The sequence below is a fragment of the Phyllostomus discolor genome, chromosome 10 (genome assembly GCF_004126475.2).
Source record: "Phyllostomus discolor isolate MPI-MPIP mPhyDis1 chromosome 10, mPhyDis1.pri.v3, whole genome shotgun sequence".
Classification (NCBI taxonomy): Eukaryota; Metazoa; Chordata; class Mammalia; order Chiroptera; family Phyllostomidae; genus Phyllostomus; species Phyllostomus discolor.
In genome coordinates, this window is record NC_040912.2 from 72,827 (window position 1) to 204,882 (window position 132,056).

General features: G+C 65.3%; 6 protein-coding genes across 16 annotated transcripts; 2 read left to right on the forward strand and 4 right to left on the reverse strand.

The window, feature by feature from the left end:
- The first annotated feature begins 9,617 nt into the window (after nucleotides 1-9,617).
- On the forward strand, nucleotides 9,618-18,510 carry AEBP1 (AE binding protein 1). 3 transcript variants are annotated; one of them, XM_036010343.1, is made up of 22 exons: nucleotides 9,618-10,108; nucleotides 11,657-11,847; nucleotides 11,881-11,998; nucleotides 12,496-12,558; nucleotides 12,680-12,751; nucleotides 12,881-13,021; nucleotides 13,096-13,173; nucleotides 13,538-13,615; nucleotides 13,747-13,830; nucleotides 13,950-13,997; nucleotides 14,151-14,260; nucleotides 14,336-14,475; nucleotides 14,781-14,865; nucleotides 14,963-15,107; nucleotides 15,198-15,283; nucleotides 15,518-15,641; nucleotides 15,910-16,106; nucleotides 16,243-16,422; nucleotides 16,592-16,943; nucleotides 17,033-17,172; nucleotides 17,326-17,425; nucleotides 17,627-18,510. In XM_036010343.1, exons 1-22 carry the CDS (start codon nucleotides 9,856-9,858, stop codon nucleotides 18,256-18,258), a joined length of 3,417 nt encoding a protein of 1,138 aa, XP_035866236.1. In that variant the 5' UTR covers nucleotides 9,618-9,855; the 3' UTR covers nucleotides 18,259-18,510. The 3 variants fall into 3 exon arrangements, with proteins under 3 accessions (XP_035866236.1, XP_028360007.1, XP_035866235.1); XM_028504206.2 differs by having other exon boundaries at nucleotides 11,657-11,998; XM_036010342.1 differs by having other exon boundaries at nucleotides 11,657-11,998; nucleotides 12,496-12,531.
- A 133-nt stretch (nucleotides 18,511-18,643) lies between these two features.
- Nucleotides 18,644-25,737, reverse strand: POLD2 (DNA polymerase delta 2, accessory subunit). 5 transcript variants are annotated; one of them, XM_028504167.2, is made up of 12 exons: nucleotides 25,664-25,737; nucleotides 25,116-25,179; nucleotides 24,290-24,559; nucleotides 21,554-21,675; nucleotides 21,239-21,362; nucleotides 20,885-20,999; nucleotides 20,542-20,740; nucleotides 20,206-20,286; nucleotides 19,896-20,053; nucleotides 19,566-19,693; nucleotides 19,261-19,362; nucleotides 18,644-18,899 (listed from the first exon to the last, which is right to left on the reverse strand). In XM_028504167.2, exons 3-12 carry the CDS (start codon nucleotides 24,507-24,509, stop codon nucleotides 18,739-18,741), a joined length of 1,410 nt encoding a protein of 469 aa, XP_028359968.1. In that variant the 5' UTR covers nucleotides 24,510-24,559; nucleotides 25,116-25,179; nucleotides 25,664-25,737; the 3' UTR covers nucleotides 18,644-18,738. The 5 variants fall into 5 exon arrangements, with proteins under 5 accessions (XP_028359968.1, XP_028359967.1, XP_035866238.1 ...); XM_028504166.2 differs by having other exon boundaries at nucleotides 25,262-25,673; XM_036010345.1 differs by lacking the exon at nucleotides 25,664-25,737 and adding an exon at nucleotides 25,624-25,642.
- A 7,721-nt stretch (nucleotides 25,738-33,458) lies between these two features.
- On the reverse strand, nucleotides 33,459-36,644 carry MYL7 (myosin light chain 7). The gene is made up of 7 exons (XM_036010347.1): nucleotides 35,690-36,644; nucleotides 35,361-35,474; nucleotides 35,142-35,217; nucleotides 34,744-34,848; nucleotides 34,268-34,346; nucleotides 34,087-34,135; nucleotides 33,459-33,615 (listed from the first exon to the last, which is right to left on the reverse strand). Exons 1-7 carry the CDS (start codon nucleotides 35,690-35,692, stop codon nucleotides 33,514-33,516), a joined length of 528 nt encoding a protein of 175 aa, XP_035866240.1. The 5' UTR covers nucleotides 35,693-36,644; the 3' UTR covers nucleotides 33,459-33,513.
- A 1,195-nt stretch (nucleotides 36,645-37,839) lies between these two features.
- GCK (glucokinase) lies at nucleotides 37,840-51,155 on the reverse strand. Of its 2 annotated transcripts, XM_036010348.1 has the most exons (10): nucleotides 50,135-51,155; nucleotides 42,684-42,846; nucleotides 42,113-42,267; nucleotides 41,563-41,682; nucleotides 40,672-40,767; nucleotides 40,387-40,486; nucleotides 39,860-40,043; nucleotides 38,891-39,046; nucleotides 38,307-38,540; nucleotides 37,840-38,061 (listed from the first exon to the last, which is right to left on the reverse strand). In XM_036010348.1, the coding sequence occupies exons 1-10, from the start codon at nucleotides 50,156-50,158 to the stop codon at nucleotides 37,917-37,919; spliced, it is 1,377 nt and encodes a 458-aa protein (XP_035866241.1). In that variant the 5' UTR covers nucleotides 50,159-51,155; the 3' UTR covers nucleotides 37,840-37,916. The 2 variants fall into 2 exon arrangements, with proteins under 2 accessions (XP_035866241.1, XP_035866242.1); XM_036010349.1 differs by lacking the exons at nucleotides 40,672-40,767; nucleotides 41,563-41,682; nucleotides 42,113-42,267; nucleotides 42,684-42,846; nucleotides 50,135-51,155 and having other exon boundaries at nucleotides 40,403-40,473.
- A 3,956-nt stretch (nucleotides 51,156-55,111) lies between these two features.
- YKT6 (YKT6 v-SNARE homolog) lies at nucleotides 55,112-64,827 on the forward strand. Its single transcript, XM_028504195.2, has 7 exons — nucleotides 55,112-55,368; nucleotides 58,482-58,564; nucleotides 59,921-60,021; nucleotides 60,796-60,900; nucleotides 61,167-61,232; nucleotides 62,756-62,857; nucleotides 63,285-64,827. Exons 1-7 carry the CDS (start codon nucleotides 55,265-55,267, stop codon nucleotides 63,318-63,320), a joined length of 597 nt encoding a protein of 198 aa, XP_028359996.1. The 5' UTR covers nucleotides 55,112-55,264; the 3' UTR covers nucleotides 63,321-64,827.
- Nucleotides 64,828-67,599: 2,772 nt separating this feature from the next.
- CAMK2B (calcium/calmodulin dependent protein kinase II beta) lies at nucleotides 67,600-116,077 on the reverse strand. Of its 4 annotated transcripts, XM_028504149.2 has the most exons (21): nucleotides 115,900-116,077; nucleotides 101,940-102,034; nucleotides 97,901-97,960; nucleotides 94,149-94,203; nucleotides 92,758-92,823; nucleotides 87,395-87,467; nucleotides 84,708-84,810; nucleotides 84,549-84,632; nucleotides 83,920-84,014; nucleotides 83,696-83,818; nucleotides 83,500-83,583; nucleotides 82,851-82,893; nucleotides 81,951-82,025; nucleotides 77,902-77,939; nucleotides 77,735-77,806; nucleotides 76,642-76,686; nucleotides 75,280-75,328; nucleotides 68,991-69,066; nucleotides 68,786-68,880; nucleotides 68,394-68,628; nucleotides 67,600-68,273 (listed from the first exon to the last, which is right to left on the reverse strand). In XM_028504149.2, the coding sequence occupies exons 1-20, from the start codon at nucleotides 115,962-115,964 to the stop codon at nucleotides 68,396-68,398; spliced, it is 1,629 nt and encodes a 542-aa protein (XP_028359950.1). In that variant the 5' UTR covers nucleotides 115,965-116,077; the 3' UTR covers nucleotides 67,600-68,273; nucleotides 68,394-68,395. The 4 variants fall into 4 exon arrangements, with proteins under 4 accessions (XP_028359950.1, XP_028359952.1, XP_028359951.1 ...); XM_028504151.2 differs by lacking the exon at nucleotides 81,951-82,025 and having other exon boundaries at nucleotides 115,900-116,055; XM_028504150.2 differs by lacking the exon at nucleotides 76,642-76,686 and having other exon boundaries at nucleotides 115,900-116,055.
- Between the last annotated feature and the right edge of the window lie 15,979 nt (nucleotides 116,078-132,056).

Here is a 132,056-nt window from a genome sequence, read left to right on the forward strand (position 1 = left end):
GGAAAAATAGAAGCCGGTTCCCTCGGCCCCCTCCCTCACTCCTTGACACCAAAATAAAATCCAGATGGGTCAAACCTTGAAATCTGAAAAAGAAACAGAACGTACTGGGAAGGCGATGAATGTTTGTATAGTCTAAGTATTACAATAAACCAGAAACACTGAAGGACAAGAATGATAGATAAACTTGACTACACACAAATTTAAAATGTATTCAAGGAGAGCTGGCTGGTGTGGCTCAGCGGATTGAGCGCTGGCTTGTGAACCAGGGGTCGCCGGTTTGATTTCCAGGCAGGGCCAATGCCTGGGTTGCCGGCCAGGTCCCCAGTAGGGGGTGCGAGAGAGGCAGCCACACATTGATGTTTCCCTCCCTTCCCCTCTCTAAAAATAAAATCCTTTAAAACAAAGTAAAATATTTAATATTCAAAAATTAAAATTAAGCATCAAACCAGAGGGAAAAGTGACACATTTTGAAGTTAAGTCTAATTCATGTAATTAAGAAATTGTCAGATAAATAAGGAAAAGGCAACAATCTATTGGAAAGATTGGCAGGAGAAACAATGGGCAATTCACAGAAGACACATAGCTCATAAACTTATGCCATGTATCCCGACTTGTCTAATCATTACAGAAGTGCAAATACAAGTGAGACTTCTCCGCCTGTTGCACTGTCAAACATTTAAAAAATTGATCACACTTGTTGAAGGTGCAAGGGAATTGGCAATTTGTAGGAAGGACTTTTTGGAAACCAGTTTGGCAACCATGCCCAATGAAACCAAAAATCGTACCCAGCAATTCCTTTTCCAAAGTTGGGAACGCTGATGTCTGAGAACTACTGAATGTCTCCCTCATTCTAGGCCCTGCATTTGGAATTTATCTCAGCAATGTAGCCGTGCTCGAACAGGTGGGACAGCCAGGTGTGGCTGCTGTCCCAGTCCTCTCTTCCATCACCCCATGTGTGGTGGGCCCAGGACTCAGCCCCCCACACCAGTCCCCAGCCTGCCCTCCGGGGACCCAGGATACACTCCAGGATACCAGAATTGTGACCTCTCCCTCACTGCCCCCACCCATGTCTCCTCTTGCCTTCAGGGAAGGGGGAGCTCCCAGGGCCTCTTCCCCATCTGTGGGTCCCACCTCTCCACAGGGAGCAGCCCCCATCCCCTGAGACCATTTTCTTCAAACACCCTCTGCCTCTGGCCAGGGAACCTGGCTTCTGTCCTGGAGTGGCAGAGGCAGCTTTTAATGGCCCATCGCACCTGAGTACTTAAAACACTGGGCAATTTGCAAAACTGAGGCCTTGCACAGGTACAGGGAGGTTCTGTGAAGGGGCGGGGTGACCACCAGTGCCCGGCACCAGCAGGCAAGGCCAGGGGCATATGCTCCTCCCCTCTCCTCTCCTGCACTACCAGGTCTCTGTCCAGCCAGCTGGGAAGCAGAGAGAGACCTCAGCCCTCTGTTTCTAAAAACTCTGGCTTGGGAATCCCAGATGCCTGAGCCCCCAGCCTCCTGCTCCCCACACCGAGACCACCCCAAAAAGTCAGAGAGGCAGCAGAGATGAGCTTCTGGCTGGGCCCTTCCAGTCTGCCTCCCCGTCCCAGGGGTAGGAGCTTACATTTTTCCAAGATGAATCTTATCTGTTTCCTGCTCCCACTTCCGGCTCCATGAGGTCCCCAGGGGTCATTCTTAAGTCCTCGTGACCTTTGCAGAGCACTTTCTTTGAAGTTCCCTTCAGTGCCGTTTCCACCTGTCCTTGCCTGTGGCGCCAGAGCTCTGCCTTGGCTCTTGGGCTGCTTCTCCGGTCAGGTTCAGTCTCCTGAGGGTTGCTTGTCAGCATTCTGGTGAGCATGTGGTCAAATCGCTGACCATGCTGGGCTAAGCTCCTGAGGGCCACTGGCCCCGAGGCCCCAGCCTATAGTGCTGGCCTGGGCCTTCCTGAGCTACCCCCAGCAGCACTGGGGGTTTGGACGGCTTGCTGTCATAACAACAGAAACTTATTTCTCACAGTTACCTCCTAAGGCCCCATCTCCAAATGCATTGGGGGATAGGGTTCAACATATGAATCTCGGGGGACACAATTCAGTCCTTAGTGTCTGGTGTTTTTCTGTGCCATGCCCACTGTAACAAACTACTGCAAACGAGGTGGCTTAAAACAACAGAAGTGGATTCTCTCCCAGTTCTGGAGACCAGAGTCTAAGACTGAAGCGTTGACAAGCGGATGGGGGAGGGTGGGGGAGGGGAAGATCCTGCCTGCCTCTTCTGGCTTCTAGGGTTCTGCCACTCTTCCTGGGCTCTGGCTGTCCCCCCCCCCCCAGCCTCTGTCCCACTTCCAGTGGCTGCCCTCCCTCGGGATCTTCTCCACTCCGTATAGAGGCACCAACTGCAGGATGTAGGCCCCTCCTACTTCAGGATGACCTCATCTTGGAACTCTTGATTACGTATGCAAAGATTCTTATTCCAAATAAGGCCACATTCGAGGATCCACATGAACCTGAATTTTGGGGGCAGCCATTCACCCCGCTACCTTGAGTCCAAAGCTCTGACTCGGGCTCGGCTCTGGACTCTGACAGACTGTGTGACCCTCACCAGGTGGGTCACCTTGCGACCTTCCCTGATCTGCAAAGACCCATCAGTAGATGACTAAGATGCCAGTGGCGGGCAGGACATTCAGGGTAACACCTCCACTTCTGCACATGCCTGGAATTTTAATAACATGTTTTTACTTAATTTTTTAAAGATTTTATTTATTTTTAGACAGAGGGGAAGGGTGGGAGAAAGAGAGATAAACATCAGTGTGTGGTGTGCCCTGACCGGGAATCGAACTGGAGACCTTTTGGTTCACAGGCTGACACGCAATCCACTGAGCCACACCAGCCAGGGCTTAATAATAAAATGTTTTTAAGCATGTGCACATATATGTAATGCAATCGGTGCTGTCCATCAGGCACTGTTCCAGGCACCTCACGGGTGTCCACCCATGGATGCTCAGGACACTTCTGTCAGTGGGTGACATCCTTGTTCCCATCTTGCTGGGGAGGCGATGGAGACGCAGAGAGGGCAAGCAACTTGCCCGAGTTTGCACAGCTAGTGAACAGCAGTGCTGGGGTCTTCTCTTGGAAAACACTGCTGTGTCCTCCTGTGCTCTCACCCAGCACCCTGACACCGGCGTGTGGGTTTCCACACCAGCTGGGTGCCCTGCAGTTCAACTCCATCCCCTCACACACACTCACTTCAGATGCCAGCCTTACCTTCTGGTCATCACCTCTGCCTCTGACTGACCAGCTATACACTGGGGTTCCTATGACCCCTCCTTGAACTTGACCTTTGTTAGAACGATGCACAGGACGCCCTACTAGAGAGGTTAAGGGCTTCCCTGCTAGATCACCAGCCCATTACAAAGGACGATGAAGAACTTTGACATAAGAAGAGTGTCCCGCCTGGCTGTTCAGTGAGCCCGCGGCCAGGCAGGTGCTGAGCCGGGGGCGGGGGGGGGCAGGTGGGAGTGGGGAAGGCAGGGGGCACTGGCTGCCCTGAGGCTTCCCAGGACCCACCCTCTCCGGCCCCTGCGGTTTCTGATGACCCACAGCTGGCAGAATTCCAGACCCTGCATCAAGCTGGCAGGACCGCCTGGCACCCAGCCCACGCAGACACGGGCCACGCACAGGTGTGCACACCTGTGGCCCTGCATGCCCAGGAGCATAAGCTCACGTAGGAAGCAGCATCTACAATGGCGCCGGGCGGCCAGCAGGGGGCGCGCTCAGCCTCCGCGGCCCTCCGAACCACCGGGAAGAGCTGTCCATCACAGCTTCCCTTATCCATCCCCTGGCCTTGAGCGCAGCGAATTACCGGTTTCCCTCGTGGACTCCCATTAGCTGCCTCGGTGGGTTTCTGCTCTTTGCAGCCCAGCGACCCTGAACCACAACGGTTTCCCAGCCTCGCCCACACCAGGGCGTTTTCTCATCTTTGAGGATTTGACATAGGAAAATTAGTACTCAGTATGTTTGAATTTGCATTTTCATGATTTTTACTAAGGTCCACACGTTCGCATACATTTATTGTGCCCTGATGTTTCTTCTTTTGTAACTTTCCTGAGCAGGTCTCATAGTTCATTTTTTAAAAATGGAAACAAATACAATCTTCAAAAAATATATTAATTTTAAAAGGGAGACAGTCAAATTGTCTTGGAAAATGTATGTAACGTAACAGCTTCCCTTCACCAAAGACTTACTGTGTTCCAGGCTTGACTTCCCAGACTCAGCCCAGGGAGCCCTCCTGTTTCACAAGGGAGCCACCGCCGTGCAGAGGAGACACGCTGAGGCCCCCGGCGCCATGGGCTCCTCAGTGTCCACTTCTGACCTCGGAGCCTTAGCAGCTCCTCTCCCGGTGCTTTCGTCTGCCCTTTAATTTCCCTTTCAGTCGACTTCAACGGAGAGCTAGAACTTTTAGAAAGCTCCGGGTCTCGCTCCTTTCCCCTACAGCCTCTGCTCAGAACACACACACAGCCTCCCGTTCTCTTCCAGCGCAGCGATGCTCTTTCAGCGCGAGCGCCGAAGTTTCGGCAGCGTGTCCAGGTGACGGTGTGACCTTTTTTCCAGGAGCCACCCCCCATTCTGAACTGAGCGGCCCTCCACTCCCCTCGGACTTTCGCACGGTCCACACTGCGCTCCCTCCCGCACCCCACAGTCTGCCAGCTGCAGAATTACTCGTGGCTGGAAGTCCGCCTCCCGCCCCCTCAGCTGCCCCTGTCCCATGGCTGCGGTGACCCCCAGTCTCCCCAGGGGCTGTGTCCTGTGGTGAGTGGAAGGAATTTGGGTGAACTCTGCTCGCTCAGCAGTCTGGGCCTGCGGAGCTGGGCGGGGGCAGGGGCACAAGACGGTGGAAAATCACATGTGGTTTTCCCGTTGTTGGAAACCAAGCAAACTGTCCTGCCAGTCCTGCACACGGCCACACCCTCTGGGAGACCCCAGGTCCCCGGGTCTGGAACCGCCTCCTCGGAAGGGCCAGACTGAAGACCAGGGGTTGCTTCGAGCCCCTCCCCACTGGAGGGAGGGGCAGAGGGATAGCACAGGCCTGTGTCCTTCTTCCTCAGCCCCTGGAGGCAGACCCAGGACTCCAGGGGACCAGGAGGGGCTGGGGCCTGACCCGGAAACCTGCAGCCCGGAGCCCGGGGTCCTGGGTGCTCCAGTTAGGCCACCCCCAGCAGCCTTGCTGGCTGGCAGGGCCGTAGAGGAAGGCACCTCCAAAGCCATCCTCCAATACTCAGCCATCTCAGTATTGGGGCTTCCCCCCAACTTGGCCTGGCCTCGGGTGACTGAGTTGCTGCCTCAGTGGCCGAGAGCGGCCAGTACGTTCCCCCCCCGGGCCTCCCAGACCCTGCCGCTCCAGAGGGTCCTGTCCCTGTGTCCTGTGGCTGCCCCAGCTAGAGCTTGGGCACACTGGTCCTGTTGGCTGCTGAATCCCCACCCTACCCAGGCTGAGGTGCCAGCAGGAAGGGCTGGTGCCTGAGGTCCGACGGCCAGAGTCTAGGGAGCTTCAGAGGCCTCGTCTGAACCCTCCCTGCCACTGATGTCCTGTGGCCTGGACACGTCAGTTCTCGCCGGGCCTCAGTTTCCTCACGTAGATGTGGGGAAGTCAGTGCGTGTGCTCAGCAAGCATCAATCACTACCCAGCTGCTGCCCACGTGCCAGGGCCCTGCACCAGAGACTGACTGCAGGAGTCTCGGCCTGGGAGCAGGAAGCTGAGCTGCGGTGCCCGTGGGTGCGGAGATCTCTGCTGGGCCCGCTAACAGGGATGAGCTCCCTGAGAGACCCACTCGGCTCTGCCCCTGTGAGGGCGGGGCCAAGAGAGGGGCTTTGTGGAGACGCCACCTGGGGCTCAGCATGGGGCCCTGCAGGGGCCCCTGCATTCCCTGGACGTGGGTCGGTGGTGGTTCCAGGATCAGGCCCCAGCCCTCCCCAGGCCCCTGGAGCTGAAGGCTGGGATGGGGCTGACCCTCAGGCCTCCCAAGGCCCAGGCCAGCACCAGCTCCAGGTCCCAGCTGTCTGTGCAGCAGAGAAGATGCCGAGACTCCTCCAGTGGAGGGGGGACTCAAGAGTTAACATTTGGTAGCTCTACAGTTCATAGGGTCACTGATTCACGAAGGCAGAGAGCCGCTGTTTCCGGAACTGGAGCGCATGACTGGACCCACCGTGACTCCAGGAGGCCACGAGCAGCCTGTGGGCCCGGGGGACCGCGAGCTGTCAGGGTGGCGCCGGAGCTGTCACGCTCCCAGGGGACACCCCCCACATGTCACCGGTCAGCAGGAGAAAGGATTCGGAAGTTGCTGGACTGTGGCTTTTATCTGGTCAACCTTTCCCTCTGAATTCCAAACCCCTTACCTACACTGTCCTTCCCCGTACAACAAGGGTCAGCCTGAGACGAGACGCCGGGGCGGCTCCTGGGGGCGCACACCCGCAGTCTTCTGGGGTCGCCGCATCAGAGCACAGTGCCCACGGGGGCTCCACCCTCATCTCTACTTACTGGCTCTGGCAGCGACAGGCAGCGCAACACCAACTTCTGGGCTCACTGTCGGGGCGGAGGGTCCACTTCTGGTCCCCTGGAGGAGCCCTCTGCCCCCTCACAGCTGAGGGGAGGGTTCTTCTCTCCACAGCTCCAGGACAGGCGTCTGGGAGGGGGAGGAAGCAGGAAGCCCTCTCCCAGGGGTGGGGTGGGGGTGGGGGCCCATCTGCCACCATTAACCAGTCAGGGTGTTCACATCACCTCCCTTGGGCTGCTGGGGGACTGACCCCACCTCAGCAGGAAGAGGGGGTTCCAACGCTTCTCACTCCTGATCCAGCTCCTCACCCCCTCCCAGTGTGGGGGCTTCTGGCTCCCTCTAGGGCAGGGGAGGGGCACGTGCCGGCCCTGTGTCAGCTTTGCCTACACGAAGGGCCTGCCCCCCGACATGCCTACAGGGACTCTGAGTGCACTGCCTCCGCACCTGCACCCCCTTCGGGGGCCAACCCTGGGTGGGGGCATTCCTCCTGGTCTCTGTCCAGGCAGCCCCGCCCTGGCAGGTGGCACTGGGCCCTCAGGGGTGACAGTGCAGGCCACACCCCTCTCTCTCCCTGTCAGTGGGTTCCACAGGCCTCAGCCCCCACAGCTGCAGGGGGCTCGACACAACCCCTGGCCCATGGCTGGCTCCCCCAAGAACTCTCTTTCCCCACTTTAGAAGCAGCTGGGGGGCACCAGCCTGGGTGGCCTGTCACCATCCTGCTTGTCAAGCCCAGTCCAGTCCTGCTGTAGCCCCTCAGCAGGTTCTCAGGGGAAGGGAAGAGGCCAGAGGGGTGTCCTGCAGACCCCAGACTAGCTCAGAGTCCTTGGACATGCACACAGATGTCCGGCCTGGTGGGAGCACCGGCCCCTGGGAGGGTAAGCAGCAGCCACAGGAGGCGTGGGCCTCCCACCAGCGACCTGCTTTGCTCCGGGAGCTTGCTGCCTCCTCAGCACACAGGGTCTCCTGACGGGCCCTGGCTGCCGCCCTGCACCCAGACACAGTCCCGGCCCAAGTCTGAGGGACTTCTGCAGCTTGGCCTTAAAGCTGAGCTGGGCCCCAGCTCCACCCACCCGGAGGGGTTTGACCTTGCATGGAGAGCAGTCAGCCACCCCTCCACTCCACCTGCCCAGACCCTCAGGGTGAAGGGCCCCCACTCTCGGGCCCCCACCCCGGGGCCCAGCTCTGCACGAGGCCGTTGCTCATGCTCCTGGTGGTGACTCACTGTGGTGAGCGAAAGGTTCTTCCTATCCCTTCTCAGTGTTTGCACGGCTTCTATTTTCCCTGGCAGAGGATGCGGGCCCAAATCTGATCCATGTGTGAGCCAGCGGAACTGGCCTCTGCGGGGAAGTGACGCTCCAGAGCCTCCAGCCTCCCTGCTGCCCACTCGGCCGGGGGCTAGAGAGCAAATTCCAGCACCGTCCCGGCGGCGTGGGGCAGGCCATTTATGGAGAAGAGCTGGCCTCGCCTCCTGCTGGCAGACCAGCCCGGGGACACATGGCGGGGACAGCCGAGAACGAGGAGGCCTGCAGGGGGCTGAGAGCCCCCAGCCCGTCTCCCGGGGAAACGGGTGCTGCCGCTGTGCTGGCACAGCCTGAGGGGGGCCTGCACCTCCAGGGCTGGGGACTCGAGTGAGGGGCGGAAGGTGACATCGCGACCAGATGGTCTAGGGGGCCCAGCTCTTGACACAGCCCCACTGCCTTGTTCAGGACAAGGCTGAGCCAGTGGGAAGTGAAGGCAGGGCCTGGGGAGGAGGGGGGAGAGGAGGCAAAGCCTTCCAGTCTGGGCTGAACTGGCAGCCGCCCCCCACCCCCGGGCCCCTGGGGGCTGCCCACTCAGGCTGGCCAGGGCCGTGCGGGGCCCTGGGTGTCCTGGCCTGCGTTCTGGCTCTGGAGAGAGGAGAGGAAAGAGGCAAGGGCTGTCTGGCACCTCGGCTGGTGGAGGAGCAGTGGGCTCCGACCACTGTGGGCAGTAGTGGAAGAAGTGGCGGGGGCTGGCGCAGCCCGTGTCCGTTTGGGTGGCAAGTGGCTGTTACGCCTGTGGCACGTCCCGGCACACAGCTTCCTTGGGCTGAAGGCACACACCCTCTCCCCAGCTGGGCAGCATCTGGCCTCCTCTTGGGGCCCCACATCTTCCACGTGGAGCTGAGCTCACAGGTACGGCCCCTGCAACGGCCCTTGATCTCACCTGGGTGCGCCATCTGCTCCAGAGGTGAGGGAAGGAGGCTGCTGCCTGTCACCTCCTCGTTAGGTTCTTGACCGGTGTCCAGGTACCCTCCCTTGGTGGCTGGGAGTGCAGGGGTGTGCAAGACACCCTTGAACTTCTATGGAAACCTCCACACCCCTGACAGCCCATTCCTGTGACTTACACGGACAGCTTAATGAAAAGAGTCTCCTCCCAGCCTGCTCCATCTCCGCCCTTCTCCAAACCTAGCCCAGTGTGCCCAGGCCTGGGAGGGAGGGGCACCTTTCCTGGGGCTCCTGCCCCCCGCAGAGCAGCCTGCTGTCCCAGGCAGCTTTGCTCCTGCCCCACCACAGCGTGGGTTCCCAAGGCCCCGCAGGAGGCACAGGGCGGGTGCACCATGGGCCTCGGAGGTTGGCTGCACGTCTGCATGACCGAGCTGCGGGCCCAAGCCCCCAGAGGAGGATTGGCCGAGGGTTGGCCCGGTGCCCTCAAGACCCTTGCGCGGCAGAAATGGGGAGGGTCCCGAAGGCCCCAGCCCTCGGCCTGGCGGCTCCGCTCCCGGCGTTCCCAGTCACCTCTAGCGGGTTCGGAGGCATCTCGCCTCCTGGTCTCGGCTGGCTGGAGGCAGGGAGGTGCTGCAGACGCACCCGCGGGACTTCCCATCCACTCCGACCCTCCCTCCCCACAGGCCTCCAGCCCCGGACACCGCCCCCCGTCCCGCTGCGGGAAGTGCCTAGCGCTGGGAGCCCGCTGTTCCGCACCACCCCCGCGCAGACCCTCTATCCACGCCCAGCTCCTCCTCTACCTCCTCCTCCTACCCTGGGGGTGGGGAAGCCGGTTCCGGAAGCCCCGACGCCCCCGCCCCGGCCGCCTCTGGAGCTTTGGAGAGGGCGGTCCGCACCCGAGCACGCCACGCGGGGCCGGAGCTCCCAGCCGCCGCAGCGCCTCGGAATCTCTAGCCACCTCTGCGTCCCCACCGACCCCTAAGCCACTGCTGGGACCGGAGCCCCTGCCGCCCCACCCCGGATTCCTCCCGCGCCTCACCCCGGAGCCCTCCGCGCCCCACCCCGGCTTCCTCCCGCGCCCCTCCCCATCCCCGCCCCCATCCCGGCCTCTGCCCCCTACCCCCCACGCGTGTCGCTGCCATGGCGGCTGTGCGGGGGGTGCCCCTGCTCGGCCTCCTCCTGGCGCTGCTGGCGCTGTGCCCTGGGGGGCGCCCGCAGACGGTGCTGACGGACGACGAGATCGAGGAGTTCCTCGAGGGCTTCCTGTCTGAGCTGGAGCTCGAGCCCCGGGAGGACGACTTGGAGCCCCCTCCGCCCCCTGAGCCCACCCCGCGCGACCGCAAAGCCCAGGCCGGGGGCAAGCCGGGGGCGCGCCTAGGGGTGGCCGGAGAGGGTAAGAGCCGGGCAGGGGTGGCCCTGGCTTGATGGGGGCCCGGGGCACCCCACATCTCAGGTGAGAATGGCGGGCCTCCTCAGGGCCTGGCCGCTGTCCAGTCCGCCTGGCTGAGCGGCGGCTCTGGAAGGCACGGGACTGCCCAGATGTCCGCGGGACACCCTGCCAGGCCTCGATCAGTGCTGGCCTGTGGCCCTTTGGACACCGAGACGGACACATGCAGCAGGTCTGCTGCCCAGCAGCTCCGACCGTTCCTCATTCCCCGCGCCCAGTGGCCCAGGGGCACTAGGCTTAAGCTGACAGGAGGGGACTTTGCTGTCCTCTCCCCAGGGTGGTGCTGAGAACCCCCCTGCCGTCCCAAAGGGCCGCTCAGCCTGTCTGTGGCTCACACTGGCTGTGCTGGAGCCACTGCCAGAGTCGGAGCCTCAGCCTCCCCTGGAAGGGTCCCCAGCCCTCCTGCCTGGCTCCTGCTCCCAGGGCACGGAGGAGGAGGAGACCCTACCCCACCCCACCAACAGGAGGGTTGTTGTGAGGACTCAGCGAGATGATACATCACAGAAGCATGCTATCCAGCCTCTTACGTAATCAGTCGTCCGTGTCTCCGTGGCTCCTTGCGCCTCGGGGAGGAGGGCGAGGGTCGGGCTGGTCTCTCTCCCAGGGGACTCCCACCCACCACCCCTCGTTCCTCAAGCCAGCAGTCCTTGCCCCTACTCTGGAGCTTTCCTGGCTCCCCCACCCCCTCCTGGGTGGGGGCCGGTCCTGGGACCCTCTGGGTCTCCCCCACCTCTAGCTCACACTCCAGGCTCGCTGTTCTGGCCTCTTGCCGTTGCTGGGGCTCCCAGGTCTTCGTTCTGTAAACTTCCCTGGGTTCCTGCCACTCGCCCCCCACCCCCACTGACTTCCTCTCTTCCTCTGCCTCACGCCCCGCCCCCCTGCCCCACTCTGAGCAGCTTCTGCCCTGCCGGCCCCTGCCCCTGTGCTCTGTCCCCTGTGTGGCCCCAGGACCCCTGTTGGTTATGGCTTCCAGCCACCCCAGACCCCTTCCTTCTCAGCAAGGCCTCACCCACAGGTGCCCCTGACTTGGGGAGCTTTGCTTGCCCCTGCAGGGGGCTTCTGGAGGTCCAGCCCTGTCCCTGCCCTGTACCCGTCACTTTGCCTGGCATTTGTCAGGAATGAGACCACCTTCCCCCTTGAGAGGGGGTATTCCCCTTGCCGAGCCCAGGGTGGCTTGGTCACCCGGGTGCCTTCCATGTCCAGCACAGAATAGCCGAGGGGACGTGTCGGGAAGGGGTGCACTGGGGGGGGGTGGGCTCTGCTCCTCGACAGAGACCATCGGGAGGACAAGGGCCCGCCATGGGAGCTGGGCCACCATGGTGAGGGCGGATCTGCGGGCCCCTGGGCCCAGATGTGTCGCTGAGGCAAGTGACTTAACCTCCCAACCTGGGAAATGTGGGGTATGCAGGAGTCCCTATGCCCAGCTTGTTGGGAGCCACGTGGGGCACAGAGTGGGCTGTCCATCAATGGGACCCTTATCTGCCTCTCGGACAGCACCTCCAGAAAAGGCCAAAGACAAGGGGAAGAAAGGGAAGAAGGACAAAGGCCCCAAGGCGACCAAGAAGCTGCCAGAGGGGTCCCCCAGGCCACCCAAGAAGCCCAAGGAAAAGCCGCCCAAGGCCACTAAGAAGCCCAAGGAAAAGCCACCCAAGGCCACTAAGAAGCCCAAGGAAAAGCCACCCAAGGCCACCAAGAAGCCCAAGGAGAAGCCCCCCAAGGCCACTAAGAGGCCCCCAGCTGGGAAGAGGCCTCCCACTGCAGCCCCCTCAGGAGCCCCGTGGTGGCCACTGCCCCCACCCCTGAGCCCCGGCCCCAAGGAACTGCCGCAGGAGGAAGGTGTGTGTCGGTGGTCCTAGGTGCTGGGCTCTGCCCTGCCTGACTGCGGGGAGCAAGGTGGGAGGGGGCCCTGCTTCCTGCAGACCCTCAGGTCCCCGGCAGTTGGGTTGGAGCACCTTCAGGTCGCTGGGTGGGTGGGTGGGGGACCGGTGGCCTCACTGGGGGCTTCCTCTCCACTGTCCTGGCATCTGTCTCTTGGACCCCATCCAGAGCCGTCCCTTGTGTGTGCTGGACACAGAGCCTGCCAGGGGCTCTCCTGCCAGGGCAGCTTAGTGGCCGGGCCTCCCCGACAGCAGGGCCTGGGCTCCCCAGGTCACCTGTCTGGCCACCTGGCCCTGGCAGTGCCAGCAGGGTGCTGAGGGCAGAGCGGCCCAGGCATCCTGGGAGAGAGCTGAGGCTCCGGGGGTGTCGGCAGGGCCCAGGAGGGCGGGGGCTCCCGGAGTGGCCCGTGGTCAGCACAGGCCTCCCGTTCATCGGTGCTGGGGTATCTGTTGCAGGTGGGGCCCTCCCGAGTCCCTGGCAGGGGCCAAGAGGTGAGGCCCATGCGGAGCGCCAGCCTGGTGAGTGGGCAGCACCCACCCCATTGGGAGACCAGCCACCTGGGCTCGCTGGGTTTCCCGGGTGCTGGGGCGGGGGTGTTGGGGAATGTCTTCACAAGGCCGCCACTGGCGTTCCCCCCAGAGCCAGAGGAGGAGACCGAGCCGCCCACGCTGGACTACAACGACCAGATCGAGAGGGAAGACTACGAGGACTGTGAGCAAGAGCCCGCTGGGCGGCCACCCCGGGCCCCGCCTCCCCATCTCCACCCAGGCGCCCGGCCCCGGGTCTACCTGCCCTCCCGGCCCTGCCGCCCGGCCCCACTCAGCCCACTCTCTCCCCCAGTTGAGTACATCCGGCGCCAGAAGCCGCCCAGACCGCCCCCCAGCAGGAGGAGGCCCGAGAGGCCCTGGCCTGAGCACCCCGAGGAGAAGACCAAGCCCCGGGGGCAGGGGGTGGCGGCCCCAGAGGAGAAGGAAAGGACCGGTAGGATGGGGCAGAGGGGGAGGGGGACACCCGGCGAGGGGCTGTGTGCCCACCCCTGACTCCCACCCCCACAGAGCCGCCTTTGAAGCCCCTGCCGCCCCTGCCGCCCCCCGACTACGGGGGTGGCTACGTGATCCCCGACTACGACAGCAGTGAGTGCCCCGCCCCTGCCCACATCACAGGGCCAGCGTGGTGGCAGTGACCCCGGTGTCCCCACATGCCACCAGCTGTGCTGCCCTACTCCGCTCCCCTCGCTGGGGCTGGGCCTTCCTTCCACACCTTCCTGGTTCCTGGCTCAGTGCTTCCTTCAACCCTTCCCTCCCCCCACCCTCTCTGTCATCCTTTTCCTTCTGAGACCCCCCTCCGCCCCCCTCCCCTGTCCCGGGAGGACAGCCCCCCCTCCCGACGATCCCCTGTGATTTCTGAGCTCCAGAGCCCTGGAGCTCTGGCTGCGCCGTGGGGCCCTGGGGCCCTGGGGCGGCCTCGGCCACCTCAGCAGGGCTCTCCCTCCCCCAGTGGACTATTACTTCCGGCCGCCCAAACCCCAGAAGCCGGACGCTGGGCTGGAGACCGATGAAGAGAAGGAGGAGCTGAGTGAGTAGGACCCTGCCGCTCCCACCCCCTCCGCCCCCACGCCACCCACCTCCACCCACCTGCCCCAGCTCAGCTTGCCCCCCAAGCCCCTTCAAGCCCAGGGGTGAGTGACAGGCCCTCCCACTGGTCAGAGAAACCCAAAAAGGAGGGCGGCAGCCCCAAGGAGGAGGAGACGGAGGACAGATGGACGCTGGAGAAGGGCAAAGACCACAAAGGTGTGTGGGGGGGGGGGGGGCCGGACTCGGGGCCCTGGCAGCCTGGGTCCTGGTGGCCGAGCAGCGGGAGTGCTGGGTGCTCCGGGGCCCTCGGCTCCACCTCCCTCCGTTGTCCCCAGGGCCCCGGAAGGGCGAGGAGACAGAGTGGGCTCCAGCCGAGAAAATCAGTGAGTGAGGGGCCTGGGGGTGGGAGTGGGGGCAAGTGACCCCCCCACCCAAGGCCCCATGTGGCGAGGGGAGAGGGCCCCGGGGCCCCGGTTCTGTGTGTGGCGGAGGGAGGGGTGGAGCCACAGGCGGCAGCCAGGGTGCTGTGCCCGCAGAGTGCCCCCCCATTGGGATGGAGTCGCACCGCATCGAGGACAACCAGATCCGGGCCTCCTCCATGCTGCGCCACGGCCTGGGCGCCCAGCGCGGCCGGCTCAACATGCAGGTGGGTGCGGGGGCGCGCCCTCTCCCAGCTGGGCGGGCTCCTGCGCCCGCTCAGCCCCCCGCCCCTTCCCCCCAGGCCGGCGCCGTCGAGGACGACTACTACGACGGGGCCTGGTGCGCTGAGGACGAGGCGCAGAGCCAGTGGATCGAGGTGGACACCAGGAGGACCACCAGGTTCACGGGCGTCATCACCCAGGGCCGCGACTCCAGCGTCCAGTACGCCGGCTCCCAGGCACTGCGGGGGGGGGGGGGGGGGCAGCCCTGGGCCCGGCTCTGAGTCCCATCGGAGACACACAGCAGTGAGCCCCCCGGGGCCCCAGCCCCCTTCTCAGCTGTGACACCGTCCAGATAAGCAAACGGCCCGTCCACGGCCACACGGTGGGCACAGGAGCCACCGCACCACACCTCCCTGCTAGCTCTTAAGTTCTTGGGCCCAGGAAAGGGGCCTCAGCCAGCTGAGGGCCTGAGACCTGGGCTGGAGACCGCCTCGCCCTGACCACCAACCACCGTCCACTCCCCAGTGACGACTTCGTGACCTCCTTCTTCGTGGGCTTCAGCAACGACAGCCAGACGTGGACGATGTACACCAATGGCTACGAGGAAATGGTGGGTGCCCATGCCCTCAGCAGGGCCCCCGGCCCCCGGGCCTCAGGTGGGCTCCGGCCCAGGATGGGGCGCTGCTCTGAGGCCTGCCTCTCCCCAGACCTTCCACGGGAACGTAGACAAGGACACGCCGGTGCTGAGCGAGCTGCCGGAGCCGGTGGTAGCCCGCTTCATCCGCTTGTACCCCCTCACCTGGAATGGCAGCCAGTGCATGCGCCTGGAGGTGCTGGGCTGCCCCGTGTCCCGTGAGTGTGGGGGTGGGGGCGGCAGGGCTGGGGGGTGGGGCTGGGCCGGCAGCTCGCCAGCTCAGGGCCCTGCCCGCCCACCCTCTGCAGCCGTCCACAGCTACTACACCCAGAACGAGGTGGTCACCACCGACAACCTGGACTTCCGGCACCACAGCTACAAGGACATGCGCCAGGTGGGGGGCTCGTCCCAGGGCGGGGCTCCCGTCCAGGGCTCAGGCTCCAGGCTCACCCGAGCTTGTGTGGGGGCTCCGTTCTGCTCCCATCCCAGACACGGCCTCCTGAGGGCGGGCCCTGCGGGGGCTGCACCTACCAGCGAGGCCTTCTCCTGGGCCCTGGGCCCCACTCCCCCACAGTGGGGTGGCCATGCTCCCTGCTAGGCCGTGTGACGTGTGTCCTCCCCCATGCAGCTGATGAAGGTGGTAAACGAGGAGTGCCCCACCATCACCCGCACGTACAGCCTGGGGAAGAGCTCCCGGGGGCTGAAGATCTACGCCATGGAGATCTCCGACAACCCTGGGGATCATGAGCTGGGTGAGGCCCCCTGGGCCCCCAAAGGCCCAGCCTTCTTCCCGACAGATCAGAGGCAAAGCCCACACTGTAGCTTCGCCTGTGCCTTAATGTTCCCAGGTCACCACCCCCGCCTGTCTTTGGGATTCCTCTGGGGGTCCCTGTCTGTCTTGCTGGGCCCTACAAGCCTCAGCCACGGCCCCCCTCTGAGTGAGGAGGCCAGTTTGGTCCTTCCTCAGATCTCCCAGCCTCGGTAGGCTGAGTGGCTGCTGAGGATCCTGCCCTCGCACAGGGGAGCCGGAGTTCCGCTATACAGCTGGGATCCATGGTAACGAGGTCCTGGGCCGAGAGCTGCTGCTGCTGCTCATGCAGTACCTGTGCCGCGAGTACCGCAACGGGAACCCCCGTGTGCGCAGCCTGGTGCATGACACACGCATCCACCTGGTGCCCTCACTGAACCCCGATGGCTACGAGGTGGCAGCACAGATGGTGGGTGCAGGGTAGAAGGCCTTGGGCGGTGGCTCGTGGTGGTGGAGGGCAGGTGATGTGGGCGGGGCTGGAGCTGGTGGGGGAGGTGCTGGACCTCCCTTTGCTGACACCCCCACCCCTGCCCTCCCGCACCCAGGGCTCGGAGTTTGGGAACTGGGCCCTGGGGCTGTGGACCGAGGAGGGCTTCGACATCTACGAGGACTTCCCAGATCTCAACTCGGTGCTCTGGGGAGCTGAGGAGAGGAAATGGGTCCCTTACCGGGTCCCCAACAACAACCTGCCCATCCCCGAACGCTACCTCTCCCCGGACGCCACGGTGAGGCTGCCGCCTGGCCAGCAGGGCCCGGGGAGCAGCTGCAGTCGGGGCCCAGGAGCTCTGGGCACTGACGGCAAGGTGTTGGAGGGATGGGGCGGGAGGGCCAGTTCCCGGCCTCCCTGGAGGGTGGTGGAAATGCGGCCCAGGCCTCACACAGGGCTGCCCCCAGGTATCCACAGAGGTCCGGGCCATCATCGCCTGGATGGAGAAGTACCCGTTCGTGCTGGGGGCGAACCTCAACGGCGGCGAGCGGCTTGTGTCCTACCCCTACGACATGGCACGCACGCCCAACCAGGAGCAGCTGCTGGCCGCCGCCCTGGCGGCCGCCCGCGGGGAGGATGAGGACGAAGTGTCTGAGGCCCAGGAGACCCCGGACCACGCCATCTTCCGCTGGCTGGCCATCTCCTTTGCCTCCACCCACCTTACCATGACTGAGCCCTACCGGGGAGGGTGCCAGGCTCAGGACCACACCGGGGGCATGGGCATCGTCAACGGGGCCAAATGGAACCCCAGATCCGGGAGTGAGTTGGCGGGGGAGGGGCCGAGGTGGGCACTCAGTGTGGGGTGGGGCGGGGCGGGGCTGACTGCGGTTCCACCTGCCTCCACACAGCCATCAACGACTTCAGCTACCTGCACACCAACTGCCTGGAGCTGTCCATCTACCTGGGCTGCGACAAGTTCCCGCACGAGAGCGAGCTTCCCCGAGAATGGGAGAACAACAAGGAGGCCCTGCTCACCTTCATGGAGCAGGTGGGCGCTGGGGAAGGGCAGGCGCAGCCTGGGCGTGGCTGGGAAGGGCTGGGACAGGGTTCTAGGGGACTCTGGCCCAGAGGGGCCTGCACAAGGCTGGGGGTGGGCGCAAGGGTCAGCATGCGGACACCCGCCCTCACTGCCTTCTCGCAGGTTCACCGGGGCATCAAGGGGGTTGTGACAGATGAACAAGGCATCCCTATTGCCAATGCCACCATCTCCGTGAGTGGCGTCAACCACGGTGTGAAGACAGGTACTTATACGTACACCTCTGCCCCACTAACCCAGGTGGGGGCCCAAAGCTGTGTTGGTCTTGGCAGGTGAGCCCGGGCCTATGCCAGCAGGTCCCGGTCCTTCGATGCCTCCAGAGAGGGTCTAGGGTCCGCCCCAGGCAGAGGGGGTCTGCAGCCTGGGACAGAGTGCCCTCAGACAACTGAGCCCGTCCCTCTTGCAGCCAGTGGCGGCGATTACTGGCGCATCCTGAACCCGGGGGAGTACCGGGTCACAGCCCAGGCGGAAGGCTACACGCCAAGCGCCAAGACCTGCAACGTGGATTATGACATCGGGGCCACCCAGTGCAACTTCATCCTGGCCCGCTCCAACTGGAAACGCATCCGCGAGATCTTGGCCATGAACGGGAACCGGCCCATCCCACGCATAGACCCTTCACGCCCCATGACGCCCCAGCAGCGGCGCCTGCAGCAGCGGCGCCTGCAGTATCGGCTGCGCATGCGCGAACAGATGCGGCTCCGCCGCCTCAACGCCACTGCGGAGCCAGCCACCACCTCCGCGGAAACAGCCACCACCTCCACGCTGTCCCCCATGTTGCTTCCCGCTCCCTCCCTTGCCCCCTCCCCTGCCCCCTCCCCTACCCCCAGCTCCACCCTGGAGCCCTGGCACTTTCTACCTGAGACCACAGCCAACTGGGAGGAGTCTGAGACGGAGACCTACACAGAAGTGGTGACAGAGTTTGGGACCGAGCTGGGGCCCGAGGAGGAGGAAGGGGAAGAGGAAGAGGTGGCCACAGGCCTGGAGTTTCCCTTTACCACAGTCGAGACCTACACAGTGAACTTTGGGGACTTCTGAGAACAGCCCTGAGAATGCCAGGCCCGTGCCAGGGGCCATGTCGCTGGGCCAGCCCGGCAGCCATCCGCAGCTAAGGCCCCTGGTGTGGGTGTGAGTGTCACCGACACCTGAGAGCCAGGGTTGGCCCAGCTGCCGACCTCAGAGAGGACATACGCTGCTGCCGGGGCGGGGGGGCCGGCGCAGCGAGCCCAAGGGAGACTTCTCCACCTGCCCAAGCCACAATAAACCAGCTCACGGCACACGTGTCACTGACCGCTGGCCCTCCTGCCTGGCTTGGGGTAAGGGCAGCAGGAGGGATCCCTAAGCCATGGGTCTCCCTCCACGGGAGGGCCCAGCCCCAGCCCCAGCCCCAGGTCCACCCCGCCCAGCAGATCAACACCAGCTCAGGGTCAGGCTTCGTTTATTCACCAGGACGAGCTGCCTCGGTGCTGACGCAGCAGGAACAGCGGCCGGGGCCTCCAGACAGGCTGCCCTCCTGGCTCAGGGGCCCGGGCCCAGGCCTCCCAGGTCATCGTCCTCGGCCCCAAAGCCCGAGAAGCTGATGGGCTGGCAGGCCAGGCTGCGCAGGTTCACGAGGCAGGCGGTCTGCGTGGCGCTAAAGTCCGGCACGGCCACCAGCAGCACCGTCTGGTCCTCAGGGCCTGCAAGGGAGTCACGTGGGGACCCACTTTAGGTTCCGGGCGAGCCCCGATGCAGAGGGGAGTCACCCAAGTACCCAGGAGGAAACACTGTGGGCCTGTCGCCCACACAGCTCCTTTGGACCAGAGATGGCAAGGGCTGAGGACACCACAGAGGTCAAAGTCCAAGGTGACACTGACCAGAGGTGCGCTGACCCCACTACACAGGTGTGGGTGCCGCCGGCCCCCGGCCAGCACACTCAGAACACCGGCGCCAGCTGGGCCCGGGCTCCAGCGCGGGCTGTCTTCTCTGGGAGCCTTGTTCCGGCTGGGAGCAAGTCCCTCGTACCGGTGCAGGCTGGGGCCCCCAGAAGACAACACTCACCTCGGATGATTTTGGAGCCAAAGCTGGGGGTGTTGCCACAGAAGTAGACGTGCGGGCACTCCGGGAAGATGAACGGGTCAGTTTTGTAGAAAGGGTAGCAGCCTGGGGAAGGGGCCCGAGGCTGAGCGCGGGGCTGCGACTCCGGGGCGGCTTCCGGAGCAGCATCAGGCCCCGAGGGTTTTCCCCGGAGAGGCCCTGCCAGGCCAGGCGCGCCAGCCCGAGCAGAGCACCCTCCCCGCACCACGGGGACCGGCGGCTTCCCTGTTCTTGGGTCCCCCCCCAGGTGGCAGGGTCCCGTCCATTACCCAGTGTGTCGGGGGCTGTGGGGCTGATGTGACGGACTCGCAGGGTCCACTCCAGGATTTCCAAGTGATCCTCCATGCTGCTGTACCGGAAAATGTCACTCACATTCTGTCCTGCTGTGCCCAGGAACCTGCAAGGCAAGGCAAGCTAACCCCTAGCCTGGGGGCTGACACCCCCATTCCTCCCACACCAGCCGGGAGCGCACCTGGCACTCTTGGCGGGGGAGTCCCCAGCCACCCCTGAGACAGGCCAGTTGAGGTGGGTAACTCTCCCCTCCCAGTGCACTGAGGCGGAAGGCCAGGGATCAGGGTGGAGTGTGGCCGTGCTGGTACCTGACTCCGTCGATGGTGGCCTGGTAGGGGTTGGTGACCAGCTGCAGCGTGGAGTAGGCGGTGGCCAGTGGGAACATGCAGGGGTGCAGGGGCTGCTGGGGGAGCGTGTAGTTGGTCGGGTCGAACTCGCCTGGCATCACGTCCACAGGCACCGAGGCCTGCAAGGCACAGGGCGGGGGCGGTCTCAGGGCCTGGTGCCCTCCACGCAGCCCCCCGGGGGCCCTCCCGTCTGCCTTCTCCCGCCTGCCTTCCAGTGCCCACCGGCAGCCTTGCCGTGCCCAGCCCTGCCCCGCCAGCCCCCAGCTCTCACACTCAGCTGCAGGAGGATCTCGTCTAACATTTTGACGGCCTCCACACTGGCTGCCTGGGTTTTCTTGGTCAGATACTTGGCCTAGGAGTAGAGCCCACGCAGGCTGTGAGACCCCAAGCAAGCGTTAGATCAAAGGGACACAGAGCCCCTGACCTGGATCCCCGGGTGGGGATCACAGCAGAGCCCTCCCCACGGGGGATGGAAAGCAGGGCCGGAGCCAGGGCAGGCCCCAAGCAGAGGTGGTCCCAGCATTGCTGCAGGGCGCCACCCATGGGCCTGGGAGAGCCTGTGCCCGACTCAGGGGAAGGAGGGCTGCTGAGGCAGCTAGGTGCGCACCTTGTTGATGGAGTCCCTGCTCTGGGTGCTGTGGCTGAGGAGGTTCCCAGCGAGGATGACCCGGGAGATGTGGGCGGCGCTGCACTGCTCCCCCTCGTCCCCCAGCTGCCCCGTCACCACGTCCACCAGCAGCTGGGTGCCCAGCAGGCTCTCGCCCCCGCCTCCACCCAGGCCCAGACCAGACACCAGCAGCACAAACCTGCAGGAGAAGTGGGATCCTCCTGGGGGCCGTGACAGCAGGTGGCACCCCCCAGGGTGGGCCACATGGAGACACCCATGAGCCCGGCGACTGGGAGTCCCCCGGGCCCCCGGGCCACTGCCCGGGACCCCAGCACCTGCTCACCTGTCCAGGTCGAGGGGTGGCGCAGGCATCTGAGAAGCCAGCCCTGCGAAGCAGTGGTCCTCCACCAGGAACTTGCCGTCGTCTCCCACGGCACCCAGCACGGCCAGCACCGTCCCTGGAAACAGCAGCATCAGGCCCCGAAGGGAGCCCAAGGGACCACCTCTGTGGTCAAGCAAACAGCAAAGCCCGCCAGTTCTCTGCCGTGCCGGAGAATTCCCACTCAGGACCCGCTCCCGGGATCACTGCCTTCGGGCAGAGGAGGAAGGACTGACGCCTTCCCGGGTCTCACCCGCTGCCTGTACCCTAACCCAGGGCTCCAGGAATGCAGGTGTGCGCCTGGGCCGCCCTCCGCACCTGTGACCAGCTTGGACACATCGATGGTGCCTTCCAGTTTGATGCGCTGCAGTTCATCTTCCAAGACCAGCTCGTCATCTGGGTGGATGTACTTGCTCCGGGGAGGCTGGGGGAGCAGGTTGTGCTGGAACACAGGGGTGAGAGGTGGTCTTGGAGCCAGAGCCCTCCAGGACTCGGTGCCACCTCAGTGAGAGGGCCCCATGGCGCAGCCCCCCATGGGCAGAGGCCCGGCCCCAAATCCTGGGTCTCAGGCAAGTGTCCCGTCGGCGTCCCCAGAGACATATCCTGAGGAGGCGCCCGCAGCTGCGGCCTCACCTCCTCGCTGACCTCCCGCAGGATGGAGGGCTGGAGCGGCATGGCCTTGAAGAGCGTCCCCACCACACAGCACTTCTCCCCGGGCTGCAGCTCGCACAGTTTCTTTACGTGGACGCCACCACCTGGGCATGGGGACTGGAGCTCAGAGACCACCCCTGCCCCCAGCCCCAGGGCACCGACACAGGGCTCACCATGCCGGCAGCCGGCAGCCCTGTTTCTGCTGGGGGGAGAGACCACTGAGGGCAAGGGCCCCCTGGACCTAAAGGATCCCTCGGCCCCAGGAGGACTGGGTCCTCGGGATGTGGATGGGCCCTGGATGGGTCCTTCTGAGAGAGGCAGGCACACAGAGAAGGCGACGGAAAGACAGTGCCAAGATCGCAGTGATGTGGCCCCAAGCCCGGGACACCGGTGGTCACCAGGAGCTGGAAGAGGCGGAGAGGACCCTCCCCTGGAGCCTTTGGGGGGTGCAGCCCTGCCGACACCGGCATTTCAGACTTCTGCCTCTGCAGCTGGGAGAGAATCGGCGTCTGCATTAAGACGCCCAGTTTGTGGCTGTTGTTACCACAGCCACGGGGAACTAACAGAGTATTCCCTCCCTCGCAGCGCAGTTACCCCCTGGTTCTTGGAGACAGAGATCTGCCGAGTCTCGACATAGCCTGTCCTGAAAACATGACAAGTTCCTTTAAGAGTTTGGATTCTTCCAAGTGTCCCACAAATCATACGTCCTCTGAAAACAGGGATCCCTCAAAATCAAACTGCACACCCCCACCCACCCCATCCTGCTCCCTGTGGAGCTGGAGTGCCTAGGGCCGGGGCCACCATGGGGGAAGCAGTAGGGATGCATGAGAGCAAGGCTGGTCCTCAGGGGTCGCCGAGGCAAGGAGGAGGGTGCGGGTTCCTGAGGGCCCATGGCTTCGCCAGACCCCTTCTTCCTGCCCGGAATAACCAAGAACGTGCCACAGGCCTGTACCAGGGGAGCGGAGAAGAGTGACTCAGAACAAGACGGGGACGGCACCTGCACCGAACACAGATGCCAGGTGCCAAGGGGAACCAGAGACCTTGAAGGCACCGCGCCCAAGCCTGCGCTCAGCCCCAGGCGGCCGTGCCCAGCACTGCCCAGAGCTCCCTCGGCCCCAACAACACGTCAGAGCAGAAGCTACCGCCCCGCCCCCCCCATGTGGTTGGGGAAAGTGATGAAGTGACGTGTCCTGAGCGCCAGGCAGAGCCACACAGCCCTGTGCTGAGGGCCGGACATCTGTCCTTCCAGGCACGTGTGGGCACCAGTGTCCACTGGAGGGGCAGACCACAATGATAAATGAGGGATCAGCCACTGTGACAAGTGCCACAAACAAGCAGCAGCTAAGACAGAAGACGCGGAGAAGGCCGTGACGGCTAAGGTGGCCCCTTGGAACGCATGGCATTTAAGTTGGAGCCCCGAGGGAGCACGCTGGGCAAAGGGGAAGCCACGGGCAAGGAAGGGCTGGTGCATCCAGGAAACACAGGAATACAGGGTGAGCTGCGACTCGGGCAAGCTCTGGCGGGGACCCCTGGTGGCACCAGGAGTGGCAGGGAGGTGTCCAGGGTGAGGCCAGCATCAGCAGCCAGGCGGACGAGTGAGACGCTGCCAGCCAAGGCCCCGTTCGTCGGGGCCACTGTCGGAGCTCCTGACCGCAGGCTGTGAGCAGAGCAAGAGGGCCGATTCCATGTCTGGGGAGTCCTGTCACCAGCAACATGGCTGGAAGAGGAATCTGATACCAGAGAGGTCGCTGCTGTAACGCATCTAAAAGGTGGCAGCGACGCTGGGCCCGAGGAGGGTGTCCCTGGGGCTTCCGGGAAAGTGAGGAAAAGGCCACTGAGAGCCAGAGGAAGGAGGTCCTTCGCAGGCAGTAAAGGAAACGGAAATTGTCCTTAGTGGATGTGATGAACCTGGAAGACCCAGGCCCGGCGTTCTCTGGCTGCCAGTTGTCCTGGGGGATGGGCTTGGGCACGCGGGCTTCCAAAGCCTTCCAGCTGGGCCAGGTGCAGCCAGGGCTGAGACCCTCGAGCCTGGTGCTGGCAGCAGCAAAAATGAGTGAGAGAGAGGGTCTCACCTACACAGTTTGAGTTTAGAAACATTAACAGATTGATTGAGAACAACATGGAAAGCCACTCTATGAACAGTGAGAACGGGGTAATGCAGCATCGCCCAAAAGTTGAAGGTGGGGCCATGCTTCACCACTAAGGGTAACTTTACTGCAGGAGAGATCACCAAGGAGGAAAGTGTTAAAAAAATAAAAAAGATTCGCATTGCCCAGGCCACGTACTTAGGAAAGACAGAAGAGCCCGAAGGACAGGAGGTCCACGCCCTGCAACACGGGAGGCTGGGCGGACAAGTGCAGACGTCGGTGCGCCCGGCCCCTCCAGGCTCGGCTCCAGGAGCGGTGCCTGGCCTGCCACATGGGGGGTCCGCTGCACGTAAGCTGAGGGAGGACGTTTCCCTGTGGAGTACTACTGCTGCCGCCAGAACTGAGCCCTGCCTTGTCCCAGCCACTGGACCACGCGTAACTTCAAACCCACCAATCCCTTCATTTACTCCTCCTCACTACTGCAGGGGAGACTGAACTTAAAGAAGTTAGTCTCCCCGGGTTACTGGAGAGCGGGGTAAATGGGTTCCGCCAGGCACTCAGACGTTTCTAAAACACCCAGGTACCTTCTGGGCTGGTGGGCAGGACGCACTTTCCCACCCGGGCCACTTACCCCACTGCTGCTGGGCCCGGGCCACTAGGAAGGGCCTCATTTGGATGAGGCGGGTGGCATAGATGTGGGCGTACTGCCGGCTGAAGCTGCGTTCCCCCAGCCGGAAGGGCTGCGAGGCGTTGGTGTACGTCGCCACGGGCACGCGGGCAAAGGTGGCATTGCTGGCTGACGGTGGGCACAGCAGCGTGTGGGCCCTCTGGGCAGCCTGCTCAGAGAACATGGTGCACTCGGAGTCCAGACCGCTGGCCCAGGCCGAGGAGGAGGTGGTCACTGTGAGGGCACAAACACACTACTGCAACCCATGGCCACCCCCACACAGCCGCGCTCCTGGTGCGTCTGCAGCAAGCTGACCATACGGCACCCACAGGCCACCCGGGAAGGAAGAGAAGAGCTGCAGCCCCACCAGTGGGGGCAGAGCTGCTCCCAGGAATCAGCTGTGTTAGATACCAAGGTCCCACCCTGCGGTGTCTTCCAAAGAGGGAGAAAAGGAAAGCTAGGAACACGTCTCTTACCTGGAGCTCAGGTGTCCACTGCCTGCTCCACACCTCCACCTGAGCAACTACCAAGGTCTCAGACCCACACGCCCCAAATGAATTAGTTCCTCAACTGCCCCATCCACCCGCTCCATCTCAGGCCACGGGGCCAGATGTACCTACCTCAAATTAGCTCATTACTAAATGGTAAGAATAAAACAAATGTCAGTCCTCTGCTCAGAACTCCCCAAAGACTTCCCACTTCACTGAGATCGCCCCACGGGTCCTGCCCTTAGGTCTCCCGCACGACGACCCATCGAGTGGCTCACTCTCCCTCTTTGCTCACATCTCACCTTCTGCAGCTGCAACTCGAACTCGCACTCTGCTTCTTCAAGGTTTGTTTTCCCTGGTGTTTACCTGCGAACAAACGGTACGTTTTAAGTTTACTGTCTGCATACTCGACGTGAACACAGGCTCCGGGGCAGCAGACGCGTCTGACCTCGTCCCAGCAGCAGCCCCGGCCCCTGAGGCGTGCTGCAGGCGTTGACTCCCAGCGGGCTCCCCAGGGCGCGCCAAGAGTGGCCCCGCCACGCACAGGCCCAGAGCGGGCCGCACACCGCTCCTCTTCCTCTCACTGCAGCTATGGGCGACTTGTGCCCGACGTCTACCGGGCCGATCTGGGGCGGAACCTGAATCTGAAACTCTCAGACCAAACCTGCAGACTCGGGGGCTGCACCCCGGCCGCAGTGCCGGATGGAGCCCCGCCGCCCCCCACCGCCCCACGGCCGGCGCCTCGGGAAAACAGCAGAAACTCCGCGAGACGACGCTCAGCCGGCGGGACACTCAGAGACCCGGGCCCACCAGCCCCCACGCCGCTCCAGCCACCCAAGACACCTCTCACCTCGCCGCGCGCCGCATCCACCAATCTGCGCGCCCCACCCGCCTATCGCTGCATTCCGCCAATCGCCGGGTGCCCCTCTGTGTCCGTCATGCCGGGACTCGCCCACTGCCGCGCGCCGCACCAGCTGATCGGCGCGCCCTGCCCGCCTATCACCGCCTCCCGCCAACCGCGCGCACCGCCCTTCACCGTCGCATTCCTCCAATCCGTGCGCTCCACCCTACTCAACGCCTTGCGCTAAGTCCCCGAGAGCTGCGCATGCGCGAAGCCAAGCGCCCGTTCCCCCGGGCAACCAGGGGCGGCCGGTGCCGTGATTTGTGTGCCTGCGTGGGCATCGACCGCACTGTCCTCATGCTAGTGCCTTCGGGCTGGTGGCCACGCTAACCCAGGACACTCCGGGCTCCAGGCTCTGTGGCGGCCGCCGGTGCTGACCCCAGAGAGGGCGCCCTGAGTCCACAGGCTGCTCACTGGGGGAGCCGGTGCTCCGCGCGGGGCCGAGGCGGGCCGGGGCCGGGACCGCGGAGTGGGGCGGTCCGGGCGGCGGAAGGCCCTCCGCACGGGCTATAGCCCTGCCAGCCTCCGCGTGCGCGTCCCAGCCCAGTCCTCACCTCCCTTGTTGTCCGTACCGTTTCCCACCGCCAGCGTCCTCCCGGCCGCCTCGCTGTGGGTGCCTTTCCCGTCTCCACGGACCTGCTGGTTCCTGAGCGAACGGGGCCCTTCCCGGGAGGCCTGGCGCCATTCCCACCACGCCCTCCCCTCATTCCCAGCCCCATCTCTACAGAGTGGACAATGACGACGGATAACACATGACAACCCTTGGCGTAGACCTGCCACTGTTCTGAGTTCTTGGCACATTGATTCGTCTAATCCTCAAATAACCTTTTGACAATGAGGAAACTGAGGCACGGAGAGGTCACACAGCTGGTGAATAACAGCTGGACTCTCACCAGGGCTGCCTGACTCTATAACACGCGGGTTGGGCCTCCCCATGATCAAGGGCCCTCGGAGGTCGGCGGTTACACGCCCTCCCTGACAATGAACAAGAGATTTGTCAAACACCCGTGCAGTGGAGTCTGCCCTCCGAGGGCACGTGGGAACCACAGTGTCTGGCACAGGAGTCTCAGTTCAGCTAGCTTTTTTGCGGGGGTGCGGGGTGGTGCAGGCAGTGTGCTAGGAGTCCTAACAGCAGAGCATTGCATATTGCATCCTCCCACAGCCCAGTGCGGCAGGTGGTATTATCATTTCCATTTCACAGAGTGATTCATCATGGCACGGGGTCCCGCAGCCAGGAAGCTGGGGCCCAGAGCTCGGATGTGGAGCTGGAGCTGTGCAGCGCCCCCAGGCGCTCTGCTGCTGGCAGGCCTGTGTCGGGCGCCCAGCCACATCCGGCACCGCTGGGGGCTGCTCGAGGGCAGGGAGGCGCAGTGTCCTCTGTGCTGCCCGGGGCCTAACACCACACCTCCGCTAACCCCCTTCGCTTTGCCGTCAGCAAGGATGGAAAGTCTGTCTACGTGTTAACTTTCCCAGTCTCCCTGGCAGCCATGTGTGCTGATGAGATCAGATCTGGCACAGACCGGAGAAGTTTGGCAGCGCTGGGGGGCTGGGCTTCTGAGAAATAGGCTTTTGTGATAAAAGGGAGGGGCACAGCCGGCTGCCTGTCCACGTGTCACTGCTGTGCCCTGGAGAGAGTCCCGGAGACGCTGCCGGAGGGCAGCTCGGCCACTGGACCAAGACCAGCACCTGCTTGCTTCTTATTTCACAGCAAAAAGTGAACCCCATCTGCTTTCTCCACTCTGGGTTTTCTGAACATGAAACCAAAGACATTCTGAAATGAAACATGTATGTAGGTGCATGAAAGGGCAAAGGGCTCCCAGGAGGCTTAGCAGAAGTGGTACCTCTGGGACTGGGCCCCTCAACGTAGGCGCAAGGGCTGGGTGGGTCCTCTGTGATGCTCCCTTGTGTGACTTCATTTTACATGTTTTTGTTGTGTAAAGTGTGTGCAATGCAAGAGCCACCATCTTAACCATTTTTGAAGTGTATGGTTTGTTGACATTAAGTACGTTCACATAGTTCTGCACCAGAACATTTTATTTTCCAAACTGAATCTCATTAAATGCTAGCGCCCCTGTTAACCTCTAATCTACTTTTTAAAAAACTTTTCAAAAAAAATGTTTAAAAGGTTTTATTTATTTGTTTTCTAGAGAAAGGAGGGAGAAAGGGAGAAAGAGGGAGAGACGCCCCTCGGTTGCCTCTCACACCCCCAACTGGGAATCAGACCAGAGACCTTTTGGTTTGCAGACTGACACTCAACCCACGGAGCCACACCAGGTAGGGGGCTAATGTGCTTTCTGCCTCTGTGAACTAGTCTGTTCCAGGGACCTTCTGGGGTCCTCATGTGGATGGAATCATGCAGCATTTCTTTTTCTAAACCTGGCCTATTTCACTTGGTAACGCCTAGGTGCACCCGTGCTGTGGCGTGTCTGAGAAACTCCACCCCCCTTCAGGATGAGTCATACTCCGTTGTGTGCGGACACCAGTTGACGCTTCACCTGTCAGTGGGCACTTCAGGGAATGACGCTGCTGGGTGCACGGTGCACAGACACCGCTCAAGGCCCTGCTTGTCTTCCTCTCGCACGTGTGCCGAGAGCGGGGTTGCTGGACGGACTAGCGACACTGTGTTTAACCTCAGGAGGACCTGCCGTGCCATCTCCCACAGTGGCTGCATGGTTTTACACTCCCACCTCCGAGACCGAGGGCTCCCATTTCCCCACGTCCTCGCCAGTGCGTGCTGTTTTCTGGGTTTTTAAACAGCGGCCGTCCCAATGGGCATGCGGTGGTATCTCCCTGTGGCTTTGACTTGCGTTTCTCTCGTGATTAGTGATGCTGAGCATCTTTGCATGACTTGCTGGACATTTGTAAATATTTGAAGAAACTTTCATTTAAATGCTTTGCCCATTTCTTAATTGGGCTGTGTTTTGTTATTGAGTTTTAGGAGCACTTTATCTATTCTGGATATTAATCCCTTGTCAGATCTGTGATTTATAATGTTTTTTTTTTCCCATTCCATTGTGTTCTATCCAAGAAATCATTGCTTTCCTGCTATGATTTCTTCTAAGAGTTTTATTGTTTTAGCTCTTAGGTTTAGGTCCATTTTGAGTTAATTTTTGCATATGGTTTCAGAGAAGGGTCCAACTTTCTTCTTGTGCATGTTGGATACCTATTGTTTCTTCCACAGGCCAAATGATAAACTTGTGAATTTAGCATGAAGTGAAGGAAAGTCATCATCATCACTGAAACATTTATTGCACACTTACCTGTGAGAGGGAGGGAGCAGGAGTGGGCCTGTGGAGGGGCAGGTGGGGGGGCAATGCAGCGGGCCACAGCAGGAGAGAGGCTGGTTTGAACTGGCATGGAGGGTAGGATGAGGTCACGCCACAGAGAGAGAGGTTGGGGGCAGGGGGCCAGGCTAGTCCAGGAGCCTCCTTGGAGCAAGATGGGGTGGGGGTGGGGGAATGGACCACCACTAGCGAGCATGGAGGTGGAGGCCTGCTCAGGGAATCTGGGAGCAGGGTGGGGCTTCCGAAAGCCAGGCTGCTTTGAGTGCTTCTTTGGTCTCAGGACACAGTGGCCTGAGGACCAGGGGGCGGCCATCCTCGTGGCTGTGTGGGACGAGGCTTGAAATGACTCCTGGGCCCTGCAGTCGGGCGGCCCCCGCTGCAGCACAGTGGTGGCTGAAGGGCAGGTGTGCCCTGGTTGTGGCCTCCTTAAGTAAAGGTGGGATGAGTTGGGTTTTGGGAGCTCACAGAATTGGGGAGTCAGAGAGCTGGGACTGGGAGGGAAAGGAAGCTGGGAGCACAGTGATGACCTCCTGCCTGGGATTCTCTGACCTGACGCCAGGCCTGGGGTGGGCGCCCCCCGCACTCCCTCTCCCTCCAATTACTGGCTCACGCATCCTGCAGAGGGGACCCAGCTGGCGGGGCCAGGTGCCAAAGGCCTTCCGTGTGGCTGCGGTCTGAGCCCTGGGCCTCTGCAGGGATGGTTACCAGGAACTCCCTCCACCCGCAGATCAGCACAGGCCAAGAGCCCCATGGGACTCGGTGCTATTGGAAAGGGGGCAGGTGCGGGGCTGGTACAATGGCCCCTGCTCACTACAAGCTCCTCCTTGTGGGATGGAAGCAGAAAGCTGCAGGAACGGTCCTGGGCCAGGCCAGTAGCTGGTGTCCAGGCTGTGGAGGTCCCTGTGGAAGTGACACAGGAGAGAGCGAGCCAGGTAAAGCTGGCTTGGCAGGTGGCCCCCAGACCAGGCCTGAGGCAAGAGCCTGTATGTCTTGATCTAAAGTCACAGAAACCAACTAGAGGTGATGTAGCAAAGAGTGGGTTTCATTACAAGAGTACAAGCAGGAACGGCGGCCGGTCCCCGTCTGTCACTGGCTCTCCGGCCTGTGCTTCTGCTCCCCTCCGCTCCCTCCCCTCCCTGCCTCTGTCCACCACAGACCTGCTGCCTCTGTTCTGTGTCCCTCCGGGAGCAGTGGCCCCCCCAGCGCAGTCCCCTGTGGCCCAAGGCAGGGGGTCCCCCCTCCCAAGGCTGTCACTGCTGGACCCTGGAGGTGTTGCGGGCAGGGGGGCCGCAGCACGCCAGCGGTTCTGACCGGGCTGGAGCTGGCTGTGGGCCGGTGCCTGGCAGGTCCTGGGAGAGGGTGGGGGAGGTGTTGCTGACCTCAGAGCGCCAGCAGGGCTGATAAGGTTCTATTTTGGAGCCATGTGGCTTGCACGTCAGCAGCCTGTCCCTGTGGGGATGCTCCACAGGCAGCAGGAGGGCCAGGGGGAGGTCAGAGGCTGTTCGGTTCCTGGGGTGCAGAGAGGGCAATGAAGGGCAGAGCAAGGAAGAGGGGGCAGACCACAGCCACGCCCCCCGCTCCCTCCCTCCCTGCTAGCACCTGAGGGGCAAGGCCCACTGCCGACTCCTGGGACCGACTCCTGGTCTGCAGAGCCTCCTGGTCCCAGCTCCCGAAGTCTGGGGTCCCCAATGCCCCCCATCACTCACTAGGTGGCGCTGTGCTAGAGGGCACACGGAGCACCACCGGCCCTGAGGTGTCCCCCTTGGTGGTGCACACGGCTGTGGCTCCGGGGGCTGTGCCGCCTCGCGATGGCCTCTGCCACACTCCGGAGGCCCCCACCCACCTTTCCGCCAGGAAATTGTCGGAGCCACCTGCGTGGATGGCACTTGGACACTGTCAGGGTTACCGCTTCACCCCCATCTGTCCTCTGGTCCCTCCTTCTGCACATTTAATCAGTGAGCTGAGTCCGTGTCCAGCGGCCGACTCTGTACCTGTCAGGTGTGCAGCTCAGCACCACCCCTGGAGGCTCGGGAGACCCCGCTGCTGCTGCCCATGCCCAGCCCAGCTGCCCCTCCCCAGAGAGGGAAACCAAGCCCAAGAGGGGGGCAGGGGCTGTTCAAGGCCACCCCTGTACACAGTGAGCCCCCGGGGGCCTCACCCAGCAGGAGCCCCCCCCCCCCGTGTCTCCCTGCCCCCAGCCTTTCCACCAGAAGCATCTGGAAGGCTCGCAGCAAAGAAGGCGGAGTGTGTTGGCCTGTTATTTCCCAGTCTTTGCCGCATTCCTGCGGAGCAGCGTGGAGCGAGGCGCCAGCGCTGCGATCTCTCAGACCCTCCCCGACTCGGGCGTTCAGCCCCCGCCTGTGCAGGAGACAGTCTGGGCCCAGGGTGGGCGGTGGGGGTGTGACGGCGCTCGGACCCGGAGGAGGGTGCGGAGCCCAGGTCTCTCCCGCGGGGGCGGCCCCAGAGCCCGTCTTCACTTTCTTGGGTGGTGGTACCGGCACGTTCGCCCCGCGGGGATGGGGGTGGGGGCGGGGCCGGGGCTGCCGCTCTGGCGGCGGGGGGGGGGGGGGGCGGGGGTGAAAGGGTTTCCGGACCGAACCGAAAACACCACGGAAGGGCTGTGCCAGGCCACCACGCCCCCAGCCCAGTGGCCCGCTGAGGCTCTGGTGGGAGGGAGCTTTGGCTGTGCTCGGCCGGCAATTAAAACAGAAAACCTCTCCACAGAAGTAATTGGAAAGAAAACAGATTTATTGCTGAGTAAGCATTAAGCCGGAAGTCGTTGCTCCTCACTAAGCAGGGGGTGGGGGGGGAACAGTCAGGTGCCCTCGCCCGGCTGCTCTCCAGGGGACCCGGCCTGGCCCTGCAGGGCATCCCCACAGGCCTCTGACTCCCCCCTGGGTGGGCGCGTTGCCCCACGGGGAGGAGAACAGACTTCTCACACCTGTGCCACTGCCTTAGGCCGGGACCTAGGCTCCTGCCTCCCACGAAACGGGGAGAGGGGAGACGCATCGGGACCTCCCTTCAGAGTGATGGCCCCACGGCCTGTCCCCAGGAGCACTCCTGGAATGCAAAACTTGCAAGAGGCTCACTGGGCTTTTAAACAGATGTACACAAAAAGAGGCAGGGAAAGGATGTGAGATCACAAGTTTTCTAAAGGAAACGCTCTAAGAAAACGGAGGGAAAAAAGTGTTTTATTCTTCGTGCCAGGGAGGATTAACCTTTTCTTATGTCCAGTTTGCACCTGCCGCTGCGGCCGTCTCTGCCTGCCCGGCTAGAGGGCCGTCCTGAGTCTGAGCGACCCCCTGTCCCCCAGCACCTCCCGAGCTTCTGCATCGTCCGCAGCCCCTGCTCCAGGCCTGTGCTGCCGCTGGGGGCCCCAGCCTCTGCGTCCAGGGTCTGCAGGGTGTTGGGCTGGACAGGGGGTTTGGGCTGGAGCCTGGGGTGGGATGGTGGTTCTCTGCAAACCTCCCGGGCTGAACTCCTCCCGGAGCCCTGTCAGAGAAGGAGGCCAAGGGCGAGAACCCAAGAAAGTGCCTCCAGGAGCCCCGGGGGACTCGGACACGGTCCCAGGGAGGGCCATGGGCTCCGACACCTGCTCAGGGACTCCAGGTGGGCGGGTCGGGGGGTTCTCTGGACCGAGACCCAGGCAGCAGCTCCGTGACTTTTGCGATCACTAATGAGCAATAAAAAGATGCCTTCAAAATGCAGTGTCAATGCAGTCACTGAAACTGCCAAGTCCCACACACACACACAAAAATGAAAACTGAGCCCCTCTTCCCATGGGAAGGCCTTTCCCTGCTGGCCTCCAGGAGAGGGTACAGTCAGCTCTACGGGGGGTGGGGGGGGGCTGGACGGAGGGCAGGACCCTCGCTCAGTGGTCCCTGTGCGCACGAGGACTCTGGGGGACTCTGTGTGCTCCCTCCTCCCCACGGGCACTCGGGAGGCTCCTCGGCCCTCCAGTGCCCAGATGGGGGCCTGCCCCGCAGCCCCCGTTCTCCAGGTGAGGTGGGAGACAGGACACCGCCGTCGTCCTGGGCCAGAACCCCTCCCTCTCTGCAGCCACCTGCCCCTTAACCTGAGCCTGCAGCCAGTGCCCCAGCACGTCCCCTGCAGGGAGGGGCCCCGCCTGCATTTCCAAGGTCAAGTCTGGTTGTGTTTTCAGACGGGTCCCTCAGTGCCTTTCACTGGCCCAGCACATGCCACACATGTGCCGAGAGGGGGCTGTGTGGTCGGGGGTCCCAGGAGGGCAGAGCTGGCAGAACCCCACCGAACGCCGGCTGCCTCGGGCCCGGGGAGGCGCAGCGAGCCCCTGTTCCTTCCGGAGGCCGGCCTTGGGCAGGGGGCCCACCCTCTCAGGCCGCAGTGCCCCCAGGGGTCAGCCAGGGAGAACCGAGGTGCTGGCAGCTCCCCCTGCGGGCCCGCACCCCGCTGGTCACAGAGAGGCCACCACGCAGGGCTCCTTGGAAACCGGGTTTATTGGGGTGGTGGGAGTGGCCCCGGGTCCCCCGCAGCCCCTCACTCCTCCTTCTCGTCCCCGTGGGTGATGACGTAGCACAGGGACTTGTAGTCGATGTCGCCCGCCAGGTCCACGGGCGTCAGGGCGAACATCTGCTCCACCTGGGCGGCACCGAGGGAGGCACAGCCGGCGAGTCCTGTGAGCCTCGCCCACCCTCGGGGCCGTGCCCCGGTCCTCCGCGCCCTGGTCCTCGGCCTTGCCAGGCCCCAGCCCACATCTCTGCATTGACCTTCTTCTGTCATCTGACTCTGGGCGGCCCGGGGAGCGGGTCAAAGGGCCCACCCTGGCCCACATGCCCCTCCCTTCTCTGTGCCACCCCAACCCTGAGGGACGGCCGTCCCTCTCGGCACCACAGGTGCCGCTGGCTCTCACCCCCCGGCCTCGGTGCACAGGGGACTCTCCAGCCTGGCACCCCTCCTCCCCTGTGGACTCCATACCCTTCACCCCCCGGGTCTCCCCTGAAACAGCACCTCCCGCAGACAGCTGGGCTCTGAGCCCAGGGGCACGGGTCCCTGAGGCCTCCCCAGTGCCCTGCAGGCTGTGCACCCCACGCAGGGGCCAGGGACCCTCACCTCGGCCTGAGAGAACTTGTCTGCCTGCGTCAGGAGGAGCTGCTTGAACCTGGGGAGTGAGGAGCAATGGGGAGAGGCTGGGCGTGGCCGTGCGGGGCAGAGGTGAAGGCTCACGTGGCCCAGGTGGCCACAGCCCACCGTCCGTAGGGCCCCCCCCACCACCTGGCCAGCTCTCACTCACTCGTCCTTGTTCACCACGCCCTTGCCGCTGGGGTCGAACATTCGGAAGGCGCTGAGGATGGCTTCCTCGGGGTCTGTCCCTGTGCGGCCAAGGGAGCAGGTGAGCACCCGTGCCCCAGCCTCCAGGGCACCCCGGGAGGCACCGTGGGTGCAGCGGGAGCCCTCCACATCCCAGAAGAGGCAGGAAAGGGCTTCCCTATGCAGAGCACCCCTCGGGGCTCGGCTGGACCATGACTACCGTCCGCAGGTGTTAGGCTGTGGGCTCGGGGTTGGGGCGGAGGCTAAAGGCCGGTCTCCCAGCACCGGCCTGGGACTCGGGGTCACTAGTGCCCACGGGACAGGAAGGTTGGCCCCACATCCTCTGGGTGCCCAAGGGACGGGTGGGGTCCGGACAAGGGCTGGGTGGGGCTCTGGTGGGTCCAGGTGGGGCTCAAGCTCGCTGCCCAACCGGGGGACCCAGGGCTGTCCCAGGCTCACCGTTGAGCTTCTCGCCGAAGAGCGTGAGGAAGACGGTGAAGTTGATGGGGCCCTTGCCCTCCTGCAGCATGGCGTCCAGCTCCTCTTCCGGGACACTCACCTTCCCTGGGGGGGGGAGGGGGGAGGGGGGAGCGTGAGGTGGACACAGGGACCCGGGGTGTCCCCAGCAAGGCTGAGGCTGCCTCCCCTCCTTCCCAGCTGTGGGGGGGAGGTGAAGAGTGAGGGGGAGGTGAGGGTCAGAGGCAGCTGTGGGGGAGGGGAGGTGTGGGACTTGAGACAGCCAGTGGGGAGACGGGGAGACGGGTGAGGTGTGGGGAGTGGAGGGGGAAGGAGGCCCGTCCCCTCTCGGCGGGTCCCCTGGGTGGGCGGGAGGCGCTGGGCGGGAGGCATGTGCTCACCCAGCTGGGAGTAGGTCTCCCGAAGGTCCGACTTGCAGATGATGCCGTCACGGTTCTGGTCGATGCAACTGAAGGCCTGTGGGATGGACGCCACGGTCCTGGGTGGGAGCAGCCCCCATCCCATCCAGGGGGTAGGTAAGGGAGCGCTGGTGGTGGGAAAAACAGGGACAGGGGCCAGGACTACATCCTGCAGGGCAGGGCGTGCGTGAGGGTGCTCACCTCCTTGAACTCCTGGATCTGGGCTTGCTCGAACATCGAAAAGACGTTGGAAGAGCCCCGCTGGGCCTGCTTGGTGGCCGCGGCCTTGCCCCGGGTCCCCGCCTTCCTGCTGGCCTGTGATGGTGTGGGTGGGAGGGGTCCTTCCAGGGCTCCCCCAAGGCACCCCCATGCACACCCCAGGGCCTTCCTAGGAAAGCCAGGGCCACGGTCCCCTGCCCGCCCCTGGGGACCACCGCTCTAGGTGGGCAGGCACACAGTCGCTGCTCTGCCCGCCACCCCGAAGGACATCCCCCGGGATACCCCTCTCCAGTCCCCGGCCTGGCACTCACCATCCTCGCTCTGTGGCAGCCTGGTGTCTCAGAGGGGCCCCCAGCCCCCTTTATGTCTCGGCCTTATCACCTGCAGCACCAAATAAGGAACGGAGGAGAGGACAGACCCAAACTTGGCAGCCTGTGCCTGGGCCGGGGGAGGACAGGCCCCACACGGATTCCAGCCACATTCCAGTGACCCTTGGGCCCCCGACTCGGAATGAATGCCCGGTGTCCACCGCCCGGGCAGCACAGGGCTCAGGCTGCCTGCGGGCAGAGCCGACTCCTGTTCTCCTCACTCGTCACCTCCATCTGCCTGTCCCTCCTGCGTGTCTGGCCCAGCCCTGCCCAGTCCGAGAGTGCCACTGGGGTACGGCCGGCCTGGGGCCACCGGGCCTGGGAGGGCAGTGGGCGGTTCTGAGGATGGCCTCTGGCCTGAGCCCGCCCGGGCCTCCCAGAGGTTTTGGTGCAGAAGCTCGGCTCTGGCCTCTGGCCCGACCGGAGGTGGGGGGCAGCCCTGGGCTGGCTGTGACTCCAGATGGAGCCTGTGTGTGCGGCTCTTGGGGCCGGGGCCCTGCCTGGACCCCAGACGGTCCCTTGGACCCTCTCAAAAGTAGGTCATGAGCCCCTGCTCCAGGGCCCAACCACTGAGTGGGGGGCTCAGGTCACAGAAAACACTGGATGTTCTGGAGCAGGAGCAGCTCTGGCTGCCCCCTGAATCCCAAGCACCGGGAGTGGCCGTGGCTGCCCCCTGCTGGACGGGGTGGGGAAGCACACACACAGCTGGGGCCCCGGGGGCCTCACCTGGCAGACCCAGCGCCCCCGTGTGGCTACTCCTGCACACGGCTGGCGTGACAGTCACCGAGTCCACACCCTCCCCACCCAGAGACCTTCGGAAAACCGATACAATGCCCTGAACTGTGACGTAGGTACCGTGAGGAAGTCCTGTCTGCTGACCAGTGACCCGGAGCAGCACGCATGACACACGCAGGGGAAGGAGGGCAGGGCCCGGGCGGGCTGCCTGCCCAGAGTCACAGCTTGGGCTCCAGTTCCGAACGAAACAGGTCGCTCCAGGTGTGCTGGGTAGTTTCTCTCACTGGGTGTCATTTTAGGTGTGGGCTGGGGGGCCCCCTGGCTGAGACTGACCTGAGGCAGGACCAACCCCCGGAGACCAGCCCTGCCCCCCGGAGCGCTCCCTGGGGCGCTCAGCTGACACCGCCCAGATGGCACCCCGTTCCAGCCCCCACAGCCTGGCCTGTGTCTCTGCACAGCCCGGCGCTGCTGGCCAGAGGAAGTGGCAGTGAGCGTCTGTGGGAATGGGGCCGTGTCTGCACGCTGCCCCCCAGCCCTGATGCACGGAGGTCAAAGAACAGGGACCGGGCCATGCTCTAACCTTTTAAACTTTTAATTTAAAAAACCACACAGTCCCAAGCTGGGCATGAAGGGGCCCGCGTGGCACGTGGAGGTCTGGTGAGAAGAGGGGCGGGGCCGAGTGCTGCCCCCGTGTGGCAGCCCCGTGGGGGTGTCCTCCTCTCCCTGGACCCTCACACTTTGGGGGCTTGGGGAGCCCGTCTCTGGTTCCTCCTGTGAAAGCCCATCCCAGAACCACAGAGAACTCGGGGATGGCGGCCTGGGAGGGAAGGGGCTGCCATCCTCAGGCCTCTGGGGACCACAGCCTCCACACTGGAACTGGTCCCCTCCCACGTCTCTCCCCTTGCCCAGGCAAAAAACCCTGGGCCGGGCCTGGGCGGTCAGCAGCCCCGGCCCCCCTGTGGAGCCCAGACTTAAGCCTGGCCAGGTCCCTGGGGCTGCCCCCCCCATGTGGGCTGCATTTCCAGGAACACCAGGCCCCAGCAGGGTCCGGAGAAAACCCCCTCCCCCAAGCAGGGCCTGGGCGTGGCCAAACCAAGCTGAAAGCTCCCAGACATAGCAGCACAGGTTTGCAGCAAAGTCCTGAGCGAACCAGTCCCCTCTGGTGGCTGATTCCAGCAGAACCACAAAGACGTGGGGTCTCCATTCCTGCTCCTGCAGCCCGCAGCCCCGTCAGGGTCCTAGGGCCATCCCACCACAGACTCAGGGAGCACCGGCCTGCCTGGGGCGCGGGCCTTCTCTGCGGGCCTTTCCTGTATCCGGTCGGTCATCCCAGCGGCTGTGGCAGCGGGGGTGGGAGGAGCTGTGCCCTGGTTCTCAGGCCCAGCGACGCTGCCGCCGCCGCCACCGCCGCCTCCTGGCCGGGCCCCTGCTGTTGTCACTGGCCCAGCATGCAGGCCTTCTTACAGGCCACCGCAGAGACCAGAGCCGCGCCCCGGCCGCTGCCGTCCTCGGACTGGATGAAGGTGATCTCGCAGTTGGGTGTCAGCCTGCGCACGCTGGCGTGGAACCGCTCCTTGAAGCTGAGTGGGGGAAGCAGCGCTGAGGCCCCTCCTCCCTTTGCTCCCAGGAGGCCTCACGCAGGCCCACCCTCCAGGGCTGCGCAAGCCTATGGGACCCCTCCCCTTCGCCTGGCCGCGGGGAAGAGGAGATAGAAACCCAGGGTAGCACCCGTCTCCCCGGGTGTTTTGTGGGTGGAGACTGGGCCGGGGCTCTGCCCTCAGAACCCACACCCACGTGGCGGAGGGCGCCCCCTGCTGGGGCTCACCTGGGGTGCAGCTTGTACACCGAGCCGTCCACGCCCACGGTGATGCGCATCACGTCCTCGCTGCGGCTCTCGCGCATGCGGTTGATGACGCCTGCCAGCCCCGCGGCGCACATGTGCGCGGCGCGCGTGGACACGCTCTCGCAGGCGCGGCGCACGATGTCGCAGTCCGTGGCCGAGGGCCTCAGCCCCAACGTGCGCAGGATGTTGTAGATCTGCTTGCGGTCGCCAGAGTCGCTGTGGGGCGGAGGGGAAGGCGTCGCTGGAGGGCCTCTCGGCCAGGCCGGCCTGTCCCCGCCAGCGGTGGCCTCGTCCCCTACCCCTGCCCACCTCAGCCAGGCCAGCGCTGGGGAATCAGACTGGGGACGGGGAGCACATCGCATTCTGCCAGGACCGGCAGTGACCAGTCATCACTCCTCTCTGTGCCCAGGGTCTCCGCTCTAACGTGAGTGACCCTGCCCTGCCTCCGGGCTCTTACGTGGACGGAGTGAGACATTGTCCGTGGCAGGTGGGGAGCCACGGAGGGGCCGCACAGGCTCCACTGGGGCCGGACGCCACCCCACCCCCGCCACCCGCCCCTCACGCACCTCTCCACCTGCGACACAAAGCGCGTCTCGAAGGCTCCGCGCGTGCGCAGCTGCTCCGAGGCCTCCCCGTGGAAGAGCAGGTTCTCATCCACCAGCTTCAGCAGCACGAGCCGCACCAGCTCACCCATGTACTTGCCGCCGATGAGCTTCTCGTACCTGCGCAAAGCGTGATCGGGTCATCCCCAGCGGGGAGGTCCCTGCGGAGGCGGGGCCACGAGGGGCGCTGTGACGCTGTGCCCAACCTGGACCCCCGCCCGTCCTCGCCTCTACCAGCTGGACATTAGCGACTCCACCCCGGCTCCACCGCTGGGCCTCGGCCCAGTCCTAAGACCATTCACGACCGGACCTGGGCTGAGTCCATAGGGATCCTGGCCCATGAGATGGGGAGCCGCCCTCACCTCCCAGTTACACAGTTGGGGAAGCCTCCGAGGGTTGGGGACCACGCTGGGGTGCGCCCACTAGGGCTCCCGAGCCTTGCACCCCTCCTGCCCCACTGTGAGCCTCTGCTATTTGGGCCTGAAGCCCACCGACTGCTACCGACCTAGCGGAGGTCTCTGGAGCCAGAGGCAAAGCTGATGGCGGGCATTAGCGGGCGCCTAGCGCAGGAGGCGGGCCCTGAAGGACAGCCCGATTCCCGACCAGCTGCGTTCTGCGAGCCCCTGGCATTCCGCCAAGCGCTGCCTCCGCTCTGGGAGCGTGGGCAGGCCTGCGCCCTGGGGAGCTCCGGGTTCAACCCGGTTAACGAGGCGGGGGCGCGCCTCCAAGCCTTCCTGTGCCTGTCGGAATGGGGGAGGTCCGGGCCTGTCTACCCACGGGACCCCCTTTCTGAGGACGAAACGTCCTGCGTGTGAGCGGGAGGGAGAGGCAAGCCGGCGCGCGGAGGGACTGCCAGGGTGCTTTTCCCCAGACCCGCTTAAACGCAAGCCCGTGGTGTGCGGCTGCCCGTCTGCGCCAGCAGGGGGCGCTTACAGCTGTTGGCCGGGGTTCAGGGAGCTCTCGTCCACCACGCGGTCGTACTCCAGCAGGAACTCGTCCAGCTCGCCCGCGTCCCCGAAGGCGCCCCACTCGGTGTTGACGCACATGCGGCCCTCCTCCCCTTCCACCAGCTCCACGTTGTGCATTTCCTCCATGTAGCAGGCATTGCAGCCGGTGCCTGGGGTGGGGGAGGGGCGGGGGCGGCAGCGACAGAACACCTGGGGGCTGGGGGCTGGGGGCTGGGGGCAGGGGCCGCCTTCCCCAGCTTGCCTCTCCCTGCGCTGGCCCCCACCTCCAGGAGCCCCCGCGCCCTCCCCGACTTCCTGGCTCCCACCCCAGTGTGAAGGCTCTCCTAGGCGCACACAGGCCCTGAGTTTGCTGTGCGACCTTGGGTAGGTGAGTCCACCTCTCTGGGCTGTCGCTCCCCCCTGAGAGGGACTGGTAGGTAGCACCTCCTCCTCCCATTGCCCGGGCAGCTGGGAGGGCCGAGGGAGACGTGTCCAGTGTGCCCGCATCCTTACCCACAATCATGCCAACCTCACACTGGCGGTCTTCGTAGTAGCAGGAGATCATCGTGGCCACCGTGTCGTTCACCAGCGCCACCACGTCCATCTCGAAGTCCTGCCGAGAGGCACAGAGGCGGCGGCGGTGGGGCCGGGGCCTCCATTCAGCCCGCACTGGGCCGGTCCAGCCCAACAAGGGAGGCTGAGACCCCTTCCTGAGGGGGCACCCACAAGACCCTCCCTGGCCTCCTGGACCGGGAGAGGGCGTGGGGGCGGGGCAGCCAGGGGCAGGTGCCTGCTCACCCCCCTCCGCTTGATGGCGTCTCGCAGGAGCCCCACGATGTTGTTCCCTTCCGCTCCCGAGGCCTTGAAGCCCTTGGTCCAGTTGAGCAGGATGCCCTGTGGGGACGGGGGGCCTTGGTGGCTGCTGACCAGGGCCAGGGCAGGGGGGAGGGAGGGAGCTGCCCGGGGCCACAGGGCAGGGGAGTAAACTGAGGCTCGCGGTGCTCTGAGGGGGTTGGAGAGAGTCTGCCACAACCTCCCGCACTTCCGCAGGGCCGGGTCCCAGAGGTCTGAGGGCGTCATCTGGCAGAGCCCAGCGACGTGGCCCCAGGGAAAGGGCGCAGTCAGGAGGGCAGCTGCCCAGGTGAGGCCGGGGCTCCTCTCCTGCAGTGCGCCCGCGGCAGGTGAGGGAACCGCCGGGTGCTCGGTGTGCTGCGGGGCCGGGGGCTGCGAAAACCAGCGAGAGAGGTCGCTCCGCCACTGTCCTGCCGTGAGGTCTGTGTCACAGACGGGTGTGTGTGCAGCTGGATCAGGTGTGACGTGTGTGTGGCTGATGTGTGTGTCTCTGTGCCAGGCCGGCATGCCAGCTCGAAGGCAGGGCACGGCCTCAGTCCCGGAGCCCGGCTGGAGCCCCCGAACCGCCGCCTCCCCAGGCCAGCAGCCAGCTCGGCCCCCTGATCTGGGACGGGGGTGTGGGCAGTGCGGTGTCATGGAGAAGGCCAGGCAGACAGTGAGCACCAGCTGGCGTCATTTCCCGCAGTGTCGCAATGTGGGCTGTGCACTGGGTGGGCACAGTTCGAACCCAGGGCACTTTCCCACCGGGTGGCTTTCTCTGGGGTGCACGTCTGTCTGTCCGTCTGTCCGTCCATCCGTTGGTCTGACGTCCCTCTGCCCCGCCTCCCTGGGCCCCACCTTGTCGATGTCTTCGTGCCTCACGGGAAAGGAGAAGGTGAAACCCAAGGGCAGCTTCTTGTGCTTCATGTGATGCTTGTCCAGGAAGTCGGAGATGCACTCGGAAACGTAGTCGAAGAGCTGGAAGAGCCATGGCCACAGCGGTGGGCCGCTGCGGCTCCCCACCCCTGCCCCAGAGCCCGACCTGAGCCATCAACCCCCAGGACGGCCGACTCAGGGCCTACGGTCAGCCCCTCGCTCCTGGTCTCACTGCCTGTGGGGACTCGGGCCCTGAGCTGCCCCTGACCTGCCAAGGTCGGCCCAGGGACAGGGCAGACGGGCTGGTCGCCGGCCCAGCTGTGCTCCGTCACAGGGTCACTGGCGGCAGGCTTTGGACTGAGAGGCCTCCTCCCTGGCCGTAACTACGACTTTTGCCTCCAGCACCCGAGTGTCCTCTGCCGCCTCCAGGTGTCCTGGCCACCCACCCCGGCCGATGCTGAGGGCCAGCCCCCACTCAGGGGGACAGGTGGCCCCTCCTGTCCAGTGCTGACTGAATGCCGAGGCCACGCACCATCTCAGCCGTGCCCGTCATGGCGTCCTCGGGGATGCAGTACATCTGGTGCTTGGTCTTCACGCTCCAGTGGCCCTCCTCGCCCTCGCCCACCTTCACCAGCATCACCCTGAAGTTGGTGCCGCCCAGGTCCAGCGACAGGAAGTCCCCGACTTCTGCGGCCACAGGGAGGAGCCTGTTAGCCTTGGGGCAGCGCCCACAGGGCGAGGAGGGAAGGCAGGCAGACCCCAGGGCTGCAGGACCAGGGGAAGGGCACAAGGGGTCAACGGTGAACTGGGAAATCCTGGGAACCCCCTGCCCTGAACAGAAGTCACCCCAAGTGCAGGGCTCAACTGAAAAACTGGTGAAATGGCTCAGGACTCAGGACTCAGGGGAGGGGTGGTGACCACAGGGAGCCACCTTCTCGGTGTCCGATGAGAAAAGCCAGGCTCCCAAGGCCACCGTGAGCCTGCAGGCTGTCTGCGGCCCGGCCACTGGGGGCCTGTCTGGGGGCTGCTGGGGACAGGGCCGCTGGGAGGGCCGGGGGACGGCTGCCCACCTGAGGAGCTGCCCGGCTGGCCCCCTGAAGTACCTGAGCCTTCGGGCGTGGAGCGCACGTAGGTGGGCAGCATCTTCACACTGGCCTCCTCGTGAGTCTCCAGCCGCAGACCCCGGGCCATCTCCTTCTGCATCCGCCTCATCACCTTCTTCAGGTCCTCCTCCTGCAGCCGGAACTCCGCCAGGATCTGCTCCGCCTGCGCAGGGAGAGGGGCACGGCTGGGCGCAGGGCGTCCGTGGCACCAGCATCGGCCCTCCCCACTCACACTGAGGGTCTCCTTCACCCTTGGGCCCTGGGCCAGGGTGGCCATTGCTTCAGACCTTCACAGTGAAAACCAGCCGAGCAATTAGAGCTCCAGGAGCAGCCTCACGGGTGCACCTTGGGGTCGGGGCTGAGGGCAGAGGGCAGAGGGCAGGTGTGGGAGGCTGCGAGAGTAGAAGGTGCAACCAGGAGGTGGGTGCAACCCAGGCCGGGACAGCCTGTGTGGAGGGCGAGGGGAGGCTGGCCTCTCTGTGAAGGGCCCGGTCACTCTGCCCTGGGGCTGACCCTGAGGCAGGAAAGCAGGCATGCAGGCCGAGCCCAGGCGCCCCCAGGAGGCGGGGCCTCACTCTGCTCCGGTGCTTGGACGGAGGTGTGGCTCCTCACGCCCTTCGCACAAGGGTGCACATGCATGCCTGCAGAGATGGCCACTTTCATTCACTGGCTATCTGGACCAAAAAGGCAAGGAAAAGTGCTCAGGTAAGAGCGGAGGGCCTCCTCCTCCATGTGGGCAAGGTGCCAACACCGGGATCCGGCCGGGAGGCAGCCCAGCTACGCCGGCAGGGGCAGCCCCTCCCGGGCCCCAGGGACCTCAGCCAGGCACGGCTGTCCCATCTCGCTGTGCTGGCAAGTCGGCTTAAAGTTGGGGACATGGCCAACGACAGGCGCGAGCAGCAAAGGGCCTTCCAGGAGGTCGGCGCCCTCCACGCTGGGGAGCAGAGCGTGCAAGGGGCAGCAGCTGCCCTGCAACCACGAGGCGCCGAGGCCGAAGGCAAACCTGTTAGCAGACGGGCGAGGAGAGGGACAGGGTGGGGGGACAGGGCAGGCCTGAGCACGTGTCCCTGACGTCTGGAGTCAGCCCTGACCCCCACCTCCACTCTGACCCCGGAGGGCACAGTTCGGGTCTCCGGTTCCCGGCAGCCCAGTGCACTCCCCATGAATGCAGACCCTGACTCAGGAACCGAGGCTCTTGGAAGACCTCACAACTTAACATTTAGACCCGGGGGGGGGGTCACGAAGGGCTGACCAAGTTTACGAGAAAAGCGCACAGATTCACACACCACTGGGTGCTGAGCAGGTGTGGTCTGCAGCTCCGGCCCGGACCACCACCTGGTCCCCGGGCCTGTCTCTCTCACAGGTTCGAAGGGACGACACCCCAGGCCCCGAGCGGACCCTCTACAGGAGGCTCAGCGCAGGGGGCCCAGCACTGCCTGTCTTCCAGGCCACGAAAGGCTCAAGGAGTCCCAGCATCTCCCCCAAACAGGGCTGCTCACAGGGCTCTACACAAACACGATACCCTCGCTGCGGACGCCCAGCCCTCGGGCCCTCTGTCCTGGAAGCCCGCCCAGCGGCCGTGTGCTTGGGCTTATCGGGGCCCTGGAAAAGTCTCCCCTGTCCACGGCCAGGCCACCGACTGTAGGCGAGGCCCCGGCTCTACAAGTCATAGGGCGGAAAGTCCCTGGGAGACCCCAGAGATCACACGAAGTCAACCGCCGGTCCGAGGGCACCCTGCAGCTGCTGTCCACCTTTCACACGGATGGAGCAGTTTCTCCCCTAAGAGTCTGTTCCGCAGAAGGAGCCTCACAAGCCAACAACGTGTCCCTACACCTCCGGGTGGGCACCGGTCTCACCAGGGACAAGCCCTGCTGAAATTAGCAGGGGTCCCCAAGTGAGCAGGCAAGGGACGGCGGCTTGACAGAATGCCAGGCTCTCCTGCTGGTGGCCAGTGTGGCCACCTCTCAGGACGCCTGTGGCACAATCAGTCCCTGTCCCAAAACAGCCCAGTGGCCTCGCCAGACCTCTGTGTGCAGCCCCTCTCGGCCCAATCTGGGCTGCGCACGCCAAGCCTGTGTGGCAAACAGGACATTGCAGAAATGGTGAGGAGTGACTTGGAGGCGTCTGCCTTGTCCGTTCTCGGGTTCTGCACTCTGGGGGAAGGGGGTGCCGGGCCGTGAGGACACGCGGGACCCTCGGGCAGCTCTGCCGTGCCAGGCAAGAGTGGAACCATGGAGGAGCAGATGAGGCAGCCAGGCCGACACCTCACCTGCAGCCTCGGGAGAGCCCCTGCTGCACCTCCCGGGCTCCTGGCCACGGGAGGCCACGGGAGGCCAGGGGAGGCCAGGGGAGGACACACAGCTACATGATGGTCATGATGATCTCGGTGGTGGAAACAGGAGTGATTTTACTTTCCTTTTCGCCTATCTGTATCTCCTACACTTTCTGCAATGAATGTGTATTAATGGAGTAATGTCTAAAAATCCAAGAAAACCCACTAAGAGTTGGGCCCAGGCCCATGTGGCTCAGTTGGTTGGAGGGTCGCCCCATAAACCGAAAGGTCACCAGTTCGATTCCTGGTCAGGGCACATGCCTGGGTTGCACATTAACCCAGGGGTGAGGGGTGAGGGGTGGGGGGTGGGCAGGAGGCAACTGATTCATGTTTCTCTCTCACTTTGGTGTTATTCTTCCTCTCCCTCCCTTTTTCTGTCTCTAAAAATCAACAAGCACGTCCTTAGTTGAGGATAAAAAAAAAGGCAAGGGTCGGGCCTCATCGGCTGTTTTTGTGCAGAGGCCCCGAAGCCCAGGCTCTGAAGGGTGGAGGGTCACGGTTACATTGGTCAGAGCACCAGGCCCCACATTTCACGGGAAGGAAAGTGGACCTAGGGGCGGGGGTCCCTGGGGGCTCGTCCCTCACCCACTGGCCTGTGGCCCCTGGCCCCAGCTGGGCCCGGCGTGGGCACCCCTCTCGCTGATGCAGGGTGGCCCTGAAGCCAGCACCGCGGTGCCCGCGTCTGCTGTGTTCTTGTGTCGGGGACCAGGGGGGTGGGAGTCGGACGGAGGCCAGGAGCGGCAGAGGCGGCAGACGCAGGGCGCACGGGGCCCAGGCAACCGCGCCTGCTGGGCAGGGAGCCGAAAGTGTGGAATTCGCACGAAGGGAAGCACACGGTTTTCAGGCCCAGCCGTCCTCGCCTTTCTGCGGGCTGCTGGCCCAGGGGCCCAGGGCCGTGGGGCTGTAGGAGGCGGAGAGGCCCTGAGGCACAGAGGGTGGGACCCCGAGGCTGCCGGCGAGGCCTCCTGGCCCGGGGCCCCGCGGGGCCGACAGGGAAGCAGGAGGTGCCGCTGTGCGACCCAGCGGGTCCTGGAACGGTGGCGCCCGCAGGCAAAGGTAGAGGTTAGTGCGGGTCCCGGCCCTCATTGATTTAATGTTTGGGTCCCCGATCTGGGCTCCGTGGGAGCGCACGCAGGGGACTGGGGTTTAGTTCTCAAGGAGCTTAGCCCTGCAGAGGGACAGCAGGCGGCTGCACAGACAGACGGACGGACGGATGCTCCAGTCCTTGGGGAGCTCGGAAGGACTGGGTGGGTTCCTGGAGGCCGAGGACAGGGATTCTCAACTCCCCCTGGTGTCCACGGTGCGTGAGAGGTGACCGGGTGGAGAGGGGCGCTCCAGACAGAGGGCACGGCGGGCGGTGTTGGCGGTCGGCAGGAGCTCGGGTGTCTGCAGTGGCCTGGACCCGGCGTGAGCCGAGGGCGGGCCCAGCTGGGGGGGCTGACGGGGAGTCTGGGCTGAGGGGAGTCTGCGCCCGGTGCAGCCCCCTGGCTGACGCGTGGCTGTGACAGCCCCAGAGACACCACGGGAGCCCAGGCCCGGCAGGACCCACGGGAGCGGGGACGCCCTCCCCTGGGCGTGGGCACATGACGAAGTAAGTGGACATTGATGAGCAAAGCAGTCCACTCAGGATGCAAACCCCCACACACAGAAACTGCAGCCAACCCAGGGAAAATTAGAATAGTCAAGAATGATGAAAGCAGACGCCAGTTACGCAGAAAACAACAGTGAACTCAACGAACAACCCGGAAAGTTGTTAAAGAGACCGGTGGAGCGGCGAGCACTCGGTGGTCTGACCGAGGAAGAACGGGCCCGGGAGAAGCCACCGGGGGGACAGCCCCGGGTGGAGCCCGTGCGTGCAGGCGGAGGGTCTCGTGCGGGCGTGTCTGCGGCCGGCTCCAGCACCGCTGACGCGTTCGGGGAAAGCGGATGACTCTCAAAGTAACACAAATTGTCACTATGACTCAAGGAGACACAGAAAACTCCAACTCGATCGACACAGATGGAGAAAATGTTAGTAAACGTCACAACCTTCCTCCCCCAGCAGCACCGCGTTCGGATAGTTTTTACAAACGCGGGTACGGAGTGCCCGAAGCAAGGTCTGGCCCACGGCGCGCTGCGGGAAAAGCCTCGTTAATGAGACGACAAGCAAATGACTGTTTGCAGTCGGGAACCACACGTGCGTGCCTCCAGGTTGGCACTCGGCAGAGCATCCACCCGAGTCCCGCGGCAGTGGGAGGCGGCGAGGGGGGAGGGGGGTCGCTCTCAGCTCTGGACCGGGCCGCGCAGGCAAACTGCCTCGGCCGGGGTCTCGAAGACTCTGGACGCCGCGCCGGGACCGGGAGGCGGGGCCGACGGGAGGCCCCGCCCTGCCTGGCGGGTGGATCTGGACGCACCCGGTTCCGGGACCAGGTTCCGTTTCTCCCTGAGCCTAACCCAGCAGCCCCAGCCACCACCTTCTCACCACTCCTTCCTGGCCCCTCTGCGTCCATGCTTGACACACAGAGACAGAGAGAAAGAGAGAACTGTCCTCGCCCCTGAAGGGGGAGGTCCCGCATCCACCCCAGGGCCAGCCCTCTGTCCCGGGACGGGACGGAGGAGCTCCCCCGGCCGCCCTCACAGGACCCCCAAGGGCAGGCTGCAGCGCAGCCCCATCCTTTCTCCCGGGGCTGGCTTCAGAGCAGCTTGCAGAGACGCTCTCCCTGCGTGGCCGAGGGCGGGCCGGAGGAGTGGCGTGGGTTTGGCCCCTGTCCGAGCTCCAGCTCAGGGCCGGTCCCCAGGGCCGAGCTGGGGTTGTGATGCTCTTTCCGAGGCGCCTCGCTGCAGGGCAGGCATGCAGGCGGCCAGCAGATCTCCCTTGGGCCACGGCCTCCCCGCCCAGCCCCACTCCGCTGAGTGCACACTTGACCCGGTGCCAGGCCACCCGTCTGTGGGCAGCCTGTCCCCCACAGACAGGGTCTCGTCGGCTGCCCCCTGCAGGCGCAGGGGGGCTGGGCCAGCAGCAGCCTCCTTCCACCTCTGAGCCGCCTCCTCCTCCTCCTCTGTCAGGGCCTCGGTGGGCCTGAGTGCTGGCAGGTCAGCTCCCCCAGGGCTAGGCCCTGGCCCCACGGTCCAGATCGAATCGTGTCTCCAGATCCTCATGCCCAGGCCTTGACCCCAGTGTGCCGGCACGTGGAGGTGGGGCTCTGGGAGGCGGTCCAGTGGACGAGCCCTGAGGGGGGCCCCCCATGAGACTGACATCTTCACAAGACAACAACAAGCCAGCGCCCCTCGCCCCACCCCCCCCCCAACACAGGCGGAGGTGGTGCCTGCAAACCGGGAGGGCCCTGCGCCGGGCGGGCCGCACAGGCTCCCTGGTCGCGGCCTTCAGCCTCCAGAGCTGTTGTTCAGGCTGCAGGGTCCACGGCGGTTCGTTTGGCGCTGGGGCCAGCTCACCCCCGACCAACGGCAGGTCTCCCGCCCTCCAGGTGCTCAAGGGGGCGCTGGGCCCACTCGAGGGTCAGGGAAGTTCGGACCAAGGCTCCAAGGGGTCCCCAGGGCCCAGTTTCAGGGCAGCGTTGGGGGGAGCAGACCTGCCCCCAGGGAGCCCTGGAAGCTGTGCTGGGCTGTCACCTGCACGAGAAGGCCACTGGAAATGGTCCTGGGGCCACACGGTCCTGCGGGCCACAGAACAGTGACCCCAGGTAACACCTGAAGGGCAGCTCGGGTGAGGGGAACCGGGGAACCAGGAAGAGGGAGCAGCAGGACACGTCCCCTCCTGGGAGCCCAGGGCAGGCGCAGCCAGGGCCTGCTGGGACAACTGTGACAGTGTGAGCCCGACACGGCTCCAGGTCAAGGGCTGTCTCGGGGTGCGGGTCGCGCTTCCCAGGGGACCCAGGGCTGGGCCTGCTGGTCCGGGCAGTGAAGCTCACATTCCTAGCAGGACCCTGGCCCGGGACTGGCGGGGGGCCCCCACCAGGCGCCCCTCAGCCCTCGGCTGCAGCAGCCACCAGCCAGCCATGCTCCCTGTCTTTCCTTAGCATTTTGGTATTCTGTTCCTCGTAACTTCTTGCATTAACTGTGGTTCTTTAGCATTTGCATTGAAACATTATCTTGAGAACTGGGGTTTTTGTTGCCTCCTCAAGGCGTGCGCCTCCCTCCCCCCGGGCCCAGACCAGCCAGCCTGGCTCTCGAACCGGGACCAGAGACCACTCGCCTCTGGAGCAGAAACGCTCCGCCAGGCGGAGCCCTGCGTCCCCCGGGACGAACAGGAGGGGACATGGGCCCAGCCGGGCCTGGGGACCGATGCTCGTCACCGCTTCCCTGTGGCCGCCACAGGCTTCTCGCACTGTCCCCAAGCTGTCACTGTGCCTGTGCCACAGGTGCCACCTGGCTTCTCCTCAGGTGGCTGCCCGCGGCCACAGCACAGGGGCTCGGCTGCCTGCACTGGGGGCACCTGGCCGGTTTCTCCTGACGTCATCAGCTCTGCCGGGAACGGGCCAGCCCTGGTTTGTGCTGACAACGTCATTTCCCAGAAGGAGGAGGGACGATACGTGAGGAGGGGGTTATGCCGCAGGGGCGGCCAGGCCTCGCCCCTGGTGCCCCCTGCACCCCGGCCCCAGCCCCTCTCCCGTGCCCTGCACAGGCTCCTTGCTCACTGCGTGGCACAGGGCTGGCTCGGGCGGTGTCTGGGTTTCTCTCTGTTTTACAAAGAGTGACTGCTCTCTGCTCCTCGCCAGGAGGAACGGCCCCCAGGCTCCGCACATAGCTTCCTTCGAGGGCGTGTGGGCACCTGCCACCTGCCGTCCTGTCTGTCAGCTACCGTCCTGTGGCTCGGCGGCTGGTCCTGCCCCAGGCTCTAACCTCCCCAGACCCTCCGACCAGCAGAAGTCACCCCCCAGGTCCCCTGGCTGCCTGACTGCTGGGTCACAGGCTGGAGCCTGAAAGAGGGGGCCTGGTCTGCTGGAAGGAAGGCCCTTTCTGCCAGCGAGGCCGGTGCCCAGGACTGCCTGCCCAGCAGGTCTCCCCAGGGGGCCTGTGCCTCAGGCAGACTCCGAGCAGCGAGCGCGTGCCCGAGCCAAACCGACCACCAAATGCGAGGACACGGCCCAGAGGCTTCTGCGGCCAGAGGAGGCAGGGCTACCTTTTCCTTCATGGCGCTCTCCATCCCGGCACTGTCATCCGGCACGGGCCCGGTGGCCAGCTCGTGAGAGCTGGGACCCCTCCGCGTTCCCCAGCAGGGCTCCGGGCAGGAACGTCCCAGGACTCCTCCACACCGGGGGTCACGCCGGCCCTGGCGTCTGGGAGAACAGGGCCCACTTCGGCTGCTCTCTGGCCGGAGCTTCAGTCACAGAGCCTCCTGCTCTTCATCATCCCCAGCGAGCCTGAAGCCTTGCCTTCGGGGCCACCACTGGGGCCCTTCCCCCCAGAGGCCTCCTCAGGCCAGGGCCATCACCGGGACCCGGGGCTGGTCAGTTTTCTCTCCGGGCTGCGCTGAGCTGGGCAGCGTGGTGGCCTCCGCGCAGAAAATCTCAGCAGAAAATCTCCGGTCCCTTCCTGTGGCTGAGGCAGCGTCGGAGTAATTAGGCCGAAGGTGACTGTCTCACACCCCAACCTGCTTCCCAGGACGCAGCCACCACCTGACACTTCTTCCTGCTGTGGCCAGGTGTGCAGGGACCAGGTGTGTGCTGGGGCATCCTGCTGCGCGGCCTCCCGCGCCTGGGAGGGCCAGAACTGCCATGGCAACCAGGAGCAGGGCCCCTGCGCAGCCCTCGGCCTCAGCGGGGCTGGCCGCCTGTCATTAGAGCTGCCAAGCAGAAAACTCGGGCTGCAGGCAGAAGGCCCCCACCCCATCCCCATAGCAACAGCACAGCGGTTTCGTCACTGCAGGCCTCACCACCTGTCCAGTTCCCAGGGCAGGCACGGGGGCTTCCAAACTCACGTCCTGAAGAGCAGGGGCCCCTGGGAATCCGGGCGCCAGAGGAGAGGGCATGGCCCGCTTGGCCACCAGCACTGCCACACATGCCCAGGGCACCCACAAGCTCTGTCAGTGTCTCCTTGGCCACTGCCTTGTCGTCTAAGCCAGAGAAGCGGGCCTGGCCGGCCAGAGGCCCACAGACCTGACCACAGCCCAGGGATGGGGCCACCCACCGACACCGGCGAGGGGTTGGGGGCTGCTGGCTCAGGGGTTCCCTCACATCTGGAGCAAAATGGGACCCAGAGACGACCTCATGGGAATTTCTGGCCTGACCCCGTCCGAGCTGGTGTGTTTGTGACGCTCACGGCACTTCTCAGTCAGGATGAGGGTGCGCGCACAGGGCAGGGGGCCAAGCACACCCACGGGCTCAGCACGGGCGATGGGCCTGAGTGGCCGGTGGGACTGGCCTCCGAGGCGTGGTCTCCGGGCACTTGCATTTTCCTGCTACAAACCTTTGTGCTTCCCTGGGTCACACGTGCTCACGCCCCTGGATGGTTCCCAGAGCTGAATCGCTGGGCAGGACTTACCGGCCGGCACCTCACCAGTTTACTCACCGACGGTCAGTGTTTGGTTACAATCCTTGAGATGATAAATCTTTACCATTTGCTGCTGATCTGGTATCTCATTGTCGTTTTAATTGTTTGCTGGACATCTTTTTATATTTTTTAAAAGGTTCTATTTATTTTTAGAGAAAGGGGAAGGGAGGGAGAAAGGGAGGGAGAGAACTATTAAGGTGTGGTTGCCTCTTTCATGCCCCCTACTGGGGACCTGACCCAAAACTCAGGCACTTTCCCTGACTAGGAATTGAACCGGCGACCCTTTGGTTCGCAGGCCGGCACTCAGTCCACTGAGCCACACCAGCCAGGGCTGGACATGCTTTTTATATGCTTAGTGGTTCTTTGTACTTTTTTACTGAAGATGACTTGTTTGCGTTATTTAACCATTTTATTACTGAATTATTTTGTCTTCCAATTTGTATAAACGACTTTCATATTCTCTCTACAATATCCAGTAATTGTGTGTTTAATATGCTATATCATCCCTCCAGCCTACTGCTGAACCGACAACTTGATTAATAAAATAGTGCCTTTCATCATACAAAAGCATTTCCTTTGTATGAATTTCTGTCTTTGCTTTGAAGAAAAGCATTTCCCACCCCAAATTACAAAACGTCCTCCCACGTTTCCTTCCAGTATTTTTTCCCATTTTTTTTGGTGGTTAGCACTTTGGTCCTCCTGCTTGTTTTGTGCGTGGCATAAGGAGCCAGTCCATCGCCCTCTTCCCATGGACCCGTGATGTCAGCTGCATCACGGCTTGAGCGTCACTGTGTTATCCTCTCGGGTAAGAAGCCACTCAGCTCTGGTCACCCAGCAGGTGGACCTGCAGGCCACGCAGCTAGCTCTGGAACTACAGCTCCCCGGAGCCTCTGGGAACACACCGTGGCCTTGGAAGGGAAGACAGGGCTGTGAGCAGCCGTGCCGAAGCCATCTCCCACTCTCCTCCTGTCAGGGAGGTTCTTGTTGTCCCCTGGGCCCCTCAGGGTCTAGCTGCTGTCTGGAACGGGTTGCTGGCCAGGGACATGCAAGATGACTCAGCCCCCCATTTGGGTGTGGGACGAGGAGCGGCACCTTTTGTTCCTGTGTCGTGAGTGACACTGGTCTGAAGGGGGGAGAGACCCTGGGTGCCCCCTGCCTTGGCCTCAGCTCTGCCTGTGCTGTGGCCCTCTGCCTGCTCTTTCCATTGGCGTAACTTTCTAGTTTAGGGTGTTTTTTTTTAATATCTGGTACAGCCAGCATCCCTTCTTTTTTTCCTATAAAATTCTCTTTACTGTGAGCCCTTTATCTTTCATATAAATCCTAGAATGTACTTGCTCTGTTTTATGAAATAATGCTACTGATAACTTCATTGGAAATGCACAGAATTTTGGGATTTTGGGGTTCATGTTATAAGAACTGACATCTCTATAATGTTGACTCTTCTCACTCAGAAAGATGGGGTGTTGCTCCATTGGTTTGGGTCTCCTTTTGTGTGCTCCAGGTGAGCTTTATTACTTTTCTCATGTAGATCTTACACATTTGATAGATTTAGTCTTAAAAAGAGGATATGTATACATATATGTAATTAAAGATTTTACTTATTTTTAGAGAGAGGGGAAGGGAAAGAGAAAGAGAGGGAGAGAAACATCAGTGTGTGGTTGCCTCTCACGCACCCCCTACTGGGGACCTGGCTTGCAACCCAGGCAAGTGCCCTGACTGGGAATTGAACTGGTGACCCTTTGGATTTCAGACTTGAAGTCAATCCACTGAGCCACACCAGGTATGGCAAGAAAGGCAACATATTTATTAGGAGATGTTGTCATTATAACTAATGCTGATTAAAACCACTGTAATTCACAAAGAACTTTGCATTTGTTCTGTCATTTGACTGGTGCAGGAGCAGCAGGAGGGCTGGTATGATCATCACTTTCAAACGAGAATGAGGCCACAGAGGCCAGGAGGCTGACGAACTGGGCTGCAGTCTGCAGTGCCCACGGCCCCCAAGGGCTCCCGGCCTCAGCCTCCTGCCCAGGCACAGCCCAGCCCTTCCTGAGCACGGGACCTGACCCCAAAGCATCCACACTGCACACTGACCAGAACCCTGAGAGGGGGGCTCACAGGACACATTTTCCCAGCAGGGACCTGAAGCATGGGTGGTTTTGCTGGTGCCTTCAAAGGGGGCAGAAGCTCTGACCCCTCAACCCTCCAGAAGGAAACCCCCTCATCCTGCCCCCCAGAGTGAGGCAAAAGGTGGTGCTTCCCTGGCTGGAGGATCTGGGGAGCAGGTGAAGGGCCTCGCCAGGACACTCACGCTTGAGCCCCTTACCGGCTGAGCCCCCACCGCAGACCGTGCCTCTCCCAGCTGACACCCACCTGCCCGCCCAGGGCAGCCTTGCCCGCCCACTGTGCTCTGCAGCCCTGTCATCTGAGTGGAGATCTGCCAGGGAGTTCACACAAACCAGAGCGTCCAACCCGCCATGTTTAACCAGAAGTTTGTGCTGAACTCTGCTTCAGGGTTGCTCCCTTCCCTGGTCCGTGGAAATCACGTCGCTTCTCTCAAGGGTCAGTTTCTGTGCAGGGCAGCGCCATGGTGGTCGGGATGCGACCCTCAGGCCAAGCCTAAGTGACCACGTGTCCAGAGTAGGTTTGGGCGGGGACAGTCAGTTGTGGATTAGTGGTCAGCAAGGTCTGCTCGTGCAGAGTTCTGTTGGCTTCCGTCCACCCCGGTGCGGGCAGGCGTCCCCCCCTCCTGGTACAGAGAGGGAACCCTCCATGGGGGCTTAACCCCTGCTTTCAGGGAGAGGGAGGGGGACTCAAGAGTGCCCTCTTGCACCTGCTGTTCCTGAACGGCCTTGACTCAAAACAATCAATACGTCAAAGCATGACAGGCTCCGTGACCACGCCTCCGCTCGGCCCGCTAGAGGCCCCGCTAGAGGCCCCTTACCGTGTGGGCCGGAGGCTCACTCGGATCAGTGAAACAGCTCAGCGGCCTGACCTTGGCTGCCGGTCCCTGCGTGGCCGGGCTCCCCAGGGCTGAGCCTCCGGGAAGGGATGGTGCCCACCTTGTCCAGCAGGGGTGGCCTCAGGGGCCAGCCGCCCCTGTGATTGCCGGGAAACCCGTCCCGGGGAGCCCGGCCCCCCGCAGGCGCGGACCTCAACGCTGACGCTAGCAGCCCTGCCCGGCTGCCCGCGCTGGGCCACCTGCGGACGCCGGGAACAGGTGCGGAAACGAACGGAGCATCGCCGACGCCCTCGGTCTGGCCCCGTCCGCAGACTCCGCCCCAGTCGCTTCACCGTCTTCTGTGCGCGCGTCCGTCCTGCGAGACGCTGCCTGGCCGCACGGTGCCGTTTGGTGACCGAGGCTCCGAGGGAACTGCCGCCTCGTCCCTTCCCGGACCGAGCCTCGTCTCCAAACGCCAGCGAGAAGGCGGCGGCGGCCTTGGCGGACTCTGGGCGGTCCCGGAGGCGGTGGGCGGCCCCGGACGACTCGGCGGGGCGGGGCCTCGGTCCCGCGCACGCGCGCTCGCACTCGCACTCGCGCCCGCCCCTCGCCGCGTGTTTCCGGCCGTCGCTCCTCTCCCCCGGTGCGGACACGCTCCGCAGGCCTGGGGCGGTGGCCCCTGGCCGGAACCGGAAGTGGACCCCGAGCCCCGAGGAGGAAGCGCCGACTGGCCCGTCCGCGGCGGCCGGGGTCTCGAGGGGCGGCGGCCGCCTGCTCGCGCGAGCCGGTCCGCGGCCGGCCGGCGGCCCCGGCGGAGCCATGAAGCTGTACTGCCTGAGCGTCCTCTACAAAGGCGAGCCCAAGGCGGCGCTGCTCAAGGCCGCCTCCGACGTGTCGTCCTTCAGCTTCTTCCAGCGGTCCAGGTGAGCGGGCGGGCGGGCTGGGGGCCCGGGGATCGCGGGGGCCGGGGCGGGGCCGAGAGGCCGCGGTGCCGCGGCGGGCCTCGGGGGGGCTGGGGAGGTCGCCGGCGGCGGGGGACGGGGGGCGGGGGCGGCCCGCGCGGTGACGCCCGGCGGTGGCCTCTTCTTCGGTCGGGTCTGCGGACCGCGCCTCCCGGGAATCATCCCGGCGCTCGTGGAGGCCTCGGCCATCCCGAAGACTCCTGAACGCGCCGATTTTCACATTCCTGCCTTGCAAAAATTACGAGGGGACTCGGAAAACGAGGTCCCCCAGGTTCGTGTCGGGGTGTCTGAACTAGGAGGTGGAGGCGCCGAAGTCTGTATTTGAAACCGGCGTTTCCCAGGCAGCGACTCTGGTTTCCGCACGGGGCTGCCACGTCTTGGGAGTCCATGGATCCTAACAGCTCCCTGGGAGAGGTGCTGGTGGACCCTTCGTTTATGGGTGACGTCGCTGAGGCCCAAAGAGCACACCGCAGCCAGCTGGGGCTCAAACCCAAATCGGGCGCCTCTTACGTGGGGCGCCTGGCACAGAAGCATTCTACACGAAGACCTGGAAGGAAGCAAGCTAGGCATTTGTAGGGCTTCAAGCTTTTCCCGGGGTGTCCAACCTTTTGGCGTTGCCAGGCCACACTAGTAGAAGAAGAGTTGTCTTGGGCTGCACGTTAAATATGTTGTGACACGAAATCACAAAAAAATCTCATCTCATCTTACGTAGGCGCATGGGTTTGTGTCGGGACACGTACAGCCTGCGGGCCGCAGGTTGAGCCCCCTTGTACCTTTCTGGGGCACGTGCTACAGGCAGGTGGGTTTGGAAGTAGGACGGCCACTGGCAGCCCATTCGCGGGAAGCGAGGGGACCCAGGCCCAGAGGGAGAGGGACCCTGTGGCCTCTGCTGTGGTCACTGTCTCCAAGCCAGCTGCGGCCTGCCACCTGGACTGTGGCCACGGCTCTGCGGGACAGTGGTGTTCTTGATGAGAGTGGCTTGCTGGCAGGATCCAAAACAATTTCTTTTGTTGAAGTTTCCTGCTCCTATTGGGTCAGCCTCCAAGTATCTTCCTGATACTTGGCTCTCCAGGCCTTGGCCCCGTGCTCTGTCCTGTGGCTGCTTTTCTGCACTTGTGCCGACGGGGCTCCCTCTGACCCTTCCCTGTGCTTCCCTGCGCGTGAGTGCTGGGGATCCTGGGTGTTCGGTGCGGGGCCAGCACCACACCAGCTCCAGACTCGCATGCCTGTGTCAGATGACGGACTGACGCCATCGCAGCCCGGGCTGCAGCCTGCTCTTTGTGCTTCTCACGGGCCCTCCCTTCCATCCCGCCCACCTGAGGATGGCCAGACCCCACGCTGAACACCTCCCAGGGTCCCCCGGCCCTCCCGGCCGGCCCTCGGATGCCGGCTCTCCCAGCACGTGCAGTTCTTTGTCTGAGGACTCTGCTGCCCTTGCCTCTGTCTCTTCGAGGTTTTACTGCAAGGACTTCTTATTGGGAGACTTCTCTGAGGAATCAGTAACGTGTCACCTAGTGACAGGGAGACATGCTGAGAATGTGTCATTAGTCGACTGTCACTGTGTGAACACCACGAGCGCACTCTCACCTGGACGGTGCGGCCTGCTGCCCGGCTGGGCTGTGCAGAAGGCCGTGGGCAGCTGTGGCAGGGTGCTGAGTGTTCGTGTGCGTGAACACATGGAAACAGAAAAGCACAGTGGGAACGCAGTGCGGGAGGTAAGCGTGGCGCGTCCGTCCGGCAGGGCTGCAGGTGGCTCCGGGCGAGTGAGTCCGAGGTCGGTGGTGAGAGCACGTGAGGCTGGGGCTGCACGTGGCCGTGGCTGCACGTGGCCGTGGACTTGGTGACACGGGACACGCGGGCTGCACTGATCTGTGTTGTTTGTTTCTTCAGCAACGTGTGGACCTTAGTGGACCTTCCCTCATTTATAAAGTTCCCAGTTTTTCAACCTGTTGCTTGTAATCACACTTAGCTTAAAACACAGGCACATTGTACAGCCGTACAAAAACATCCTATTTGTGTCCTCACTCGAGAAGTTATTTTCTGTAAGTTTTTAATGGTTTTAACTTTTTAACTTTTTTTTTTTGTTGTTAAAAACCGAGACACAGACACACACATCTTGGGTCTGCACAGCATCAGGAGTGCCCGAGTCCCCATCCCCGTGCGTGGTCTCCGGGGCAGCAGTGTGCACAGAGGACAGAGCGGTCACCTACCGTGACAGCCTGCCTCTCCTGGGACACCTCCTGAGGGCCTTCCCGGGGCTCTCCTCGAGGAGGGCCCCCTCTCCAGAAAGACGCCGGTGGCGATTTGCTTGGTTTGGGCGCTTGTGGCACCACCGGCTCGCTTGTGAGCAGGCAGTGCACTACGACCCTTCCTCTGTCAGTGGGAACCGTCAGGCTGCGTGTTTTCGTGCTTTTTTACGGAGCCTGTTGAGCTCTGCAAACAATTCTGCAAACACTCACTGTGCACGCTCCTAAGTGTTCACGTGGGACTGCTGTCACGCGTGCGGCCAGTCGTTGGCCCGGCCCCCCACCGCCCCCGGAGCCTCTGTTCCAGCCGTGTTTCGTCTCCGAGCCGTCACCCGCACTTCTTCCGCAGTGCCCAGCACTGGTACCCTAGGTGACGCAGCCTCCACTGGGGGGCACGCTGTGGCCCTACCTGGCTGCGCATCTGCCAGACAGCTCCCCTCTGTGTCTTCCCAGTGCAGTGCTCATTTGTCCTGCTTCTTGGAAGTAAGTGGGGCCTTGAGAACAGGAGCTGGCTTCTGCTTTGCCGCCGTGTCCCGAACCATACTCTGACCAAGTCGTTACACTGATGACAGCCCGTAGAAATGCCCCAGAAGTCTGGAAGTGGGAGGTTGGGGTGAGCTGGGTAGCAAACAGATGTGGTTTGAATGGTTGTCATAATTTGTAACTTGTCTGGATCTGTCCGTTTACAGAGCGTCTATTATTTGTCTGCGTTTGGGAGGGAAAGGAATCAAACCCAGGAGCAATGTCACCTATGGATAAGCTCAGGTCACTTTCCGTTGCATTGGGGACGAGGCGACAGGAGTAGGTGATACGTGTTGTGTTTCTTAGTGTTCAGGAGTTCATGACCTTCACAAGCCAGCTGATTGTGGAGCGCTCGGCGAAAGGCAGCAGAGCTTCTGTCAAAGAACAAGGTAAGAGGGCCCGCCCCCACCCCCCTGCAGTGAGCGCCGGCTTGGCCACCAAGTCCCCGGCAGCCCATTGCCTCTCGAGGGAGTGGCCGGCCTGGTCTTCCTCCCGTCCTCCTCCTGCTCCTCCTGTTCGCACACAGCTCTGTGCTCACCGCTGGTGTCCGGCTGCCTGGGCAGAGTCGCCCCCACGGCTCGGTCTGAGGCTCGGGTCAGTCAGCACCCCGCCCCCGCCCCCCGCCCCCGGAGTGGAGGCGTCTCAGAAAGAGACCCCCTCCTTGTCCAGGAGCCGCCACGCTTTGTGCTCCGTGGGTGTTGACCCGGAACCTGAAGATATTACTTTTGCTTCTTCACGGTCCAGCTCCCTGGGGGGCTGTTGGGCATTTGTTTCAGAGGCGGCGTCCTGCCGGCAGGTGAGGAAGGGGTGAGCAGCCTTCAGGCAGAGATGGCGTGCTGCACGGTGTTCGGACCACGGCCCCGGGGGCGGAGGGGCTGTCTGGACCGTGTCGGCACCCGTGACGCTGCGGGCGGTGTCGCGGCTGCGTCCCGTGTGGTGGGACCTGTGTCCTGCGTCCCGCCGGCCCGCTTGGGCTGTGGACGTGCGAGGGTTCTCCGCCCTCTGGGGCCGTGCCTGCCTTCCCAGCGTGGCACCTCCCTTGGGGGAGACGCCTGTCCCCCTCGACCTGCCGGCGTCTGTCTGCCCCCCTCTGGCTTCAGGGCCTGTCGGCCTTCCTGCGCTCTTCGGTGTGTTTCCTGGTTCTGCTCCTGAGTCCTGAGGCTGAGAGCTGTGGGAACAAGAAGTTCTCACTCGCCGGCCACAGTCCTTTCCTGCCGACAGCAGTCAGCCCCGGGGGCTGTGGGTGTCGCTGCTTTGACGAGAGGCCATGACCCGCAGACCCGGCCCGCCATGGCCAGGGTCTTCCTGGAGGGACCTCGCTCCTTGCCCCCCCCACCCCCGCCCTCCCCGGACGGGGCCCGGAGGGCTCCCCTCCTGATGACAGGGCTTTCAGAGAGCGGGGCTGCTCCGGTCACCAGGGCCTCCTCAGGTTGGGAGCAGGGCCTGAGAGGGCCGTCTCTCCCCGAGGCGCTGCCAGGCCTGGCCCGGAGCTCAGGGCTGTGCCTGGATGTGGGGCCCTGGACCCCCGCTCCGCACCCCAAGCCTGGGGGCCTTTCCCCGCCCTAAAGTGGGTGCTGGGCCAAGCTGACAGCCCGGCTCCCATGCACACGGCCCCGTGCGATTCCGGCCGGGCTGTGCTGCCGAGTGCCCGCCCACCGGCCTTGCTCAGGGAGCCTGGTCTGCAGCAGCTCGGCGTGGTGACGCTTGGGCCGGCGGGTGACAGGCCCCTCTTCGTGTCTCCTCAGACTACCTGTGCCACGTTTACGTGCGCCACGACGGCCTGGCAGGCGTGGTCATTGCCGACGGCGAGTATCCCTCCCGGGTGGCCTTCACCTTGCTGGAGAAGGTGAGTCTGCAGCCCAGCCGTCTTGGGGCTGGGGTAACGGCCGTGCCGGAGGCCTGAGGGAGGCCGTGTGGCCCTGACTGCTGCCGTCCCTCCAGGCCCATGTCCCGGGGCCACCGGGGCCCTCCTGGCCTGCCCCTCAGTGGCGGCGCCTCTTCTCTGGGACACGGGTCCTGGGTCTGTGGTGGCCGAGTTCTCAGCCCGAGTGGCTTCCATTTGCTCCTGAGCCTCACCTGACTCCAGCTCTGCCCGGCCCCCTCTACTGAGCCCTCCCTGTGCCCTCCCTGTGCCCCTCCTGACCCGTCCTGCAGTGCCAGGGGCTCCCTTCCCTGCTGGGGGCTCCGCACCTGGTGTTCAGTCTTCACGAGGCTCTCAGTATGAAGTCTTTGAAGACACAGTGGTGTCGTGTTCCCAGAAGGACCGATAAACTTAGGAACATGTGAAATTTGGTTATGTCTTGAATTTTTCCTTCTGGGAGAATTGGCTGGAGAATTAGGACTAACACCCTCATTCCTAGAAGTCCAAACCTCAGTAAAACTGGAACCTGCAGTTTAGAAATTCAGTGCCTCTGTCCTCACCAGCTGGGGTTTGTCTTGGGCCGGGTGCACTGGGCTCTGAATGCCCGGGGTGTTCGGGGAGGAGGAACCCGAGTCTGGACTTCCCCATGGGCTGGCAGTCCGCCCAGCCCTCCCCCGGCCCTGGGGGCCTGAGGGCCGAGTGTTGCCGCCGTGGGCACGGTGCGAGCAGGCGGTGTCACTGGGCTCCTTTGTCCTGCAGGTGCTGGATGATTTCTCCAGGCAGGTCGACAGGACCGACTGGCCAGTTGGCTCCCCTGCTACCATCAGCTACGCGGCACTGGACGGCTACCTGAGCACATACCAGGTGGGGCGGCCCAGAGCCGTGGGGGACTTGCTGGCCTGTGGCTGTGGCCCTGGGCGACTTCCCGGCGGCCTGGAGTGGCGTCTCGGTCCCCGGGAGAACTGCAGGAGCTCCGCGAGGACCTGAGCCCCGGCTCCCGGGCCGGCTATTGCGGCCCTGCCCCGGGCATCCACGGAGCCTGTCTCATCGCGACCCATTCGCCCAGTCGAGCGCTGTCTCCAGGCGGCCTCCCAGTCCTGATGGTTTTGTTCTCGGCTCCTCTCTCCTAGAATCCCCGGGAGGCCGACCCCATGAGTAAAGTGCAGGCTGAGCTAGACGAGACCAAGATCATCCTGGTAAGGAGGAAGGGAGTCCGGGGCTGAGGGCTGGCATGCCATTGCAGCCACAGTGCCGTTCTGCAAGGGGATGGCCCGCCCCCCCCCCCCGGGCTTCTGGGGCCTCAGAGCCAGACCCCCGAGTCTGTCCCTCCTCACCCCATGAGTGGCGCCGGCTGCACGAGGGACGGAGCCGGGAGCCGGCCGGCCGTGTTCCGTCCCCCTCCCCTTGGGGGATCCCCCACAGGGACAGTGGGGTCGGCTCAGGGGTCTGCCCCACCATCCCTCGTGCCCCCTCGCCTGTCTCAGAGTGTGCAGGCGCCTCCCCGTGGGCGGTGGGGCTGCGTGCACAGAGTTGTCGGAAACGCCACGTTTTCACCTGCGATCTGGCTTAAACTGCCGCTTCCCTCGGCCTGCCCGGCCACAGGCAGCACCGAGCTGTCGCTCTTCTGCTCGAAGTCCTCCAGCACCTCTGGAGTCTGCTGCAGGGTGACGTGCAGGCTCCCTGGCACGCCTCGTGGTCCCCGTCTGCTCCCAGGCAGGTCCTATGCTCAGGCCTCCCAGGTCCGTGGAGGCCACTCGGGGCCCTTTCCAAATGCCAACACCTTGGCCCCGCCACTTCGGGTCTCCCTGCCAAGTGTGGGAGCTTGTCCTGGTCTCTGTGTCCTTGCTAACGGCGCCCCCACCGACACCAGTGCCGGGCAGCCAGTGGGCCCCGAGCGGCTGGAGAGAGGGCCCGGGAGGACGCAACCCTGGCGTGAAGCTCTCCTGTCTGCTGGGTCCGACCCCTGGGCGCCCCCCTGGACAGCACGGTTTGGGGACGAGACTTGGCCGTGAAAGTTCAGTCCTTTGTAGCTGAGCCCCGTCTGCCCCTCCAGCTCAGAGCCCCACAGCCGGCAGGCACCTCGCGCTCCTGCACTCTGCATGGGCACAGCCAGCGGGTTGTGGTCACCCAGCCCTGCTCTGGCTGCAGTGGCCACCCTGCCTTTCGTCCCATCCGTATCTGAATCCGGTCGCTTGGGTAGAAATCCGAGTGACTGGGCCAGTGTGGAGACCAGGACGTTTGCCCTTGCTCACGCGTGTCTTTTCACAAGTGCAAGCTCAGGTTCAGAGGCCCTGGCATCTGCCCTTGGAGTGTCCACCGGGCCGGGGCGGTGGGGGGGCGCAGGCTCCTCCCCCCTTGGAGGCAGGTCTGTGTGGTCATGGTGCCTGCAAGCTGAGATGCCCGTGCAGACTGGTCAGGACCACAGGACACGGCCCTTCAAGGGGAGCCCGGTCCAGTGGGAGTTCATGGAAACACGCCGGGTGGCCTCTCCCGGCCTGGTCGTCCGAGCCTGTGCTGTGCAGAATTGGGGATTTCCTGCCTCCATTCCAGGCAGGACCTTCTGGGTTCCGTGGGCAGGTCACTAGGTCCATGCGTGCCCAAGGCGGACGTGTGCCAGGGTGCTTGTGTGTGGGCGAGGGGCCCGGGGGTGCTTCTCCTGACTCGGGCTCCAGCCTCGCGCTGTGCACAGAGCAGACGTTGTTCCGCTTCCTTCGTGCAGCACAACACCATGGAGTCCTTGCTGGAGCGCGGGGAGAAGATCGACGACCTGGTGTCCAAGTCCGAAGTGCTGGGGATCCACTCGAAAGCCTTCTACAAAACGGTGGGTGCACCGGCTCCCCAGGCCCCGGGCCCCTGACAGCCAGTAGAGGCCTGCCCTGCAGGAGGAGGGTCGTGGGGGAGGTGGCCCCTGGGGTTGCGGCGTCTGAACAGGAAGCAAGAGGTCCCTGGGGTCAGGGCCAGGCAGCCTTGTTTGGGGAGAGTGTGGGCGGCTGGATCCTTGCCATAGTTTGTGCCAGCAGCCCCTTCCTGGTGGCAGGAACGGGTGGGTGTGGAGGAGGTGGTCTTGGCTGTGAGCTGCTCCCAGACAGCTTGCCTGGGGTGGGGGAGGGGGTGAGGACAGGTAGTTTCCAGTCCTCTGTCCCAGCCAGCACCCTGGTCCCCAGGCTCCTCCCGCACTGTGTGCCCAGGTCACTGCCGCCTCCTCCTCAGGCCCCACCCCCGTTCAGCTGCTCTTTGTTCCTCTCTAGGCCCGCAAGCAAAACTCGTGCTGTGCAGTCATGTGACTGCAGCCCGCAGAGGCCCCCTCGATGCAGAGTCCCTGCCATTCACACCAGAACCGCAGCCCCCAGAAGCCTGGTGGCCACGGGAAGACCAAAGTGCAAACACCCACCATCGGCTTTGAGCTCCTGGGAGGAGCCGAGGGCTGGTGGGCGGGACCTGGGGCGGGGCATGTTCAAATTCGTGTGTCTAGTAATTTTTGAAAGACGACTTTAGGCCCCCGAGGTGTATTTTTGGGCCAAATGAAACCATAAACACTCTGGACTCCTGCTGAGGCCAAAGGGGTCGTTTCTAACCCCGACGGCCCCGGGTCAGGGCCGGCTCTGCTGGTCCCAGCAGCCGTTGGGTTTTACTTGTTAACCGTGTCAGCACTTCAGTAAGGGGCTCCCGGTCCACAGGGCCGGGGGGTGCTGGGCAGGTGCACGCTTGGTTCTCCTGGGAAGCCACACAGGGCCGCTGGGGGTGGGGGTGGGCCAGCGAGTTGGGGCTGAGGCCAAGGGGAGACGGTCACTGGGCCTCACCAGTTCTGCAACGGTTTTCGTTTCTGCGGACGCTTCCACAGAGCTCCACAGAGATGCCCTGGAGGTCTTTGCGGGGTGGGAGGGTGGGGGCAGGACACCTCACCCAACCTGCAGTTTGACCTCGAACATCCGGATCATGGGTGTGTGCCTCTGATGACAAGCCTGCCTTGGCAACCACCAGGGGCCTGCATGTCTTAGCAAGTGGCTTTTCCTGTGGCCACTGCCAATGGGCATCAAGAGTAGGTGCCAGCCAACCCAAGGGCTCCCAAACCCCACCTGTGGTCAGGGGCCCGTCTCCCCACCCCGGCCTGACCCCCGCAGCAGGAAGATGGGCTGCACAGCAGCCCAGGTGACAGCCACCCCTGTCCTGCCGGGTCCCATGCTGCCTCTTCCTGCCCCGCTGGGCTGCCTGAGGACAAGGTGCGCCCTTAGGCTGGGCCCCAGGAATCCCCTGCTGGGGTGGTTGCCTCTCTGGCCTCTTCCATGGGGGCCTTTCCCTGACATGCTGGTTCTTGCCTGACCCAAAGGCCCATTCGTCCAGCAGGAAGTGCCGCAGCTCTGAAATCTCTGCTTGGGCCAGGAAACAGGATATGGCTCCTGACCACCCTACCCCTGACAGGTTTACCTGCTGGCTGCTCTCATCCTCTGGGTGCTGCTGGCCTGCCCGCCTCCATGTAGCCAGTTTGTCCACGTGACTTCCCTCCTGGGCGGCGCAGGCCCCTCCTGCTCACCAGTGCCTGAGGGGGCTGTGGCACCACATGGGTAGTTCAGGTCCTGGGTGATGGGGAGGACGTGGGGTGCAGGCAGAGCTGGGGGAGGAGGGAGCAGGTGGGGGCCTGGCTTGGGCCCTGTGCCGTCTTGTCCCCTGTTCATGTCATTCTAATGTTCAGTCATCTGGCTAAGAGTGTATTTTAGTAACTGCTGCCTAACTCTTCTCTGTCTTGTTCGACAAGTTCCTGTCTGGATAAAGTTGTCTTTTGAAATTCCAAAATGGTCCTATGCTTTGTTTAAGTTTCAGGGAGCCCCCTCCTCTGTGCTGTGCACACTACTGGGCCGATGTGGGGGCCGGGGTCATAACCTTCCTCCCCTCTCCCAGCCCTCCACCCAGGCCCAGCAGGACCCAGGTGAGGGGGAGCCGGGCCCTGCAGGTGTGCAGGGCACTCTCAAGGGCTGGGGCACCCGTCCCCAGTTTAGGGGGCGAACTCAGCTGCTGCTCGGTAGAGCTCTGTGAAGACTTGGCAACCCGGTTCTCGCTGGCCAGGGGCCCTGCCCTCAGCTCGCCCCCGATCGGAATCAGAAGCAGCCCTGGGCTCTGGCAGGGCCAAGCACACCTGCTTTTCCTGCTGAGGCCTGGGAGCTCTTCCCAAACAGGTGCTACTTACCAGTGACGGGTGGAGGCCCTCACTGACCTCTCTGTGCCGGAGTTGCCGGCCTTGCCCGCAGGCCTGACCTGCACACGCCAGGGGGAGACGCCCCCCTCAGGGCTCAGGACCCCAGGGAGCCTGGCCAGGACGGTGCCTCTGATTACAGCTGATAGGCCACCAGTTGGAGAGATACTCCGCCGGGAGGCTGCACTCCCAGGCTGTCCTACATTCTCCCAGGCCAGCTCAGGTCTCCCTAGGCACTGCTGCCAGGTGCAGCCTCCCTCCTGCCCACATACCTGAGCACACCTGCCAGGTGCAGCCCACTGGCACGCTGACGTCAAGGGCCTCCTGGCCTGTGCAAGGTGTCTGCCACCAGGGGCTGCAGCTGGAGGTGGTGGCCCGCAGAAGTCCCTGGGGTACCTGCAGCATCAGCCTGTTGGCCCCACAGGCAGGCGTGTCTGATGTCTAGGATGGATCTGGAGCCTGAGTTTCTGTCCCAGGAAAGCACATGACATGGAGTACAGACAGGCAGCCCCGGGGGCCGGGGAAGCCACCCGTCTCCACAGAAGGTCGTGCCTGGGAGGGAGGTGGGCCAAGAGGCCTGCAGCGGCTGAGTGTGCAGCCATAGGATCAGATGGCCTCCAGCCAGGTAGGTGGTCAGGTGTCCAGTCAGGCCACACAGCTGTGCGATCAGCATTAACAGGTGGCACAGGCTGAAGGTGGATATTCCTAGGGGAGGTCCCTGCACTGTAGGGACACAGCTGGGGGACACAGCCATCCTGAGGAACAGGCCAGGGCACAGGGTGGAGCAGAGCCAAGGACAGGAAAGTCTGGGGCAGCTGCAGTGGGAGGCCTGGTGGAAAGCGCCTAGCCCTGCTGCCCAGACCTCAGGCCACCCACCCTCTCAGCCCAGCCACCTCAGGCTCAGTGCCTGGCATCCCTCTCCGCACATTTCTGCTGGGGGTCCTGTCCTCTGGACCTCCGTGAGGAGCCTGTCGTGGTCCCCCTTGTCGTCGCCTACCGTCTCGTCTTTGCATCCCAGCAGCCACTGCTGTGCTGCGTGTGACATTGGTGTCTGACACCGGCCCAGCCTGTGTGGTGTCGGCACACCCCAGCCCATGGGCTCATGCGAGCAGGCCAGGGTGGTGCCGGTGGCGAGCAGAACAGGAAGGTGGCACTGTGGGTAGAGGGGCGCCTCAGCAGGGCAGTGGAGCCCCAGCCTGGGGACCCTCCCACAGGGAGGTGCCCTCCAGCCCCATTTCGGAGACTACTGGGGTGACTAGAGAGGTGGGGCGTGGGGGTGCAGCTGCTGGAGCTGTGACAGAGGCTGCACAGCGGCTGCACAGAGGGACCCCTGGGCGGGCTCTCCACCCGACAGGCTCAGGGCAGCCCAGACTCGGCCTCTGTGGCCAGGGCCCGCTGAGGGCCCCCACCAGGAGGAGCCAGGGTGTAGGGGGCAGGGTCCCAGCATAAAGCACCCAGCTGCACAGGAAGCAGTTTGTCCTGTTTTTCTTTTATTTGCAGTTTCCCGAGACAGAACAAAATAATTTTTTGTACACTTACAAGGCTCAGAAAGAAAAGACAAGGAAACTCAGCAAAAAGAGAGGAGGAAAGCCAGCCAGCGCCGTGGCAGCTGACCCTCTGCAGGGCAGGCCGGCGAGGCCACACCGCGGACATCTAGCTAGGAGAGCGGGTGTGGCTTGCTCGTGGGGGTCATGCAAAAGAACTATCCCCCAGAAAAAATCCCCAAATTAACCCAGACAGGCAGCTCCGTGGAGATAACAGGAGTGGGAGAGGAGGGAGGAGGCCCCGGGAGGTGAGGGTGGCCAGGCCACACACAGTCTGCCATGAGCCCTGCCATGTGCTGCCCACACCCAGGGAGCCTGGCAAGTGCTCACCCCGTGTCCGTGGGTGGGGACAGCTGTCCTGAGCACAGCTGTGGACGGGCAGGTGAGTGTCCACTAAGAGTGTCTGACGATGGACAGCCTACTTGGAGAGCACCCCATGCCCCCCCCCCCCCACCCCACCCCAGCTTGACTTGTGAGGGAAGATGAAGAGAATCTTTGTTGAAAACAACGTCAATTAAAGGGGAAGGAGTTGGGCCCCACACCTCTGTGAACAGGCCCGGGCAGCCCCGCACCCGCACCCCTGGCTGCTCTCCGCTGCCATCTGACCGCACAGGCCGTCCCTGAGCCTCAGTGCTGGGAGCCCTGCGCCTTCTCCCCGCTCAGGGTCCCGGGCACACACTGCAGCCTCCTGGAGCCTGGCGAGGGGGTCGGCCCGGCCCTGCCCTCCCGCAGCACTGCCAGAGGCCGGGAGCCCTGCTGTAGCCAGGAGCCCCTCGAACCCCTGCCCCTGTGTCTGCGGAAGGCCCGTGGGCTGCTGCCAAGGGTGTTTCCCCCGCCGGGTGTAGCCGGCCTGGGTCTGACGCTAGGTGTACCCACCTGCACCTCCTGCCCCTAGGAGGGCCAGAGCTAGAGCCCTGGGCCCCAGGGGCTCCTCTCCTGACTGGTCCTTCTGGGGGCTGGCCCAGCCTCTGCATGGCCCGTCCACGCCGGGGCGCCGGCACGGGAGGGGCCCACACCCGCCTTCTTGGTTGGGGGAGAGGAAGGGAAAAGAAGCAGAGGGAACAGCTGCGCTCAGGCCCGCGGCCCCCGCAGCGCCCCCAGACGACACCAGACACTACCCACTGCGCGCAGGGCAGAGGGCTGGGCCCCTTCGAAACAAACACGGCAGGGCAACGGGCGCCGCCCCGTGGACAAGTTCACCGCCGGCGGTCCGGAGGCCAGGAGCGGACAGACAGGTGGAGCTCGGGTAGGGAATGGCCAGTACGTTCGAAGCCCCACGAATGCCAGTCATTTTTACAGCTTTTTCCTTTCTTTAGTTTTTTTTCCCATTTCATCAGACATTTCGTGTGTGTGGTTGTTGCTGTCATCTTGTTTTTAAAAAGAAATCACATCTGGTCTTGGTTTTCTGCAGACACAGGCACCAGGGGAGGAAGAGGCAGACACAAACATGCGACAGGCAGGCCGTGCGCCGAGGCGGCTGCGCGCCGAACACCATCCGTCGGGGTCTACAACGGCGAGGGCGGGGTCAGCGCCGGCGCACGCGCAGAGGTGGCTGCGGGCACGCAGGCCCCGCCCCGCCGCCGAGGCCCCGCCCGCCCGAGGCCCCGCCCCCACGCCGGGCTCACCTTCACTGCAGCGGGGCCACGGGCGCGCCTGAGCAGTGGAAGTGCACGTTCTGCCACTTGCCCTCGCGGCGGTGCCACACGCGGGTCTCCTCGGACTGGCTGGTGCGGGGCCGGCCCTGGCCGTCGATGTACTGCGTGAGGCGGATGTAGGCGATGCAGGCAGCGTCCTCCCCGATGACGTGCACGTGCGGGTTCAGGATGGTCGTGTGGATCGGCTTGCTGTTTTTGGCGAGCACTGCGGACGGACGAGCGGGCGGGGGCTCAGCCCTCCAGCGGCCACTGGCCCCTGGGCCGCCCCGCGCCTGCCTGGGGCTCTGGGCACGGAGTGGGTGGGCTTTCCTGGGCTCCCGGCCTCCCCTGCACGCCCTCCCCGCCCCAGCTCCCGCACTCACAGTTCTCGAAGTAGAACCTGTGGAAGTCCATCCCTTCGACCAGGTTGCCCAAAGCTTCAGGCTCAAATGAGGTCAGGCCTGGGTCGCAAATTTTCCTGGGGGGCAGACCCAGGTGAGGAGGGGCCCCTCTGCACCCGCCCAGGGCATCCAGCCCGCCTTCACAGCCCACCCAGGTGACCCAGGACCCACACAGGCCCCGACTCACGCGTAGGCCTCGAAGTCCCCGTTGTTGACTGCCTCGATGAGCTGCTCAGTGATCTTGATGATCTCCTGCTTCCGCGCTGCGGGGACACAGGCTTGGTGACCCGAGGCCCCCACGCCGCGGCAGCGGCCCCCACGCAGCCCCCGCCCCTCCCGCCTCTCCTCTCCGGGGGGACCCTGAGGTCTGATGCCCCCGCTGTCCAGCTCAGCCCATGCCCTCCAAGGCCACCATGGGCTTCTACATTTCCAAGCCCAACAGGCTTCTCCCTTGTCTGTCATAAACGAAACACCTCTGAAGACTAGGAAATTCCACCCACAGTGCAAAACGTCTAGAAAGTGCAGAAAGGGGGAATGGCACCTGCCATACCCCAGCGCCTGACCTCAGTGCCCCCGGCAGGACCCCTGGGCCCTCTGCAGCTGTGCCCTGGGACCTGTCTTCCTGGTCCAGCCCACTTGGGCTTCACTCTCAAGATCCTCCCCAAAGCCAACAACTCCTCCTGGGGGACTGGGAAGGGACAGCTCACACAGCAGGGAGGGGGCTGGGGGATCTGGCGAGACCTCTGTCTAAAGGCCAGGAGCAGGGGTGCAGGGACCAGGCAGAGGGGAGAGCAGATATGGGGGCCTCAGCCTCTCTCCCTGGGTGCCGGCGGACCAGGTGTTGGCCTCCACCTCTGCCGGTGTCCACCTGCCTGCAGTCCTGGGCCCAGGTGCTGGCCAGCACACCACCTGTCCATCCTGTGCAGTCCACCTGGGCCTCCGGGCTCCCACTGACTTGGCCTCTGGTCCTGGACAGGTCTGGCCCCCAGGATGGTCGGCTAGGACCCCTTTGTCTCTAAGTACAATTTATTCTCATGCAAAAAATTTTAAGCATGTGGGAAGAGAGAGATTAATTCAGCCCACACCCTGCAGACTCAAATCTGAACATTGTCTTATTTGCTCTAGATGTTTCAAAGACATACAACCTTACATCGTTGCAGGTGCTAGAGTGAGTGCTGCACCAAGTCCCTGCACAGACATGCTGGTGTTCCCTCACATGCACCCTCAAACACACACGTGTGCACACACAGGCACACGCTGCGGGGATTTCGGAAAGCAAGGGTGTGCTGGTGGTAAACAGAGGACCAAGAAGTGACCTGAAAACAGGATCCCAGGAAGCCTCCCGGGACCCGCAGGTCAAGGCTGCCTCCACTGTGCGTCTGTGCACTTGGGGCCACGGCTCCCTGCATGGCCACCACGTGGGGTGGGCACTTGCAGGTCTCCACTCCAGCTGCTGGGAGTGGCACAGGCCTGTGTGGATCCGTGGGCTCGGTGCCCCAAGCACTTAGCGTTCAGAAGCCTGTACCCACGGCCCCTGCTGCCTGCCTGGCCACCCTCCCACCACCACTGGGGCTGGCCGGGCACTTCCTCCCCCGGGATCCCACCTGGAGAGGGGCCGAGTCCACGGCAGAAGATGCTTCGTGCTGCATGTGAGTGCAGGCGTGCTGTGACCTCCAAGGGGTTGGGTGCATATGTGTGCGTGTCCTGTGGGAGTGTGTGCATGTGCCTGTGTGTGCGCATGTCTGCACTGGCCTGTAAACACTGCATTTCAGCTACTGTCCCACTTTGCTTTACCACCCAGCTTGTGTCCAGACGCCAGCAGGGTTGGGCTCCGGGTCATCACTGCAGAAGCCCGCCTGCCTGGTTGGCCCTGGAGGCTGGCCTCTAGGAGAGCGGCTGTGGGCTCCAGTGCCCCAGGCCCTGTCCACCTCGAGGGCTCTGTCCCGGTCACTCCTGGGTGCCGAGCAGGGCTGCATGACCCTTTGAGGCCACAGTGCGTCCCCAGCATCCAGCCCACCTCTTTGCCCTCTGTTTGAGCTATTTCCAATTCTGACAGCCCCCTGTCCTCTGGTACCCTGGCCACCTCCCCAACACAGTCACCAGCGCCTGCTGTGTCTCATCCAGGGCGCCCCTTGCCTGGGACCAAGTCCAGCCACTGCTCAGGAGCCCCCACCTCCCACCCGACCCTGCTCATCTCCCGACTCCTCAGAGGGAAGGAGCCGCCCCCACCCCACAGAGCTGAGGGCCGGGCAGCGGGGGCTGGGTGGCATTTCCCTGTCTTGTTTCCAGTGTACTGTGATTGCACTGTCCCCTACAGTATAAGTGAGCCGATCTTCCACTCACGGATGAAATATTGAGGGTTTTACATAGGCTGTCATTAAAAACGGGAGTCAGTGTAAAGAGAAGGTACTGAGTAAACAGAAGGACGTTTCCGAGCTCACAGCACAAACCTAGAAGTCTCGAGTCTGGGGGACAGCAGCAGCCGCACTCCATACATGTCCCGGCCCTGGGTGGGGGCCCTGCACACAGTCCTGCCTCTCCAGGGTGAGCTGGGGCCCCACACAGGGAGGCCCCCCCATTGGCAAAGGGTCCTGGGGGACCCTGGAGACTCCTTGCTGGCACCAACCCTGTCCCTTGGCATTTGTCAGGGGCCGGAGGCCCTCCGGCCACCCTCTGACAGCTGCGCAGGATCAAGCGGGATCGTGTGTAATCCCCGATTACGGAGGCCCGGCCTGTGCCGGCGAGCACCAGCTACGTGCCGGGGCAGCTGGCGGGCGCACACCAGCAAAGGAGGGGCCCAAGCCCACCCGCACGATGCCCTAGTCCTGGGCCTCGGTGCTGGACAGGCAGGCCCTGGTCCCCAGGTTGGAGAGGGGCACCCGGCTCAGGCCCCCAGAAAGCAGGTCCCCGTCCCAGACAGCCCCTTCGCCAGGCCGTCCTGCCTCTTCTGTCAGCGGGGGACGCCTGCTCTCAGGTGGCCGGGAAGCCAGGGGCTTGGGTGGGACGAATCCAGGAGCAAAGGCCCCACTCCCGGAGGGAGCTAGGCCCCACCCTCAGCACCCCAAGACCCCACCCCCACAGGCCAGGCCACATCCGCTGGCTCCAGCCCCCGGCCCCCCCATCTAAGCCTGCTCATAGCCCCTCCTGTGGCCCCCACCTCCCTTAGTCGAGCTCAGCGCAGACCCCTAAACGGACCTGGCTGAGCCCCCCATCCAGGCTGCCACGCAGACCCAAGGGGGATGTTGCAGCCCTGGGCCAATTCGTGCAGAGGGCCCCCACCCCTGGGACACCCCTCCAGGTCTCCAGGGCACAGGCGAGGGTCTGAGGGTCTGGGGGGTGGGACCTGGAGCTGCTGAGCTCAGACAAGATGCTGCACAAATGGAGTTCTGACCACACCACAGAGCCCCCCTGTGTCCACCACAGTGTCACCCCATTTCCATGAACCGGCCCGGCTCCGGTGTCGTCCCCATAGCCCACACCCAATCCCCTCAGCCAGGCTGGGGCTCCAGCGGCCCCCCACTGGGCCTAGCCCCTCAGCCTGAGCACACGGTGCTCGTGGCAGGTCCTCAGCCCCCCAGGGCCGCTCCTGGTGAACCCCCGGCCTTAAGCCTGCAGGCCACAGACCCCCAGCCCGCCCCTGCGGCTCTGACGGCTTCACTCGGCTCCCCTCTGCCCTGCTGCCGCCCCCAGACCTGCAGGGGGTGGGCAGGGGTCCGCACTCACCCAGCCACTCCCCCGCCATTCCGGGCCCCGGGCCCAGTAGCCTCTCCTCTGAGAGCCGGGAGTCTCCCCGGAGGTGGGGGTGGCTGTGGCCCCGGGGTGTCATCCATCCCTGTAAGTGATACTGGCAGGCGGTCCGGTCGGCAGACAGACTGGAGCGGCCTGGCTCCTCCCTGCCCGGGGCGGGGGCAGCGCCAGCCCCACGGGGCCTCCCCTTCCGGCCGCCCGGTCTGGGCTGCGGAGTAGCCCCGCCCTGCGAGGCCCTTCTGCCCTGGACCCTGGCCAGCCACACCCCAGATGCCACCGCAGCGGCACCCTTCTGGCCGGGTCCTCTGAGCCCCTGAACTCTGCTGTCCTGTGGAGAGCCCACAGACCTCAAGGGTCCAGCCCTGTTCATCCTGAGCCCGTATCCAGGTTCTAGTCTGACAGGCAGGTGCTCACACCCACCTCTCTGGCCATGGACTCTGTTTTCCGAGGCCACAGGCACCTGGCGGAACCCCTGGGCCCCTCCCCTGTCCCCCGCTGCCCCCGCCAGAGCGGGGCAGAGCACTGCAGCCGGGCTGACACCCTGAGCACCACCGCTCACAGTGCTGCTTACACAGGGTGGGGAGGCCTGGGGGAGCCGGAGATGGGCGGGGTGGGGGGCCCTGGGCCTCTGGGGTCCCCGAGCCCCTCCTCACCGTGTTCAGGATGTCAGAGGGCCTGGGGGCTGGGGTGGGACAGAACAGATGTGAGCACAAGGCAGGCGGGGGTGGGTGCAGGACGGGAAACCTGTGGGCAGAAAGCCAAGCAAGGGGGACTGTGTAGAGGGGGTCACAAGGGGACTTGGGGGGACAAAGAGGGTCATGGGGGGTGGAAGAGAAACAGGGGTCATGGGGATGTGGGGGGTGGGGGGGGCAGGGGGGTGGAAGGGACCATGGAGGAGACAGGGGACGCTGGGAGTCACAGGGGGATGGAGACGGTCACGGGGGGAGGTGGGCGGGGGGGGGGGGAAAGCTGCTTTGAGCAGAGGGTGCCAGGCAAGGAGGGGCACCCGGCCCAGGAGGACAGAGCTGAGGCTCTGTCAGCCCTGTGGGGACGGCCTGCTGGGCGGGTAGGCCAGGCCCTTCCCGCCCCTTTAAGCCACAGGCCTGCGGTCAAACGGGGCCTGGGACCCCTGTGAAGTCTGTGTGATTGCAGAGGCCGCAGTGAGTGGCCTGAAGGATCAGGGAGGACAGTCCCCTGGCCTCGGGGGCCGCCTGGGGCCTGGGCAGCATGTGTGGGGCCGGGGGGGGGCACTGACGGGGAGCCAGGCTGGGCTGCTAGCGAGGGTGCCCCTGCCCGGGCACGTGGCGGTGCCAGCAGGCACAGGGAGCCACTCCACCCGCATGGGGTGGGCAGGGGACCCTCAGCGTCTGGGGTCCCCGAGCCCCTCCAGCCAGAGCTCAGGATGTCAGAGACCCTGGGGGCCGGGCAGACAGGGCAGACACACGAGGAGGGGAGGAGGAGGCCGCTGTCTCCCCCACCCTGGGCCTGTCCGGGGAGCAAGGAGCACCCACTGCAGTGCGAGCTAGGCCCCTGAGAGGGTCTGCCCAGGGGCTCAGCCTGCCCTTGGGTCTCGAGGGTCCCCTCAGAGAGGAGCTACAGGCCCTTCAAGGAGACCCTGAGACACAGGGGGCCCAGCGACTGGCACAGGGCAGGCAAAGGGCCAATGGGAGCCGGAGGCAGACAGGGTGGGGGGGCCCTCGGCCTCCTGGGTCCCCGAGCCCCTCCCCACTGAGCTTGGGATGTCGGGGCCCTGGGGGCTGGGGGCACAGACAAGGCGTGAACAGGAGGCAGGCGGCAGGAGCGCTGAAGGGAAGGGGCAGGAGAGAGACGAGGCGGGGGTTGAGCTGGCCATCCCGAGACCACAGGGTGGGCTCCAGGGGCTCCGGGGGCAGCATCTCCCCAAGAGGGCCCAGGGCCGTCTACTCACGGCAGACAGGCGAGGCCGGCCCAGGGGGTGCTGCGTGTGCCCACGGGCCTGCCCTGTGAACGAGGCCCCCGTGCGCAGGCTGGTCCCCTCCCCCACCCGCCTGCAGCCCAGGCCTGGTCTCCTAGAGGCCAGGGTGGGTTGGGGGACAGCCCCCAAGCCGGCGGCTCCGGCCCGTCTCGGTCTGGGTGACCACACAAGCGCCCAGTCTCCCTGGTGGAAGTCCTGTGTTCACCTCCACTCCGGGGTGTGGGGCTGCTTGGGACAGCTGCCATGCAGTGGGGCCTGGCCTCTGTCCCCAGACCGTAGAGCGGCCGGCCATGGCGTCCGGGGCAGACCTGAGGGCGCTGGTGTGTGGTCAGATCAGAGCGTCGGGCATGGCAGCCGGGCTGGGAATGCGGCACCAGACCCCCACCCACGCCGAGGCCACAGAAACACCCAGAAGCCAGAGAAGGGCCCCAGGCTGCTGCCCACTCTGCTGCCAGCCAGTCCCTACTTGAAAGAACTTCAAGAGAAGAAACTGAGCAAATTCAACCACGAATGCCTTCCTCCTGTGGGAATGGACCCTGAGGTGAGTGGGGGCACTGGGGCAGAGGGCAAAGGGCAGCAGCCTCCTGGCTGGTCAGGGCACCCAGCCTGCCCGGCTCTGCCGGACCCCGCACACGCTGGGGGGACCCCAGCACGCAAGCCGGGCCAGAGTTGCCGCCACTGAGCATGGCTGGCCCCGGAGACACGGCCGGCTCACGGGCCCTGACACGGGGCCCCGCCTGCCCGCACCCCTGCCGGCCGGGAGCCTGCACGGTACCTTTGGTGTCCTCGTCCTCTATGGTGGTGTGGGTGCTGTCGGACGACTCCTGGGGAGACACAGGGAGGCGGCGGGTCAGAACGCGGCTGCCTTGCCCTGCCCTGCCCACGGGGCCTGGTGACCGGGGGACTTGGGAGGGGCCCTCACAGGACCCCAGGACCCACAGGGCGCTGGAGCTTTGCATGGCCCCAGGGTTCAGCTTCCCATGTCCCCACGGCCAACAGACGTGCTGGGTGGGAAGGCCCTGTGTGTTCAGGTAACACTTCAGTGACAGAGGAGATGAGGCCTCACAAGGCTCCAAGGCTCCCCGGGAGAGGAGCGGCCACCTCAGAACCTCGGGGGCCCAGGGAGAGTGTGGCTGCACCCACACCTCCTCCGAGGACGGCACCCAGCCCTCCCTGGCCTGTGCTGTCCAGCCAGGCCTGGCCCACCTCTGCAGTGGCCTCAGGGCACCCAGATGCAGGCCAGCGCCTCCAGCCCCATTCATGGCTTACTGCCCTTCCATAAGAAAACAGGTGCCATCCACCTGTCGCCAAGCTCCCAGTGAGGAATAGCTCACCGGGGCCCCTGAGGGACACTCTCTGGCCCTGACAGCACACACCGCTTGGGGCCTGGGGCCAGTCCAGTGGTCTGTCCACTGCGGGGTCAGAGCTCACAGCACAGCCCCATAGGATGCTCGCCCGGGAGACAGGAGCCTCACACCAGACACAGGGTCAGGTGCTGGCACCCTGGGGCTGAGACAGCCAAGAAGCCGTGGGCCATGGTCCCCTGGTCTCGGCCCATGGCTAAGGGGGTGTCCAACTGCAGGCCTGGGCTGGGGGGGGGGTTGCTGGTCCTAGAAGCAGCTGGGCCATCCACCCATCCCTCCCACCGCCCCAGAGAGATGCGGGGGGAGTGGGAGCAGAGAGGAGCAGAGGAGGGGCTAGCTCAGCAGGAAGCCGCAGGCAGCAGGAGGAGGACAGTGAGGTCACAGGTCTGTGCTGCCCCCACCCCAGGCCCTCCTCCACCAGGACCCTGGGAGCAGAGCTCTGCTGTCAGCTGCCCCTGGCAGGTCTGGGCCTGCTCGCTGCTGGGCAGAGTGGACGGGGCCAGCGGCATCCAGGAGGGTCCTGAGATGTGGCCCCTGCCCTCAGCATCAGGGCCCCCAGTCCCCGGGTCAGCGGGTCAGGTGCAGCGACGCCTCCAAGGGCAGCTCCTGGGCCCTTCCCGGGGGGCACGGTTGTGGCCTCCGGGGCCCTGTCTGCCCTGGGAGGGGTTGCAGGACCCCCGCCCTCACACGGCCAATGCCCAGACGGCCCCGGGGCTGGGGGCCTGCCTCCTGCCCCCGCAGAAGCTCGGCGGAGGGCGAGGGCGGTGCAGTACCTTGATCCCATCCACGGGGTTATGAATGACGGTGGTTTGAGGCTCCTACAGAAGAAGGAAGCACAGAGGGAGGGAGGAGGGAGGGGGGTGAGAAGAGGGGCAGTGGGTGCCCAGTGGAGCTGGGGGGAGGAGGGACAAGCAGCAGGATGGAGGGGGTGCCTGGCAGGGCAGCAGCTGCAAGAGGGCCCTGGGCCAGGCCAGCGGGATGGAACCGGCGAGGCACCCGGGCCACGGGGTGACGATGAGCTCAGGCCCAGGGCGAGGGGGAGAAGCTGTGGGGGGGGCCCAGGCTGGAAGACGGCACGGGATGTGGTGGCGAGTGGGATGTGGGGGTCCCGGACCCCGGGTCCGGCTGCAAGGCCGCCTGTGGGGCTCTCCGGCCCTGGGCCTGGCCTGCCCCCAGTTTGGCTCCCACACGTGGGGACAGGGCCAGGGACTCACTGGGAACCTGTGGACCAGCAGCCCCAACCTCCACTTGGGCCACCGTCCTGACCACTGGCCGTGGGGCTGCCCTGGACAGGAGCCCCCGGGCGAGGCCTAGAGCCAGGGCCCTTCAGCCCGAGTCCGCCTGCCCCTCCGCTGCAGGGTCCCCCGCTGTGGGCAGCCACAGGCCGGCATGGCCACACCGGCGTGTGTCCCGGGCCAGCCTCCAGCCTGCGGGATGCAACTTTGACGACTTGGATGGGGAACCACCACGGGGTCTCTGCCCACCCCCCACCCCCCCGGTCAGCGGGTGGGCTCAGAAGGGCAGCCCTCCCTCCTCCCTGGAGAGACTCCCTGGCGGTGTGTCCATCCGCGCAGCCCTTGGGGCCGCAGCAGGGCCCCACCGGCATGGCTCCCTGCAGGCCCCGGGCCGGCCGCTGGGGGCAGAGGGGCCTGGGGCAGCGCCCTGTGTTCTGCCTCTCAGCCTCAGCGGCCCCCTGCAGCCTCTCACCTCTGACCCACCCGTCCGTGAGGCCAGGGGTCGGCCCTTACCCCACGCCCAAGGGCAGCAGTCAGAGCCAGGCAGGGAGCTGGACCCCACTGCCACCCAGGCTACCACAGAGCCGGGGTGCAGGAAGGCTAGGAAGTCGGGGGCTGAGGGGTGCAGTACCAGGGCAGCTGGAGGAAGCGACCCCTTGGGGCTGGTGGCGGCCGAGCTGTTCTTGGTGCTGTTCGTCTGGGGCTGCGGTGGGGAAGACAGAGAAGAGCGTTAGGGGCCATGAGGCCGTGTCTTTCTTCCTCGGGTCCCTCCAGCAGGAGCCTGGGGGCCGGCCTCACCTTGACTCCGTCTGCTTTCTTGTTGAGCAGGCTCTTGGCTGCTGCGGGGGGAGGAAACGGGCGTCGTGAGGGAGGGGCCGCCTGCTGCACCCCTCCCCAGGCAGGGCGGCCCTGGGGCCCGCAGGGCTCCCAAAAGTGAGAGGGTGGCTAGGTCCTGGGGGGCTCTGGGGGGACCCTTGTCTCCTGAGGATGCCAAGATCTCTCCTCCCACTTGGGACCCTCGGCTTGCAGGGGGCAGGCGGCTCTGTAAGGAGGAAGGCAGTGCCCCCCAGACGGGGACACCAGCTGGGTGCGGGGCACCCTTAAGTCCCCACGTTCTGGGCAGGTGGGGGGCAGGGAGCTGCTGCTGGCTACTCACAGGTGCTGCCTGTCCCAACCCCACGAGCCTGCCTACCCTTGGACCCCGGCCCCTCCCTCGGAGGACAGGACTCGGAGCTCTACCCCACGCCAGAGCCCCGAGGGGCAGCCTCTCCCTCTGGGGCTACTTCCTGGCCTGGCTCTGCAGCGGGCTGGGGCCATGCCCGCCTCCATGCCCACCCCCCAGGACCGTGGGCTCTGGGGGGGGTCAGCAGGATGGCATGCGTGGGGCCACCCGCAGCCCAGGCGGCCCCCACCCCTCTGACGTCCAGACCAGGCGGGAGGCCGCTCGCCCCAACCCTCTATCCCTCTATGTGGAGGTCAGGGCGGCCTGGCCTGCCTCCCCTCTCTGCACCTGCCAACGTGCCTCGGCCCCCAGCACCTGCGCCCTCCACAGAGGTTTATGCTAACTACAGAACTGCAAAAAGAAAAAGTCAGCTTACCTTACGACAAGGAAAGGTGAGGAGGGGAGGGGAGGGCGTGAGGAGGGGAGAGAGAAAACAAGGCTTGCGTCAGTCCAGGCCGAGGGCCAGCCTGCAGCAGGGACCCTCCTGTGTCCCGCCCACCCAGCCATCCACCAGGCAAGCGGCGCCCCCGCGGCTGGCGGGTGCAGGTGGGGAAGCAGCGAAGGGCCCCTCACCCCCGGCCTGGGGGAACTGGAGTCTGCTGGCTCGCAGGGTCAGGGTGGCCCGGGGGCCGGGCCTGACCTCCCCTGCTGGGAGCAGCCCTGGGGCCGCTGCCCTGGCCAGGGGGGCAGACAGATGGGCACTCAGGCCCAGCGAGGCCCGGGGCCCCTCTGCCAGCAGCTTCAGCATCGCCCGCCACCTCCCGCTCCTGAGGCAGAAAGTTGGGTGGGCTGGGCCCCTATCTCCCCAGCAGGCCCTCTGAGGGGGGTCCTGGTGCTGCTCAGCTTGGGAAGCACAGCAGGACCCTCGGGGCAGCGATCAGGCCGGGGCCAGGGCTGCTGGGCTGCCTGCTGACCACTGTCCTCGAGGTCCAGCCCTCGCCACTGCCTTCGGGGCAACCCGTGGGGACACGGGTGGCTGCTAGGTCAGAGGCCCCAAGAGGCAGTCCAAGCGGCTGCCCCGGACACGGTTTCCTGGCCTCCGGGGCCCTGTCGCTTCTCTCAAAGCTTCCCTCGCAGGGCCCACAGGGCGGCTTCCCCAGCACCCCCCGCCCCAGTCGCCCCCTGCGAGTGAAGGACCGCAGACCCCCCTCTTCTTGTCCCCCAGACCCCCAAGGGTGAGGCCTGGGCAGCTGGACTCAGGACCTGCCCTCCAGCTGCCCAGGGCCAGAGATTCCTGGGGCCATGTGAAAACCTGCCCTGGCAGCAGCTAAAACCTGTGTCCCCGCCGCCCATGGCGGAGGGACAGCACAGCCCGAGGACCGACCAGTCCCCCTCCACCAGCCTCCTCATCCTGGTGAGCACGGTCTCACAGCACCTCCCGCTCACCCCGCCTCTGGGCCCTGCCGCCCCCCCAAGTGGCAGTCATCTGAGCTCACGGAGCCCGGGGACCCCGTCTGTGCTGGCCCACCAGTCGGCTGCCCATGGCCCGCTGGGCCTGGTGGGCAGGCACTCAGCCCGTCTCGAAGGCCCTTGGCCTGTGAGCCGAGCAAGCTGCCCCCATTCTCCAGTTTAGGGTGGTGTGGGGCGAGTTGCCCCTGTGCCATGAGGCCTGGGCCCTCGGCATGCCCGCGGGCTTTGAGGTGGGAGCGGCAGGAGACGGCTCCGTGCGGTCTGCCCCTCGGGGGAGCAGGGGGCTCCGGATCAGGCCCCGGGCAGGGGCAGCAGGAGGCCTCGCGATAGGCCCGGGTCTGAAGAGGGTCTCTTCAGTCCTCGATTCTGCTGAGCCTGAGGTCCAGGCCACGCTGCTCGAGGCCTGCGGCCCCCTAGCCTGGGCTCCAACAACAGCTGTCCTCTCGCCCGGCCCGCTCACCAGTGCCGGGCCCCCGAGCGCAGCTGCAGCCGCTGCGTCTCCCGGAGGAGGGACCTCCACAGCCTGCCGAGCCCCGCCGGCCCCAGCAGCAGCCCCAGGCTCGGGAGGTGCAGCTGTGGGTTCCCGAGTCGCACACGTCGTGACCCCTCGGGGGCCGTGCAGACCGAACACCGACCCCCGGCCCCACCCCTCTCGGGGGTCCTCGGGCCAGGCCCCCGCTGCCCCCGAAGCTCCCGAGTCCCTCAGGGCGAAGGCAGCGGGGGCCTGGCCAGGGCTTCCATCGACGGCCACACCCCACAGAGACACGGCCCCCCGCTGCCCAAGGGTTGCTCCGTCCCCTGAAGAGAAGCTACACCTCGGACCCGAGACCCTCACACCACACCCTCTGCCCGCCCCTGTCTGCTGGGCTGGGGCGGCCACTGGGGTGGCCTGACCCAGCAGGGAGGCCCCTCGGCCCGCAGGGCCAGCCTTCGCCTTGTCCTGTCGCCGGTCACCAAGGACAGCCATGCTGGGCCCTGCCCCCATGCACTGACCACCCCCAGGGCAGGCGGCCCTCAGCGCCCAGACGGAGCCCCCATGCACGCAGCCTCATGCAGGCAGGCGGCGCTGCAGGCGGGAGCCGGGCAGGGAGCAGCTCAGGCGCCCGCCCCTCTCCCTGCGCCTGGGGCAGGGCTTCGCTGGGAGCCTGTGGCCTCACCTTCCCAGACCCCTGCCCGTCCCTCCCCTCAGGTGCTGCAGAAGGAGCTGGACAGGAAGCAGCTCAGGACAGCCCTCCGGGCCCACCCGTGGGGCCTGCCCACCGACAGAGCACGGGCCTCCGCCCCGAGGCGGTCCTGCCCTGGTGCCCCCAGGGGAGGCCACTGGGAAGGCTGGGGTGTCGGTCAGGCAGGCAGGGCTGCCTGGTCTGTGGGGTTGAGGGAGGGAGTGCAGTGGGCATGAGGGAAAGAGGGGGCCTGGGCCTGGGCCTGGGAGGAGACACGGGCTTTGCCTGGGCCCCCGCAGCTCAGGGAGCTCCAGGGCCAGCCCTCAGCAGCCCTGCCCGCCCTACCCTGCACCCCCTGGGCTGGGGCTGGGCCCTCGGGCCCCGGAGGGACTCCTGAGGCCAGCGGCCCTCAGAGGGTCTGGGCCAGGTCCCAGGCAGGTGGGAGCTGACCTGGGACTCCTGGGCGCGGGTTGGCAGAACCAGGGTCCCCTGTGGGTTTGGGACAGGGGGAGGGGTCCTTGCAGGGAAGAACCAAGAGGAGGCCTTCGAAGTCATTCTCAGGGCAGCGGAAGACCCCCACCTGGGGCTCACGGGGCAGCTGTGCACGTGTGAGACCCCTGGGTGACGGGGCCAGGGTGACGGGGAGCCAGCAGGCTCTCAGGGGCAGGGTCTCTGCCTCTGTGCCCTTCCCCTGGGGACCCCCCGTCAGGACTGGGATCCCCAGTAGCAGGCCGGAGGCTTGCTGTGGATGGTCAAGGTCATTCTGAATGGGGACTGGTTGGACAAGCGGAAACAGAGTTTCTGAAGCAAAGGGCTCAGAACAGTGGGGTTTCGACCTCCAGACTCAGGGTCCAGGACTGGGGGGTCAAATACACGAATGTGGGGCCCGGGTCAGGGGTCGCCTAGCCTGTCCCTCCTTTGCTGGGCAGGGCCTGAGGCCCAGGGCTCTGGGGGACGCGGCCAGCGCGGGAGCAGGGCTCCCGGGCCCCTGGGCGCTGCCGCAGCCAGGGGAGCTGCATGCCGGCTGCAGGACACGGGTCCAAAGCGTCTACCTTGTTCCACCAGCCCCATGGTGGTGCCGGAGGCCGCGGTGGACATTGTGGCCGGAGCGGTGGTCTGTCTGCCCACTGTTAGCACCGGTTAGAGACGAGGGGGGGGCGGACACAGACGGGGCGAGGTGGGGAGAGAAGAGACAAAGGAAGCAGAAGAAGATTAGAGTCCAGGCCGAGGGCGGCGGTGCCACAGCCCCTGTCTCGGCAGAACCGGAGCCGGGGGGTGGGGGAGGGGGGCGGCCAGCGGCGCTCGGGCATCACCTCCTTCTTCCTGAGAGAGCCCGTGGCCCCGCGTGGGCAGGACTCGCCCCGCCAGTGACGGCGTGCCCGCCCACTGCCCCGCTCCACAGCAAAGGGACAGGAGGGCGCCGGACGCACACACACAGTGAGGACGGACCACAGACTCCGCACACGCAAGCCAGACAACAGGGAGTGGGCGGCCGGCCCCACTCAGGTGATGCTGTCCCTGGCGGGCCTGCCGGGGCCTTTGGCCTCGGGGTCCCAGACCCCCCACCCCAGCGGCCGCACGCCCCCAGCCCCGCCCGCCGTCCGTGACCCAGGCCGGGGGCCACCAGCATGTCCAGAGCTCAGCAGAGAGGCTCCGGACCCCCCTCTCACCTCCCACACACAAGACGGTGCTCAGAAGTTTCAGGACAACGACAGGCCACAGAGGAGCCGACCTACACCTGGACAGACACACGGAGCTGGGGTGTCAGGCGGGGACACAGAGACCCAACACGCAGGGGCGGGCTGGGCGGCCTCCTGGCCGGAGCAGGTGGGGCAGACCGGCCCTCAGAGGACAGGGGCCAGGCCAGCAGCAGCGGGGGCGGGGCTGAGGTGGGAGAAGGGCCGGTGGTGGGTGGCAGGCCACTGAGTCTTCCCAGAGAAGGCCGTTCTCACCTGAGAAATTCCGGGTGGCCAGCATGGTGGTGAGGATGGCGCCCTGGGGAGAGACCCACAGCTGAGGCCAGGGCTTTCTGCCGGCCAGGACTGCATCGCCACCCCTGCCCAGCCTCAGCCTGTGGGTGTCTGGCAGGACTCGCCCACTGCGCCCAGACAAGCCACTCGGTTCCAGAGTTAACACGGTGACACACCCTGGGCCCTAAACTGCCCACTGACCAGGGCCTGGGACTGCCTCAGGACCCCCAGGGGGTCCCTGACGGCCGCATCCCAGTGTGCTCGGCTGTGCCCGGCACCCCCCTGCCTGCAGCGTGCAGGGTGGGCCAGGACGGCCCCTCCAGTCTCTCCCCCACCACCCCGCCCGCCCAAGCACTAGGGCTGCTGTCCTCACTGCCCTGCCCTGGCCGGGAGAGCCAGGCAGAGGGCCAGGAGTGTCGCCCAGGGCCCTCGGGGCAGGCACGGGCAGCTGAGGGGGGGCCAGCGATGCGCCTGGAGGCCCGGCCCACTTATGGGCACCTCGGTGTCGTGTCGGGGCCCTGGGTCCCCCTGACACGTGGGGTCTGCTGGCGAGCAGCCTGGCCCCAGCGTGGGGCCCTCGCGGGCACGGGCACCTCCACGGGGCGCCGGTCGGTGCCGGCCCGAGCCTCACCTTGAGCTTCCTGCGGGCGTTGAACTTCTTCAGGCACTCCACCGTCTCCTGCCTGTGCATCATGGAGGCCACCGTGGAGCGTTGCTGCGGAGGGGGCCAGGGTGAGGCTCAGGGTGGCGGCCCGCCCGCCGTGCGGGGACAGGACCCGGGGTCAGCCCGCCCCCCACCCCGGGGGGGCCCGTGCGGGGCGACTTACGCAGACCCACGGGTGCTTCAGGGCCTCGTGCGCGGTGATGCGCTTGGCGGGGTTGATGGTCAGCATCTGGTTGATGAGGTTTTTGGCTTCGGGTGTGACCGTGTCCCACTCGGGGGACGGGAACTGGAGGGGGAGACAGTGCTCAGGGGGTCTACGCCCCCCCACTGCCCCGCAGGAGCCGGCTCCCCAGGGTCAGGGGTCAGGGGTCAGGAGGCGGCACTCACGTCGTAGGCGCCGGCCTTGATCTGCTGGTAGAGCTTGTGCTGGTCCTCGTCCCAGAAGGGCGGGTAGCCCACCAGCAGGATGTACAGGATCACGCCTGGGGGGCCAAGGAGCGGGCTCACGCCACGGCCCGCACCCGGGCACGCCTGTCCCTGCACCCGCGGAGCCCTCCGGGCGGCCACTGGCCCGTCGCTGGCCACTGCAGGGGCTGTTGACTGCGGCCCACGGGGGTCAGAAGTCCAGCTCCACGGCTGTGGGCCCTCAGTCAGGGCCTCGGCCCCGGCAAGGGGGGGTCCTGCCTGAAGCCGGCCAGCCCCATGAGGGCACTGGGATCCTGGAGCTCCCCTCCCCCACCGCCCGAGTCAGCAGGTGTCACCAGTTGGCAAACAGTGGCGTTGCCCACAGCCCCACCCATCACCTCCGCCCGACCCTTACCCTACTCCACAAGGTGGTCTGCACACAAGGCCCAGCCCCTGGGGCGCTGGGCGGGGGGGCGGATCGTGAGCTCAGCAACAGCCAGGGTCCCAGGTCTGGTCTGGGTGGGAGGGGTTCTGGGCTGGGGCAGTTCCCGGGCCAGCCCCGTTCACACCCCCACCCGCCACTGCCCCCCCTCCCTGCTCTCTGGCCTCACCGCACGCCCAGATGTCCACCGGCTTGCCATAGGCCTCCTTGCGCAGCACCTCTGGGGACAGGTAGCCCGGCGTGCCGGCGAACCCTGCAGGGAGGGAAGGGCCGTGTGAGGGCCTGGGGCAGCACACCCCTCTCCCTGCCCCTCCGGCCGGGCGCTCACCGAACCATGCCTGCTGGTCCCCCTGCACTTCGATGGCCAGGCCAAAGTCCGCCAGCTTCACCGCGGCCCCCTTGCACTTGCTGGCCAGGAGCAGGTTCTCAGGCTGCAGGGGACCCCCAGAAGGGGACAAAACAGAGGTGACAGTGGTTTGCAGGGGGGCGCACAGGTCTGATCCTGCTGTGTGGGTGTCTCCCAGGCGCTGCTGGCCCCTGTGCGCCCCACCCCACAGCCTGTACCCCAAGTCTGCCCCCTGGGGGCAGGGACACAAGCCTCGAAGGGAAAAGCTGGCTCTCAGAGTGCGGCTGGGATCCCACAGACCCGGACAGGGAACTCGGGGCGCTGGACCAGAACCAAGTGCACCCTGCCAGCCCTGGTGGGCCCCCGTCCGCAGTGGGGTGTCCCTCCCCGCCCCATGTCTGGCTGCTCAGAGACATGGTGGGGGTGGGGGGCTGCATGAAGTCATCACTCCCTGCAGGGTGTGACCCCTAAGGACCAGGAGGAACGGCCAAGGGCCCCGAAGCCCAGGCAGTGCAGGACATCTGCCCACCACGCCCACGGCTCTCAGTTTGGTGGGCGGGGCTCTGTCTGCCCCACCCCCGTCCGACAGCACAGGTGGGAAAGGCCGGCCTCTGCACCTCGGGGTGCAACGCCCTTGCTCAGGGAGGAAAGACACCGGCCCCAGGTCTGACACTGGTACGCTGCGCCCTGTACGCCGGGCCCCTCCGGTCCCAGCCCATGTCAGCAGCCTGAGCACCTCCAGCGGTCAGTGCTCAGAGCCTCAGCTGCTGGACTCCTCACCCCCAACTGCCAGGGCTCCCTCCCCACGGGCAAGCCCACAGAGGCCACGGGGCTACGTGGGGACAAGAAGGAAGGGTTGCATGGAAAGCAGCTTCACGGGGGATCTGACAACGAATCCCCAGCTCTGCAGGCCATGGTGGGTCCTCAGGCCCAGGCCTGCGGCTTCTGCAGCGAGAGGCTGGCCTTTGCTCCGAGCCAGCCCGGCCCCCTGCTTCTGTGCACCCAGGATAACACACCTTTGAGGTGGGGGAAGCACCCTCAAGAGAGCTCATAACCCTGTTCCCCGTCCCAGTCTCTCCCCACTTCGCTCTCTCCCCTCCACGAGACCCTCCTCCCAGGCCCCTCAATTCCAAAAGAACCTGCGAAGCCCCCGTTATTGGGAGGGTCTGCGACCTCGATCCCCAGCAGCGCCCTCCATGCAGCTCAGAAGACCTGCGTAAGTTCCCTCCAGGTCTGGACGCTTTATGTCAACACCCTCTACCACCACCACGGAAGACCAACACAGCAGCCCGGCTCTGGACACTGCTTGGAACTGGAAGAGCTAGGGCTCCTCAGAGTCAGCGAGTGTCAGCGCCAGGCTCAGCCAGAGTGAGGCGGACAGGGGACCCCGACCTCTGACATCAGGCGGGAATGCAGCAGGGGCGGGGCCTGAAGCTACCGATCCCGACCCGCCCACCTGCCTGCCCGGGGAAGGTGCAGCTGGGCCCCGCCCCCTGTCGGGCCCGCCCCCTGCCCCGCCCCCTGCCTGCTGGAGCCGGCCCCTCTGCTCTCCCCACTCTGCCTCCCTGGGTGGCCAGAGCCCCGAGAGCCTCAGTCAGCACAGGGTCCTCTCTGGAGCAGGGACAGCCGCTCCCCAGACCTGGTGGGAAGTCCCGCCGCCGCCGCCCCCTTTTTCCCAGCAGGCCCCCGTGTGCCGGCTCCGTGCCTCTGCCTTCGCCTCAAAGTCGGCCGCGGGTCTCGGGGTCCGGGCACAAGGTGGGGGCTCCCGCCCACTCACACGGCCCCTCCTCTCAGGGGCCCCGAGTGAGGCCCATTCAGACAAGACACAGTGACCGGCGTGGCACGAGCACGCGAGGCAGACACGTGGAAGGACAGGGGACGCTGGGACGTGCACAGAGGGAGCCGGACACGGGACGGGCACAGGAGAGGGTGCTGGGCCTGCTCCTGGCGGGACACTCAGAGCACCGCGCAGAGCTCAGCCCACACACACAAGCCCTCAGTGGCCCACGGAAGGGGTGACCCCATTCGGTGCCAGCGCCAGGGGCAGGCTGTCTCCGCCGCCACCAGGGGGTCCCCCACCGCAGACCAGACACTGACAGAACCAGCCTGGGGAGAGCTGGAGTCCAAGAAGGCGCGCGGGCCGGCGGGAGAAGGAGGACGGGTGGGGTTCCCCCTAAAGGCCCTCCCGCCCCCCGCCCCTGTGTCCTGGGGTGACCAGCCTTCGGAAGGTCTGCAGCCACTTCGCCCAGGGCCGGGCTGAGAGCCACAGGGACTTGGGGGATGGGCCGGGAGTTCGCAGAGACGCTGGAGGCCGGCCCCGCGCACCTCTCCCGCGGCGTCAGCACCCTCTGCACACACGACGTGTGGGCGCCCCCCTCAACCCAAAGGCAGAGAGTGAGACCCTGAAGGTGCTCACAGACTCATTTTTGACAGCTGTCCCCTTTGGCCCTGGAGCCTGGAGGTGCGAAGGCCGTGCGCAGTCCCGAGCACGCGCACGCGCACGCTCTGCAGGCTGTCTCACACGCGCACGTACCTCATGCGCGCATGCGCGAGCACGCCCCCCCCCCCCCGCGAGCACGGCCCCCACATACACAGCGCTCCAGGCCTCCTCTCACGGGACGTGCAAGCACAGACTGCGGACCCCGGCACAGCGCGGGGCGGGGACTCACCTTGAGGTCCCTGTGGACGACCCCCATTTGGTGGCAATGGAGAACCGCCTCCAGGATCTGCTGGATGCAGTGACTGCGGCAGACAGCACGTGCATTAGTGCGGGGGCCCGGGGGGTGCAGGAGCCAGGGTGGGGGGCTGTGTGGCACTTGGTGGGGGGTGGGGTCCCAGCCTGGCAGGGCCGCGGGAGGCAGGGAATCAAGGTGCTGTCCGCCACGTGGGAGCAGAGACACTGGCCGGGGAGGCCTTTTGGGTCCCTTCCTCACCTTTAGGTCAGCTCAGGCAGGCCAGGCCCTTGGGCCACCCCGCCCCCCACCAGGCCCACCTGGAGACTCTCAGAGGAAACCGACAGGCTCCCCAGGGCACCTCCCCAGGCTCATGCGGGCCAAGGCTGACCCTGAGCTGGCCATCTGGGAGGGAGGGCAGGGCAGAGCCCACACCCTGCAAGGCAGGCTGGGGACCCCAGGCAGGGAAAGGGCAGAGGTGAAAGAGCAGAGGACAGAGGGGGGTGGGCACCCAGGTGTGGGCAGTGCTGAGGCTGCAGCCCCCATCACTCGTGGGCCAGAGCAGGTGCCACTAATGAACTGGAACACCCACACCCACGCCAGCCCCACGCCAGCCCCCACCTCCCCCAACTGGACAGCTCAGCTCTGCAGCATCCCAGAGGCCCCAGGGAGAAGTCCGGGCTGCCCCAGGCACCTCCAACACCTGAGCTTCACAATGTGGCCTGCACATCAGGTCAGACGTCCCCAGCCCCCCCCCAACATGAGACCCTGCAGCCTGAGCCTGCCTCCCCCAAGTGTCCAGACGGTTTCCAACAGCCCCCAGAGCCAGGCACAGGCCCCGCAGGGTCCCCCACCACCCCTGTGGTGTTGGCAGCTATGCGAGGCTGGCGGGCCGCAGGTTCCCTGGAGCCCACCACCTGGGCTCTCCCTCGCAGCCCCTCTGGCTGGGCCGAGGGGGAGACGGGCAGATCCCCCAGGACCCTTCCTGCCACTGCTGGACCCTGTGGAGTGGCAGGACCGGCTGGAGGCGTGGGCTTTGTTTTCCTAATGCTCCTGATGACAAACGGGGCGAAGCGGTGGGGGACCAGCCCACTCCCCAGAAGACTGTGGCCACATCTGGAGACCACTGGCCACTGCACGGGACAGCAGACCGGAGCTCCTCCCGCAGCGTGGTAGAACCCAGAGCCGAGAACCAGCGATGACGGGTCCCCAGCAGCCCTGACCTTCGATGGCCACCAAGGGCTGGAACCACAGTCCTGTGTGCGCACCCCCGGCTGCCGCCCCCCAGCTCCTGCCATGTCCAGCACCACCCCACCCCGCCGCTTTGTCACTTCAGACACCCCTCAGGCTGGCCTGGCCTGCAGGCTGGTCCAGGGGCCTGTCCTGCTCACGTGGGCAGGGCTCCGCCGGGAGGCCTAAGGAGCACTCATGGCCAGGGCAGGCCACCGTGCAGCTGCCGGGACCCTGCACCGAGCTGCCAGCTGACCAGCCTCACTCTGCACAGCTGTGGCCAGGCCCTGGCTCTGCCCCCGGGTCAGGGGTGGCCCACGCACCTAGCTGTGAGCCCTGCGTGCCTGCGGGGACCCTGACCTTCCTTCTGTGACTAGCTTGCCACGCCCTGCAGAGGCCTCTCTGCCCTGACCGTCCGACACCACACACACTGGTTCCAGCTTTGGGTTTCGTATCTCCAGCTCAGAGGCCTCACCCCCCAGGATGCCCTTCCAATTCCTGTGTGGGGTAGCCTCAAAGCACCCACACTGTCCCCCCTGCAGCCCTGGGCAGCCCCGTCCCTTATATGGGTATCCAGGCAGCACCTGCCTCCACCAACTGTGGCTGCGGGGACCACGGGGACGTGCTGTTCTCTCCTCTCAGGCCTGCCCTTGACCCCTGCTTTGCAGCACGTGTTCCCCAAGTGTCTGTGGGACCCGCGGGTCTGTCTGCTGCAGCTCTGCTCACAAGGTAGACTCGGACAGGTGGGCTTTGCTCCTGCCCTCCCCCGAGTCCCCCCCCCCCCGGGGGTACAGGGCTCCTGCTGGGCGGCACTCGGTCCGCACCTCTCTTGAGCACCGTGGGCCGGGCCAGCAGCGCTGGTGTCCAGTCCTGCATTTCTTCCCTGTCCACCGTCCTGCAGGCCCCGCCTGATGTGTCAGGGCCACCCCGAGGGCCACCCACGAAGGCAGGACACAGACCTTCCCTGGCCTTGCCCCCCAGGCTCTCGAAGAGCCGGAGGAGCAAACCAGGCTCCACCACAGAAAACGGGGGGCCACCCGCCGACCAGGCCGTGTTGGCCCATCTCCGGCTAGCTCTCCACAGTGTCCCCAGCACGGGAGTCGCCCCTGCAGCCTGCAGGTGGGCGGGACACCCCGCCGCCTGGAGAGCGGCCCACTCCGGCAGCCCCACCTGTGACGACTTCTGGGGACAGCCCCCAAGAACCCCTTCCCTTCGCTCCTGCCCTGGCCTCCAGGCTGCCTGAAACCAAGGCCCGAGGACAGGAGGCTGCCCAGCCGTGGCCGGTCCCAAGGTCTCCTCCCTTCTTCCTCGGGGCCGTTTGTCGTGTTCTGACAATCCAGAAAGTTGCTTCCGCGCTCCGAGCGGTCCTGAGGGGCACCCCAGAGGCTGGCCGGTCCTGGACGGTTGCTCTGGGCCCCGGCTCCCCTCCTCCCTCACGGCCAGCACGGCCGAGGCCCTTGCACCATCTTGCACGAGCCACATTGTTTTTTAGGGTTTTTAGGGTGTGTCGTAAAGACTTTGAACGTTGCTTTTCCAGGTTTGAGAAGAGACCCCTTGCTTTCCTCACCTGCGTCCTGCCTCCCGGGCTGCAGACAGTTCCGAGGGGCAGCCCTACCCGCCTGGCTGCCCCCTCCAGGGACCCACTCATCGTGGCTGGGCTCTGGGCAGCGAGCCCTGTGCATGCCCTGCAGGGTCACTGGCCAGGGAAGGGCCCTGCTCTGGGTGTCTGGGGGCTCCTGCCTCCCGCAACCCTGAGTCCTTCCTCCAGGGGTTCCCAGGGGAAACGCAGGCCCCGGGGCGTCCATGGTGACTGGCCAGACTCCCTCCTGTCCCGGGCAGAGCGCTCACTCCATGGGCAAAGGCAGGTCTCCAGGTCCGAGGAAGGCCCAGGACCCCCGGGAAGCTCCCCAGCAGGGAGAGCTGGAGGACTGTCCCTCCGCCCTGCCACGCCTCCTGGCGGCCGGGCTGTGAGAAGACACTAGGCGTCCTGGGAGGAGCCCCAGCGCAGGGGCCCTCCCTTTTCTGGGCCAGTGCCCAGGGGCCCCAAAGGCCAGTGGAGCCCAACTGCGGAAGGAGGGCAGGATGCCGGGGGGAGGGATCCCCAGGAGTGAAGGGGTGAGGCCCGGGAGGGAGGGGCAGGTGGCGAGGGAGGGGCTCGTGGTCACAGGCGTTTGGGGGCCTGCGGTATGACTGGAGTGTGGGGCACAGTCGGAATGTGGGCGGGGCCTGGGGGCGTGGTCAGAGTGTGGGCGCAGTCGGGAGGGCGAGGTGAGAGACGTGGGCCTCATGGGGGCCTGGATATGGTGTGGGCGTGGCCAGGGCGTGGGCGTGGCCTGGTTGTGGGCGTGGTCGGGAATGTGGTGAGGTCAGGGGCACCGTCGGCCTGTGGGTGTGCACAGGCTCCACAGCAAGGCTCTGTCAGATGATGGCCAATGGTCCAGGGGCTCTAAGGCCAGAGCTGGGCCAGGGCTGTGGGCTGTGCCCCCTCCTCGGGGCTTGTGCTGCAGGGCAGGCCGGCACCACACCCTGGGCCATGCCCGGTGGGGACACTGAGGATTCAGGAGCCGGGCCGCATGGTCCGGACAGGGAAACGAGAGTGAAGGCAAGCAGCCCTCCCAAGCGAACAAGTGGTAACCCTCTCCCCTGAGTACGCGTTCAGCCCGGGGCTGGACGTGTGGACCATGTCATGTGGGCCATGACATCCCTTCTGGGGGGCCAGCAGGACCCTCTCTCAAGGCCTGGACTCCCTCCGCCGCCCAGGAGCCCTGTGCCCTGGCAGATGTGAGGGTGGTCTGGGCCCTGGATCCCCACATCCCACGGGCAGGCGGTCAGGCACCCACACCGGGACAGGCCCCCGGAGCACGGCAGAGTGGGCAGCGGTGGCTGCGCCCCACTTTTCTACTAAGTGGGGAACTGAAACGAGTTTTCCTCCTCTCCAAACGGACAGGCCCCTCCCGGTGTTTGCAAAGTGAAAGCCCTTCCTCCAGGAGCCTCAGAAGGTCAGCCAGTGCCCCTGCGCCCTCGGGTCTGGCCTCCCCTCCCCACCCCAGGCCACCCCCAGCCCCAGCTGTCCAGCTCAGGCTCACCAGGACCCATGCACACCTTCTCACAGGGCCTCAGGCCGTCGCCAACAGGCAAGGTGGCCTGTGGGTGCAGAAGCAAGTCACAAAAAGCTACTCAAAAAGTCATATTCATTTTTCTTGATTAGAAAAGTAATACATATTCATTGAAGAAAATTTTAAAAATAGACAAAGAAGATTAAAAAACTGAAATGCATCCATAATTCCACCCACTAAAGAGGGCCACTGACAGCTTTTTTCTTTTCGTCAATGCATGTCTCCGTGGGCCAGGCCCCAGGTGGGCACGGCGGGGAGTGACCGCCCTCAGTGGTCTCCAAGGTGAGAGGCACTATGAAGAGTGACATCCCTGCCGTGGATCAGGTGGCATCTGGCTGACAAGCATGGGACATGGCAGGCCACGGTGGCCGACCCTTCCAGGGCAGGGCCCTGCCAACCCCCAGCAGCCACGCTGCAGATGGAATTTCTGAGGCCACCAGCCCACGTCACCCCTTGGTGAGGGCTGACCCCGGCAGGAAGGGCTGCCCAGCACCCTCTGGAGGCCCTGCCTGGACAGAGTGCCCATCCTTCCCCCCCTTGCACGGGAGCCTGACTTCCTGCCCCTGCCCCGGAGACCCTGGGAGGGGACTCCAGGGACCACAGCCAGACACAGGGGCTCTCTCATGCTGTAAGGGTGGCCCCGGAGGAATCTGGAGAGGGAATTCTGGTCTGTCTTTGGGACCAGCATGTGGAAACTTCATGTCCCCGTGAGGAAGGTGGCCTGGGGGTGCCTGCTGAGAGCTATCGACCGACACCCAAGGGAGGGCAGGAGGGCGCCCGTGACCGCCCTGCTCTCCCCCTGCCACCAGCCACCCCGAGGACAGCACCACTCTGTGGGCGACTCCCCGCCTGAGGAGAGCGAGCAGGCCTGGGCCCTCCCACTTGGCAGGCAGGCTGACACCTTTGTCCGGCCGACCACCTGCCTGGCCCTCGTCGGGACAACGTGGGCCAGAGAGGCAGGAGTGGGGCTGGGGGGGAGGGCAGGAGGGGACGGTGCGAGGGGTCCACACCCACCTGGCGTCCGCCTCACTGTAGTACTCTCTGGCCACGATGTCCTCGAAGAGCTCCCCGCCAGTGACCCTGCGGGAAAGCACACGCAAGTCTCGGTCTGGAGGCCCCGCCACCCTGTCCTCTCCGCTGCTGTCTGTCCCGGCTCCACCCCCACCACCGGCCCCTGCACCATCGCCACTGCCACCGGGACCGCTGGCTCCCCAAGGTCTCCCATGGGGGCCACCTGTCAGTCGGTGCTCGCACCCCCCCCAGCGCTGGGCTCCGGTGGCCCTCCCTCCTCGCTCCCTGGGAAGCGCCAGCCCGTTTCCTCTTGCTGGTCCCCCTCGGCCTCTCTAGGCGCCTGCCCGTTGTGTGGGCCAGGAGGGACAGCAGCCTCCTGTGGGCACACGCACACACGTGGTCACACATTTACACGTTCAAGCGTGCGCACACGCACCACTCCCTCCCCCTTGTCTGCCCCCGAATCACACACACCCATCAGCTACCGACTGGACAGGCCTCCTGCAGCTTGGCGGCCCGAACCCTTCCTGGGGGGAACGGGGTGACCGCGTGCCTGCACATCTGCGGGCCCAGGGGACGGCCACTGCAGGGTCCGGCCTTGGCCTGGCCGCCCTGGTCACCTGACTTGTGGGACACAGGGGTACGCAGGGGTGGCCAGACCCTTGCAGCGACTGCCCCCACTCCTCTCGACCGAGGAATCCGAGTGGGCTGAGGGCTCCCTGGGCCCCCGAGCAGCCGGGTGCTGTGGCGGCAGCACCTGGTGGGGCTTTCCTGGCCCTGGCACAGCCTGGAGGCCACACAGAGCGGCCCGAGGTGCGTGGCCCCCACCCGCCCCCGTCTGTGCAGCCCCATCCCCGGTGGCGCTGACTCACAGGCAGCTAAATACAGCCCCACGGGGTGCTGTCGGGAGCGAGGGGTGAGGTCACCGCTGCTAAATCCAGCAGCCGGGGAGGGCGGCGGAGGCCCCAGATGCCTTCTCGCTCAGCCCCCGCACACGCACACGCGTGCACACGCCCCACGGAGCACCCCCACACAGGGAAATGTGTGCACTCACAGATCACACATGCACACACACGTCCATGCCATCGCTCACATCTATGCTGACACCCACGTGTGCACACTCAACACACACACATGCACACGTGCAACTGTGGCCACACGCAGGCATTCTCACACGCAGGCACACACTCGTGGCCGCCGTGGGGGTGCACACCGAGGGGAAGGAGGGGACGAGGCCGAGCACCTGCTCCTTCGCAGGCCTCCCTTCCTCTCTCCAGCGCGTTCCGGCTGAGGGGAGGGCCCTGTGCAGCGGCCCTGTCCCTGGGGCCGAGCTGCTCACCGCTAAGCAAATAGGAGGGCGAGGGAGGCTGGGCGGGCCCGCCCCGAGCACTTACAGATCGAAGACCAGGTAGTGGAACCCTTCTTCCGAGATGCTGTCGTGCAGCCGCACTGCAGGGACAGGAGAGGCCGTGAGGGCTGGCGGCGGGGCTACCCCTGTGCCAGGGGTGACTCGCCCTCCCTGGGCCCGGGGCTCCCACCGCATGGGGAGGGGGCAGAGCCGGGTGCACCTGGGCCCTGCTGGCCTGCAGCCCCAGGTCTATGTCTGGATGGGCTCACAGACTGGGCCCCCAAGGAGCCACTGGGGGGCGTGGGGAGAGGGGCCGAGGGGCAGGGACCCCAGACAGATGGCCACACACCCAGCGAGACATCATTCCCAAAGGCCCCGCCCCCGGGCTGTGGCTCCGGACCGTGAGGTCAGCAGGACGACGCCCCTCCCCCATCACAGCTCAGCCAAGGTCTGGTCTGTCCCTGAGCCGGGGACCCTGCCGGCCCAGGCCCGTGGTGGGGACGGGCGAGTGCCGGGAAGTGCGCCCCAGCGCCTCCTCTGGCTGAGCGGGGGGTGCGCGGCCCCGAACACCAAATCTTTCTGGGAACGGCTCTCTCTGGACACCGCCACCCCCCACGTACCGGATTCTGCCCTGCACCCCGGGCAGCCACACGCGGGTGCTGCTCTGAGCCCTGGACGTGTGCCCGCCGGGAGCCGACCGACTCGGAGGGTCACACGCGGGAAGCAGGCTGCAGGCCACAGCCGCTGCGAGCAGCAGTGCGGACAGGGCGGGGCTCAGGCCCCCGAGAGGCCGCCCTCTGGTGCCCCCAACCCAGCCGGTGCCCCCCACGCCTCCCCAGCTCCTAACTGGCTCCAGCGTCCTCCCTCTTCCAGCTCTGGCCCCTCCCGCCCAGGGCCCAGCCCCTCCTTGCCAGGAGACCCACAGGGCTTGCAGTGACCTGTGACCCGGGGCCACAGCCTGACGGTGCCCACCCAGGGACACTGCTGGGACCTCTCTCTGCTCCCCTGCAGGGGCCCTGGCGTCCCAGGGGCCCAGGAGTCTGGGACGCGGAAGGCCTTCGTCCTGGAGGAGGCCCCCCTGCCCCCTGCCCCACAGCACCGCTGACAGAGGGCGGGCCCCACCCCCTGGCCCCGGAGGACTCCAGGGTCTGCACGGGAGCTGAGGCTGTGTGCACATGGACACGTTTAAAAATATACTTTCAACACTTAAAAATAGTTGCATGTGATTTTAATGGTTAAGAAGAAAACCTAGCTGGTACCTGAGACCACAGCGTCAGACAGAGCTGAGGAAAGAGTGAGCTGTCAGAACCCGTTTGAATAGAAACAGCCAGTACAAGACAGGCGGGAGGCAGGAGGACAGGACTGCACAGCCCCGAGTGTCCAGTGGGGCAGCCCCGGGGCGGACACCCCAGCCCAGGGTGCAGGGGAAGGAGCCTCAGGCATGCACATCCTTCTGCTGGGGCCTCAGCGCCTCCAGGGCCTGCGCCCCAAGTCCCAGGCCAGGGGGCCACCGTGGGGTCCCTCTCGGACCCCATCCCTGGGCCTGTGTGTGGGGCCTCTGTGGGCTGTGCCAGTTCCGGCCCCCGGGGCAGCAGGGCCTCATTCAACACCCCACCCTGTCCCCACGCAAGGCTCTCTGCCCAGGGAGGACGCCTGGCTGTCTCCTCTGCCCAGGGCCCACCTTGTCTCCGAGGAGAAGTTAAACCCCCAGGGGCTGGGCCCCAGACTAATGGACGAAAAGGCCCGGGGGTCCCTCCAGCTGGGGAATGCAGTGCCCCACTCGGCTCAGTGGCCCACTGCCTGGCACACGCCCATGGAGCGGGGGACAGCACCAGACAGCCCCCGCCGCCGGAGCTCACAGCCGCCCGGCCGACGGGCGCAGAGCCCCTGTCGGCGACGGGTGAGCGGAGCGGCACCAGCCCCCGCGCCCCAAGGGGGGGCACCAGTGGCCTGTTCGGGGGAGGGAGCCCTGCCGTTCTCTGTGACGACGGCGGCCCTGAGGACTCCACGCCCCGGGGAAGAGGCCGTCACCAAAGGTCGTGCATCGTGGGACCCCCGCAGCGGTGAGGCTCCCAGAGCTGTCAGTTCACAGCTCTGCCTCCTCCATGTTCTGGAATGTTCCAAGGCCCGAAGTCTCAGCTCCCCCCCCACATCCTGGAATGAAGCTGCTGCGAGGACCGTGGGGACCGCTCGGCACTGACCCAGAACCGTGCTGAGCACACTGCGGCCTCTCGCGGAAGAGCTGCCCACAAACTCCGTCCCAGAGAGCACCTAGGCCCCTCCCCCGCCTGAGGGGACTCCTGCAAATCGCCCAGAATATGGGGACCCAGCCTTGGCTGGTGCTCAGGCGTCACAGGCGTGGGGTCGGTGGGGAGAGGGTGTGTGCAGAGCAAGCCTGGACATGGTGCCCGGTGGCAGAGGGGCCCTACTCAGTGAGGGGGGGGGCAGACTGGAGCCCTAGGTGTGCTGGGACGTCCCCCAGCCAGTGAGGGGTGGGCTGGGGTCTCTGTGGACCCCGCCGCAGAATCCGGTGCACTGTGTAGGAAGACAGATTCCTGGGCCCCCCAGCCTCCCTCCCGGGACCGGTCAGGAATGTGATGCCAGTGACACCAGAAGACTCGGCCTCAGAGTCTGCAACTAAAGAGCATGGGCCAGGCCCCAGGAAATGAGACACTGCCCCCTGATGCCCCTGCCAGGCCCCCCACAACTGGGCCAGCACAGCTGGAGAGGACTCAGGATCCTGGAGGGGCCGGGGCCCCCAGGGTCAGCTCTAAGGACCGGCCAGGCTCCCTGTGGCCAAAGCCCCATTCTGGCCACAACATGGATGCCCAGGCCAGCGGCCCCCAAACTGAGGCTTAGCGCAGCCTGACACCCCGTGAGCACCGAGTCCCAGGCCCGTCCTGGCAGGACTGAGTCACAGTTCTGGTGGACGAGGCCCGGGAGTCCACCCTTGGAAGCCCCTGGTGAATGGGGTCCACCATCTCCTCAGGGCCCCTGGCAGCTGCCCAGTGTGGGCAGGGCCTAGGCCCCAGCACCCAGAAGTCCACCAGTGAGAAGGACAGACGGCCGGACACCTGAGCGCTTCACAGGGCAGTAGCTAGGGACCACCTTGGAGCTCCGGGAATGGGGGCAGGCAGGCAGGGCCAGCTGGCCGGAGACCCACGCCAGCCTCCAGGGCCAGCACCACCCAGCAGCCGAGCAGCTACCCCCGACAGACTCGCTCTGGGGCACCAGAAAGGAGGGACCTACCTGGGCAGGACGGCTGCACCCCCAGACTGAGCCCTGCCTCCCTAGGCTGCATGTGTCCCCGAGAGGCAGCAGGCAGGGTGGGGTCCCCCAAGGCCACCGAGTTCTGGCCCTGGGCTGGTGGGGACCCCAGAGGCTCCGCAGAACAAGACCTGGACCTCAGCCCGGGGCCGTGCTCGCCCTGGTCTCTGGTCTCCCGTTTCCGGCCTCTTTCCTTTGTCAGCCGCCACCCTGCACCCTGCGGCCCCTCTGAAGCCAGAGGATGCCCAGGAACCCGTGTGCCCACGGGAAGCCTGGCTGGAGACACCGAGGGCGGACAGGGATCCCTGCGCAGCTGCGGCCTTGACCTCCCCCACCCAGGGGCGGCCCCACCCCCGGAATCCCTCCAGGAGGAGACGCCCTGTTGGGGCCGGAGGGTGGCGGCACCGGACCAGGGTGGAAGGGGACAGGGGACAGGGGCCGCCGGTGTCTAGAAGGGACAGAGGCCACCCGCTGTCCTGCCGGGAGGGAGGCCCCGCCTCGCCCTGCCCCCCGCCGCCCCCCGCCACTCACCGATGTTGGAGTGCTTCAGGAGGCGGCAGATCCGAGCCTCTCTCTCCAGCTTCTGGTGGTCTGGGGACGGAAAGGGACACGGAGTCACCTGGGGCCCCGGCAGCCTGGCCAGTCACTCCGCACGCCTGCTGCCAGGCCAGCGGCCAGCCAGGAGACTCATGGGTAGGGGCCCACCCCCTCCATCCCGCCCCAGGCGGAGGCCACGCCCCACTCGCATGCCAGCCTGGGAGCCGCCGCCTGCCCTGGAGCCGCAGGCCGGAGGGGCCGTGTGCCCGGGCACGTGGCACTCGCCCGCCCTGCCAGGGGCTGGCAGAGGCATCAAACAAGCCATTTACGATTCCTAAACAGAAACACCCACACATAAAACACAGCGTTCATTCACACCCCATAAAATCGCTCAGCGAACAAAATCAGACCAACTTGACTCAAAGACGTGAGCTAGCCTGGACCTGTGGTGCCCCATCAGCCACCCAGCTGCGTGAACCCCGGGGCCGTGAGAGGTGTGGGGCCCCCAGCTTTGGGGCGGGGGCCCAGGAATGGAAGCAGCCCCCACACTGGGGGGGGGGGGCTGGGGCTGTCACTGTGCAGTGGCCACCACGAGGGGGAGGGGCAGAAGAGACAGGCGCCTGGAGGGTGGTCACACAGGAACTCCAACAACGCCCCCAGGAACGGTAGGGGGACTGAGCCCAGCTCCTCACCAGCCCCCTAGCAAGGCGGCAGGGTCCCCCAGGCAGCTGGGCTGTCAGGAGGGAAGAGAAGGCTGCTGAGGGCAGAGGGCAAGCGTGGACCTGCGGTGGTCACCGTCACAGAGGGGAAACCGAGGCACACAGTGGCGCTCAGAGTCCTCCAGGCCGGCACTCCCTCCTTCATGGCCCCCAGGGACAGCCCCCCTCTGTCCGGGCACCATCCCCCCTCCCAGGCCCCCAACCCCCGCCCGCCTGGCCCCCAGCCGCTCCCTGGCTGTGGGGTTGGGGGGGAAGAGCCCGGAGGAGGGGACGATTGGGGGACAGGGTGGCGCTGGGCCTCTCGCCGGCCGCCAGCAGCAGCAGCGCCGTCTCTGGTGGGAGGACGTGAGAGCCGCTGGGCGCAGCCTGGCCGTCCCGGACCCTCACTGCGGCTGGCGAGCCCCTGGCAGAGCCCCAGGCCCCCAGCCCAGCCCTCCCCGCTCCTGCGGCTCTGCCCTCGGGGCCTCAGGAATGGAGGGGGCGGGTGGAGGGTGAGGAGCAGAGAGGGCGCCCAGGGGAGGAAGGCGAGAGCACCAGCCCAGGGAGGGGGCCCAGGCTCAGTGCCCCCACAGTGCCGCACTGCGGCCCCCTTAACCCAGTTCAGCGGCTTCGTGGCGCCGTCCCGGCTCTGGGTCTGGGTCGTGGGCAGCAGGAAGCCGCGGTGCGGGAGCGCGGGGCAGGTGTGGGTGCTCAGCCCCATCCCACCCTCTGCAGGGATGCCCCCAAGGCAGGGGGGCCACCCAGGCCCTGAGCAGAAAAGGGGCCTCAGCCTGGAGGTGGGAGGGGGTACAGAGGTGAGGCCCCCATGTGCACCCCTGTGGCCTCAGTCTCCTCACCTGGGAGGTTAGCTCCCTAAGGGTAAGGCCAGTCCCACCTGTGGGGCCAGCCCCCTGCTGACAGGTCACCGCCCCCGCCCCCAGGTCAGCCTCATACCTGAGGGGTCCTCAGCCCTCCCCAGCCGGGTCAAGGCCAGAGCCTGTGCCCCCAGCTCTGCGGTGCGGAGAGGGGGCCCACTTTCCTGGGCCCCTGGGGGCTCTGAGGGCCCTGGGGTGCTGCTGAAGGTCAGGGCGCAGTAAATGCCTGGGACCCCCAGGGGGCGGCCGCAGGCCAAGGGTCACTCCCGGGACACTCACCCCAGCGAGCTCAGGCCCACTCACCGCCCGGGGTGCCCTCCGAGGCACCAAAATCGCCCGACAGCCGCGTCGTGCCGGCAACGCGCTGGCAGGGTCGGGGGGAGGCAGCAGGAACCCGAAACGCTGAGAAAACCCAAGTCCCCACTGATCTCTCACCCCAGTCAATTCATTTTCCTCTAAACTGCCTTTGTGAACGGCAGTTTAATAATCTCTAATTATTCAGCACATTCGCCGATTCTGAATGTCTCACCATCCTCTATTTAATTAAGTATTAAATTTAAAACCCTAACTCAGCCCCTGGCACCATCCGGGGCTGACGGGCATCGTCCGTGAGAGCTGGCCATTCTGGGGGGGGGGCGGTGCTCCGTGTCCCGGCCGGGGCCCCCCTGGCCCCCCCCCCAGGGCCCGGTGGGGGCCAGCCCTCCCTCCTGTCGCTCCCCAGGAGCTCGTCCGGCCCTGGGGGACCCCGGTGGCCACCAGGCCTCCCCTCCTGCCTCCTGCCCACCCTGAGGTTCCTGCACCTGGGCCTCCCCGATGCCTGGGAGGCCAGCGGCCGGCGGCCTCCACAGCACCCAGCACCTGCCTGGCTTCACCCCTGCGGGGCGACGGGCCGCAGCACAGCTGTCCGGGACCAGCCCGGGGGGACCACGGAGCTCACAGGCCGTGGCCTCTGAGCGGTGCTGCCACATGGCCCCGGGGCCTCCCTCCTCATGCCCTGGCCCACCACCCCCGGGGCCCTGTGTTGCCCTCCTGCTCGGCTCCCAACCCGAGGAAGCAGTGAGGTGGGGGGCTGACCCACCTGGGCTGGGAGGACACTGAGTCCTGGAGGTATACAGCAGGCGCCTAAACACAGCAAAGCGAGCCTCACGGTCCAGGCTCAGCGGCCTGTCCCCAGGGCCTTGGGCTGGGGCCACAGACCCAGCAGGTGGCGGCGGCTCCCCGCACCTGCAGTGGGGGCGGTGCCAGGTCCGGCCAGGATGCCTTGGCAGGGCCTCTCGGACTCGTGTCGGGAGCCGACGGCGCCACCCTCGGCCTCCACCTGACCCCCAGCCCCGCTCACGGCAGCACGGCCACCAGGCACGGCCCTGCCGCCCCTGGGACCCTCCCTGTCCGCCCCTGCGAGGGCCTCCCCTTGGCAGGGGCCGGTGAGCATGAGCAGCCCCAGATCTGTGTGACCCCGGATCTGTGTGACCCTGGATCAGAGGGTGGGGTCCCCATCCCTCCCGCTGTTACAGGGTGCAGCCCAGAGGGGGGGACCCCAAATAGGCATTTGAAATGGGGTCCAGAACTCAAGGTGTCCAGGAGACTTTAAGGTGTCTTCACCCCTTCCCCCACAGGTGTGAGTTGGGGGAAGGGGCGCACAGAGCAAGAACATGCAGGGCAGCTTTGCAGCTAATCCATGGCATGGTCATTTAGCATACCTATAGCCTTTGGCTGGTCACGTAGATATGCTAAATAGCTGTGGCCATGCTCAAGGCCAGGGGGATGGAAAGGGACCTCCCCCCAAGATGGGACCTGGGGGGCAGGTCCCCTGAGTTTCAGCGCCTGCATGGGAGCTGGGAGAAGATTGGCTCCAGGACATGGGGTGACACCTGCCCAGACCCACGATGGTGACCAGAAAAGCTGGAGAAGACAGCAGATTGAGGGCAAGTGTGCCCAAGTGTAGGAGGAGTCAGAAATGGGGCTGCAGAGGAAGATTGGCGCGGGGGATTTAAACCCAGACACGGCAGCCATTGGGGGAGAAACCACACGGCCTTGACAGAGTGGAGACTCCCGCAGCCCTGAGAGGAAGAACCAGAGGACTGCCTGAGCCATGGACTTCTATTTCCTTTCCTGAGATACGGTACTCTGGACTGGGCAAAGGGGGAAGGAAGGAAGGACTGTGTGTTTGTGGGTGTTTTTAGGGACTTTAGGATTTTTGATAAAGACATTAGGTCACTACTTTAAGTCTGTATAGCATTAAATAAACATTTCCTTTCCTTTTCACGAATCTCTGGCATTGAGAGACGTCTTTCCTAGGGCGGCGGACATAACGGACCCGGGGCCTTCTTTCAATAATAGTGTATCGTCCCAGGCCCCCCTTGTTTGTTCTGTAACACCACCCCACCTAGCCCCCACCCCCAGCCAGGACACCGGGCCCCGCCACCCCTGTGCCCCACCCTCTGCGCGCGGCCCACCTACCTCTGGCCGACAGCTTCTTGGTGTTGATGATCTTGGCCGCGTACTCATGGCCGGTACAGAGCTTGACACAGCGTCGCACCACGGAGAACGCCCCCCTGGGCGCCGGGCGGGACGGGGGCGGGGACAGAGAGGAAGCTGGTTAGTCTCCCCGAGGACGCCTGGCTCCCCCACGAGGCCAGGCCGCCGCGGGCAGAGCTCTGCGGGCTCTCTCCCTGCACAGCCACTGCCCCAGCTCAGCGGGGCCCTGCCCCGGCAGTGGGCTGCACCCAGCCGGTCCGCCAGCCCCAGTCCTCAGGGGTCAGCACAACCCAGGGCCCAGCCGGCGGCCGCTCAGGGTGCAGCCTCTGGCGCTCCGTGCCGAGGCCCCGAGACCCCGAGGCCCCGAGGCCCCGAGGCCCCGAGGCCCTGAGGCCCCAAGGCCCCGAGTCCCAGCGAGGGTGCCCCCACAGCGCAGTGTCAGGCGGGGGGTGCAGATGCGTCGGGTCACTAAGCCGGGAAGCTGGGGGACTGGACCCCCATGTCCACGGCCCCCACCTCATCTGACCCCGTGCGATGTGCTCAGGCACAGGGTGTGTCCTCAAAGGTCCTTTTCTTAGGAGGACGCGTAGAGAGAGGAGGCTGTTTCTGGCGCGACCCCCGGGTGCTGGCCGTCCCCAGGGGCCGGTCCCCGCACACAGGCACTGAGCCACCGCACCCAGCGGCCTGGGCGTTCCCGACAGCGGGGCACCGCCCCGTCGGCCCTCCGAGAGGCTGCTGGATTTCGGGGGCGCCCAAACTTTGGAGCCAAAAAGAGCCGAGTGCCTTGAGTAGAAGGAAGGGGTGACACCCTCGGGTGTGTGTTTTGTGAAGCCCCCACCGTGGCCTGGAGCAGGGGTCCCCTTGAGGGGGGAGCCCCCCGCCCACAGTCCTGCCGGAGAAGGTCCTCCCGCGAGGGGCTGCGCCCCGGGCACAGGAGGGCGGTCCAGGGCCGCCAGTCGCAGCGTGTGGCCGCCCGGGCCCTGGGGTGTCCGCCTCCCTCAGCCAGCGAGGCCACGGCGTCTGCGTCCGACGGCGTCTCACACACACCCCCTCTGACCCAGGTGGCGGACCCCCTTCTCCACACAGACACCCCCACCCCCAGGGCTGGTGAGCTGCCGGCGACCCCAGGCCACCCCGAGTCTGGAAACCAACCAGCGTCGCCCGACCCACCCTCCGACTTATGAGCAAGGCCAGGCGGACACACGGATGGATGACGGACGCAGAAACGGCGGCTGACAAAACTCTCAGCCTGAGGGGAGGGAGGGGCTTTCCGAGGAAGCTGCCAGCTCCGGCTGTGGGCACACCCGGGGGCTTATTTCCCGCAGCCCCAGTGCCCAATGGGGGCTCTGAGTGTGCCCGTCGGCCTCATACCCCGCCCCCTGGGCCCACCGGCTGCCCCCCACGGGGCTTCTGAGAGGCTGTGCACGGGGTCCGCTCGGGAAAGCTGCCGGATGTCAGAGCAAAGTCCCGAGTCAGGGCCGAGGGTGTGCCCCCCGCCGGGCGCCCTTCCACGGCCAGCTGCCCCCAGACCACCTGCGGGGCCTCACCACCCCACCCAGCCCTCCCTGAGGCAGGAGATTTGGCCAGGAGCTGTTCTCACCTGCCCGGCCGGGTCACCACCCACCTTGGCCTGAGGCTGCCTGGCCTGGGGACCCTGGTGTCACTTCCCGGCCACTGTGCTCTCAAGAGGGCCCCCCAGTGCCTGAGCGCAGGGCCCGCAGGAGGGGGGGGCTCCGGCCTCTGGGTCACCCTGCCACTGCCCCCAGGGCCCGCGAGCTCCGGAGCTGCACACTGGGTGGGGCACGCCCAGCGAGGTGGACGGCGGGCCGCCCCAGCGCCAGCTCAGAAGAAAGCGGGCAGCTGGCTCCGTGCGGCCGCGGGAGTGGCTGTGAGCGGGCTTCCTCCGGCTGCTCCCGGAGGCCGTGCCCCACGGGCGACCTTCAAAGGCGGCAGCGCTTCAAAGGCGGCCGCCCCACTGGTCGGAGCGCCGGGCAGTCACAGTGCGGGAGAGCAGCCACGGCCGCGGGAGGGGCGGCCCGCCTGCCGCACACGGGCCTCCCAAGGCTCCCACGGCCGGACCACAGACGCCTGGGGACCCGCAGGACGGCCCTGCTGCCGCTCGCTCCTCCCGGTGAGCTGCGTCTGCACGGCCACGCCGGCCGGAGGTGGCTTTGCTCCGTCTCAGACCCACCATTCCTCCCCCCCTCGGCCGTGTTCCCAAGGAGCTCGGACACCGCAGGGTCAGCCAGGAGCCCAGCGTTGCACTGGCCATGTGGGGCCGTCTCAGGGGAACGTGGCGGGGACGTCACGGGGGGCGAGGCAGAGCCGCAGCCCCCAGCACACGGGCTCCTCCAGCCACTCCCGCCCCCCTGCACTGGAGCAGCACCTGGGCCTCACCACCCGGCACCGAGATGCCACCGCCCCTGCAGGAGGAGGCGTGTGCGTCCCTTGCACACCCGCGTTCACAGCCGTGCCATTCGTCACGGCCAGAGAGGAGCGGAGCCCGGCCCGTTGGCGTATGAGGGGGATCCTGGCACCTGCTGCGCCGCTGCCAGACGGAGGGGACGCGGCGCCGAGAGAAACCAGACGCGGGGGGGGGGCAGATGCTGCTCGGTCCCACCCACTGCGGGGGCGGGGGCCCCTGGGGGGTCAGACCCAGAGACAGAGACGAGATGGTGGAGCCAGGGGAGGGGAGTGAGCGTTCGATGGGGTGGCGTGTCAGACTGGACGGTGGAAAGTTCCAGAGACGACGGTGGTGACGGCTGCACAGCGACGGGAACGTGTGTGCTGCAGCCGCGTGTGGGGCCCGTGAGGGGGAGGAAGACGCCGGGAGGGGGGGTGGCGGCGTCTTCACCCCTGGGCGTGTGGAGGGAGCGCCCGCGGCACCACGTGCTGGAGCAAGGCCCACCCTCGGCGGACGAACAAGAAAACCTCAAAGGAAGGCCGGTGGCCGCTGCCAACAGACAGTGCCTGTGAGCCCCGGGGCACGCGCGGCCGTGTCCAGCAGGCACAGGCGGTGGACGCTCAGCCGGGATGTCTGGCTGCTGGACACCCGCCCCGCCCCCTGGCCCGCAGCTCTGTCCCCAGCGTGGGCAGGAAAGCGGCCTCTCCCCTGCCAGCTCTGAGCTGTGTCCCCCGAACCCAGGCCCGGAGACGGCGTGGGGAAAACTGCCAGAGGCCCCAGACCGGGGCCGGGCGCCAGGAAGGGACCACACGCCGTGGGCCGGGCCCTCACAGTGACGCCCCCCTTCCTGGATGCGGAGGCCGAGGCTCTGAGGTGGCCCTTCCTGCCCCGCCCCCCATCCAGCACCCTGGCCACCCCTGTCCCCGCCGCTGGGAGGGAACCAGGTCCTCGGCCTCCCGCGCAGAGGGCGGTGCTGAGCTCAGGCCCACGGTCTGCTCGTGCCCGGCAGCGCCCCGGGCACTGGAGGCCCAGGCTGGACACCCAGGGGCCGCAGCGTGTGATGTCACCCGAGTCTCTCAGAGGCCGAGCCCCAGCCGCCACCCAGCACCTGCTGGGCCCGGCCTGGGGCTGGGGGATGCAGGGGCAGGAACCAGAGGGGACTGAGCCTCCCACCACCACGGGTCTGTCTGGACGGGAGGAGGACGGACCTCGTCCCACCCCATGGAGGAGCTCACCTCCCGGTGCCTGCGAGGCCCTGAATGTCCCTTCCGAGGGGCCACCGGGGACAGGAGGCAGACGGAGCAGACCCCAGAGACACCCCCGAGGACCCTTTAAGGAAGGAGGAGTGGAAGGGAGGGGAGACGGAGCGGGAACTAGAGGGGACCACCTGGCCCATGTCCCCTGCCCCACGGCAGACAAACTGGGAGACGAAGGCCTCCCGGACGACCCCCTGCTGCAGAGGCCCCCCCACCCTGCCCTGCGGGTGCAGTCCCAGCACGTGGGGCCCAGGAACCCAGGGGCCCCGGCCTGGAGAGGCGCCCGGGAGGCGCGAAGGAGGTTCCCCGTGACAGCCGGTGTGGGCGCCCCACCGTCCCCGCGCTGCCAATCCCGCTGACAGCGTGTCCGCCCCCTCCGCCCACGCCCGTCACCACGCCCGCGGGCCTCCCTGCTCCCGGGGGGCCTCACCCGCCAGCGCCCGGCCGCCGTGAGCGGGCTCCTTGGGGATCACAGCCCTCGTCTGCTCCGAGACCCTGCTGGACCGGAGGCCAGCTGCCCACGGTTCGGGGAACAGGGGCCGGCTGCAGCCCTTGGGGAGGGGCTGCGGGCCTCACCCTGAGACCCCCCCCGTCCCCCCCTGACATGCACACGCATGCACACACATGCAGTCCCCCACACCAGCCTCCACACCCTGTTCCTGCTCCCTCCCGGCTCAGTGACCAGCGCCCCAGCGTGGGGCGGAGCAGCAGCGGGTCCCGTCCTCAGGACCGGGAGGCACCGTGCCCCGGAGGCTGCGGCCAGGGCCGCCCACACCTTGTGAAGCTCCCTTCTCAGCCCCTTGAACCCAGAGACGCAGGTGCGAGAGGTCTGTTTCCTCTGCACGGGTTTTATTTGCTTTTACCCATCCTTGGTGAGAGGTCACTCGCTGGCCACACAATCAACCCCCTCGCACACAGTGAACAGCACACAGTGCAGGGGTTTTTGCTTCGTTCCTGCCCGTCACCACAAGCTAAGTGTGCAAGGTTTTCCTCACGTCGCCCTGCGGTCACGCCGCACAAAGCCACCGGGGCCCCGGGCGCTGGACGCCGCAGGCCGTGCACCTCGAGGCCTTAGTGACGGCGCTTCCCCTGCGCACCGTGCGGCCAGGGTGCACCACGGCCGCGAGCCCTGGTCGGCGCCCAGCGCGGGTCCTGCTGTCCGAGGCCGGCGTGGCGTCCACGGCACGGTCACAGGGTCATCCGTGGGTGGCCACTGGGGACGTGTCCACTCTCTGGCTGTCATGGATGATCTGCTGTAGACAAGGTCCTTTTTAAAAATATATATTTTATTTATTTGTTTTTAGAAAAAGCGGGAGGAAGGGGGAGAGAAACGTTGCACATTTGCCTCTCACATGGGCCCCCACCGGGGACCGAACCTGCAACCCAGGCCTGTGCCCTGCCCGGGAACCGAGCCAGCAACCCTTCACTCTGCAGGATGGCACCCAGCCCGAGGGCCACACCGGCCCGGGCTGCTGGGCACGGGGTTTTGTGTGGACACGTCTGGATACCTCTTGGGGACCCACCCGGGGACCGGGCCCTGTGAGGGGTGTTGGGCGCCATCCTCGGAGCCGTGGCCCTTGCACCCGGTCCCTGCCCCGGGCCCCCAGCACCGGTCACTGCTGCCTTCACACTCGCCACCCCTGCCCGGCTGAGGTGGCGTCAAATGGGGGCTCGGACCGGGGTCTCCCTGAGGACAGAGGACACCGAGCATCTTCTCATGAGCTAATTCATTGTCCACGTGGCCACTTGTCTTTTCACTCTGGGGCAGGGAGTTCTCAGAGCGTTCTGAACGCAGGCCCGGCACCAACACCGACTCACACACACTCTCCCTTCCTGCGGGGGGGGGGGGGGGGGGGTCCTGGCGGCGTCCCCGAGGCACGGGGTGTCCGTGTCCAGTCCAACTGGCCTCCCTCTCCGGTGGCGCCAGATCTGAGAAAGCACGGCCAAAGCCAAACCGCTCTCGTGTTTCCTTCCAAGAACCCTACAGCTTTGTGCCTACGACCCATCTCGAGGTAATTTTTATCTGGCGGTAAGGTCGTCGATTTGGTCTGCCGGCACCCGGTTGTCCATTTGTTGTTCGCACCTTGTTCTTTCCTCACTTGTCTGTCGTCTCGTCGACGACCCGCTGGCCGCAGACGCCCGGCGCTGCCCTGCACCCCCACCCGGCCCCCGCCACCCTCGGGCGCCTGCAGCATGCCCGTGTCCTGGCCGCAGTGGCAGCTGCTCCGCGAGCTTGGAGAGCTGAAAGTGCACGTCCTCGAACCTGCGCCTCTGGTCGAGGTCAAGGCTGCCCTGGCTCTCCCGGGTCCCCGGCTTTCCCGAGGGAGTCTCAGAGCCAGCGTGTGGATTTGTTTTCCAGACGGGCAGCTGGAATTCCGACAGACGCCACGCTGCACCTGCGGTCCCTCTGGGGTGCGAGGCAGCGAGGGGTCCCCAGCCCACGCACGTTTATCCAGGCGTCTCGCCCTCGGCCGACCTCGGGGACAGAGGGTCTGTCTCCAGCGAGAAGCAGGGCGGCTGCTGGTGCTTCCCAGCTGCCGTCCATCGAACTGAGGGAGTTCCCCTTTGCTTCTCGTGTGTTGAGTGTTTTTACCGGGAAACCGCTGGCTTTCGTCTGTAGCTGCTGAGATGACCGTGTTGAAACTTCTGTGTTTGTTCTGTTAACACGGCGTCTGCACGGATCGAACCGGGTGTGCTGAGCCCGCCTCTCACCCCGGGGGTGAGCATTCCCCGCACACCGGGCACCATCGCCGGGGCCGTCGTGCCGGGCCCGGGTCCCCCACGGACGCTGCTCACCGGCTCTGCCCGCTGGTGTCTTCGCCCGGCGTGGCCCTGGGTGCTGCCGGCCTCCCAGGAGGAGCTGAGAAAAGCTCCGTCCTCGTCTGCCTTTTCTGGAAGAGTCTGTGAAGGACTGGCAGTCGCACTTGAAACGTGTGACAGGCTTTTGACCAGCGGAGTGCTCCAGGCCTGGGCTTTTCTTCGTGGGGCACTGAGGGTTTTAAATGTGCTTATCGGTCCCTCTCGCTGTGGTCGGCCCGCTCCGGCTTCCCGCTGCCCCTGGAGTCGGTCTCGGTCGGGGGCGTGTTTCTGGGGGCGTGTGTGTTTCCTCCACCACGCCCCCCAACTGGCGGGCACACGGCTGTGCACAGAACCCCCAACCAGCCGGCCTTTCACTCCCAGGGGGCCAGTTCCCGCGTCCCCCGTCTCCACTGTGACCTCCGCAGGGCGAGGTCCCCCCCCCTTCCCTGGGCCTGGCCCCGTTTGATGGCCACGACTCCCCTGCTACCTGGCGTCCCAGCTTCTCCGTAGTCACGCCCAGAGCACAAGCAGCACAGGCAGGGACTGTCCGCAGTCACGCCACCCGCCTGGGTCCCCACCGCGTCCCACACGTGCGGGCGGGCGCCCCGCCAGGCTCACAGTGGTCCCCCAGCGCTGGGGGGAGGGCCGGCACATGCGTCAGCCCACGAGTGAGCGAGTGAACCTGCAGACGAGCAAAAGAAACCGGAAACATCGCAAAGCCGTCACCATCACCATCATCGTCACAGGAGTGACCCTGAAGGTCCAGGCGGGCTCTGTCCAACCTGGTGACCGCGAGAAGCCACTGAGGAGGGGCTGCAGCCGCTCCGCACAGGGATGTGCCGCCGACGTGAAGCACACGGCACCACCCAAAAACACAGTGTTTTTAAAAACATAAAAGAACAATAATTTTCGTATTGATTACTTGCTTAAATAATATTTTGGATACCCTGAGTTAAATGCATGTATTCAAGTTCCTTTCACCTGTGTGTTTTTAGGGCTTTTTTTTAAGTATTATGAAATTCTGCCCTGGCTGGTGTGGCTCAGTGGACTGGGCGCCGGCCTGTGAACCAAAGGGTCCCAGGTTCGATCCCCAGTCAGAACACAGGCTTGGGTTGTGGACCAAGTGCCCAGTAGGGGGTGCGCAAGAGGCAACCACACAGTGGTGTTTCTCTCCCTCTCCTTCTCCCCTCCTTGCCCTTTCCCTAAAGATAAATAAATAATTTTTTAAAATAGAAAACTCTGAGTTACAGTCGTCCCTTGCAATACCACAGTTCACTTATTTGCGGCTTCACTGTATCTCGGGTTTTAAAAACCTCAGTAAGCGAACCGCGACACAGCGAGGGATGGCTGTACACCTCACTGGAGAGCAGCCATGCAGGGTTTTATGTGTTGTTAAAATCACGTAGGTTTGAGAGTGCAGAAAGTGTTCAAGAGCATATGAAGTGTTTGTGAGGGTGTGGGAAGGGTTTACGAAACCTTAAAATATACACAAATAACAAAATAAATAGAACGCTGCTATGTCACAGATGTGGCCGACCGCGGAGTCTCCGGACCGTAACCCCTGCGACAGACGCGGGGTCGCTGCACACTCGTGGCCTGAGTCTCGTTTCTTCCAGTCAGCGTTGCGCTCAGCAACTGGCCGGGGGGGGGGGGGGCAGTGGCAACCTCAGGTTCGGGGGACCACAGCAAAGTGCCCACACACAGGTGGGTCGGGTGAGGCTCCTCCAGGGGCAGGGAGGGGGCGGCCCCAGCCCCCCCCCCCATCTGGCCCCTGTCTGGGCCCCTCCTCCAGCAGGGGCCGCTCCGAGCCACGCTGGCACTCAGCTCCCAGGGAGCCTGACCGGCCGGGCCAAGCCGGGGACTGGGGACCCGGCTGCCCCTCAAAAGACGAGGCCGAAGACCCCTTGGTGTCAGGTTCCACGGCAAACGCCCAAGTAACGCCAGCACCACAGCTGCACCCCTGGGGGCAGGACCGCAGCCACTCCCACCCTCTGAGGGCCCGAGGCCCCCGGTGTGTCCCCGCCCCCAGTCCCGAGGAGTCCCCACTTCCCAGGGGGAGAGTGCCAGCATGCTGGGAGGGAGCACGGCCCCCAGGGCCACTGTGCCGGGCGCCTGCTGTGTGCCCTGGAGTCAGTGCAGCTGGGGACAGAGCCGACCCCCTCGGCTCCTTGAGGGGAAGGGCGGCAGGTCAGAGGGTCACGCCCTCCCCCTGCCCTCACTGCCACGAGCCAGTCTGCCCTGGAGCTCCGTGGAAGTGGGAGACAGGGAGACGGGCGGAGAGCCAGAACTCGGTGACCCGGAACTCGGTGACCAGGACCGCCCCATCCGGCCAGAAGAACTGCGTCTGCCAGGGGCCCCTGAGCAGACCAGGAGCCGAGCGGCCGGAAGCCCGGCGGCTGGCAACTGCCTCGACGTGAAATCCTCTGCCTTCACTTCCCACGGACCCCGCTCTTCCCGGGAATAAACGCCCGTTTCACACGACGAGCCGGCACGGTGGTCCTCAGAGACCCTTGGCGACACGCCCTGCACTGAGGTTTCCGCACCAGCCGAGTGGCTGCCGGCAGCCGGCGAGAGACGCTTTCAAACAGTCGGATCAGATCCCGTCTTTGCGGCAGGCAGACCGGGAGAGAATTACATTTCTGAGGATGTATTTGAAATCCCCAGGAAGGCCAGTCCCTGGCCTGGGACCAGGTGACCTCAGGGGCAGAGGGCGAGAGGAGGCGTGTCCTCTCCGCCTGGTCCGGCCGGCAGGGCCCGCGGCTGCCGGGCGTCTCCGCGTGGACGGGACAGGGAGCGCTCTCTGTGGGACTCTTTCTCGGGTAGAAGGAAGGAACCCCGACGATGCCGTCTCTCCCCCCCCTCCGCCCCGCCCCGCAGGGCCTCCACCCCCCACGGGGAGGGCCACGCTCCTGACCAAGGGCAGAGCCCCACAGTAGTGCCCCCCTGACCGCCGGGAGCCTCCCCTCCAAACCCGGGGCTCCTCACGCCTCTGTCATGCTCGTCGGAGAGGCCCCACACGCACACGCGTGTCCCTGCTTCTGAGAGCCCGCAGGAAATACCTGCCGTTTGAGGCCCGACAGAATCACGTGCGTGGTGGTGGGACGCCACCTGCGTTTCTAGAGCCGGTTGTGCGCGTGACCTGCCCTCGTGGGTCTGCTCACGCACCGGCGCAGCACAGACACCAGGGCCCTGCCCTGGGACCACAGCGCCGTGCGGCTGCCCTGGGGAGGGAGGAAACACGGGTGTGAGCGGCACGTTCACGGCACACACGCGTGTGTGGCTTTTTTGTTTTCACAAGATGAAGTCGTCCTTGTCGTTTAATTAATAAAATAAAATTGCAAGCCTCGCGGGTCCCAAATGGGGGCAGAGTGGGGGCCGATTCGTGGAGAGACCAGGAAGGGGCGCCGAGGACAGCGCCCCCTGTGGGGGAGGCGCGAAGGCGGCGCGAGAACCGGCCGCCGAGCACCGGCGGGGCCCAGGGAGCAGAGGGTCGGCGGACCAGGAGCGGGCGGAGGCCAGCAGCGGACGCACGCACAGCGTTTTCACAGCGCGGGGCGGCTGTGCGGCCGGCCCCGGTCAAAGGTCCAGGTGCCCCTTCCCTCCCTCCAAACTGGCGGCGACTGCAGAGCACGCGCCTCGTGCAACGGGCGCCGGGTAACCGCTGGCGACCGTCACCAGAGGAGAAGGAGCGCAGGTAGCAAACGAAGCTATATTCTTAGCTCCCAGCAAAGTAGGTTATGGTATAAAAATACCACCAGTAGTAACTGAACGAGCCTCACCTTCATGTGCGCCCTGCAGCAGCGGCCGCGTGCGCGCGCACGCCGAAACCCTCCGCCCGAGTCAGGACTCCGGCGCGGCCAGCGCCCACCCCTGCTCGCGGCCAGGGCCCGGGGTCACGGCTCTGGGGCCGGGCCCCGAAGACCCACCTTGGTCTGAGGGTCTGCCTGGTCTGCGGGAAGGCAAAGGGGGGCCTGGGGCAAGACCTCAGAGAGCAGGGGAGAGGGGGAGGCGGCGCAAGGCAGCAACCTTCCGCCCCTGAGGCAGGGACTCCCCGGGCAGAGCAGCAGGAAGCAAACGCCCTGGCTCCCCCTCCACCCAGACCCTCTGCCCCAATCCGGAGTCAGAGGTCAGGGACTGGCACCCCACTTGCCCCACGCTCCACCCTTTGTCCACTAACCCCCTGGCCAGCCACCAGCCTGTGGAGAATAGGCCGGCTGCCCCAGCGAGGGGTCACGCAGCAGGACAGACACTGGGCGGAGCCAAGGACGCAGCAAGGTCAGCTGGGCCTGGGCTGGAGGTCAGTCTCCCTGCTGCTGGGGCAGGCGGCCCCTCCCTCAGCACCCTCCGGGTTAAATCCTGCGGGCAGAGGGGGGTGGTGCCCCCTGGTCAACTAATCAGAGGACACCACGGGCTCAAAGGGACAAGCCCCGTGGAGGCTGACACAGCCGGTCCATGACCCCTTCGCAACATCCAGATCCTCACGGGAGTGGCCCCCTTCCAGCGGAGCCCGGGCCTGTGCAGGAGACGACCTCAGGCGTGCGAGGCTCCGGAGCCTCTTCTGCCCGTGCAAGGGCCCAGCGTGTTGGACCCGAGGGGCCTGGTGGAGAGGACACGGACCGGCCACGGGGCAGGGGGGGGGGGACGCAGCGTGAGGACACCCTCGGGCCCGTGCCCCTGGCAGACCCGCCGCAGGGCCGGAGGAGGGGCTGGCACCAGGGCGGGACCACGGACTCCCACCAGGGCCACGGCGAGGCAGTGCACACACAGCTGGTGTGTCACCCCTCACGCGCCCCCGACGCTGCGCCGCGGGCAGACAGCTCCGGGACGTCCGTGTGAAGGCTCGAGAGACACGGGGGGAGGGGGAACCGAGCTTAGTTGTGGACACGGCACCTGGGCGCCCACGGGCCAGGCCTGGAGGGACAGACACGGTGGGCAGGACCGCCGCCAGAGCAACGGCACTACTGCCGGCAACCGGCAACGGAAGGGGAGCTTAAAGCCGAAATGAGAAAAGAGGAACGCGGCAGAAGAGACACAAATGTTTATTTTGTGACTTGGGAAGTTCTCTAGACTTTAAAACCCACACTGCTGGCTAGCCCGTGCTGGTTGAGCCTTCCCGTCTGCTCCCAGCCTGACAGAGTCCCCGCTCAGGGCGGCTCGGAACCCAGGACCTGGGCCAAGTCAGGCCGGCCTCCAGCTGGACAGGGGAGTCCCCCGCAGGGGCCCTCAGACCCCACAGCCCAGGCCCCCAAGGTACCCTCCGGAGCAGAGGCAGCGGCTGGGCTCGGTGGAGGCGGGAAGGGGCAGAGGCCAAAGGGGGCAGGCCACCCCGGGGCCACATCACAGGGGCAGCTGTGGGCCCTCGGCCTGGCCCCCACCCCGGGGCAGGGAGCTCACTGCTGCCGGACCGGTGCCAGGGGCTGCAGCTTTAAATAAACTTGGACGCGTCCGCCTGGCCAGGAAGCAGCACCAACTGTGCCTCCTCCCGCTGGCCCGGCGCGATGAGCAGCCCGCCAACACAACCACGGTGGCCCCGGCCCGGGCTTGCCCAGCACCTGCCTGACCCGCCCCCCCCACGCCCAGGCGCCCCAGTGGAGCTGTGGCAGGCCCCCCCGGCAGCCCTCCCTGGGCCTGGCACCTATGGAGCCCCACAAACGGGCACCGGGCCGCAGCAAAGCCCCCCGGCCCCCGGGTGCTTCACCCCCAGGCGTCCCCCCCTCTGTGGCGAGGTTCCCCACCCCCTCAGGCCGGGCCCCCGGGCTCCACTGTGTGGGCAGCCACCCGCTGCTCCGGTCCCTGTGGAGAGGGTGACAGCCCAGCATGCACTGCGGGGTCTGCCACCCCCTCTCCACCCAGGGGGGCACCCCGAGGACCTCCATTCCCCAGTGCGGGAGTGGGTGACAGCTGGCACAGGAACCGCCACTGCTGCAGCCAGAGGCCAGGGCTGGGGGGCCCCCTACACAGCCATGGCCCTGGGGGGCCCAAGAAAAGTTCGTGGGAAAGCGTAGGGTGCCCCTGGGTGCAAAGCAGAGAAACCGCACAACCCCGGAAGGGGTGACCCTTCCTCCTACAGCTGCCCCCCCACCAACAGCCCAGGGCCTTCCTCAGTGGGGGGCGGAAGGGGGCACGGGGAAGGCTGACTCTCCCCTTCCCTCTCCTCTGCTCTCCAGGTCCATCCGCCTTGCGGCCGGGCACCCAACCAGCCCCGACCCGAGGGAAGGGAGTCTGTGGGTTCCCAGGGCCTGGCCCGGCCCCCACCGGGTGCCCCTCACCATCCCTCCACCGCCAGGCTGGCGCTCCCTCCAGCACGTGCGGGGTGAGCCGGCGGATTCGCGCCCCCCGCCCCCACTCCTCGCGGCTGGGCATCCGCCGTCGCCCGCGATCAGCATCACTCGCCGAGACCAGGTTCCACCTCAGACGCGTGTTCAGAAGGAAAGATAAGGGTCGGCCCCTGGATGTTTAGGAGGAAACCTCACCAGCGGCGCCGCCGCCGCCGCGGAGGGACAGAGGGCTGCGCAGCAGGATGGGTTCCGGCAGCATCAGGCTGGAGCGGCCACCCTGCCTCACAGAGCGCACGGCCCAGGCGGCCCTGGGGGCAGAGCCGGGGCAGAGCCCGGACAGGGCTGGCGCGGGGGCCCCGCGCGCCCAGGTCCACAGCGGAGCGCAGGAGCCACCTGTTCCCGGTGAGGTCCGTCCTGACACGCGCCTTCGCGGCCCTCCCCACCAGCGCCGCCGCCGCCGCGTCGCTCCAGCCCCCGCCTGCTTCGGTGACCCTGAAACCCAGAGCCCGCCAGCCTTCCCGCCGCACCCCTAGTCTCGGCCCCGGTCTGACCCCACCTCCCAACCTCAGTCGCCAGCTCTCCAGACTCCTCTTTCCAGAAGGATCTGGGGAGGGGGGAATCCCCCAGAACCCAGGTTCCCCGGGGGCCCCCGCGGCAGAGGCTGTTCCCACGCGGTCCGGCGCGCGGCGAGCACCCCCCCCCACCCGGCGCGGATGGAGCCACGCGGAGGAGCAAGCGCGGAGCAAGTCCTGCCGCCCCCGCACCCGGCTGCTCAGTGGGGGTGGGGACAGCCAGGCCCACTCGGGGACGACCCTCTGGCCTCGGCCGCCCCCTCCCCTGCTCTCTAGGCCTCGCGACCACCCCCGAGCGCCCCTCCTCCCTGACCTCCGGCCGCCGAATGCGTCACGTCTGCCGGGCGCTCCGAGGACACCTGCTGCCGCCCCCGCTGCGCGGAGCCCGGCGCCCAGAGCCCCGGGGTTCTGGCCGGGCGGCCGAGCCGGGCAGGGCCAGGCAAGGCCGCGCACGCCAGGGTCCAGCGGCTGGGCCTGGGGCCCAGGGGTCGGGGCCGCGCGGGGCTACACGCTTCAGGCCCTGAGCCAGGAGGAGCCGGGGGCGCGCGGGGCCGCAGTGCGCCCGGAGCCGGCGGCGCGGAGGGTCCTGGTCTCCGGGGTCTCGGCCCCGCCCGCGCGCGCCGCGGCTCTTACTTGCCAATATCCTCGTAAAGCTGGTACTCGTCGGTGAAGCGAGTGCAGGTCGCCGTGGTGGCCATGGCGGTGACGGACAGCCTCGGCGTGCGCTCTTCTGCACTCGGGCGGCGGCGGCGACTCCGGCTCCCGCTCGCGGGCACGGCGGCGACACGGGCGCGGGCGCGGGCGACACCTCGGCTCGCGGCGCCGGGCGGGGGCCGGGCTGGGCTGCGAGCGCACGCGAGATCTGCGCGCTCCGTCCCCGCCAGGAACGCGCCGCACACCTACGCGCGGGGAGCGCGGGCGCAGCTGTCACCGCCGCCGCTCCCGCCCCGCCCGCCGCCCCCTGCGCGAGCCCCGCACCCAAGCTCGCGCCCCGAACACGCACCCGCGCGCTGCACACACCCTGCGCCCGCGCCCTCATCCGAACCCGCGTTCTGCACACGCACCCGCTGCCTGCACCCCTGCACACGCACCTGCGTCCTCCCCGCACCCGCCCCTACACCCGCACCTGCCACAGGCACACAGGCCCCCTTTGCACACAGCCTCCCTCTTCACACGCCTGGGGCTCGGGCCTCACGCACAGGCACAGCCGCTGCCTGAGCTGGCTTCCCTGCTCCTTGCGGGTGGCCCCCCAGCACGCACGCACACACACTCTCCCGCAGCAGTACGCCCCTGCCCCGTCTCTCCCTGAAGGCCCGCCTTGCCCCGGACTGCAAGAGGGGCTGGGCCCCAAGCGAGGGCCGGGGACCCGTGTCACCCTCCGCAGGGGTTACTCCCCACACCCCCTGGGCAGGCAGCGTCTGGCGCCCGGCCCCGGGGCTGCACAGGAGTGTCCCGCCCGGACCAGGGCCGCACCAGGACACTGCCGGTGGGACAGGGAAGGGTGGACGCTGACCACCCCCCCCCCCCCCAGAGCCCCACCCCCCGCACGGCGGTGTCCGCACTGGGGTCCCAGGGAGGGAAGTGAGAGTTCAGGGTCCTTGAGTCAGGAGAACGGGGGCTGCTCCATCAGGAGCTCGGGGTCCGAGAGCTCACAGCCCCCTGCGGGGGGGGGGGGGGCACATTCAGTCAGGGGCACATGCCTGTCAGTCTGCCGGTCAGCCCGCTGCGCTGGCTGGGCCGGAGAGGGTCCGTCTTGAAAGTGGCCCTGGGTGGAGGCGGGGGGAGGGCCAGGCTGGGCTGACCCCGTTTCTCCAAAGAGGAGCCTCCCCAGGGCCACGCCCAGGCGCCATCTAGAACAGGGCCTTCAGCTACAGCACAGCGGGCCCGTGGGCTCTGGCACCCCCCACTCCCCCGGGGCCGGGCCAGGCCCTGAGGCAGGGCGCCCCAGCAGCCCACTCCGGCCCCGGCCCCCCGGCTGTGCTGACGTTGGCCGCGGGCTCCAAGCCCCTGCTGCTCCTTCCCGACTCGGTGCCAGCCCAGGACCAGGACCAGCCCCCAAGGCCACAATAAGTGTTTCCTGGGTCAAAGTTCACATGGAAGGGATTCTGGGGTGGGGGCAGCCGGGCCTCCCCACCAGCATGCCCTTGGCAGAGGGGCCTCCGGCAGATCAGCAGCCCGGGGGCCCAGCCGGGGTCCTGGGTGGTGCTGCAGACCCCCCAGACCCAACGCACAGTCAGAAGACGGCAGAGGGCTCACTCGGGGTGACGGTGAGTCCCGGCCGGGGACAGCGAGGGCCGGTGTGGGGCGTGGCTTCGATCTCGGCGGGGACAGCGGAGGGAGGCCAGCCCCACCCCTGCAGTGACCCTGGCCGTTGTGGCGGGCGAGGCACCTTTCCGGGGAGGCCCCCCTTGGACTGCGCCCGGCCCCACCGGGGTCTCCGCCCCCACCTTCGGGACCCTCGGGGGGTGGGGGGGGAGCTGATGCCTCGCAGTGGACGGCGATGCGAGAACCAGTGGCAGAAGGCCGCCCCTGGGTGCCGCCGAGGCCACACCCGTTCCTGCCAGGCGAGGAGTCCAGGCCAGGGGGACGCGGCCTCAAAGCCACGAGGACGCCAGCTCGGTCACACACGCGCTGCGTGTCGCATCTCGCTGAGTTCTCCACCGGCCCTGGGCGGGGCTTGCGGGCACCGCCCCCTCGCACTCCGGGGGAGGGGCCGGCAGACGCACACAGAGGGGCCAGCCTGCCCGGCGCCACCGGCCGCGAGGGGCCCAGGACTAACACCCGCTGCTCCTTAACGGCCTCCTGTCCTTCGTTTCCACACACACACTTTCACACGCACACACATACTCACACATACATGCGTTCACACTCGCACGTGTGCGGCTTCCACAGCCTCAGTGGGGACACAGCAGCGTTCTGGTGGTTTGTTCTGAGGTTCCTCTCCGTGGTGGGGAGGCTGCCCAGGACCAAAATCACACAGGAATCAGGGTCACTAAGGGATGCCGCTGGAGGCCCCCCTCCCACTCCTGTTAGCACCTGGGGTCCCCCGCCGGCAGCCCCCCTCTGCGCTGCAGCACTGAGGGTGTGGCCCAGAGGAGCCCCGGGAGCAGGCAGGCGGGGCGACCGGGGCTCCACAGTGGGGAGAGCGGGGCCAGCGGAGGCCCCGGCACCCCTGCCTCCACGTCCCACCCTCACCCCCACTCGCGCCCCCACCTCCGGGCGGCCCCAGGCCCGAAGTCCTCTTTCCTGGCTCGGCCCCCCACCCCACCCTCCCCCCACACCCCTCGTCCTCTCCGCCACCCCTTGTCCCTTCTGGCTGGCTTCCGTCACTGAGGAGGGTGCTCCCTCCCGACTGGCGGCTCGGGCGAGTGTGGGGAGTGTCAGCTCTGGGAGGTTATTGTTAGGATGGTCCCCATGGCAACGAGCATCACATCTGCAGAGCCAAAGTGCTTCTTACGGGCTGGTTCTCCCAAGGGAGCCACGGCCTCCTCTGGTCCCCTCACCCCCAGGGTCTGTTGTCGTGGGAGGGATGTCACTACCACTACCCGTCCCAGCCACAGCCGTCTGCCCGGAAGGGCAGGCTGCGGTCCCCCCGAGCAGGGAGACCCTAATCCACCACTCCCTGGTCACTGGCTCTCGATGTGGCAGCCCGTGCTGGAGGAGGGGGCTGGCCCGTGGCAGGGCCACGTGGTGATGAAGGTTGTGGTGGTGACGGTGGTGACGGTGGTGACGGTGGTGAAGACCAAGCTACGGTTTATTGCACGGCATACTCACTGCACACAGCAAACTCTTCCAAAGGGCTACCCTCCGCTGTGCTGGGTTTTGTAGGGGCCCTGCAAGGAGGCGGTATGGCTGCCTCCTTTTACAAGGGAGGAACGTGAGGCGCAGAGAAGGCTGCAGCTGGGCCGCGGTGCTGGCCCCACAGCGGCTGTCCCCCCGGCAGGAGGAGGGCGAGCCCGAGACCACCAGAACACGCCAGGCTGCGCTGTCGCTCTGCACCGATCTGCAGCAGAGTGGCCGCTGGCGGGTGGCCGGGTGGCAGCTGCCGAGGGCGCACCTGGAGCCGCTGGCGCTTTGGGGCGGAGGAGGCGGGGGCGAAGGGGGCGGGGCCCCGAGGAGGGGCCACTTTCTGTTGTTTGACCGCCTGCGCGCTGCTGGGTCCCCGAGGCTCCCTCGGGAGTCTGTGCCACCTCAACGAGCCAAGCAGCAAAGCCGACCAGCAAGCTGGGACGTGGCCAGGGTCCTGCCCAAAAGGCTGAGAGCCCTAGGGCCTGCGGGGACGGGCCCTGCAGGCCGCCTCCTCCTCCTCGCTTGGCCGCACCGCACCCACCGTCTGTGAGAGGCCTCACTCCTGGGGTGCGGGGCCTCCGCTGAGGCACCCCCCAGGCCTGGCTGGGGCTCAGCCCTGCTCCCTCCCGGGCCTCTGGCTGGCCAGGGGTCCCCTTCCCGTCCAACACCCCCGTTGGGTCGGGTCTCAGCACCAGGGCCTGGACCCAGGGCCCCACAAGGCCAGGCTTTGTTCCAACCCGGCACCCTGACTCAAAAGAAAAAAAATGCCACAGGAGAAATGTCAAAACTGGGCTGAACTTTGCACAGTAAGAACGTTTCCACTTATTATATCTGTACTAATTAAGAAAAGTCAACGAGAATTATGGGGAAACAAGCAAACCCAATGGTCCCGAGGAGAGAACAAGCCGTCCTCGTCCCAGCGCCAGGGCCCGGGTGCACCACGCGCTCCTCCGCGCCGGAGGGAGGAAACGTCGGGAGACGCGGCGTGGCCCCTCCCTCCGGGGCTGGTTCCGTGTGTGCCCTGAGCCTGCGTCCCCGCGGGGGGCCGGCTGTGCCCCACCCCCAGGCCCGGCGTCCACCCGCAGCGCCGCCCGCGCTGCGCGGAGGGACCGCCAGGAAGCGAGAAGGGCTTTGTGGGATGCGCGCGCCGGGTCCTGGGTGCCCCCGGGGCTCAGTTATTCAGGGTTTCGGAGGAAGGATTTGTAATAAAGACATGCAGAGCGATGCTATTTATAACCGGGAAAACTGGAAACAACCCAAATCGCCTCCCCCCCCCCCCCAGGCCGGGCGCCTGGCAGCTCCGCGGAGGAGGGGACGGAGACGCCGGCACGTGACGCGGGAGGGAGAGCTCCGTGGAGACAGAGCCTCGTGCGTGGGGGGAGCCAAATATAACGCAGTTTGCACACAGCGCGTAATTACGGGACACTGCGGCCCGGCGGCCGAGGGCCCTCGTAGCCTGCACAGGCGCCCCTCACCGCGCTGCGCAGGGGCTCGGGCAGTGGGGCCCCCAGCAGCCAGCGGGAGGGCGGCCGGCACCGTGCAGGGTCCCCCCAGGCCCCGGGCCTGCGGCCACCCCGGGAGCAGGTGCACAGGCCACCTGCCCAGGGCTCAAATGGGGGACCAGAACTGGAGGTCCCTGGCCTGGACCCAGGGATGCCCCCCGCCCACCCGCAGTGGGGGTGGGTAACCACCGAGACCCTCGTCCTGCCTCCCAGGGCCCCGCTGCCGCCTCTGAGGGCGGCGGATGGAGGCGGGGGCGCAGTGGCCCCCGAGCCCCGCGGAGTGGCGAGGCGCTGCCAGCCCGTCCTGCCCAGGCCCCAGGGGAGGCGCCGTGGCTGCGGCGGCCTCTGGCCTCCCCGGCAGGTGGAGAGGGAGCCGCACACCAGGGGCAAGGCCTCCACACCACAGCCCGCCCTGGCAAGCCACCTGGGCTGCGGGGCTCTGACACAGGAGGAGGGGCTGTCCATGCAGGAGGAGGAGCGCAGGCCTCGCCAGGGGCTTGGCAGACTGGCCCGGGGCCTGGACCCTGGCAGGGGTCAGCCAGGCGCTGGGCAGCCCTGCCTGTGCTCGGCCCCGGGGTGGGAGGTAGGCCGCTGCGCAGGACCCAAAGCTCCTGGGCCCGGCGGGCGGGGGCGGCTCCCGCCTCCCTCCCCATCAGGTCTCTGCCACGGTGGCCGGCCGGCCGGCACCGAGGGCCTCCTGAAGGGAGCCTCCTGTCCCCTCCCCCAGGGAGAGACGGCTGGAGCCGCACCCGGGAAATGCGCGTCTCACCACCGACTCTGGGGTGTTGATGCGAACGCTAGCAATGGCCGGTGTTTGGCAGGGGCCACCGCATCCACTGGGAAGGCCGCGGTGGCCCCTGCAGGAGAGAGGTGAGTGTGGGGACCAGGGCTGCGAAGGGACAGTGGAGAGGAGCAGGCTGGGGGAAGGTGTCCGCTTCTGCTCAGGGCAGGGTGAGGGCCCCGGCCCCACCACCTGCCGTGGGGGCGAAGACGGGCCTGCAGGCCAGAGCGGAGAGGAGGCCTGAGGGCCCAGCACAGAGGCGCCAAGACGGAGGAGCAGAAGCCGCGGCGTGGTGAACGCCGCCAGGAGGAGAGAAAAGGGCCGGTGTGGAGTCTCCGGGGGAGGGGGAGCAGGGAGGTGGTCTGGGGGGTGGCGGGTGATTACGGAGCGAGAAGGACCAAGAAGGGGGTGGGAGGACGGGAGATGAGTATCGGGGGGGGGGGGGGCCAGGTGGGAGTGCCCGTCAGGGAAAGGTCAGTGGGCCGTGGGGCTGGGGCACAAGGGGTCAAGGCGGGCGTGGGACTAGGAGTGGGAACGGCATTGCCTTCTCCGTCAGGAGCTCACCTGGCCCTGGCCGGGGGAGTCAGTGAGTTGGAGCATCGTCCCTGCACCAAAAGGCTGTGGGTTCGATCCCCGGTCAGGGTGCATATGGGAGGCAACTGATTGATGTTTCTCTCCCACCATCCTCTCTCTCTAAAATCAATAAACATACCCTGTATTTTTAAACACATAATTTTTTTAAATGTAAGATCCACCATAAGTAGCCATAACCCTGGACAAAGCGTCTGAGGCAACCATGGGCAGACGGTACGGAGTGGACTCCCCAGCAGGACAACTGACCATCAGTTGCTGGGCTCTCACCAGGGGACAACACCCGCCGTGCCCCCGATGTCACAGGGACCGAGCCGGGGCAGGGGTGGGGCCCCAGGCTGCAGGCGGGGACCCAAGAGTCCTATGGGACAGCCAGGGGGTGTGTGCACAGGGCGGGGCAGGGCCCTGTGTGAGCAGCAGGCCCTGGGGGCCCTGGGGGCCCTGGGGGTCCAGGATGAGCAAGGACAGCGCACAGAACCAAACTTGGGCGGCATCCGGCGATGGGGCTGCGGCCGAACTGCCCACGGTGACGGCCCCCACCCCGCAGAGGAAGTTAACAGAATATCCGGTTTCACGGCGTATCAGCCACAATGCCCAGCATGCGATTTAAAAACGCTGAGTAAACAAAGAAACAGAAAAAAGTGATCCCAGGCCAAAAGAAAAAAATCAGAAACTGAGAAACCCAACCCAAAATGCCCCAGATGTTGGGCTTAACAGGCTGTAAAGCCACTGGTATGAACACGTTCAAAGAGTTAAAGAAAGGTGTGACTGTAGCCAGTGAATGCATGAGAGCGGGCGGCGTGCACCGAGGAGGACCGGCGGGAATGACGCCACCTGAAGGTTGGGGCGAAAAGGCCGCGGTGAGGCGAGTCCACCGGGACCCGGGAAGGGCGGCCGACGGTCGCTCTGGCGTAGCCGGAGTCTCCGAAGAGCACGTGAGACGGAGGCAGAATAAATATTTGAGGCTGTAATGGCCAAAAACCTCCCAAACTGGATGGAAAACATCAATTTACATATCTAATAATCTCAACAAACACCAATCAGCATAAATACCCAGAGAGCCGCACTCAGACGCCCACGGCTCTGGAAGCCAACGACGGCGCGGGGAGCAGCCGGAGGACAGGCAGGTTGTGCCTCCTGAGGCTCCTGAGGCTCCGGAGCGCGGCCGAGACTCGCCGCTGACTCCCCCCGGGAACCGTGACAGTCAGGCAGCAATGAGACCACGGGCGCCGAGCGCTGGAGGGAGAAGCTGTCACCCCCCACATTCTCATCCAGGAACAATGTCCTCAAGAAGCAAGGTGGACGTGAAGACATCCTCACAAAGGAAGCCGAGAGTCCGGGGAGAAGACCCGCAGGGGCAGGGCGAGGCAGTCGGATGCTCAGGTCTGCACCGGGGCGAGGAGCCAGGAGGCGCCGAGGCGGGAGCAGCGGCCCGGGGGCCGGCCACGTGCGCCTCGCAGCGCGTCGCTGCATCATCTATCAGGAAACGCCGAGGGCAAGGAGAGACGCGCGCAAAGCAGCCGACCCGATCACCCCAAAACGCCAAGGCCCGAAGGGAGGTGAAGACTGAAGAGCCGTTGGGCGAGAAGACCCCGCCCACACAGGGCCCGAGCGGCCGCGCCCCCGGCGCTGAGCCCAGGGGAGGTGCTGGGGAAGCGCGCAGACGTGGCCTGGCAGCAAGAGTAATGTCCCGCGTGCCAGTGCGCTGTCTGTGCGGGCGAGGGCGGGGGAAGGGTCGCGCCTGCAGCTGGGACCACGTGTGTCAGAGGAAAGACTATCGAGCAGAGGAAAAGGCCGATCGGGCAAATGTACTCAGGCGTTAGCACCGGGGGGATTCGGTGGAAGAGCACCCAGGAGCCCCTCGGACGATTCCCAACTTGCCTGCAATCCGCCCGCAACCCCAAGTAAATCTTAGAATCGGCCTGCAATTCGACACGCGCGCATGCGCACATACGTGTCCCCACACACCTGCCAGTGCTTGGGGGAGTGATGTGCAGTAAACGTGCAGCTCGCATTGCAGAGACCTGAAACCGTGTCCGCGTGGAGTCTTCCCATCCACGCACCTGCCGCGCGGCCGTGAACGCCAAGGAACCGCAACTGGAACGGGAGTCAGGATGGCCCGCAGGGGGCGCTCTCGGCTCCTCCGCCGCTGCCCGTCCATCACAGCTGCCAATCACAGCCGCAGTCGATTCAGGGACAGACCCCAACAGGGGAGATGGCCTCCCACTCCAGACAGTGGACACTCGACAATCCGGCGGGAGGAAGATTTTCTTCTCCCGGCAACAAGCCGGGCCGATGCAGGCCTCGCAGCTCAGCCAGTGAGAAACCATCACGTGGCCTGAGCTTGCTTTCCTCCAGTGAATTTTCAGTTGTTCTTGCTGATGACTTCCTCTCCCACCTTCCATTCTGTTCCAATATATTCTATTGATTACGCTATTACAGTTGTCCCAATTTTCCCCCTTCACCCCCCTCCACCGGTACCCCCATTCCCTCCAGCATCCCCCCCTTTAGTTCACGCCCATGGGTCGTGCATGTAAGTTCTTTGGCTTCTCCATTTCCTATGCTGTTCCTAACCTCCCCTGTCTACTTAGTACCTGCCATCTATGCTTCTTCTTCCCGCACCTTTTCCTCCTCTCTCCCCCTCCCCCCTCCCTGCTGATAACCCTGTGGGTGATCTCCATCTCTGTGGTTCTGCTCCTGTTCCAGTTGTTTGCTCAGCTTGTTTAGATTCAGTTGTTCATAGTTGTGAGTTTGTTGCCATTTTAATGTTCATGGTTTGACCTTCTTTTCTTTAGATAAGTCCCTTTAGCATTTCTTTCGTATCATAATGGCTTCATGATGATGAACTCCTTTAACTTGACCTTATCTGGGAAGCACTTTATCTGCCCTTCCATTCTGAATGAAAGCTTCGCTGGATAGAGTAATCTGGGATGTAGGTCCTTGCCTTTCATGACTTGGAATACTTCTTTCCAGCCCCTTCTAGCCTGCAAAGTTCCTTTCAAGAAATCAGCCGCCAGTCTTATGGGAACTCCTTTATAGGTAACTCTCTGCTTTTCTCTTGTTGCTTTTCTCTTTCTCTTTAACCTTTGGCATTTTAATTATAACGTGTCTTGGTGTGGGCCTCTTTGGGTCCATCTTGTTTGGGACTCTCTGTGCTTCCTGGACTTCTATGTCCATCTCCTTCACCAAATTAGAGAAGTGTTCTTTCATTATTTTTTCAAAGAAGTTTTCAATTTCTTGCTCTTCCTCCTCCACTTCTGACTACCCTATGAGTTGGATGTTGGTACATTTAAAGTTGTCCCAGAGGATCCTTATACTATCCTCATTTTTTAAAATTCATTTTTCTTCATGTTCTTCTGATTGAATGCTTATCTCTTCCTTATGTTCCAAATCATTGATTCGAATTCTGGCTTCGTTCCCTCCACTGTTGGTTCCCTGAGGATTTTTCTTTATTTCGCTTAATGTAACCTTTCTTTCTGCCTGGGTCTTTTTTATGTTGTTGCTGTACTCCATGAGTTCTTTGAGCATCCTGATCACCAGTGTTTTGAACTCTGCATCTGATAGGTTGGTTATCTCCATTTCGCTGGAATTTTTTCTGGGGTTTTGATCTGTTCTTTCCTGTGGGCCATGTTTCTTTATCTCCTCATTGGGGCAGCCTCCCTGTGTTTGTTTCTGTGTATTAGGTAGAGCTGCTTTGACCCTGTGTCTCAGTAGCGTGGCCCGTTGTAGAAAAGGCACCTGTAACGTGTGTGGGGTGGAGCCTTATGCGATCTCCAGGGTGAGGCAACTGCTTCACTGCTTTGTGGTTCTGTGGGGCGGGGGGCGGGGGGCTTGGAGGGGGACAGTGCCACCGCCTGGTGTCCAGAGGTTTGCCCGGCACTCGCCCTGGGTGACTGGTGCCCTCCCACTTGTTGCCCTGGTGCCGGACCCCACTGGGGTGGGTCTGGGTGCATTTGTAAGTCCCTGCGGGCCCTTTAAGCAGAGTCTCCTGAAAATCTGGCATTTTCTTCCACTGCCCCAACCCCCACTGGTTTTTACAGCCAGAAGTTGTGGGGATTTATGTTCCCTGTGCGGGACCCTGGGCTGTGCGTCCGGCCTGGGGCTGGGATCCCTTGCTCCCTCCTGATTCTTACCCACCACACGTGAACGCAAGACCTCCCATTCTGCCACCCCACCTCTCCGTGCCACCCCATGTCTCCATCCCCCCGCACCCCCCGCCCACCTGCATGGATGTGGCTTCTTCAAATCCTCGGTCGTCGGACTTCCAAACGGCTCGATTTTCTGGTGGTCCGGGGTGTTACTTGTTTTGAGGTCTAGCTGTGATTCTTTCTGTGGGTGTGTGAGGAGGGGAGGCATGCTCACCTCTGCCTCCGTCTTGACCGGACCCTCCTGTCTTTAAAAGCCTCCATCCTGCACAATCCGTCCCAGGGTCCGAATCACTTAGGAAAGCCAGGGGGTCTCCAAATCCACCCGGTCACATTGTGTTTATTAACACAGCCATCATTTGGGTGTACTTCCTCTCAGTCAGGTTCGTAATTTCCTGTATACAGGTTTTGCGTGTCTTTTGTTAGATTTACTACTCGTTTTTTTATGTTTTGATGATCCTATTGTAAATGATAATTCTTAAAATATTTTTATTTGTTGCTGGTATATATAAATACAACTTTATTGACATTATAGCCAACAACCTTGCTAATTTCACAAATTAATTTTTATAAGTTGCCCAAAATTCTTTCAGATGTTTTATGTACAGATAAATGAAACCTGTAAGTAATGACTATTTTGTTTCTTCCCTTTCAACCTCCTGCACTGGCTAAGCTCCCTAACACCACATCGAGTGGTGGTGGTGTGGATGGTTGGGTACCCTTGTCTCCCAAACTCACGGGAAAGTCTTCGATGTTTCATCATTGATAAGGATATTCGTAGATACTCTTTAAGGGGATACTGTACTCCCAGAACATAATTTGAATAATTTTAAACATTTAAAATGTGTTAAAATTTATGGCTCAAACATGAGATAAATTTTTATAATGTTCCATATGCATTGGCAAATTGCGTGCATTCTGTCATTACTGGGTTTGCATTCTATTATGTCAGATATGTCATCTGTTAATCAGGTTATCCAGATCGTCTCTTTACCGAGTTGGGTTGTTTGTTTGTTTGTTTGTCTGCCTGTTCTCTAACAAATTAAAGGAGGTGGTTTAAAGGTTACCACTATTATTGCCAATTTTTTTATTTCTCTTTATATACTTTGAGGTTACATTATTAACATTTAAATTTATACAAAATTTAAAACTGTTGTATATTTTTGGTGAGTACTGCCTTTCACCACCACACCCTTCTTTCCCTCTAGTTACCCGTATTTCCTTCCTGTTCATCTTAACGAGGGTGCAGCTGCACCCGCCAGTGGTTAGTGCCGCAGGGCGCGCACCCTGGGACCAGCACGTCCGGCGAGGTCTCCCTGGACCCTGAAAATCCCGAGACACGGCTGGTGTGCGACGGGCTTCTCGGAGTCCGGCCTCTGGGCTGGGGAGTGTCCTGCCCAAACAGTGTGTTTTCCCGCACGCCGGGAGCCGTGGGCCACACTACCATTTGGCCAGGTTTATCAGTTAAACGTGCCTCGCCATCCATACGTTGGAACCCCAACCCCCGGAATTGCCTGTGTTTGGGGAGAGGGCCCTGAAGGAGGGTTGGCGTTAAAGTGGTGCCGCTGGGGTGAGGCCTGACCCAGTCTCGCCCGTGTCCCTGGGAGGAGATGAGGACACTCAGAGGTGACAGCAGGTGCGGAGCACGCGGCCGTGTGAGGACGCAGCGAGGGGCAGCCCTCGGCCAGCCGGGGCCAGAGGCCTCCAGAGAGACCGCGCCACTGACGCGCGGACCTCCGGGCCCAGGAACGGGGAGGAGGCGCCGCTGTCCCGTCAGCTGCGCACTCCCGGGGCTTTGCAACGGCAGCTGGAGCGGACTGACGCGACCAGGCAGCTCCTGTCCACTGGCTCCTGCAGGACCGCTGCCCCAGTCTGGCCGAGGCCGTGCTGACAGCGCGACCGACTCCAGTGGAACCCCGACACGGGCTCGGGGGACGTGGCCGGCAACGCCGTGTGTGTGCCGCCACACACTGGGGAGAGTTAAGCACACCCCATGCAGCTGCACAGGGGCGGGGGGGAGTGGGGGGGCGGGCTGGAAGCTGGTGCCGGTTTCTCCTGGAATTCTTTTCCCTTTGCCGGTTTCAGCCTGTCTCCCCAGGTAACCTGTGTGGTGCCCCCCCCTCCAACCACCCTCCTGAACCCTCCCCACCCCCCAGGGCTTACCGTCCCCTGGGTCTGGGCAGGCAGCCCCTCCCTCTCATGCACCTGCTCCACCTTAGGGGTCAGTCCCTGCAGAGGCCTTGGTGACGGGTGGGGGCCAGAGCCCTGTCCTCTAGAAGGTGCTCTCGACAGTGTCCTGGTCGCCTGTCCGCCCCGTCCCTGAAGCCTGAGGGCCTCCGCCCAGACCTAGGGGACGGAGTCCCTGGGAGGGCTTGCTTGCCCTGGTGTCCACACACCCCCTGCCCACCAGCCAGCCCCTGGACCCCTGCTGCTGGGACGGCCCTGCCCCACATGCTGTCCGCACAGAGATTCTCGGGGAGCCTGGACATGCTCCATGAGGCCAGCACAGGTCAGCTGTGACGCGTGCCCCACTCTCTCTGGCGGGGCGATAGCCCAGCATCCCCCGTAAGGGGCCTCCGTCCCTGAGGCTCTGCTAAGACCCGGGCCTGAGCCCAAGGCACAGTCTGATTCCCAGGAAAAGCTGCTCAGCTCAACTCAGCCCAAAATGGCAATCCTGCGTCGAGGTCTACCTAGCAACAAGATTAGCAGCTGATTTTGCAAACTGTTATTTTTATCCCCAGGGTGGAAGGCTGGGAAGAGGGACCTCCTCCCGCAGCACCTGGGGACTCTGCCCCCACCCTGCTGCTCCGCCCGGGGCTCCCTGCTGAGCCCCAGGGTGGGAGCAGGGCGGCCCGAGAGCCCCACTAGGGCAAGAGCGCCAGCATCGCCCTGTCCTTGCTGCCCCGGTCCCCGGGGTGTGGAGTCCCTGTGCTCCCCAGCCTGCGGTGCGGCCACCCGGCACTGGCAGAGCCCGGGGTCTCCTCCCGAGGAGGCGCGGCGGGCCCCGACGGCGGCCCGGAGCCCTGGGCCCCGGGATGGAACCTCCACAGCCTGAAGCCGCTGCGTGGGCGGCCATCTGCCACCTGTCACCTGGCAGCCACCGGCCTCCTGGTGCCACAGAGGAGACGTTGTGATGGTCAACTGCCTCCGCCCCGCCCCGCCCCCCTGGACACTGTCCAGCAGGCACCCCGAAGGACCCTGAGAGCTGGGGAGGAGGCAGGCGGGCCGTGGCCGCTGGGTGGGTGCCTTGTCATCGCTGGGTCCCCCTGCCGCCCACACAGCCACCAGGCACCCACAGGACAGACGGCAGGACAAGCTGCCCTTGGGCCAAGGGCAGGAGCAGCAGGCCCAGGAGAGACTGGGGCAGGTGCTCTGTCCCCCAGACCCCCCAGCACCACGGTTTGCTCCCTGGTGGGGGTGCGTGAGAGGCGACCACTCAATGTTTCTCTCCCTTCCTCTCTCCCTCCCTTGCCCTCACTCTAAGATAAAAATAAAAGGAATAATAATAATAATAATAATAATGAAGCAAGCTGTCCCCACAGAAAGAACACGGACAGTGAGAACTGGGGCTGCCGCCATGGGACCAGCCCCCAACCAGACCCACCCCCCGTACCGCGCTTGCTCTGGGCAGGGGAGGCCCTGGGCGGCCGGACGGAAGCGCCTGCACGCGCCCCGCAGAGGAGCCCGAAGGAAACTCCCCAGGACGAGGCCCTGCAAACGGGCCGAGCTTCAGCGTGCAGCCTCGACTCCACAACTTCCCGGAAAGAAATTCAAGGAAATCTCCGAGATGTAGGACTAGGCCGAGAATTTTTAGACCTGATGTGAAAAGCACAATCCACAAAAGGAAAATAAGTGTAACTTCACTGACATCAAAAATTTTGCTATGAAACCATTTCATTACTTCTTTAAAGATTTATTTACTTTTAGAGAGGGGCAGGGAGAGAGAAAGCGAGGGAGACAAACATCAGTGTGTGGTCGCCTCGCACATGCCCCCTACTGGGGACCTGGCCCACAAGCCAGGCGTGTGCCCTGACTGGGAATCGAACCGGCGACCCTTTGGTTCACAGGTTGGTGCTCAATCCACTGAGCCACAGCAGCCAGGATGAAAGACCATTTCAAAGGATGAAAATAAGTTACAGCTGGGGGAAAACACCGGCAATCACAGACCCAGCGAAGGCCTTGCATCTGGGACGTGCAGACACACCCCAGCTGCGAAGAGAAACCACCAGCCCCTCCCCCCCGACCCCCGTTGGGGGCGCTGGGCGGCTTCCGTCTTCCCGTCGGCTGTGAACCACGCAGCAGCCAACCGGGGGCGTGCGTGTCTTTTGAAATCGTGTTTTCATTTCCTTCGGGTAGCTCCCCGAGGTGGGATCCCTGGACCACACGGCAGTCCCCCTACCCCATCGGTGTTCTGAGCGATCTCCACACTGCCTTCCGCGCCGGCTGCGCCCCACCTACAGGGCCTGGGCCCCTTCCAGCCCTTGTCCGTAGGCTCGCTGGCGACAGCCGCTCTGTGGCGGGGACGAGGGGACGAGGGGGCGAGGGGACGAGGGGGCGAGGGGGCGAGGGGACGAGGCTTTGATATCAGAAACCGGGCGGAAATGCGCACGAGGAGGCTGGGCCCTCGCTGGGGAAACTCGGACTCGATCCCGCAGGTGAGGACAGATGGAGAACAGAATGCCGAGGGCACTTCCTGCCGCCGTGAGAAGCCACTGCACACCTGCGGTTTGGAGGAGCGGTCACTGTCTCCTGCTCCGGGGCCAGAACCTGGGGCGCCCACCCGCCCGAGGGGCGGTGGTCAGGGTCAGGGCCAGGGCAGCAGGCTCCGGGCAGAACGACCCCTTTCCTGCCCTTCCGCCCTCTGGTGGCCGCGGCCACCCTCACAGGACACCGCTCAGACACTTGGCTCGCCCCCCCTCCCAGCACAACCCCAGGGCCCCCAGGTCAGCCGGAGTAGTCCTGTGTAGGGTCCACGGCCTCCTCGTCCTGCCTGGCATGACCCGACACGAGAGTTTTAGGGTGGGGACATGCGACTCCGCCAGCACGCGGGGCCCCCGGCCCCCTCCCCCGCTCGTGGTCGGGGAAGGCTGCAGCCCCTCCGGAGACCGGCTCGGCAGCTCGTGACCAAGTTCAAATGCAGGACACAGACCAGCCAACGAGTGCACCCGTGGGGCTTCGTCCCAGAAAGGAGACGCGGCTCATGCACACCATGGGCACCGGCCGGTCACCGCAGCGTCGTCGGCGTCGGCAAGGAGCGGGCACTCTCCACGGGTCCCTCGCAGGTGGACGGTGGGACGGATGGCCGCGTGCGTGCCCACAGACGAGGCGCACCGAGGAGCACGCGGCCACGGACGAGCCCCGAGCGCAGCGCGCCGAGTGGCAGCCCACGGCTCGTCCTCGCAGCGCCCGCCGGGCACCGTGACTGTGGGCGGAGAGCGGACGGTGGTCCCGGAGCCGGGGACGGTGTGAGGGGCTTGGAGGGCCCCAGGGGCCCAGTAGGTACACGGAGCTCCCAGCGGCACAGCCCCACCACGGTGCGCACACACCCAGGGGTGCTCGCACACACCCAGGGGTGCGCCCGGGGCCGTGACGTCTGTGGGCGGACCCGCCGCGTCCCCAGGTCCGGCGTCGCCGGGCTGCGGGTGCGAGGGGCACCTCCCACAGCTCCCCCGACTCTCCTCAGTTCAGAGGTTAAAGCTCGGTGCCGGGGTCGGGTCTGGGATTGTCCGTCCAAAGCGGGAGTCGGCCCCGCTCTGTGCGGAGCCACAGGGACGGCTTCAGGCTCCTGCCTGCCCGGGGGCGGGGTACCAGGGGGAGGACGGGAGGGGCTGTTCCCGCTGGGCGCCGTGTGCCGGCAGCCGCCCCGAGAAGCCCCCAGCCCCCGCACAGGCCCCGCCCACCCCGCCCTGTCACCTGCCCCGCCCGCCAACACTCCGGTCCCTCGGGCTCCTGGGGGCCCTGGCAGCAGCGCATCCTTCCCGC

Coding starts and splice junctions, on each gene's coding strand:
- AEBP1 (XM_028504206.2), top strand. CDS start 9,856: ATGGCGGCTGTGCGGGGGGTGCCCCTGCTCGGCCTCCTCCTGGCGCTG. Junction 14,866..14,962: donor CCAATGGCTACGAGGAAATG/GTGGGTGCCCAT, acceptor GCCTCTCCCCAG/ACCTTCCACGGGAACGTAGA. Junction 16,107..16,242: donor ACGAGGTGGCAGCACAGATG/GTGGGTGCAGGG, acceptor TCCCGCACCCAG/GGCTCGGAGTTTGGGAACTG.
- POLD2 (XM_028504167.2), bottom strand. CDS start 24,509: ATGTTCTCTGAGCAGGCTGCCCAGAGGGCCCACACGCTGCTGTGCCCA. Junction 21,363..21,553: donor TGCGGGAGGTCAGCGAGGAG/GTGAGGCCGCAG, acceptor CCTGTGTTCCAG/CACAACCTGCTCCCCCAGCC. Junction 20,287..20,541: donor GCAGGGACTCCATCAACAAG/GTGCGCACCTAG, acceptor CTCTACTCCTAG/GCCAAGTATCTGACCAAGAA.
- MYL7 (XM_036010347.1), bottom strand. Junction 34,347..34,743: donor CTTCGGCGAGAAGCTCAACG/GTGAGCCTGGGA, acceptor TTGGCCGCACAG/GGACAGACCCCGAGGAAGCC. Junction 34,136..34,267: donor GGCGTGGTGAACAAGGACGA/GTGAGTGAGAGC, acceptor CTCACTCCCCAG/GTTCAAGCAGCTCCTCCTGA.
- GCK (XM_036010348.1), bottom strand. CDS start 50,158: ATGGAGAGCGCCATGAAGGAAAAG. Junction 40,768..41,562: donor GGCACGAAGACATCGACAAG/GTGGGGCCCAGG, acceptor CCGTCCCCACAG/GGCATCCTGCTCAACTGGAC. Junction 38,062..38,306: donor GTGTACAAGCTGCACCCCAG/GTGAGCCCCAGC, acceptor TCCCCCACTCAG/CTTCAAGGAGCGGTTCCACG.
- YKT6 (XM_028504195.2), top strand. CDS start 55,265: ATGAAGCTGTACTGCCTGAGCGTCCTCTACAAAGGCGAGCCCAAGGCG. Junction 55,369..58,481: donor AGCTTCTTCCAGCGGTCCAG/GTGAGCGGGCGG, acceptor TGTGTTTCTTAG/TGTTCAGGAGTTCATGACCT. Junction 60,901..61,166: donor GCTACCTGAGCACATACCAG/GTGGGGCGGCCC, acceptor CCTCTCTCCTAG/AATCCCCGGGAGGCCGACCC.
- CAMK2B (XM_028504149.2), bottom strand. CDS start 115,964: ATGGCCACCACGGCGACCTGCACTCGCTTCACCGACGAGTACCAGCTT. Junction 92,824..94,148: donor CACTACCTGGTCTTCGATCT/GTAAGTGCTCGG, acceptor GCTTTCCCGCAG/GGTCACTGGCGGGGAGCTCT. Junction 69,067..75,279: donor AGAGGACGAGGACACCAAAG/GTACCGTGCAGG, acceptor GTGTCCCCGCAG/CGCGGAAGCAGGAGATCATC.